This window comes from Saccopteryx bilineata, chromosome 5 (assembly GCF_036850765.1).
Source record: "Saccopteryx bilineata isolate mSacBil1 chromosome 5, mSacBil1_pri_phased_curated, whole genome shotgun sequence".
NCBI lineage: Eukaryota > Metazoa > Chordata > Mammalia > Chiroptera > Emballonuridae > Saccopteryx > Saccopteryx bilineata.
This window is the reverse complement of record NC_089494.1, coordinates 177,462,047-177,606,225: the sequence shown is the minus strand read 5'-3', so window position 1 is coordinate 177,606,225 and position 144,179 is coordinate 177,462,047. Positions and strand designations below refer to the sequence as shown.

General features: G+C 39.5%; 2 pseudogenes; both read right to left on the bottom strand.

The window, feature by feature from the left end:
• Nucleotides 1-10,157: 10,157 nt before the first annotated feature.
• LOC136306591 (ceramide transfer protein-like) lies at nt 10,158-16,024 on the bottom strand (annotated as a pseudogene).
• Nucleotides 16,025-36,312: 20,288 nt separating this feature from the next.
• On the bottom strand, nt 36,313-92,181 carry LOC136306590 (patched domain-containing protein 3-like; annotated as a pseudogene).
• Between the last annotated feature and the right edge of the window lie 51,998 nt (nt 92,182-144,179).

Below are 144,179 nucleotides of genomic sequence, written 5' to 3'. Positions count from 1 at the left end.
GGTTTGGGGAGTGACCTAGTACAGGGGTCAGGGTGGCTGTCCCCCACAGTCTCTCCCTGTGTCCCCGAGACTACACTCTCCTCTCACAACTCCAGTCCTCTTGGCGTTCTGGAGCCCCAGGTACAGTACGTGGCTGTGAACAAGATTTTCTGCACGGTCCCTTTAAGATGCAGCCTGGGTCTGAGAGTTCTGTCTCTCTCTCGCAAACAGTAACCCAGCTCTACTTTCAGCTAAATACAGTCTGTATGCCTCTTGTAGTCTCTGGGGCTCCAGGCTGGGGTTCTGGTCCTGTGGCTGAGGACCCACAACTCTTCGGGCAACCCACCCCACCATGAGCGACCCTCTGGGCTGCTTCTCACTGCTGGGAGTGGGCCAGCCCTTTCCCCGTCTCTGCCTTTCCTACCAACTCAGTGTGGTTTCTTTGCTGATGCTTGGTTATAGATTCCTCTTAGTTTAGTCCAAAGTTGGTTTTTCAAGATGATTGTTCCTAAGTTAAGTTGTAATCCACTTTGGTTCTGGGAGGTGGGAGTTGTAATGTTTGCCTATTCTGCCGCCATTTTCCTTATTCTCAGCATGTACTGATCCAAATTAGCCCCTTCTCCATGTCAGCAAAATGGCCATTTGTCATGCTTTCTTCTTTTCACCTGACTTCCCTCCCTTTAATCCTGTTACCTCTGTTCTGCTTCTGATCAATAAAAGCTAAGGGAGAAGAAAATTTAGGAGGCCTTTTTCGCCTCCCTTGGCAAGGCTCCCCCTCTTCCTCTTGATAGAAGTTTGTGTCTTGAGTAGGTTTCTTCCATGCAACACTGGTAGTTCCCGGCGGGCTGGGGTACTACAGTCTTTAAGACAACTTACTACCAACTTTTTGATATCAAAGGCTGTTTGTAAAATAATGAGGTTTTAACACTGGGAAATACAAGCTACTCAAGATGATATGATTAAAGTCTGATGCTGTTTCTTTTTTCTCCATAGATATTTTAGATCTTTTGTTGTAATGTAGTAAGTGTCATTATATATGTAGTGAATGATAAGATAATGTGGCTTCTATTTTCCAACAATGTGCCACAATTTTCCAACAATGATTCTAAGAATGAAGAAGCCATGATGAGGGTGTATCAAGAGGTATACAGAGAGGCATTGTAACTAATGGAAGGGGAATTAAAATAAGAGCAAAAAGAGTTGGGTACAAGCATTGACTCTACCAGAGGCTGGCAGTATGGATGTACACAATTTGGAGTCTTTTGCCTGTAAAATCAATGGATTGTCCCAATTAATCCCTAAGATTCTATTTTATGTACTGTGATTTTAGGTTTTAAATAAACTTTATGAATAAAGTAAATGTTGAGATTATGATTATTTAAGTAGCTAATTATCTCGAAACAATTGATGTCTGAGAGATTAAATGTGAGTTAAGGTAGGATGTGTGCTTGAGATGGTGATGGTGAGAGAGAGAGAGAAAGAGAGTGAGAGGAGATAGATCAAAAAGAAGAAAACTTGAAAAGGATGACTATTTCTGAAAAATGCATAAAGGAAGTAAAACTATGCAATAGTCTTAGTCTGAATATTGTAATTGAGTTACTTTACTTGTTTCACTGAAATTGAAAAATCTTCATTTCAAATCTAAAATAATAGGAGTATCTCCAAATACTTTTTATTAGGTTAAATTTTTATTTAGTTTAAAGTGCAGCTTAGGAGGAATGAGATGTGAAGTGTGGGGTGTGGAAAATTATGGGAAGAAAACTGATGCTAGAGGACTTAGAAACACCATTTAATTTGTTAATCCTCCTCCATATGCCAGTATCTGGCACAATGCCAGGACCATAAATGCATGCTTAATAAATCTCTGCTAGATTAAACTGTGGTGGTAAATGTCAGTAAAAATGAAATATATATAAAATACGTCAGCCACTGTTTTAATTTAATGTCTGTCCTCAGGTATATATGTCTCTGTACTACATGTAGCTACATTTTAGCTTTTGCTTTGCAGCATTAGCATTTAAAAATTTTAAGGTTTTTCTTGAATAAAGCATATTGTCTTGAGCTGATGCTTAGTATTTTAGTCTCACTCTTCTAGTCCTTAATACACATTAATTTTTCTTTTTACTTAGAAATATAAAACACCATGATAAATATCAATATTAAATAGTATGAGAAATACAGGGTGGGGCAAGTAAGTTTACAGTGGTTTGTATGGAAAATATTATAATAATTAATAAATAATAATACAAGAGTAAAGTTTTTATTTTCTGTACTCACAACTGTATTTCTTATAATGCTTTTTTTATTTATTCATTTTAGAGAGGATAGAGAAAGAGACAGAGAGAGAGAAGGGGGGATGCTATAAGTGATTAAACTTATATCCCTTATTAATGAATCTTTTTTTGTTTTCAGAATTTGACAAATATTTATTGAAATCCTACTACATTCTAGACATGATTTTAGGTTTAGGATTAGAGAATTAAGAAAAAAACATGTCTCTACTTTCATGGACCTAATACTGTAGTGGAGAAAGGGAGAAAAATATTTAGAGATATAATAAGGCACGTGGTAATTAGTGTGTAAAGAAACATCAATCAGGATGAAGAGGATAAGAAATACTGTGGTGTGGGGTGGCTTGATAATTTACAGAAGATGATCAAAGATGGCCTCTTTGATTAGTTGATATTTGAACTTAAAGGAAATGAGAGTGCATGAACCACGAAGACAGCAAGAGAAACTGAATTGTAGATAGAGACAACAGCTAATGCAAGTGCTATAGAGTTGTGTGATGGCTAATTTTGTGTTAACCTGGCTGGGCTAAGAGTTGCCCAGACAGTTGGTGAAACATTATTTCTGCATGTGTCTGTGAGGATATTCCTGGAAGATATTAGCATTTAAATCAGTAGACTGAATAAAGAGGATGCCCTCCCCAATGTGGGTGGGCATCATACAATTTGTTGAGGGCCAGATAGAACAAAAAAGCAGAAGGAAGAATTTGTTCTCTTTGTTCTGGATGGAATGGCCATCTTCTCCAGCTCTCAGACATCAGTGCCCCTGGTTCTCAGGCCTGCAGACTGTGACCAGGACTTACACCATTGACTTTCATCCTCAGGCCTTGGGACTCAGACTGAATCACACACACTACAGGCTTCCCTGTTTCTCTAGTTTGCAGGCAGCAGATTGTGAGACTTCATGGCCTCCATAATCATATAAGCGAATTCCTATAATCTTCACTTATGTGTATCTAATATATATTCTATTGTTTTATTCCCTGGAGAACCCTGAGCAATACAGGTGGGAAGGAGCTAGATATGTCAGAGGAATAGCCAGGAAGCCAGTGTGGTTGCAGTAAGGTAAGAGAGAGAGAAATAAAAGAAATTGGAGAAGTGGCAGTGGAGCAGAGGGTGGAAAAAGAATGAAGCACACTGTAGGTCGTGTTAAGTCTTGTGGCTTTTCTTATGAATGAGACGTGAATCCATTGAAAGTTATGAGCAAAAAGTGACATTATCTGCATTATGTTTCAAAAGATTGTTCTGGATGCTCAGTTGAGAACAGATTTTGGGGTGTAAGTATGAAGCAGAAAGAGTATTTAGGAAGAAGGTTATTGAAATCTAGATGAGAGAGGAAAGTGGATTGCAATGGGATGGGTGATAGATGGTGAGGCAGATGAAGAGAATTGGATTCAGCATATAATTTAAAAATAGTGACTATAGATTTACTGGGGAATTGGATATGGGTTGTGAGAAGAAGAGGTAAATAAAGTATATAAATCCAAAATATTTGGCCTGAGAAAGTGTAAGATCAAAATATGACATTTGACAAAATACACGATTAAAAGGTTGGCAGGTATTGAAGACAATGTCTTTTTGTTGATGAGTCTCAATACATGGCTGTTGCTGCTCTTGAGCTCAGATTTGTACACTTGGTAAATCCTTCTTGCCAGTTGCCACAGCATCTGTGTCTGCAGTACTATTGGGCAAATAAGTTTGTAAAATTTGTATTTTCTGAGTTGCTCATTTTTATTGTTAAAAATGGCCACTGCCCACATGAATGATGCTGCCCAGGTGAGGCTGCTGATTTTCTTCCTACTTGGGAAGAGGCTTTGTTAGGCTAATGTGTGCTAGAGGGTGGGTTTTCGCACCCAAAAGTTTTAAAAAGAAGAAGGAGGAGGAAGGAAGCCATGTTTTTGCAGAGTTTGTGCAGAGAGAAGGATATGGGGAACCAGAGAGGACTGAGGCTGGTGGGGGCCTTTGATTCTAGGAAAGCTCGGAGAAGATTCTCCTGGTGTGGAACTGGAGAATGTGTGAATAGGTTTTGGTGCCCTGTGTGTTTTTACTCACCTGCTGGGTGCGAGGCTAGAATAAAAGAATGACCCACCAGTTTTTGGCTCTGCAGTTTCTCTACCGTCTATCTGTCTATCTGAATCTAATGGGAACCTGCATGTGCATGGCTGTGATGGTGGCGAATACTGGCTATACAGATACCCTATAATTATAAAGGTGAGTATTAGCCACTGCTTGCATAAGACATACCAGTGATGGATCGCGAACTTAAATATTGGGGGTGCAACCCAAAGCTCACAGGCAGGATGATCTAGAATGCCTGTCATTTTGTAATTGGGTTTTATATCATTGTGTGAAAAATTTTATATGACTGCTTAGCTGGGTCCATTATTCTTTCTGTTCCCCTTTTGTGTCTGTCACATTGCTGCTCTACCTCCAAGGCTAACCTAAGTCATCAAAGTTTTCTCTCCTTAAAATATACCTTTAAATCTAACAGAAAAGTCCTGACCAGGCAGTGGCGCAGTGGATAGAGCATTGGACTGGGATGCAGAGGACCCAGGTTCGAGACCCTGAGGTCACCAGCTTGAGCGCGGGCTCATCTGGTTCGAGCAAGAGCCCACCAGCTTGAACCCAAAGTCGCTGGCTCCAGCAAGGGGTTACTCAGTCTGCTGAAGGCCCACAGTCAAGACACGTATGAGAAAGCAATCAATGAACAACTAAGGTGTTGCAATGCGCAATGAAAAACTAATGATTGATGCTTCTCATCTCTCTCCGTTCCTGCCTGTCTGTCCCTGTCTATCCCTCTCTCTCTGTCTCTGTAAAAAATAAATAAAAAAAAAATTAAAAAAAAAATCTAACAGAAAAGGCTTCCTTTTAGAAAAACTAGCATGTGTCATTTTTCAACACGTCCAACAAATGTTATTGTCTGGGTGAATGACAGTATTATAATTATTATTTTTTCTTTACAGAGACAGAGAGAGAGAGTCAGAGAGAGTGGTACACAGGGACAGACAGACAGGAATGGAGAGATGAGAAGCATCAATCATTAGGTTTTTGTTGCACGTTGCAACACCTTAGTTGTTCATTGATTGCTTTCTCATATGTGCCTTGACCGCGGGCCTTCAGCAGACCGAGTAACCCCTTGCTTGAGCCAGTGACTTTGGGCTCAAGCTGGTGAGCTTTTGCTCAAAGCAGATGAGCCCGCGCTCATGCTGGCGACCTTGGGGGTCTCGAACCTAAGTCTTCTGCATCCCAGTCCGATGCTCTATCCACTGCACCACTGCCTGGTTAGGCGACAGTATTATTTTTTTATATGGAAGGACTTTAGTTGCTTTCTCTGAATGATTTTTTTTTGTTTGTTTCTCTAGGGTACATTCTAAGTATTCCAGATATTTTAATTTGTACAAGAGTTTACCATATTTTTGTATGCTTAATTCTGCTAGAAAATCTGTGTAAGAAACACTTGTTAATTAGTCTCACAACAATTGGACTATAATATGGAATTTTGCTTTATGATACATGAGAGAAATAGTATGAATGTGGGTCCAAGTGAACAGAAGAAAAAAACTAGGGAATAATCAGAAGGAACCAAACTAAGTACTAAGGCCATAATGATCCGTAAGTAACTGTGGTGTTGGAGTGGATTTTTAGATTGGTCCTCAAGACCATTGGGGATAGCAGAACTCCAAGATAGAAACATATAAAAGTTTTAATGGAAAAAATGAAACAAGCAGATAAAATTTTGAGCAGATGTTGTCAAGCATCATGATCATAATTACAATTAGCTTTTGTGGGCCAGAAACAGTGGAAAAAGCTCATTGTCACTGAATGGTGTCATGTAGATTTATGGATGGGCAGTGAGGAGAGCACTGAGAACTCCCGTGTTAGCATAGAGTAGTTAGAAGTGCCTTTCTTTAACTTTGTAATGGCATCACCAAATCCCACTAAGGAAAAGAGTGCAGAGCAGTTTCTGCAGAGTACAGGATGAAGGTGCTTTCCTGAGGGCCATGTTTTGAGGATCCCAGTGTACTCAGTGGATAGTACTTGAGGAATACTGAAAAAATGGAATATATGATCTAAAGTAATGGGAATCTCATCCTACAAAGTCATTCCATTTCTTCTATTCCATATACAGTTGCACCCTTAACTGGTGCCAACCTCCCACACAGACAAAAATCTTCATATAATTTTTGACTCCCTCAAAACTACTATTAATAACCTATTGTTGACTGGAAGCCTTACTGATAACATAAAGAGTTGATTAACACGTATTTTGTATGTTATATGTATTGCATTATACTATATTATTACAATAAAGTAAGTTAGAAAAGAATGTTATTAAGAAAGTTATAAGGAAGAGAAAATATATTTATAGCATTTATTTAAAAAAGTAGATATGCACAGTTCAGAGTTCAACTGTATATCTTTTTGACTGCACATTGCTTATTTATAACTACTTTCTCCACATCAAAACTCCTCTAGTGTTATAAAAACTCTATGGTGGCCTGGATGCTCACTTCTTGAAAATAAAACAAAATCCAAACAAACTCAAGAACGGAGAGAATTAAATTATCATAGTGGGTATATGTTTTGTAATCAGTTGTTCTGAGGGAAAATTTTAGGTTTACTATTTAATTTGGTGTGCAATTGCTTTGGGCTCCAGTTCTCTGATCAAGAAAATGAAGTTTCTAATAGTGTTTGCTTCATAGGATTGCTGTGCAGAAGAAATTTGATAATGAATGTAAAGTGCTTAGCACATTATTTGGTTCAATAAATGTTAGCTCACATAAATAGGGTGATTACATTGGCCCACTAACAAACATCTTTCCATTTCTAAAAAAATAAATTAATAAAGAGAAGAACCATCTCTGTGGCATTTTCTAGGCATGTTAGATAATATTTATCTCTAAATTTTTTATTTTAAAATAAAAATAAGCTCTTTTTTAATGTGGGAATTTATCTAGTGGTAAGGACTTAACATTTTTGGTTTAAAAATATTTAAACTATTATAGGAACCTAGATTTTTTATGGGAAAAATTTCATTTTCTTTAAAAGAGGATTTCTTCTATTTTTTTAATAGTTTATAGTATATATGTTAAGAATTTTGTGAATACTCTGTCTTTCAAGGTGAAGCTCTAGACTAAAAATCAGCAATAAACATTTCACATGAAATGGCAAAGCCAGGCCCGGTCCATCTCTTGGTGGTAGAGGTCTCCATCACAAGCAGGCACGTAGACATGCAAGCCATGCCGATGACTGGCAACCTAATAATACATAAGTCATAGGAAGAGAGAATACATTGATAGTGTTCAAGGTGCAGGTACGTTTCCTCTCCTCCCTCTAGAACTGCTTCAGGGTTTTAGTTCCTTTCCTGGCTGGCCTGTGCTGAGAAGCAGGTTTGTTTTTTGTTGGCAACCTTCCTGTTTATGCTCCCTGAGATGTGATCTTAGACTGGTTATATTACCCCTTAACCTATGTGGCCAGCTGGATAACAAAGGAAAAAAGCTCAGGGAACCGAGACTTAGAAAGTCACTAAAAAGGCAGCACTTTTCTTTGAATTCCTCTTGTCGGTTTGTCCTTCACTCCCAACACCATACACTCTGCATTTTATTTTGCACATATCATTTTTCTGGTAGTGAAGTGAACATATAGTTTAACTCTTTACCCACCACCAGAATCTGTTCTCCCATCCCAGCAACTGATTAGCCCTGCGTCAGCACGTCTAGCCATCGAAGTCTTACCTTACAACACTTTCGGGTAGACAGCTTTCTTTCCTTTGATTCAGCTGAAAAATATTTATTGACACAAATAATATAATATTTTAGTTGAAAAAATAATACATTTTATTATAGTTCATTTTCTTTCTACTGGGATATTTTTTCACTTTTCTTTTAAAATCCTGATCAGAATCATTAATGTTTTCTTGAGTATTATGTTGGATAAACATTTAAACATGTTCAACTTGCTCATTAAACCCTTTCATTAAGAACTTTCATTAAGAAAGTTATTCTCACTTATTTTTTCAAAATTATTTTACTATAGCCTGACCAGGTGGTGGTGCAGTGGATAGAGCGTTGGACTGGGTTGCAGAGGACCCAGGTTCAAAACCCTGAAGTCAATGGCTTGGGCGTGGGCTCATCCAGCTTGAGTGTGGGCTCACCAGCTTGAGCGTGGGGTTGCTGGCTTGAGCGTGGGATCATAGACATGACCCCATGGTCGCTGGTTTGAGCCAAGTTCACTGGCTTGAGCAAGGGGTCATTTGCTCCGCTGTAGCCCCCTGGTCAAGGCACATATGAGAAAGCAATCAATGAACAAAGGTGCTGCAATGAAGACTTGATGCTTCTCATTTCTCTCCCTTCTTGTCTGTCTGTCCCTATCTGTCCCTCTCTCTGTCTCCATCTCAAAAAAAATTATTTTACTATAATTTTGAATCAAGTTTATATTCAGTGTTGCTTTCATACTCATTTTTCTTTCTGAAGTTTTGTAATGTTATATGATTGGTCATTCAGTTAATATATTATGTATTATTAGGTTGCAAAGGCAATGACAATACCTCTCATACCAATCACTAGAGATGTGAGTGAACTGCTCATAGACCTCTCAACATAAATTCTTCATCCATATCCCCTGTCCGTATTTGATACTAAACACAGAAAATCTATACCGTGGGTCAAGGATCAAAGAGGTTCACAAATCCTCTAAAATTATATATAAAAGTTTGGTTTTGCATCCATGAGCATATTTTAGGGAAAGACATTTCAGGATTAGCAAATCAGCACCTTATCCACTAGGCCACTACTGTTATGTGTGGGAAAGAGATTCCAGAGACTTTCATCAGGTTTTAGAGAGTTCCGTAAAGTCCCCTCCCCCAAATGTTAAGATCTTTGTTACTAGAACATTGTGGGAGTATGTGAGTTTGCTGGAACTGCTGTAATGAATACCCTGTAGTGGGTGACTTAAACAACACAAATGTATTTTCTCACAGTTTCTGAGACCAAAGTACCAGCAGGGTTGGTTTCTTTTCCTTCACTCTGTTTCTTTACATGGTCTATGCATGTGTGTCCTGACCTCCCTTTCTTATTAGGACACCAGTCATATTGGATTAGGTCCACTTTGATGACATCGTATTTATTTAATTACCTCTTTAAAGACTTTTTCTCCAAATGGTCACCTTCTGAGGTATTGAGGGTTAAAACTTCAACGTATAAATTTTGGGCAGAGGACACAGTTTCTCCCATAACAGAGTACTAGTTGGAAAATTAAAAATCAAAAAGTGAAAACTGCATTTAGTTTATTCTAGAATAAACTTTCCCTAATCAGAATCGGTTTGCACAGTTCCTATTAGCCTGCAATTAAAAAACAGTTTCTTTCTTTTTTTTTTTTCTTCTGTATTTTTCTGAAACCGGAAACGGGGAGAGACAGTCAGACAGACTCCCACATACGCCCGAGCGGGATCCACCCGGCACGCCCACCAGGGGGCGACGCTCTGCCCACCAGGGGGCGATGCTCTGCCCCTCCTGGGCGTCGCTCTGTTGCGACCAGAGCCACTCTAGCGCTTGGGGCAGAGGGCTGAGGAGCCATCCCCAGCGCCCGGGCCATCTTTGCTCCAATGGAGCCTTGGCTGCGGGAGGGGAAGAGAGAGACAGAGAGGAAGGAGAGGGGAGGGGTGGAGAAGCAGATGGGCGCCTCTCCTGTGTGCCCTGGCCGGGAATCGAACCCGGGACTTCTGCACGCCTGGTTGACACTCTACCACTGAGCCAACCGGCCAGGGCCAAAAACAGTTTCTTTTTAAAACTGGTTGTTTCTGTGTGAGTTCTGTGGATCAGCGGAGTCTGAATCAGTCAGTCACAATATTTATCAAGTCCCCACTGTATGCAGAAAGCTGTGCCAGGAGGTCTAAAGTCTGCGGTGCTGATGGTGCCTGCCAACCGCGTCGCTGTCTTCCACAACCATGCTGTCATTTGCCTTGTGCTGTGAAAGGGAGAAGTGTGGAGTATGAGTTGGGTATTTTAAACCTTGAAATTTAAAGGTCCTAATTGCAGGAGGGAAGTCTCCAAAAACGTCTTTCATCTGTAAACCTATGGTTCAGATGAAACCTGATGGTGTCTGTAAGCAGAAGGTAATTAGAAGATCTTAAAATATGCACATTAAAAATCCATTCCATTTATAAAACACTCACAGCTGTGTTGGGGAGAAAACATTGTATTACTTTCTAAGCTGAAACAGAGGGTTTATCTCAGGCAGAGAACTGTCTTCATTTGGAAACCTACCCTGATAGAGGTGTTTGATTACCAACAGGAGGCCCTCTGGAATGCAGGAAAGAGGAGAGAGAAAAGGGGTGGGAGGAGACCCTGCAAGGTGATGGGTGGCTGGAACTTGGAAAGTTGAAACCATTGAAAAATACTGCTGAGGTGGGAATGGCAGAAGGGAGGTCTAATCCTTAATTGTAAATTGTTGGCAGTGCTATGCAGTGATGTGAGGCTCTGCAGGTACAGTTTTGAGTTTTTGATTGCTGAGAGATGGATCATGAGGGCAGACGGAGTGGGAAGAAGAGAAATATAATAAACACATGATTCAATTAAGAAATAGTATTACCAATAATGTTGAAGCTGACTTTGTAACATTCTACTAAAGCAAGTAGCAGATACCAACAAATTTGGGTCCTACTTTATTGCATTTTTATTACCAATTGCCTAAGATTTTGCTTGGTCTGTGGTGGCCTCCTCTGGGACAGTGGGTTTGTGGGGGTGGCGGCAGCAGCAGCAGGCATCATGGGTCATGCTTCTTTAGCATGGGTGAAAAGCCTCCAAATTTATCTATACTCTGGCTGGCTAAAGAATCACTTGTCTTTAGCTTGATCCATTCATGCAAAGTTTGGGGTTATTTATCTTACTGAGATGTTGTACTTTATATCTGTCCTTCCAATTCCGAATGTGCATTCACTAAGTTACTAATGATGTGGCTAACAGCAGGAGCTTGTGCCTGCTTCTTCCGATTGCCTAAGCTTATCTCCTCCCTAAGAGTCCTTAGATCAGGGTCTTGCATCTCTAATATTTCCTTTTCCATAAACAAAAACTCGTATTTCAAGGCTTGATAAGAGCCCTCCACTTAGCAATATGAATATGCTACCCAGAGGGGAACTGTATGTGCCAGGGTTTTATCAGGAGAGAGATGGCACACTCACACTGGGAAATTGAGCAGAGTTTAATGATAGGACAAATTATAAAGGTGTAGGCAGGGCTTGGCGAAGGCTGCAGGGAGAGTACAGCTCCTCAGGGCTGGTATCATCTGGGAGCCTTTGGGATAAAAGGGCAGAGTAGACCCTGGTGACTGAGCTATATGAAGAGGGTCCTATGACAGGAGCTGTCTTTGGGAAGACAGACACAGATAATCTGGGCAGTCTGGCAAGAGGAGGTTGCTGAACACAGAGAGTTAGCAGGAGACAGCTAGTGTTAAATATTCAGCTTTGTTATTGCAATATTTCTTCATTTTTAAAAAGTATTTTTTTTTTTGTTTTAGCCTAACCTGTGGTGGTGCAGTGGATAAATCATTGACCTGGAATACTGAGGTCACTGGATCTAAACCCCGTGCTTGCCCGATCAAGGCACATACAAGAAGCAACTACTATAAATTGATGCTTCCCACTCCTCCCCCTGTTTCTCTCTCTTCCTCCTTTCTCTAAAATCAATAAATAAAAATCTTCAAAATAAGATTCTTCATTTTTGTACATAAGACCAAGGTATGAGCTATAAATAAAGATATAGAACTTACGTCACAGCTTAGAATATTCAATTTTGTTTTTTTTTTTTCTCCTCCAATATGGAATGTTATGCAGCCTTGCTTTATTCACTCTTTTTCATTAGTTTTTCTTTTCTTTTATTATTATTTTTTTCATTCACTGTCAATATTAGAACAAATTAGGTTTTCCTGCAGTTTTTTCTTAAACATGAGTAAAATGTTTTAGAAACTTTGGGTGCTCTCTTAGCCACTGCCCTCACAACAGCGAGGCCGGCACCCGTCCTCCAGGGCTCACATCAGCTCCATGTGTACCCGGCATAAAGTGCTGTCCCTGCCAACCTCCAGGTGTTTCTCTGAGGACCTCCCAAGTTTTGACAAATCATAATATTTATTTTGGAAGGGACACATTGACTGTTTAGAGAAACACAGTCACAATCCACAGAAAAATTACACACTGTCCTAAGTTTTGGAGTCATTTTCACTCAAAGTTGGTATCTTTGAAATGATAGAAAGATATAATACATCTCTCTGAAAAGCAGACCACACTTTCTTGTGTCTTTGACAAATGGTGATTGCATTAAAAGCTGATGTTTTTACCACATGAAAGTTTTCTCTGGTTGTTTCCCAATCATCACAAACATCAACATTCCAAAAGTAATTGCCGACCTTATGTCCTGTAACATCTGTCATTGTGTGGGTAGCTTTCAAAAGAATGCAGAGCAACCCTTTTATTGTATTTCTCTTCTCTATACCTTCATTTCTTCTACTTCTATAACCAACTGCCAGTTTTACAACTCCACTTAAATTCTGTGATGAGCAAGTCCTGGTTCTGCACCATCTCTTCAACCTTTTGGACAAATTCATCAGTCCCTGGAGAAGAAAAGGCATCAGCAGATGGCATGGATATAGGCTGGTGGAACCTGACCATTTTGCTCTGTGACTTATTCTATTTTGTCTTGTCTGTCAAGAGCAGCTTCAATAGCATCAAAGAACTCTTCTTTATTAATCAGACTGGTTGGGCCTTTCTCATAATTTGGCTCTCGAAAGTGGAATTTTTTCCTTAGGGTTTGCCATGGCATTTTTGTATGCTTCCTCTATTCTTCTTTTCTCAATTTCCATATCAAGTCTCTTTTGTCAGCTGTCCTTACATTTTACAATTAGTTTAATACAATGAGAAAGAGTAACAGGGTTTACAACAGTAGTTGCTTTAAAAATTATTGCTTTGCCTTTAAAGTCTATACCACTAATTCCTTTCTGTTTTAGATGTGGAAGGGAGAGAGATAAGCATCAATTTGTAGTTGTGGCACTTTTAGTTGTTCATTGATTGTTTCTCATACCTGCCTTGATGGGGGGGGGCAGGTGGGGATGTGTGTGCTCCAGCCAAATCAGTGACCCTTTGCTTGAGCCAATGACCTTAGGCTCAAGCCAGTGACATTTGGGCTCAAGCCCACGACCATGGGGTTTAGGACCTGGACCAGGGTGACTATATCCACTGCACCACCAGGACAAGTAGAGTCTTAATAGTAACTCAAACCTATACTATGGATGCAGTAACTCAAACCCATACTATGGATGCAAGAGATACCCTCAAAGGAGAGTGTAAATATATGCAATTCTTACAAGATGAACTTTACTCCCAGACTTAGCTTAACATAGATATATGGCCCGGTTTTATTTTTTTAAAGATTTTATTTTAAAAAATATTTATTTTATTAATTTTAGAGAGAGGAAGGATATCCTGGCTGGAAAGGTCAGTTGGTTAGAGCATCATCCCAAAGTGTAAAGGTTGATGGTTCAATCCCAAGTCAGGGCAGATTGATGTCTCTCTCTCTCTCTCTCTCTCTCTTTCCCCCCTTCCTCTTTCTCTATTTTAAAGACATGTTTACTGTATTGATTTTAGAGAGAAAGTAAAGGAGAGAAAGAGAGAAACATAGATCTGCTCCTGTGTGTGCCCTGACCAGAGATCGAACAGACAACCTCTGCACTTTGGAACCATGCTCTAACTAAACGAACTACCCAGCCAGGGCAATTGAGATTTTATTTACTGATTTTAGAGAAAGGGGAGAGAGAGAAGGAGAGGGGAGGAATTGGAAACATCAAGTTATAGTAGCTGCTTCTCATATATGCCTTGACTGGGCAAGCCCAGGGTTTTGAACTGGCAACGTCTGTGTTGTAGGTCATCGCTTTATCCATTGCACCATCAGAGATCAGGCAAGGGGGACCCTGTTTTTAAACAACTGTTCCAAAACAAAAGGAATCACTTGTTTTTTTCTCTTTGAACAGAGTTTTAAGATTCCTTTGAGTGCTGGCCTGCCAGCTTGAGTGCAGGATCATTGACATGATCCTGGGGTCACTGGCTTGAGCCCCCTCCCCATCGAGGCATGTATGAGAAGCAATCAATAAACACGTAAAAGTGATGCAATTATGAGTTGATGCTTGCCCTGGCTGGGTAGCTTAGTTGCTTAGAGCATTGTCCTGAAGCACAGAGGTTGCCGGTTCAATCCACGGTCAGGGCACATATAAGAACAGACTGAAGTTCCTGTCTTTCTCTCACTTTCTCCAAAAAAACAATAAAAAAATTCCCTAAACTTGGATCCACAGACAATCTGGCAGCCCACATTTGCATAAGCATCCTCCAGCTGGAGGAGATAATAAACTGCATCTAGGAGAAATGGGGTAGACACAGACAAGTCCTTTGAGAGGTTATATTGATCAAATACAGAGCAAGGTGCACCTTGGAAAGTGTGCCTCTGGATAGTAGAGACTAGAGAGAAAATATTCTTACTTGTCATAAGTGTAGATGAGAAAAGAGATTCTGTGGAAAGTAATCTCACAGGGTAATCTGATCATAAATTCCTGAATGGGCAGGTTATGGTTGGTAGTCATGCACGGCACAGGCATATAACTTTCACCTTTATTTTTTTTGTTGTTCTTTTTTTTCCTCTTTTAATTTATTGGCTTTTGAGAGAGAGACACACACATTGCTTTGTGTTCCACTTATTTATGCATTCATTGGTTGATTCTTCTATGTGTTCTGTGTGGGAAATGAACCTGTAACCTCGGCATATGCAGAGCTATATGAATTATATGGCCAGGGCACATATAACTGTTTAGTAAAAGGTTTATCTTTGCCTTCATCAAGCCCTACCCATTGCTTCTGTGCAACTAGGTTAACACACCTTTGCTACTATCTAAACCACCTTTCAGTACCTTCCTTTTAAGAGCAAATGATCCTTCTTTTAAAAAAATTTATTTATTGATTTTACAGAGAGAGGTAGGGGGAGTAAGAATGTAAGTATCAGCTCATATTTGCTTCACTTTAGTTGTTCATTGATAGCTTGTTGCTTGCTATATGTGCCTTGACAGGGCAAGCCCAGGGTTTCGAACCAGCGACCTTAGCATTTCAGATTGATGCTTAAGAGCAAATAATCTTAACTATCCTATAATCCAGTTCTGCCTTGCTTTCTGACACCTTCATGTAATTTTCCTTAAGAACCTAATCAATTTCTATTAACTAATGCCACTCCAAGAAATTAAAAAAAACCTCTTTAATTTCAAATGCATAAAAGAAACTATAAAACTGTTATTCTCAAGAGCATTTTATTTTATTTTTTATTTTTTATTCATTTTAGAGAGGAGAGAGAAAGAGAGAGAGAAGGGGGAGAGGAGCAAGAAGCATCAACTTCCCTTGACCAGGGAAGTCAAGGTTTCGTACTGGTGACCTCAGCATTCAGGTCAATGTTTTATCCACTACACCACCACAGGTCAGGCCTCAGCAACATTTTAGATCTTGCTCTACAGCATATGTTGTCAGTTTGGCTCAAGTTTTACCAAAATTGTTTTCTGGTTTGTAGAACTGGAGAATGCCTCAGGGTGTTGGGAGCTCTGAACGAGAGGAAGCGGTCTTCTCTGCCTGTTTGCTCTTCCGCTGATACAAGACTCTAATAAATTGAATGGCTTACCAGTTTTTGGCTCCACTGTTTCTTTACCATCTGCCCCAATTCAATGAGAACCTGCATGGCCATGACGGCAGTGTCCACTGGCCATACATCTGGTGTAGTTGGCAGGATTCAGATCAGATCAGTATGGAGCTGCAGCCACCCTTGAAGGGTGGAGTAGAGGACTGGCTGTTGTTATGGTTCCCCATGGCTATCCTTTTGGGGATTGTAGGTTGGCTGTTTTTTACAGCCCTACAAGAGGAAACTGAGAGCTCTGTGCAAGAAGCTGCCCGAGGTCTGCAAACAGAGAAGCAGCAATGGCAGAAGCTGGAATGGTTACAGCAGAAAGAGCTGCAGATCCTGGAATTGAAGTGAGTACTGGAAAAGGAGGCCAACCAAGCTTGCAAGTTGCCAATGCAGGCTGAGGACCTATGGCACATAGAACTGGAATGAGCTCTGGAGAAGATGTCTATCATCCCATGCTCAAGCCAGTGACCCTGTGCTCAAGGTGCATAAGCCTGCACTTAAGCTGGTGAACTCAAGGTTTTGAACCTGGATCCTTTACATCCTAGGCCGATGCTCTAACCACTGTGCCTCCACCTGGTCAGGCTAAAATTTCTATCTATATAAAGTGGTAAAGTATACAGAACATAAAATTAACTCTCCTATCCAGGTTTAGGTTACAACTCAGTGGCATCACTTGTTGTTCAACTATCACCACCATCTAACTCCTGAATCTTTCTTATATTCCCAAACTGAATCTCTGTACCTCTTTAACAATAACTCCACATTCCCCCTTTCCCAGTCTCTATAAACCACCATTATACTTTCTGTCTCTGAATTTGACTACTGTAGGCATGTCATATAAGTGGAATCATATAGTAGTTGTCCTTGGAGACTGACTTATTTCCCTTAGCATAATATCTTCAAGGTTTGTCCATGTTGTACCATGTTCCAGAATTTCCTCCTTTAAAAAAAATAATTTCTCCTTTAAAATTTTTTTTTAACTGAGAGGAGGGAAGATAATGAGACAGACTCCTACATGCACCCCTAGGGGGATTCACCTGAAAAGACCCATCTGGAGTCAATGCTCAAATCAACCAAGCTATCCTCAGTGCCTGGGCTGATGCTTGAACCAATTGAGCCACTGGCTATAAGAGTGGAAGAGACAGAGAAGGGGGAGAGAAGCACATGGTCACTTCTAATGTTTTCCCTGACTGGGGACCAAACCTGGGATATCCATACACTGGGCCAATGCTCTATCCACTGATTCCACCAGCCTGGGCAACATTTAATTTTAAAGAAACTGTTGTATAAGTTCTGTTCTTAAAATTTTTATTTATTGATTGATTTTACAGTGAGAAGAAGGAAGAGAGAGAAAGAGAGAGAGAGAGAGAGAGAAAAGCATCAACTTGTTGTTCCACTTAGTTATGCATTTATTTATTACTCTTGTATGTGCCTGGACAGGGGATCAAACCTATGATCTTGACATATTAGGATGTCACTCCAACCAACTGTCCTATCTGGCCAGGGCTAAGTTCTGTTCTTTATTATGATTTTGAATATTCTTACTATTGGTGTTAAAAAACAATGACTTAGTGTCTATGGACTCTTTGTTTTTGGGGTTGTATATCTGGGTTTACATTTTTTAAAGTGTCCTCTTAATGGTGTGTCATTTAAATAATGTACCATTTAATGTCTTTTAGTTTCCACTCACATCCTCAATGTCAAGTAAATTGTTTGGTTGTGTAGAGAACTGCAACACTGTTTCAGGGATGCTGCCATGCTTCCATAAAATTTATAGTTCTGGCCTGACTAGGTGGTGGCATAGTGAATAGAACATTGGCCTGGAATGCTGAGGACCCAGGTTTGAAATCCTGAACTCTCAGGCTTGAGAGCTGGCTCATCCAGCTTGAGCATGATATAGACATGACCCTATGGTTGCTGGCTTGAGTCCAAAGGTTTCTGGCTTGAAGTCCAAGGTTTCAGGCTTGAGCAAGGGGTCACCAGCTCGGCTGGACCCACTCCTCCCATCAAGGCATGTATGAGGAAGCAATCAATGAATAATAAAGGTGCCAGAACTATGAGTTGATGCTTCCCATCTCTCCCTTCTTGTCTGTCCCTCTCTCTCAATCTTGCTAAAAAAATAAATAGAATAAAATAAATAATAATAATATAGTTCTGTTAAAGAGCAGCCTTACCGCCTGCAATACCACTTGCAGGGGAAGGGCGGAAGTCCTGGAAGTGGTGGAGACCCGCTGCTGAACAAGGGTCTGCAGGCCAGCTTGCAGCCTTGCTGGGCTGCAGAACCGAGGCTTGCAGCTGACCTGAGCCAGTTCCTCCTGCAGGGGTGGGGTGAAAGCCCAGAACAGGCAGAGTCCTGCGACTGAGCATGGGTATGCAGCCCCGCCCAGCCCGCAGAGCCGAGGCTTGCAACCGAATGCTGGGGGCGGGGCAAAAGCCCAGAAACAGGTAGAGACCTGCAACTGGGCAAAGCTGCTCCCCCCTGACTGCGATGCTGAGGCTTATGACCTGGGTGTGGTGTATAACCTCACCCGCAGGGGCCAGGGAAAGGCTGAGGCTGCAGAGTCTTGTAGACCCAAGCACGTGATCATAGTCCCTCTGGTGGAGGAGAAGCAGAAACCGCAGTGACAACCCCAGTGGCCTGGCACCAGCAATGCCCATGCGCAAATGCCCTAGGCAGCAGTGGCAGAAGGGGTGGCAGGCCTGCAGACAGACCACAACTAGGGAACACAGAGATAACAACCATTGGACTCCAGTGGCCTAAACCTTCTTATACACAGACAAAATGGGAAGGAAGAGAAATGTAACACAAATGAATCAAGAGAAATCCCCAGGAAAGGACCTGAATGAGTCAGATATAACCAAATTACCATATGCAGAGTTTAAAAAAATGATTGTTAGGATGCTCAAAGATTTTAGAACAACAATAGATGGTCATTATGAACACCTAAATAAAGACATAGCAAATATAAAAAAGGACATCGAAATAATAAAAAGAATCAGTCAGAAATGACAAATACAATATCAGAAATGAAGACCACAGTGGAAGGAATTAAAAGCAGGATGGATGAAGCTGAGGATCAAATCAGCGAGTTAAGGACAAGATAAATGAAGGCATGGAAGAAGAGCAGAGAAAAGAAAAGAGACTCAAAAAGTCTGAGGAAAATCTAAGAGAACTCTGTGACAACATTAAGAGATATAACATCCACATCATAGGGGTTCCTGAAGAAGAAGAGAAAGAACAAGGGATAGAGACTCTGTTCAAACATATCATAGCTGAAAAATTCCCTCAATTAAGGCAGGAAAACATCTCACATGTTCAAGAAGCACAAGGAACTCTATTAGAGAGAAACCCAAAGAAATCTACATCAAGACATATCATAATTAAAATACCAAAGCTAAGTGATAAAGAGAAAATATTAAAAGCTGCTAGAGAAAAAAGGCTATCACCTACAAAGGAACCCCTATAAGGATGACATCCAACTTTTCAACAGAAATACTTGAGGCCAGAAGGGAATAGCAAGAAATATTCAAAGTAATGCAGAACAAGAACCTACAACCAAGACTACTTTATCCAGCAAGGTTAATGTTTAAATTGGAAGGAGAAATAAAAAGATAAAAAGCTTCCCAGACAAAAAAAAAAACTCAAGGAATTCACTACAACCAACACAGTGCTGCAAGAAATGCTAAGGGGCCTGTTGTAAACAGATCAAAGGGGGAAAAAATACAGCAAAAGAGGAATAGAGCTTTAAAGAATAAAATGACAATAAACAACTACATATCAATAATAACCTTAAATGTAAATGGATTAAATGATCCAATCAAAAGACATAGAGTAGCTGCGTGGATAAGAAAACAGGACCCATACATATGCTGTCTACAAGAGACACACCTTAAAACAAAAGATGTATATAGACTGAAGGCAAAAGGATGGAAAAAAATATTTCATGCAAATGGAAATGAAAAAAAAAAAGCTGGGGTAGCAATATTTATATCAGACAAAATTGACTTTAAAACAAAGGCTTAAAGAAGGTAAGAGATAAAGAAGGTCACTACATAATGATAAAGGGAGCAATCCAACAGGAAAATATAACCATCATAAATATCTGCACACCTAATATAGGAGCATCTAAATATATAAAGCAGACTTTGATGGATATAAAGGGCAAGATCAACAGCAATACATTAATAGTAGGGGATTTCAATACCCCACTAACATCACTAGATAGATCCTTAAGAAAGAAAATTAACAAAGAAACAGCAGACTTAAAGGACACATTAGATCAACAGGATTTAATAGATATCTTCAGAACCTTTCATCCTAAAGCAGCAGAATATACATTCTTTTCAAGTGCTTATGGTACATTCTCTAGGATAAACCACATGTTAGGTCACAAAAGTGGTCTCAACAAATTTAAGAAGATTAAAATCATATCAAGCATTATTTCTGACCACAATGGTATGAAACTAGAAATCAACCACACCAGAAAAACTGAAAAATACTCAAAACACATGGAAACTAAATAGCATGTTATTAAATAACAAATGGGTTAACAATGAGATCAAAAAAGAAATAAAAAAATTCCTAGAAACAAATGATAACGAGCATATAACAACTCCAAATTTATGGGACACAGCAAAAACAGTCCTGAGAGGGAAGTTTATAGCATTACAGGCATACCTTAAGAAGCTAGAAAAAGCTCAAATAAACAACTTGACCCTGCATCTAAAAGAACTAGAAAAAGAACAGCAAGTAAAGCCCAGAGGTAGTAGAAGGAAGGAAATAAAAATGATCAGAGTGGAAATAAATGACATAGAGGCTAAAGAAACAATACAGTGGATCAATGAAACCAGGAGCTGGTTCTTTGAAAAGGTAAACAAGATCCATGAACCTTTAACCAGATTCACCAAGAAAAAAAGAGAGAAGACTCAAATAAATAAAATAAGTAAAGAGAGTGGAGAAATAACAACTGACACAACAGAAATACAAAATATTGTAAGAAAATACTATGAAGAACTGTATGCCAAAATATTAGACAACCTAGGTGAAATGGACAAATTCCTTAAAACATATAATCTTCCAAAAATCAATCTGGAAGAATCAGAAAACCTAAACAGACCGATTACAACAAATGAAATAGAAACAATTATCAAAAAACTCCCAACAAAGAAAAGTCTGGGCCTGATGGCTTCACAAGTGAATTCTACCAAATATTCAAAGAAGAACTAACTCCTATCCTTCTCAAGCTGTTTCAAAAATTTTAAGAGGAAGGAAGACTTCCAAGCTCCTTTTATGAAGTGAGCATAATTCTGATTCCAAAACTAGGCAAAGACAACACAAAGAAAGAAAATTACAGGCCAATATCCCCAATGAATTTAGATGCTAAAATCCTCAACAAAATATTAGCAAACCGGGTCCAGCAATATATGAAGAAAATCATACATTATGACCAGGTGGGATTTATTCTGGGGAGGCAAGGCTGGTACAACATTTTCAAATCAATCAATGTGATTCATCATATAAACAAAAGGAAGGAGAAAAACACATGATAATTTTGATGGATGCAGAAAAGGTATTTGATAAAATCCAGTACTCATTCATAATAAAAAAAATCTCAGCAAAGTGGGAATACAGGAAACATTCCTCAACATGATAAAAGCCATCTATGACAAACCCACAGCCAACATCATACTCAATGGGCAAAAATTAAAAGCAATCCCCTTAAGATCAAGAACAAGGCAGGGGTGCCCCCTTTCACCATTTTTATTCAACATAGTTCTGGAAGTCCTAGCCACAGCAATCAGACAAGAAGAAGAATTAAAAGGCATCCAAATTGGAAAAGAAGAAGTAAAACTATCATTATTTGCAGATGATATGATATTGTATATAAAAAAACTTAAAGTCTCAGTCAAAAAACTACTGGACCTGATAAATGAATTCAGCATGGTGGAAGGATATAAAATTAATACTCAGAAATCAGAGGCATTTTTATACACCAATAATAAACTGTCAGAACGAGAAATTAAGAAAACAATCCCTTCACTATTGCAATAAAAAAAATAGCCCTTGCCATTTGGCTCAGTGGTAAAGAATCGGCCTGGCGTGTGGGGGACCCGGGTTCGATTCCCGGCCAGGGCACATAGGAGAAGCGCCCATTTGCTTCTCCCCCCCCTCCTTCCTCTCTGTCTCTCTCTTCCCCTCCCACAGCCAAGGCTCCATTGGAGCAAATATGGCTTGGGCGCTGGGGATGGCTCCTTGGCCTCTGCCCCAGGCGCTAGAGTGGCTCTGGTCGCGGCAAAGTGACGCCATGGAGGGGCAGAGCATCGCCCCCTGGTGGGCAGAGCATCGCCCCTGGTGGGCGTGCCGGGTGGATCCCGGTCGGGTGCATGCGGGAGTCTGTCTGACTGTCTCTCCCCATTTCCAGCTTCAGAAAAATACAAAAAAAAAAAAAAAAAAGTACCTAGGAGTAAATTTAACCAAGGAGATTAAAGACTTGTACTCAGAAAATTATAAAACATTGATAAAAGAAATCAAGGAAGATACAAACAAGTGGAAGCATACAGTGTGCTCATGGTTAGGAAGAATAAACATCATTAAAATGTCTATATTTCCCAAGCAATTTATAAATTCAATGCAATACCAATTAAAATACCAATGACATATTTCAAAGATATAGAACACATATTCCAAAAATTTATATGGAACCAAACAGAACACGAATAGCCTCAGCAATCTTGAAAAGGAAGAATAAAGTGGGAGATATCACACTTCCTGATACTAAGTTATACTACAAAGCCATTGTACTCAAAACAGCCTGGTACTGGCATAAAAACAGGCACATAGATCAATGGAATAGAACTGAGAACCCAGAAATAAACCCACACCTTTATGGACAACTGATATTTGACAAAGGATGTAAGAGCATACAATGGAGTAAAGACAGCCTCTTTAATAAATGATGTTGGGAAAATTGGACATCTACCTGCAAAAAAATGAAACTAGACCACCAACTTACACCATTCACAAAAATAAACTCAAAGTGGATAAAAAACTTAAATGTAAGTCATGAAATCATAAGCATCTTAGAAGAAAACAGGCAGTAAGCTCTCCGACATCTCTTGCAGCAATATATTTGCCGATTTATCTCCACGGGCAAGTGAAATAAAAGACAGGATAAACAAATGGGATTATATCAAAGTAAAAAGCTTTTGTACAGCTAAAGACAGTAAGAACAGAATAGAAAGACAAACTACACAATGGGAGAACATATTCGACAATACATCTGAAAAGGGCTTAATAACCAAAATTTATAAAGAACTTGTAAATTTAACAACAGGAAGACAAACAATCCAATCAAAAATGGGCAAAAGAAATAATAGACACTGCTCCAAAGAGTACTTACAGATGGCCAATAGGCATATGAAAAAATGCTCAACATCACTAATTATTAGAGAAATGTAAATTAAAACCACAATGAGATATCACCTCACACCAGTCAGAATGGCGCTCAACAACAAAACAACAGAGTAAGTGCTGGCGAGGGTGTGGAGAAAAGGGAACCCTCCTGCACTGCTGGTGGGAATGCAGACTGATGCAGCCACTATGGAAAACAGTATGGGGATTTCTCAAAAAATTAAAAATCGAACTGCCTTTTGACCCAGCTATCTACTTTTACGAATATATCCCAAGAACACCATAGTACTGTTTCAAAAGGAGAAATGTACCTCCATGTTTATGGCAGCATTGTTCACAGTAGTGAGGATCTGGAAATAGTCCAAGTGTCTGTCAGTGGATGAGTGGATTAAAAAGCTTTGGTATTATATATATATACTATGAAATACTACTCAACCATAAGAAATGATGACATTGGATCATTTACAATAACATGGATGGACCTTCATAATATTATATTGAGTGAAATTAGTAAATCAGAAAAAACTAAGAACTATATGATTCCATACATAGGTGGGACATAAAAATGTGACTCAGAGACATGGACAAGAGGGTGGTGGTTACAGGGGGGGGGGAGGAGAGGGTGAAGTGGAGAGGGGCACAAAGGAAACCAGATAGAAGGTGATGGAAGACAATTTGACTTTGGGTGATGGGTATGCAACATAATCAAATGTCAAAATAACCTGGAGATGTTTTCTGTGAACATATGTACCCTGATTTATCAATGTCCCGCCATTAAAATTAATAATAAAGATAATCTAAAAAAAATAAAGAATAGCCCTAGCTTAGTAGAACTAATCTCCAATGAGAAGGTAAATTAATTACTCTAATTTAAAATAAAAAACCCTCAAGAATAATTTTTTTTGCTACTACTTATACTCCTTTGATTGTTCTCATGAGTCTTTCAAAGAAGAGTGCAATAGACTTGCCATGAAAGGCTCGTTGGCACGTTGGGTGAGGCAGTGAGAAAAGAAAGGAACAGTGGGTAGGTTGAAGAGAGAGAGTTTGAAGAGGTAGTGGAAGTGCCCATCTGTTTCCCATCTTTGAAGCCTTCATCATCTTTAGACTTTTTTTTCTTTTTAAGTGAGATACAGGGAAGCAGGAAGGCAGAGAGATAGAATCCTGCATGTGCCCGACTGGTATCCACCTGGTGAGCCCACTAGGTGGTGATGCTCTGCCCATGTAGGGCCAGGGCTCTGTTGCTGCAAACGGAACTATTTCAGTGCCTGAAGTGAGGCCATGAAGCCATCCTTAGTGCCCGGGGCCAAATTGCTTGAACCATGGCTGGTGTGGGGGATGGAGAGATAGGGGTGGAGAAGCAGATGGTCACTTCTCCTGTGTGCCCTGACTGGGAATCGAACCCGTGACTTCCACATGCCTATCTGACACTCTATAGCTGAGCCAACTGGCCAGGGCCATCTTTAGATTTGAATTTTATTAACCTCTAATACCATATACATATATTTGCAAACTAGCAATACTTATATTCATGAAACATCTTTTACTACCCCATAGCTTGCTCAGTGGGGTCCAGACAGACTAGTGGAGGTAGGAGAGATGGATAGCATTCATGGTCCAACAGCATGAGCTCTCACCACTGCTGATGCAAGGGCAATCACTGTCTGAGCTGTGTCATAGAGGAGCTGATTCTGAGCTCTCCACATGGTCCCACACTTTAGGACACTAGCAAGCCACGTAGTGACAAGTTGGTAAAATGCAATAACTCTATGATTGTCCCTGAAGTCTGACGATCACTTTCTGAGTTTATGAGTCCTACTAGAGGCACGAACTTTATAGAAATCTCGAACTTTCTGTTTTATTATGCACATCCTTGTGTCAGAACTGTATAGTGCTTTATAGCAGTGGTCCCCAACCAGTTTTGGGTCACGGACCAGTTTAAGATCAGAAAATATTTTCACGGACCGGCCTTTAGAGTGGGACGGATAAATGTATCACGTGTTTGAGACAAGTGTCAAGAGTGAGTCTTAGACGGATGTAACAGAGGGAATCTGGTCATTTTTTAAAAATAAAACATCGTTCAGAGTTAAATATAAATAAAACGGAAATAATGTAAGTTATTTATTCTTTCTCTGCAGACCGGGGGTTGGGGACAACTGCTTTATAGTACTTCTTGCTGTAATGTGTTAAAAGAAGTTTCATTTTCATGTAGCAGTAGGATTTTAGTAGGCCATTGGCTGGAGAATACTTCCAAGTCATTGTAGTATTAAAATTTTTGACTAGTATCCATGGAAAGAAACATTATATTCAGCTTGCATATTCATATTACAACCCACTTCTTGTTACACATAGACAACCCAAACAAGTTTCATGCAAGTTATTATTCAAAATATGGTTCAAATAAAACTATTTTATGACCCATTAATATCATAAGGTGAATATTTAATAAATAAATATTTTTAAAAGTTGTATAATTGTATACGCCCCTTACTTATTTTTAGTGTCCTCGTGTGGTAAATTATATGGCTACACTAGTAATATTGCTTTATTTACCCTAGAAATCATAAATATTAAGTAATTTTTAATACTTAACTGCAGTTTATGTTCTTGGTTTTTATATTATATATCCTTCTAGTCTCTGAATTTCATCTTGCATCAGTAAAATGAGAACTTGAGCTTTAAAATTTTTATGATTACATGGTTGTTTATATTGAATTGCCTATTTTTCAACTAACTTCAAGAAGAGCAGCTGCCCAAGTATCTTTTTTTTTTTTTGTATTTTTCTGAAGTTGGAAACGGGGAGACAGTCAGACAGACTCCTGCATGCGCCTGACTGGGATCCACCTGGCACGCCCACCAGGGGGCGATGCTCTGCCCATCTGGCGCGTCGTTCTGTTGCAACCAGAGCCATTCTAGTGCCTGAGGCAGAGGCCACAGAGCCATCCTCAGTGCTCAGGGCCAACTTTGCTCCAATGGAGCCTTGGCTGTGGGAGGGGAAGAGAGAGACAGAAAGAAAGGAGAGGGGGAGGGATGGAGAAGCAGATGGGCGCTTCTCCTGTGTGCCCTGGCCGGGAATTGAACCCGGGACTCCTGCACACCAGGTCGAGATGCCCAAATATCTTTTTTCAACTTCCACTACATTTCTTGGTATAATACTAAAATTTTATTATTTTGAATTGTCAGCAGTATATTTTGAATCTTCAATTGTGCAATTTTGGGGTCAGAGTTGCTAAAATCAAGGAGGACCTTCTTTCTGTTTGAAAGATCAGCTTTTCATTTCTTCTGTTGGTTTTTTGCATTTTGTTTTGGTGGGTGGAAGTAGGACAGGGAGTAGTGTTTTATTCCTGTAGACCAGAGGTCAACAAACTTCTGTGATGGGACTCAATCGTAAATACTTTGCAGTCTGCCTTTTTAAAAACAAGACAGAACCCTATCCTTCTTGGTAAATGTCAAAAGGATTCCTAGATATACAAGACAGGAGTGCGAGCCAGATTTGGCCAGCAGGCCAGAGTTTACAGAGACCCCTGTCATAAACATTTGTTTCTCCTGATTCATGTGAAACCACAGTTAAAATAACGATAAGCCAGATTCCTAAGATATTTCATTTTCAAGCTACACTGAAACCCTGTTTCTGCAAAAGGTCCAAGGGGCATTGTTACAATCTGAGGAATTAATTCACACTAGCCATCCTCAAAAAAGATCACTAAGACAGAGCATCGATTTGCTAACTTAAACAATAAAACATTATGTAGACATTTACTTGTGACATTAGACTCTCACATATGAACTGAGATAAGGAGATTCCTTGGTAAGGACAGAATTAGGATTTAGGACTAACTCAAATCTCTGCTACATCCACAGAAATGTGTGTCAAGCTAACCTGAGTAGTTGCAACAGCTCATCTTCATGAAGACAATGCATGAGGTAGTCAGTATCCCCACCTCACCCTCAGAGGTTTGTCTATTCTCTCTGAAATAAAGGTCTCAAAGAAAGAAAGCCTGGAACCCTACCGACATAGGGTGTACCTCCTGGCCTTCTGTCACTCTTCATGCACATTAAAAAAAAATGTTTGAATCATATGTTGATTTGTAGCCTACTTTTTCACCCCAGTGAGCAATGTGAATATAAGATAATTATATTCAAAATGGAAGTAACTTTTATTTTCTAGAAGAATTTCCACATTTCTTTGCTGTTACCTAGGGTGCGGTTTTCTAAATTTACCTGGTAAGGATCAATGATCTTCTGGGATGTTAATGAATGAAAGAAAGAAATGAAGAAAAGACTACTGTTCTTTTTTCCACCCTGTTGCCTCATTATTATCTTTGAGGCGTGGACCTGGGAATTCCAGCTGACTCACTGGGAAATATTAATCTAAGATAAAACTAATTAAGGCCATTGAACCTACATACGTTATAATTTTTAAAAAGAGCTAATTGGTTTTTATTAACTCCTTCATGAATTGGGCAGAATCCCATCTACAAACTAAAAAGACATTCCCCATTTCTTATAATGTGATCTTCATCCAAACACTGTGCTACAATTTTGTGAAAAGTCATATTATATATATATATAATATATATATATAATATATATATAATATTTATAGTGTTACAGAGACAGAGAGAGGAACAGATAGAGACTGACAGCAGACAGAAAAGGAGAGAGATGAGAAGCATCAATTCTTTGTTGCAGCACCTTAGTTGTTCATTGATTGCTTTCTCCTATGTGCTTTGATTACAGGGCTGCAGCAGAGTGAGTGTCCCCCTGCTCAAGCCAGTAACCTTGGGTTCAAGTCAGCGACCTTGGGATTCAAGTCACTGACATTTGGACATGACCATGGGGTCATGTCTATGATCCCACACTCAAGCCAGTGATCTTGGAAGCCATATATTTTGTATCTATCTAAATATCACAAATCACATCTAGAACTGAGTGAGCTCTTAACATCACCTGGTCTTCAAACCTTTTTTTTATCCTACAGAATCATTCTTTCATCTGGCAACCTACAGAACAGTATATCTGGGTCTCTGATAAACGACAGTTGAAAATGGTGCTGCTCTCACCCAAGTGAAGCTGTGGTCCTAAGTTTGGCCTCCATTCTTTATGAAGCAGCAAAACTCAAGGCATTCTGTTAATAATTAAGGGTTTGGCAGTGTACTGTTTGGAAAAACCTCAAGCTGTTCCATCTTTTTCATCTTGCAGATGAGGAAACTTGAGTTTCAGAGACTTTGAACAGCCCAAAGACACAGTTATCTCCTTGCTAAGATTTGGATGTACTGCAGTATTACCAGGGTCACTTGACAAATCACCTGTGGCAGGCCACTTTTGCAGTTGTGCAGAAGCCAGGATGGAGACATTGGTCTTTACTAGAATTAAGGAGTTGTACTTAAAAGAAGTGTTGCAGGAGCTGTGAGGAATTCAGGGCATATATATATGTTTTGTTTTTTTTTTTTAAATTGATTTTTACAGAGAGAGGAGAGAGACAGGGCAGGGGAGTGAAAACTATCAACTTTTCATTTTAGTTGTTCATTGATAGCTTGTCATATGTGCCTTGACCTAGCAAGCCCAGGCTTTTAAACCAGTGACCTCAGTACCTCAGTACCTCCGCATTCCATGTCAAAGCTCCATGTCAAAACCAGGCAGAATACAGGGATTTTTTTTTTTATCTTGAGCCACTCAGACTAGTTTCCCCTTCTGCCCAGTTCATCAGCCTCCATTCACCAGTCCTGTTGACTTGGTTAATTTGCTTAGCTTAGCTTGTATCTTAATTTATCCATAAAGTAGGGAAGCTAGTAGTGTCTATTTCTGCAGAGTCCAAAAAAGTAACTGAGGTAATGCATATAAAATGCCTAGACATACCTGGCCCCTACGATGTCCTCAGTGTATTTTGCTGTTACTGTTAACCCCACAGTACATCCCACTGGTTATTAGCTTCATGCTAGTGCCAGTTCATGGATGACACACCCAGCAGGGACTAGAGTGCCATCCGCCAGGATGTCTTCTGTGCTTTAAACCAGGGGTGGTAAACTATGGCTTGCAGCCAAATCTGGCTTCACTGCCTGTTTTTGTAACTAAAACTTTATTGGAACATAGGCACACTCATTCATATTTGTATTGTCCATGGCTGCTTTTGCACTATGATGGTAAAGCAGGTGTGACAAAGTCAATTATGGTTCATAAAATAACCACAATGTAAGAGAAAGTGAAACTAATAAAGTAAAAATAAAACATTTTCATCAAGACTAGTTTAGCCCAAACTGTGGTGGTACAGTGGATAAAGTGTTGACCTGGAACACTGAGGTTGCCGGATAGAATCCTCAGGCTTCACATTGAACCATCTAATAGCCCATGGAATACACTTACATATTTTGATCTTGTTGCATCCTGGATTATCAAGGGGCATAGGTGACCCTTACAGCTTATAGGTTTTGAGCCCAAAAATTATTGTTGTTCCTCTTTTCAAAGGATCAACTACAATGGTTCTGGGAAACTTCCACTAAATGGCAAATCACTTTTGCAAATCAATGGACAACTTTATATTGAAACTGTCAACTTAAAATCAGCTCAAAGACTAGAATTATATGCCATTATTATGGCTTTTCAGCATTTGCCATATTCCTCCTTTAATCTATATACAGACAGCAAATATTTACTTATGGTGTTTCCACTATAAAGACTGCTGTCTCAGGGACAAATGCTGATGAACTATTTCAGCAGTTCCTCCTTCTTCAAAGATTTGTATGTCAACATAGAGCTCCATGTTTTATAGGACATACTCGAGCTCACTCCATGCTCCCTGGAGCTTTAGCAAAAGGGAATGCCCTTGTTGATCAAGCTACCCCCCCCAAAATTATTTGGAGCAACCATGACAGATCGAGCAATTCAGTCTCATATTATTAATCACCAGAACGCTGCAGCCCTGTGTAAACAGTTTCAACTTTCTCGGGAAGCAGCACGGCAGATAGAGAAATCCTGTCCAAGGGGCCTTATACTACAATCTGTCTCTTCATTTGGAGTTAACCCTCAAGGACCCCTACCAGGACAACTTTGGCAAATAGATGTTACTTATATACCTTCATTTGGCAATCAGTCCTATGTCCACGTTACAGTGGATACCTATTCAGGATTTATAGTAGCCTCTGTCAGAACAGGAGAGGCTGCTAAGCATGTTATAGCTCACTGTCTCTATGCACTGTTCTATTATTGGATTTCCTAAACTGGTTAAACTGACAATGCTCCTGCATATGTAGGAAAAGCATTTACTGTATTTTGTCAAACCTTTTGAATTATGTGTATTTCTTACAATCTTTAAAGTCAAGGTATTATTAAAGTGTACCCAGCAAATATTTTAAGGTCAATTTAAAAAAATTTAAAAGGGGGAGTCATCCTGGAACTCCTACAGGTTTACCATATCATGCTTTTTACTTAAAAAAAATTTAAATTTATTTTGAATGCTGATGAACAGGAGATGCCAAATATTTTCTTCTGAAAACTTCTACCTTCTTTTATTTGATCCAGCTATTTGTCTTTTTCCAAATAGCTCCAGATATATGGAAAAGATTTATATAGGTGGATGGGGATCCTTAAACCCCTCAGCGAGATCTTCTGAGATCATCTCAGCATGGTTTTTAAGGTACCAAGAGGCAGAAAAAGCCCAATAGAGATCAGGGGAACTACCAGCTTTTAAGATACACCCTTAAAGGCTCCAATGCCCCAAAGGGGTCTCATAGGATGCCATCAGGGTCCTGCTTCAATGGTGAATAGGAAGGTCATTGAGCTAAAGCCTGCCAGGCTTACATGGAAGAAGGGACACTGGAAGGTAGGCTCCCGGCTCGCTCCTCTAAGGGAGGGTTCAGTCTCTTCCAGCCCTGCTCCAGCCACCTCTGACCTAACCTTGCCCAGAAAGCTGGGGTTTGCCACTGAAGGCTGAAGGTGCCCAGGGCCATCTATGACACTGTGGACGAGCCTAGGGTATTTCTTCCAAGAAGCAGGTAAACTGATCTCATTCGCACAAGGGCCACTTAACTAGTCTTGCCTGAATAGTCACGCTTTTTATTCTTCCCTCGAAGATCTCTGTTGTGGGTGTTGATAGTCCTATTTCCTGCTGCTTTGTTTAATATATAGTGTTTCCTTTATTCATCCTACCTCAATGCTCCACTCATATTTCAGGCTGGGACCTACTCCTAATTTAGAGCTCTCTTTTCCCCTTTTGCCAACTTCTATTATGAATTTACCTTTGCCACCCAGCTTAGTGTATCCCAAGGTTCTCTTTACCACGCCACAGTTGCAGAGCTCCAGGGAAAAGCAACCTGGTCTCATCTCTCCAGACAGAGGAGAACAGAAGCTCCATCTCCACACATGCTGCAGATGGCTTTTCCAGTCTAACTGAATCATTACCAGCTAGAAGCAGTGGTCACTGGGACTTGGACATGAGATGCAAAGTGTAGAATTGTGACAACAATTCCAGTGCCATGTGGACTTTTCCTGGATGTGGATTTTTCCTGGACTCCTGCTCCTTGTGACAGCTCTTAACAGACTGAACTGGGGTTGGGTTGCATTTTTCAGGGATTTGGCATGGTGATTGTGCCAACTTGGACTTGGTGAACATGTTAAGGACACTACTCTTTTATGGATTCTTGCTGTATTGGCCAAGAGTTTGCTTAAAGGCTTTAATCACTGTAAAAAAAAAAAAAAAAAAAAGAAGACTGGATAAAGAAGATGTGGCACATATACACCATGGTATACTATTCAGCTATAAGAAATGATGACATTGGATTATTTATAACAAAATGGTGGGATCTTAATAACATTATACAGAGTGAAATAAGTAAATCTGAAAAAACCAAGAACTGCATGATTCCATACATTGGTGGGACATAAAAACGAGACTAAGAGACATGGACAAGAGTGTGGTGGTTACGGGGGGCAGGGGGGAGGGAAGGAGGGACGGGGGGAGGGGGAGGGCACAAAGAAAAAAAAAAAGAAACCTCAGGATGCTTGGTCCAGGCCTATTCAAGAAGCAACTACTATGAGTTGATGTTTCCTGCTTCTCCCCCTCACCCCTTCTCTCTTTCTTTTTCTCTCTAAATAACTAAATCCATAAATACATATATAAATAAAAATTTAGTTCAAAACTATCACATCTGCATAAAATACTTCAAATGATCCAATTAGCATTTAAAATATTTACTATTTCACTTTAAACTGGAGGTAGTTTGAAGGGAATAAAATCTTAATGCCACTTATATAGAAACAGTGAGTCTTGCCTCTAAGAAATTGCTGGCTATTTTTATTGATTTGTTCTTGATAAATTTTGAATTTACCATTATTTACAAATAGCTAATTTCATCATTATCTTTGAATACTTTTGTATACAATTTATACCAATATTAACAAAAATTCCAAAGAAGTTAAAAAAAGGTTTTATTCATATATGATTTGTAAATAAGGGACATGTTCCAGAAAGGAAGGGATAAAGTAGGGTTTATTAAGGCCAAAGTTTCAAGGAGGTGATAATCAAAGAGATGGAGTGCTAAGGAAAACATGACCATAAACTTACAACATTTGTTTTCTGACTGGTGAGGGTAACTGGACTTTCAAAATCAGCTGACTCAAGTCGTTCAGCAAGTGAGGTTGTGAGATATGAGCAATGGTCATACATGATAAAGCATTCATCAAGTCCTAGTTTCAGCCTCTGCTTGTTGAATAAAATATCTGTTTTTGATCACACAATTTTAGTACAGGGAGTATTAAACAACAATGTGAGAAGTACGATGTATCAAACAATACAATCAACACAAGGGGCGCTGCTCCAGCTGCAGGCAGTTCTGAAGCCCAATAGGGCCAATTAATCTCTGTAAGCAGCTTCAGAAATCAAACTGAAAAAATACCCAAACAATGGGACACAAGTTATGATAGTAAAGTTTTTTCCTTAATGATATTAAAGTGTGTATAAGTCCTTGCCAGCTATATCTTTTTACAATTAATGAAACCAGACAGCAAGTTTCAATGATACCGAATTAGCCTGTTGCTTATGAACAAATTGTCACTTAAACCAGATGGAAGAAAACTTAGATTATAATTCTATATATTATAAACTCTTCAAAGTGTTTCTAAATTGCTAAAGGTTTAAAAGCAACAAAACTTCCCTTGCCAGCTGGCTCAGTGGTAGAGCATCAGCTGGGCACGTGGAAGTCCTGGGTTCAATTCCTGGCCAGGGCATACAGGAAAAGCACCCATCTGCTTCTCCATCTTTCCCCCTCTCCTTTGTCTCTTTCTTCCCCTCCCACAGCCAAGATTCCATTGGAGCAAAGTTGACCTGGGCACTGAGAATGGCTCCATATCCTCTGCCTCAAGTGTTAGAATGGCTCCAGTTGCAACAGAGCAACGCCACAGATGGGTAGAGCAGCGCCCCCTAGTGGGCATGCTGGGTGGATCCCGGTCAGGCGCATGTGGGAGTCTGTCTCTGCCTCCCCGCTTCTGACTTCAAAAAAATTAAAAAAAAAAAAACAACAAACGTCTCAAGAGATAAATGGATAAAAAAGAGAAGACTTGCTTTAACGTTCAGAGGTGGAGTAGATGACAGTATTGTGAGTCTCATCAGAAACTTCATGCTCTTCATATTATGTGATCTTTTAAAGGAAGAATTAAACTATAACATAACCAGTGTTAGAAAAGCAATGTTTTTGAATACTCTTCTTATGCTGGGGTTTCCCAAAAGAGAAAAAGAAGGGGGTGGCATTGAAGAGATACTTTTATTGTGCTGTTACTGCTCTTATCACTTTGTTTTTGGTGTTCATGAGCCATACATGTCTGGAAAAACCTGTTTCTAATAACTATGGAAACTATTGTTTTATATGTAATGCTGCTTACGCAGTTGAAAAGGGGTTATATTTTCAAAAGTACTTACACAGAGAGTAAAAGCTATACTTTTCAAAATATAACACAAATCTTAATTATTTTGGGTTTTGACTTAGGTCTTTGGGCAAATAATGTTGCAAATATTTCACTTTTGAGTTCAAACTGCCCCACTTATAATGGGCCCTGTGATTATGGAGATGGTGCAGAGATGGGCCTGTTTTGGGGACAGATGCCTTTTGGGCTCCATCATAATAAATATTAGAAGTTATATTTTACAACTGCATTGGTTTAAAAACAAAAATAATCTAGTATAGTTTATATTGTTTTATGGGGACTTTTTATTTCTTGATTTTACAAAGAGAGAAAAAACAGAGGGATGGGAGTGAAAAGTATCAAATCACAGTCACTTCACTTTAGTTGTTCATTGCTTGCTTGTTTGTCATATGAGCCTTGACTGGGCAAACTCAGGGTTTTGAACAGGCAAATTCAGCATTCCAGGTAAATGCTCTAACCACTGCATCATCTCAGGCCAGGCTGTTTTCTTTTTACTTTTTTAAAAAAATTCTGATTTTAAAAAGGAAACATTTTTATGGACCTCTAAGCTGGGAATGTCAGAGGGCAGAATCCACCTGGATCTCAAGATAGAGGAGAGAAGACTAGAGCTAAAAGTGTTACAGGACTGAAGGTGTCCATTTTCCTCACGCATTAAAGCATACTAAGACTCAGACAGGATTTTGAAGCCAAGAAAATAGGGTTTATGAAAGAGATGACGCCATGCCTGGAGTTATAGGTGAGCTTATATTCGAAGTCTTGGCTCCAAAGTCTTGATCATTTCCATTTTTTATTTTTTTTATTTTTATTTTTTTTCATTTTTCTGAAGCTGGAAACAGGGAGAGACAGTCTGACAGACTCCCGCATGCGCCCGACCGGAATCCACCCGGCACGCTCTGCCCACCAGGGGGCAATGCTCTGCCCATCCTGGGCGTCGCCATGTTGCGACCAGAGCCACTCTAGCGCTTGAGGCAGAGGCCACAGAGCCATCCCCAGCGCCCGGACCATCTTTGCTCCAATGGAGCCTTGGCTGTGGGAGGGGAAGAGAGAGACAGAGAGGAAAGCGTGGCGGAGGGGTGGAGAAGCAAATGGGTGCTTCTCCTGTGTGCCCTGGCCAGGAATTGAACCCGGGTCCTCCGCACGCTAGGCCGACGCTCTACCGCTGAGCCAACCAGCCAGGGCCGATCATTTCCATTTTGCAACACTAGGGAAAAGAGAAAACTGCAGAAACACCCACTTTATGAAATATATAAAATTATAAACATGCATTAGAATTCAAGGGTCTCGGAAGACAAGATGGCACTGGAATAGGTGGATGTACCAACATCCACTTCCCAGAACCAAAGTGGATTACAAACTAATTTTAAGAACTATCATCTGGAAAAACCAACTTTGGACTAAACTAAGAGGACTCTTCAAATAAGGAACACTGAAGAAGCCACACTGAGACTGGTAGGAAAAGCGGAAATGCAGAGAGGGCTGCCCAGCTCCCCAGAGTGAATGGCAGCTGGGAGATACTTGCATGGCGGGAAGTGAGTTTAGCAGAAGGGGAGGGTCCAGAGTCCCAGGAACAAAGTCCCAGCCTGCAGCCCCAGAGCCTAGAAGAGGTATATGGACAGTATTTAGCTGGAAACAAGTCAGGATACTGTTTGTGAGAAAGAGACTAATTTCTCAAACCCAGGATTCTTCTTAAAGGGTCTGCTCAGAACAGCTCTCTCACAACCACTCACCTGGGGCTCTGGGGGATGGAGAGAGAGGAGAGTACTGGAGTAGCAGGAAGAGAGTATAATCTAGGAGGCACAGGGAGAAACACTTTGGGAGACAGCCACCTTAACCCCTGGAATGAGTCACCCCCCAAATCTGAAGTGAATATTTCCCCTGGAAACAGCAATACCAGCAAAGGGAAGCAGGACACCAGCCAAACAAGCTCTCCCGTGGCACTCAGAGCAGAGTCGCTTAGAAGGAGGGAGCTTTTGGGACTACAATAGTGAGTGTTAGGGTCTGAGCTGCAGCGCCCCCACTCACACTGCTAAGGGCTCGCCGGAGGGTGGGCGGCAGTGGGACATGGAAGCGTGGTTCTGTTGGCGAGGGCAGAAGCCAGGTGGCCACCACTGGGCCCAGGTGTGAGCTCAGTCTTGCCCAGCTGGAAGGAGGGGGTGTGCAAAAGCAGTTAAGCCAAGCTGTGGGCAGCCTGCAATCCTGTCTGCAGGAGAAGGGTGGGAACCCCAGAATGGGTGGAGACCAGCACTTGAGCAAGGGTGCAGAAGCACAGCCTTGCCCCACCCACGAAACCGATGCTTGTGGCCTGACTTGGGAGCTGGCTCCTCCCGTGGGGATGGAGCCAAAAACCCAGAACAGGCAGAGTTCCACTACTGAGCGTGGGCATGCAGTCTTGCCTGGACTGTGGAGCCAAGGCTTGCAGGCATCCCATGAGCAAGCTCCTCCTGCAAGGGTGGGGAGAAAGCCCGGAAACAGGCGGAGACCAGCAGCTGAGCGAAGGTGCTCACCACTGCCCTCAGGGTCGAGCATAATGCCACCGACGGGGGGAGACAAAGGCCAAGGCCACCAAGGCTTGTACAACTGATCACTTGGTCACAGCCACTCCCATGAAGGAGAGGTGGAAACCACAGCAACAGCCCCAGTGGGCAGGCACCAGCAATGCCCATACCCAAACGCCCTAGGCAGCAAAATCAGGGGGGTGGAGGGCCTGCAGAAAGACCATACCTAGGGAACAGAGGCCACACCAAGTGGACTCCAGTGGCCAAAACCTTCCTTTACACAGAAAATAAGAAGGCAGAGAAATGCAACACAAATGAATCAAGAGAAATTCCCAGAAAAGGACCTGAATGAATCAGATATAACCAAATTACCAGATGCAGAGTTTAAAATAACAATTGTTAGAATAATGCTCAAAGATATTAGAGCAACAACAGATGGTCATTATGAACACCTAAATAAAGAAATAGCAAATATAAGAAAGGACATTGAAATAATAAAAAAGAATTAGTCAGAAATGACAAATACAATATCAGAAATGAAGAACACAATGGAAGGAATTAAAAGCAGGATGGATGAAGTTGAGAATGGAATTAGTGAGTTAGAGGACAAGATAAATAAAGGTACAGAAGCAGAGCAGAAAAAAGAAAAGAGACTCAAAAAGTCTGAGGAAACTCTAAGAGAGCTCTGTGACAACATGAAGAGAAATAACATCCGCATCATAAGGGTTCCTGAAGAAGAGAAAGAACAAGGGATAGAGACTTTGCTCAAGCATATCATAGCTGAAAACTTCCCTCAATTAAGGCAGGAAAACATCTCACATGTTCAAGAAGCACATAGAACTCCATTAAAGAGAAAACAAAGAAATCTACACCAAGACACATCATAATTAAAATACCAAAGCTAAGTAATAAAGAGAAAATATTAAAAGCTGCTAGAGAAAAAAAGACTATCACCTACAAAGGAGCCCCCATAAGGATGACATCAAACTTCTCAACAGAAATACTTGAGGCCAGAAGGGAATGGCAAGAAATATTCAGAGTAATTCAGAACAAGAGCCTACAACCAAGACTACTTTATCCAGCAAGGCTATCATTTAAAATGGAAGGAGAAATAAAAAGCTTTCCAGATAAAAAAAAAACCTCAAGGAATTCACTACAACCAAACCAAGGCACAAGAAATGCTAAGGGGCCTGTTGTAAACAGATCAAAGGAGAAAAAGAATATAGCAAAAGAGGAATACAATTTTAAAGAATAAAATGGCAATAAACAATTACATATCAATAATAACCTTAAATGTAAATGGATTAAATGATCCAATCAAAAGACATAGAGTAGCTGCGTGGATAAGAAAACAGGACCCATACATATGCTGTCTACAAGAGACACACCTTAAAACATAAGATGCACATAGGCTGAATAGAAAAGAATGAAAAAAAAATATTTCATGCAAATGGAAATGAAAAAAAGCTGGGGTAGCAATACTTATATCAGACAAAATAGACTTTAAAACAGAGAATATAGTTAGAGATAAAAAAAAAGTCACTACATAATGATAAAGGGAGTAATCCAACAGGAAGATATAACCGTTATAAATATCTACACACCTAATACAGGAGCACCTAAATATATATATAAAGCAGACTTTGATGGATTTAAAGGCCGAGATCAATGGCAATACTATAATAGTAGGGGATTTTAATACCCCAATAACATCACTAGATAGATCTTCTAGAAAGAAAATTAACAAAGGAATAGCAGACTTAAAGGACATACTAGATCAACTCGATTTAATAGATATCTTCAGAACCTTTCACCTTAAAACAGCAGAATATACATTCTTTTCAAGTGCTCATGGTACATTCCTTAGAATAGACCACATGTTAGGGCACAAAATCTGTCTCAACAAATTTAAGAAGATTGAAATCACATTGAGCACTTTCTCTGATCACAGTGGCATGAAACTAGAAATCAACCACAAAAGAAAAATGGAAAAATAGTCAAACACTTGGAAAATAAATAGCATGTTATTAAATAAGGAATGGGTAAACAATGAGATCAAAGAAGAAATTAAAAATTCCTAAAAATGAATGATAATGAGGAAACATCAATTCAAAATTTATGGGACACAGCAAAAACAGTCCTGAGAGGGAAGTTCATAGCATTACAGGCATACCTCAAGAAGCTAGAAAAAGCTCAAATAAACAACTTGACCCTGCATCTAAAAGAACTAGAAAAAGAACAGCATGTAAAGCCCAGAGCTAGTAGAAGAAAAGAAATTATAAAGATAAGAGTAGAAATAAATGACATAGAGGCTAAAGAAACAATACAGATGATCAATGAAACCAGGAGCTGGGTCTTTGAAAAGGCAGACAAGATCGATGAAACCTTAACCAGAATCACCAAGAAAAAAAAGAGAGAGGACTCAAATAAATAAAATTAGAAACAAGAGTGGAGAAATAACAACTGACACAATAGAAATACAAAATATTGTAAGAAAATACTATGAAGAACTGTACGCCAAAAAAGTAGACAACCTAGATTAAATGGACAAATACCTTGAAACATATAGTCTTCCAAAAATTAATCTGGAAGAATTAGAAAACCTAAACAGACCAATTACAACAAATGAGATTGAAAGAGTTATAAAAAATCTCCCAAAAAAGAAAAGTCCTGGGCCTGATGGCTTCACAAGTGAATTCTGCCAAATATTCAAAGAAGAACTAACTCCTATTTTTCTCAAGCTATTTAAAAAAATTCAAGAATGGTCAGAGAAATGGCGCTGTAAGGAGCGATACCGATAAATCTTCCCCCAAATTTAACAAGATCTTCAACCAAAAACAGAAAAATCTATCCTTGGAGCATCCAGCAGTTCCACACTAAACTTAAAGTACTATCAACAAAACCACCCTTAGATGTCATTAAGGAAAAGAAAATCAAATATCATGGATACAAAAGACAGAGAGAGGAAGCACAGATAGATGAGGAAAAATCTATGGAGAAAAAATTTAATATATTGGAAACCTTGGAGCTAAATGACAGAGAATTTAATATAGAAATCCTAAAAATACTCAGAGATATAAAAGAAAACACAGAAAGGCAATTTAGGGAGCTCAGAAAACAACTCAATGAATGCAAAGAATATATTACCAAGAAAATTGAAACTATAAAAGCAAATCAAACAGAGATGAAAAACTCAATTCACGAGCTGAAAAACGAGGTAACAAGTTTAGCTAATAGAAGGTAGGATTAGTGAAATAAAAGACAAGCAACTTGAGGCACAACAGAGAGAAGAAGAAAGAGACTGAAAAATGAAAAACAAATGAGAAAGTCCTAGAGGAATTGTCTGACTCTATGAAAAATAATAACATAAGAATAATAGGTATAGCAGCGGGAGAAGAGAGAGAAAATGGAATGGAGAACATACTCAAACAAATAATAGATGAGAACTTCCCAAGCCTGTGGAAAGAACTAAAGCCTCAAATTCAAGAAGCAAATAGAACTCTGAGTTTTCTTAACCCCAACAAACCTACTCCAAGGCACATTATAATGAAATTGGAACAAACCAACGGCAAAGAAAAAATTCTCAAGGCAGCCAGGGAAAGGAAGAATACAACATATAAAGAAAGGCCCACAAGATTATCATCAGATTTCTCAACAGAAACTCTACAAGCTAGAAGAGAGTGGACCCCAATATTTAAAGTCCTGAAAGAGAGGAACTTTCAGCCAAGAATACTATACCCATCAAAGCTATCCTTCAAATATGAAGGAGAAATAAAAACATTCATAGATACAGAAAAGATGAGGGAATTTATCATCAGAAAACCACCACTCCAGGAATTAATAAAGGGGGTTCTCCAATCAGATACAAAGAGCAAAACAAAACAGAACCATAAGCAAAAGCTCCACTGAGAAAACAATAACAGCAAATTTAAACTGTGACAACAAAAACAAACAAACAAAAAGGGAAGAGGATGGAAATTAACATTAGAAAAGGACAATGGAGTACAGAAGTACTGACAAAACAGTGCATTACAATGAACAGGGTAGGAACAGTTTTCATTACTTAATGGTAGCCACCCTTGAAAAATCCACCACAGAAGCACATGATTTAAAAAAGATAGCAACAGAGGAAAGATGTATGGAATACAACCAAACAAAAACAGAAGATAGAAAAACAAAGGAGAAGAATCAAACAAGACACAAAACTAACAGAAAGTAATGTATAAAATGGCAATAGGGAGCTCACGAGTGTCAATAATTACACTAAATGAAAATGGATTAAACTCACCAATAAAAAGGCACAGAGTAGCAGAATGGATTAAAAAAGAAAATCCAACATATGCTGCCTACAAGAAACTCATCTAAGCAACAAGGATAAAAACAAATTCAAAGTGAAAGGTTGCAAAACAATACTTCAAGCAAATAACATCCAAAAAAAAGCAGGCATAGCAATACTCATATATGATAATGCTGACTACAAGACAGCAAAAGTACTCAGAGACAAAAACGGTCATTTCATAATGATTATGGGGATGCTGAATCAAGAAGACATAACAATTCTTTTTTTATTATTTTTATTTATTTATTTATTTTTAGAGAGGAGAGAGACAGAGAGGGAGAGAGAAGAGAGAGAGACAGAGAGAGAGAGAAGGGGGGAGGAGCTGGAAACATCAACTCCCATATGTGCCTTGACAAGGAAAGCCCAGGGTTTCGAACAGGCGATATCAGCATTTGACATAACAATTCTTAATATATATGCACCAATCCAAGGAGCACTAAAATATATAAGACAGCTACTTACTGACCTTAAAACAAAAACTGACAAAAATACAATCATACTTGGAGACCTCAATACACCACTTATGGCTCTATATCGGTTATCTAAACAGAGAATCAATAAAGATATATTGGCCTTAAACAAAACACTAGAACATTTGGATATGATAGACATGTACAGGATATTTCATCCCAAAGTGGCAGAGTATACATTTTTCTCCAATGTACATGGATCATTCTCAAGAATTGACCATATGTTGGGCCACAAAAACAATGTCAGCAAATTCAGAAAAATTGAAGTTGTACCAAGCATATTTTCTGATCATAAAGCCTTGAAACTAGAATTCAACTGCAAAAAAGAGAAAAAGAAACCTCACAAAAATGTGGAAACTAAACAACATACTTTAAAAAAATGAATGGGTCAAACAAGAAATAAGCTCAGATATCAAAAGATATATACAGACAAATGAAAATGACAATAGAACATATCAGAATGTCTGGGTTGCAGCAAAAGCAGTAATATGAAGGAAGTTCATATTACTTCAGGCCTTTATGAAAAAACAAGAGAGAGCCCAAGTGAACCACTTAACTTCACACCTTAAGGAACTGGAAAAAGAACAAAGACAACCCAAAACCAGCCGAAGAAAGGAGATAATAAAAATCAGAGCAGAAATAAATGAAATAGAGAACAGAAAAACTATAGAAAAAATTAATAGAACAAGGAGCTGGTTCTTTGAAAAGATCAACAAAATTGACAACCCCTTGGCAAGACTCACGAAGGAAATTAGAAAAAGGACTCATTTAAACAAAATCCAAAATGAAAGAGGAGAAATCACCACGGACATCATAGTTATACAAAGAATTATTGTAGAATACTATGAAAAACTTTATGCCACTAAATTCAACAATCTAGAAGAAATGGATAAATTCCTAAAAAAATACAACCTTCCTAGACTGAGTCAGGAAGAAGCAGAAAGCCTAAACAGACCAATTAGTAGAAAAGAAATACAAAAAACCATTAAAAAGCTCCCAAAAAATAAAAGTCCAGGCCCAGATGGTTATACTAGTGAATTCTATCAAACATTCAAAGAAGACTTGGTTCCTATTCTACTCAAGTCTTCCAAAAAATTAAAGAAGAAGCAATACTTCCAAACACATTTTATGAGGCCAACATAACCCTCATACTGAAACTGGGCAAGGACAGCACACACACAAAAAAACTACAGACCAATATCTCTAATGAATACAGATGGTAAAATACTAAACAAAATACTAGCAAATCAAATACAACAACATATTAAAAAAAATAATAAATCACGGTCAAGTGAGATTCATCCCAGAATCTCAAGGATGGTTCAACATACATAAAATGGTTAACAAAATACACCATATCAACAAAACAAACAAAAACCACATGATCTTATCAATAGATGCAGAAAAGGTATTTGATAAAAAACAACACAATTTTATGTTTAAGACTCTCAACAAAATGAGTATAGAAGAAAAATATCTCAACATGATAAAGGCCATATATGATAAACCATCAGCTAACATTATATTAAATGGCACAAAACTGAAGGCTTTCCCCCTTAAATCAGGAACAAGACAAGGTTGTCCTCTCTCCATTCTTATTTAATGTGGTGCTAAAGGTTCTAGTCAGAGGAATCAGACCAGAGAAAGAAATAAAAGGCATCCATATCAGAAAAGAAGAAGTAAAGGTATCACTTTTTGCAGATGATATGATCCTATACATCGAAAACTCCAAAGAATCTATAAAAAGACTACTAGAAAAAATAAGCCAATACAGTAAGGTCGCAGAATACAAAATTAACATACAAAAGTCCATAGCCTTTCTATATGCCAACAATGAAACATTTGAGAACGAACTCAAAAAAATAATCCCCTTCATGATTGCAACAACAAAAAAATACCTAGGAATAAACATAACAAAGAATCTAAAGAACCTATATATTTGTTAAGAGAAATCGAAAAAGACACAATGAGATGGAAAAATATTCCTTGTTCTTGGATAGGAAGAATAAATATAATCAAAATGGCCATATTACCCAAAGCAATTTATAAATTTAATGCAATTCCCATCAAAATTCCTATGACATTTTTTAAAAAAATAGAACAAAAATCATCAGATTTATATGGAACTATAAAAAACCCCAAATAGCCAAAGCAATCCTAAGGAAAAAGAATGAAGCTGGGGGCATTACAATACCTGACTTCAAACTCTATTATAGGGCCACGACAATCAAAACAGCATGGTATTGGCAGAAAAATAGACACTCAGACCAATGGAACAGAATGGAAAGCCCAGATATAAAACCACATATATATGGTCAAATAACTTTTGATAAAGGGGCCAACAACACACAATGGAGAAAAGAAAGCCTCTTCAACAAATGGTGCTGGGAAAACTGGAAAGCCACATGCAAAAGAATGAAACTTGACTAGAGTTTGTCCCCTTGTACTAAAATTAATTCAAAATGGATCAAAGACCTAAATATAAGACCTAAAACAATAAAGTACATAGAAGAAGACATAGGTTCTAAACTCCTGGACCTTGGTTTTAAAGAGCATTTTATGAATTTGACCCCAAAGGCAAGGTAAGTGAAGGCAAAAAGTAATGAATGGGACTACATCAGACTAAGAAGTTTTTGCTCAGCAAGAGAAACTGACAACAAAATAAACAGACAGCCAACTAAATGGAAAATGATATTTTCAAACAACAGCTCAGATAAGGGCCTAGTATCCAAAATATACAAAAAACTCATAAAACTCAACAACAAACAAACAAACAATCCAATAAAAAATGGGAAGAGGACATGAACAGACACTTCTCCAAGGAAGAAATACAAATGGCCAACAGATATATGAAAAGATGCTCATCTTCATTAGTTATTAGAGAAATGCAAATCAAAACTACAATGAGATACCTCCTCACACCTGTTAGATTAGCTATTATCAACAAGACGGGTAATAGCAAATGTTGGAGAGGCTGTGGAGAAAAAGGAACTCTCATTCACTGTTGGTGGGAATGTAAAGTAGTACAAACATTATGGAAGAAAGTATGGTGGTTCCTCAAAAAACTGAAAATAGAACTACCTTATGACCCAGCAATCCCTCTACTGGGTATACACCCCCAAAACTCAGAAACATTGATACGTAAAGACACATGCAGCCCTATGTTCATTGCAGCATTGTTCACAGTGGCCAAGACTTGGAAACAAGCAAAAAGCCCTTCAATAGAAGACTGGATAAAGAACGTGTGACACATATATACACTATAAAATACTACTCAGCCATAAAAAATTATGACATCAGATCATTTACAACAAAATGGTGGATTTTGATAACATTATTCAAAGTGAAATAAATAAATCAGAAAAAACCAAGAATTGTATTATTCCATACATAAGTGGGACATAAAAACGAGACTAAGAGACATTGACAAGAGTGTGGTGGTTACGGGGTGAGGGGGAGAGGCACAAAGCAAACTAGATAGAAGTTGATGGAGGACAATCTGACTTTGGGTGATGGGTATGCAACATAATTGACAAGATAACCTGGACATGTTTTCTTTGAACTTATGTACCCTGATTTATTGATGTAACCCTAGTAAAACTAATTTAAAAAAATTTCAAGAGGAAGGAAGACTTCCAAACTCCTTTTATGAAGCAAGCATAATTCTGATTCCAAAACTGGGCAAAGACAACACAAAGAAAGAAAATTATAGGCCAATATCCCTGATGAATTTAGGTGCCAAAATCCTTAACAAAATATTAGCAAACCGGATCCAGCAATATATATAAAAAAAATCATACATGATGATCAAGTGGGATTTATTCTTGGGAGGCATGGCTGGTACAATATTCACAAATCAATCAATGTGATTCATCACACAAACAAAAGGAAAAAGAAAAACCATATGATAATTTCAATTTATGCAGAAAAAGCATTTGATAAAATCCAGCACCCATTCATGACCAAAACTCTCAGCAAAGTGGGAATACAGGGAACATACCTCAACGTGATAAAGGCCATCTATGACAAACCCACAGTCAACATCATACTTAATGGGCAAAAATTAAAAGCAATTCCCTTAAGATCAGGAGCAAGGCAGTGGTGCCCCCTTTCACCACTGTTATTCAACATAGTTCTGGAAGTCCTAGCCATAGCAATCAGACAGTAAAAAGAAATAAATGCATCCAAATTGGAAAAGAAGAAGTAAAACTATCATTATTTGCAGATGATATGATATTGTATATAGAGAATCCTAAAGTCGCAGTCGAAAAACTACTAGACCTGATAAATGAATTCAGCAAGGTGGCAGGATATAAAATTAATACTCTGAAATTAGAGGCATTTTTATACACTAACAATGAACTGTCAGAAAGAGAAATTAAGGAATCAATCCTTTTTAGCATTGCAACAACAACAAAAAACAAACAAACCTAGGAATAAATTTAACCAAGGAGATTAAAGACTTGTACTCGGAAAATTATAAAACATTGATAAAAGAAATCAAGGAAGATACAAACAAGTGGAAGCATATAACATGCTCATGGCTAGAAAGAATAAACATCATTATAATGTCTATATTACCCAAAGCAATTTATAAATTCAATGCAATACTGATTAAAATACAAATGACTTACTTCAAAGATATAGAACACATATTCCTAAAATTTATACGGAACCAAAAGAGAACACAAATAGCCTCAGCAATCTTGAAAAGGAAGAATAAAGTGGGTGGTATCACACTTCCAGATATCAAGTTATATTATAAGGCCATTGTACGCAAAACAGCCTGGTACTGGCATAAGAACAGGCATATATATATAAATGGAACAGAACTGAGAACGCAGAAATAAACCCACACTTTTATGGACAGCTGATATTTGACAAAGGAGGTAAGAGCATACATTGGAGTAAAGACAGCCTCTTCAACAAATGATGTTGGGAAAATTGGACAGCTACCTGCAAAAAAATGAAACTAGACCACCAACTTACACCATTCACAAAAATAAACTCAAAATGGATAAAAGACCTAAATGTAAGGTGTAAAACCATAAGCATCTTAGAAGAAAACATAGGCAGTAAACTCTCTGACATCTCTTATAGCAATATATTTGCTGATTTGTCTCCACGGGCAAGTGAAATAAAAGGCAGGATAAACAAATGGGACTTTATCAAACTAAAAAGCTTCTGTACAGCTAAAGACAATAAGAACAGAATAAAAAGACAAACTACACAATGGGAGAATATATTTGACAATGTGTTTGATAAGGGGTTAATAACCAAAATTTATAAAGAACTTGTAAAACTTAATACCAGGAAGACAAACAATCCAATCCAAAAATCGGCAAAAGAAATGAATAGACATTTCTCCAAAGAGGACATACAGATGGCCAATAGGTATATGAAAAAATGCTCAATGTTAGATTCAGGGAGTAAGTACTGGGGCTGCCAAAGAGTGTAAATATTGCAGGAACAGTAAGTGCTGATATGGCTCCTGTGAGGCTGGGAACAAAGAAGGTCAGAGACTCTTATCAGAAGTTTAGGTTTGAAATTCGCCACTAAGCTAAAACCGGCCCCTGTTGCTATGCCGGCCCCTGTTGCTATGCTGTGTGTGACCTCCCTAGCCAATAGCTAAACTGCCACATCTGCTTCTGTCCTATGCTTGCTCACTTAGGATATATAAGGGCCTGGCTGTAAGCTCCAGGCGCTGCTCCCATTTGCAGCTCTTTTTGGGCACGGTGTCTCCGGACATCTCGGGAGTTCGCCCCTGCGCAGGGTAAACTGGCCAATAAAGTAACATCTTAACTCCTGAAAGTCTCTGACGTTTGTTTTCTTACCCAGTGGATGCTACACTCAACATCACTAATCATTAGAGAAATGCAAATTAAAACTACAATGAGATATCACCTCACACCAGTCAGAATGGCGCTCATCAATAAAACAACACAGTATAAGTGCTGGCGAGGATGTGGAGAAAAGGGAACCCTCCTGCACTGCTGGTGGGAATGCAGACTGGTGCAGCCACTGTGGAAAACAGTATGGAGATTCCTCAAGAAACTAAAAATCGAACTGCCTTTTGACCCAGCTATTCCACTGTAAGGAATATACCCCAAGAACACCATAGCACTGTTTGAAAAGAAGAAATGCACCCCCATGTTTATGGCAGCATTGTTCACAATAGTGAAGATCTGGAAACAGCCGAAGCGTCTGTGAGTGGATGAGTGGATTAAAAAGATTTGGTACATATATACTATGGAATACTACTCAACCATAAGAAATGATGACATTGGATCACTTACAACAACATGGAAGGACCTTAATAACATTATACTGAGCAAAATAAGTAAATCAGAAAAAACTAAGAACTATATGATTCCATACATAGGTGGGACATAAAAATGAGACTCAGAGACATGTACAAGAGTGTGAGGGTTACAGGGTGGGGAGGAGGAGAGGAAGGGAGTTGGGGGAGGGGAGGAGCACAAGAACAACCAGTTAGAAGGTGACAGAAGACAATTGGACTTTGGGTGATGGGAATGCAGCATAAGCAAATGTCAAAATAACCTAGAAATGTTTTCTCTGAACATATGTACCCTGATTTATCAATATCACCTCATTAAAATTGATAAAAAAAAAGAATTTGTCTTGTGGCTAATTCAGGCAGTTAGAAGAATAGTATAAGAATGCTAATTCTGCTTCTCAGGCCACATTCTGCAAAAGGGGCCCCAAGGAAACTGGTGATTTGGCTCCTCTGAATTTCCCAATTGGATTTAAAAAAATAGTTCAGAAACACCCTGAAATGAAACTAACAATACATGGACATAAATTTAAAGGACTTTTAGATACTGGAGCTGATGTATCTGTTATTGCTAAGCTACATTGGCCTCCTTCTTGGCCCATTCATGCAGCAGTCACAGAATTACAAGGGTTAGGGCAGAGTAAATCCCCTCAACAATGTTCTAGTTTTTTACATTGGGAAGATTAAGGAGGTCATTCTGGATTTTTAAAGCCTTATGTGCTCCCTGGATTGCTAGTTAATTTGTGGGGTAGAGATGTTTTGAAAAATATGGGAGTGTTGCTTGTCAGTCCTAATGGTTTAGTCAGTACTCAGATGCTTGATCAGGGATTTTTGCCCACTAAGGGACTAGGGAAAGTGTTGTGGACCGTTAATGGCAAAAAGCCATTATAGATTTGAGGCTTGGCAGGAGGCTAAGTTCTCCCCCCTCCATCTCCATATCTGGCTTTGATGCTGAGTATTTGCACCCACTCCACTTCCTTCCTTGGGTTGCAGGAAGCAATATACATGCCATTCCTCTGACTCTTTGTTTGTTTCAGATGTTTGTAAATTTCACTAATGTATCCTGTTTTTGCCTTGGGAGAGTTCCTGTCTTAGCCTTTGATGTGCAACTTTGTATCAGGGTCCTTGATTTGCATAGGTCTATATAATAAAGTGAACTGGGGCTGTGAGGCACTCAGATACTGCCAGGCAGTTTGAGGAGTCCTCCCGGTCCCATTGGTTTTGTTCTGACAAAGTGTGTTTCCTCAATTCTGCACCATTATTTGGAGCCGTGCTGGTCCACGGCAGGAAAGAACAATGAGGAATTCTCACCCCCATAGAAGTGGCACCCAATACCAGAAGGTGTGGATTAGGATATCAAAATTTAGCATAGGGGACTTGGTAGCTCCTGCTACCCCAATGATGCATTGTGCAGACCCAATACTTGGAAATCAGATAAACCTGTATGGGTAGACCAATGGCCCCCTTCTCAGGAGAAACTTAGGGCAGCTGCTCGATTGGTACAAGAACAGCTACAGCTTGGGCACATTGACCATCTAATAGCCCATGGGATACACTTCCATATTTTGATCTTGTCGCTTCCCAGATTATCAAGGGGAATAGGCAACCCTTACAGCTTATAGGTTTTGAGCCTAAAAATTATTGTTGTTCCTTTTTTCAAAGGATCAACAACAATGGCTCTGGGAAACTTCCACTAAATGGCAAATCGCTCTTGTAAATCAATGGACAACTTTATACTGAAACTGTCGACTTAAAATCAGCTCAAAGTCTAGAATTATATGCCATTATCATGGCTTTTCAGCATTTTCCATATTCCCCTTTTAATCTATATACAGACAGCAAATATTTACTTATGGTGTTTCCACTATAAAGACTGCTGTCTTAGGGACAAATGCTGATGAACTATTTCAGCAGTTCCTCTTTCTTCAAAGACTTGTATGTCAACATAGAGCTCCATGTTTTATAGGACATACTTGAGCTCACTCCATGCTCCCTAGAGCTTTAGCAAAAGGGAATGCCCTGTTGATCAAGCTACCCAAAAGAAAATTATTTGGAGCAACCATGACAGATAGAGCAATTCAGTCTTATACTATTAATCACCAGAACGCTGCAGCCCTGTGTAAACAGTTTCAACTTTCTCGGGAAGCAGCATGGCAGATTGGGAAACCTGTCCAAGGGGTCCTATACTACAATCTGTCCCTTCATTTGGAGTTAACCCTCAAGGACCCCTACCAGGACAACTTTGGCAAATAGATGTTACTTATATACCTTCATTTGGCAATCAGTCCTATGTCCACGTTACAGTGGATACCTATCCTGGATTTATAGTAGCCTCTGTCAGAACAGGAGAGGCTGCTAAGCATGTTATAGCTCACTGTCTGTATGCACTGTTCTATTATTGGATTTCCTAAACTGGTTAAACTGACAATGCTCCTGCATATGTAGGAAAAGCATTTACTGTATTTTGTCAAACCTTTTGAATTATGTGTATTTCTTACAATCTTTAAAGTCAAGGTATTATTAAAGTGTACCCAGCAAATATTTTAAGGTCAATTTAAAAAAATTTAAAAGGGGGAAGTCATATTCTGGAACTCCTACGGGTCTACCATATCATGCTTTTTACTTAAAAAATTTTAAATTTATTTTGAATGTTGTTGAACAGAAGACACCAAATATTTTTGTCCTGCAAACTTGTACCTTCTTTTATTTGATCTAACTAATGACACTGTTTTGTTTTTTTCCAAATAGCTCCAGATATACTAAAAAGGTTTATATAGGCAGATGGGATCTTCAAACCCCTCAGCGAGATCTTCTGAACATGGCTTTTAAGGTACCAAGAGGCAGGAAAAGCTCAATAGAGATCAGGTGAACTACCAGCTGTTAGGATACGCCCTTAAAGGCTCCAATGCCCCAAAGGGGTCTCATAGAATTTTATTTGGGTTCTGCTTCAATGGTGAATAGGAAGGTCATTGAGCTAAAGCCTGCCAGGCTTACATGCCTCTGCTGTGAGGAAAAAGGGACACTGGAAGGTAGGCTTCCCCCTTGCTCCTCTAAGGGAAAGTTCAGTCTCTTCCAGCCCTGCTCTAGTCATCTATGACCTAACCTTGCCTAGAATGCTGGGGTGTGCCACTGAAGGCTGAAGGTTCCCAAGGCTTTCAGCCCCATCTATGACACTGTGGATAAGCCTAGGGTATTTCTTCCAAGAAGCAGGTAAACTGATCTCATTCGCACAAGGGCCACTTAACTAGTCTTGCCTGAATAGTCACGCTTTTTATTCTTCCCTCGAAGATCTCTGTTGTGGGTGTTGATAGTCCTATTTCCTGCTGCTTTGTTTAATATATAGTGTTTCCTTTATTCATCCTACCTCAATGCTCCACTCATATTTCAGGCTGGGACCTACTCCTAATTTAGAGCTCTCTTTTCCCCTTTTGCCAACTTCTATTATGAATTTACCTTTGCCACCCAGCTTAGTGTATCCCAAGGTTCTCTTTACCACGCCACAGTTGCAGAGCTCCAGGGAAAAGCAACCTGGTCTCATCTCTCCAGACAGAGGAGAACAGAAGCTCCATCTTCACACATGCTGCAGATGGCTTTTCCAGTCTAACTGAATCATTACCAGCTAAAAGCAGCGGTTATTGGGACTTGGATGTGAGCTGCAAAGTATAGAATTGTGACAACAATTCCAGTTCCATGAGGACTTTTCCTTGATGTGGAATTTTTTGGACTCCTGCTCCTTGTGATAGCTCCTAATGGACTGACCTGGGGTTAGTTTGCATTTGTGGGGATTTGGAATGGAATTGGTGCCAACTTGGACTTGATGAACATGTTAAGGATACTAATCTTTTATGGATTCTTGCTGTATTGGCCAAGAGTTTACTTAAAGGCTTTAATCACTGTAAAAAAAAAAGTAGAAGACTGGATAAAGAAGATTTGGCACATATACACTATGGTATACTACTCAGCCATAAGAAATGATCACATCGGATCATTTACAACAAAATGGTGGGATCTTAATAACATTATACAGAGTGAAATAAGTAAATCTGAAAAAACCAAGAACTGCATGATTCCATACATTGGTGGGACATAAAAACGAGACTAAGAGACATGGAGAAGAGTGTGGTGGTTACGGGGGGCAGGGGGAGGGAAAAAGGGAGAGTGGGAGTGGGGGGTGAGGGGCACAAAGAAAACTAGATAGAAGGTGATGGAGGACAATCTGACTTTGGGTGATGGGTATGCAACATAATTGAATGACATGATAACCTGGACATGTTTTCTTTGAATATATGTACCTTGATTTATTGATGTCACCACATTAAAGTTAATAAAAATTTATTTATAAAAAGAAACTGAAATTATACACATTAAAAAAAAGAACTCAAAGGTCTTACTAGCTTTTATTTAAACAATTAATCATTCCACTAAAAAAATGGCTTCTAGAGACTTAATCCCTGGATGAGACCATTAACAAGTGTGTTACTCCTTGTATCTGGTGGAGGAGGTATTTTGACCTGGGCACTGAGGATGGCCCAGGTATATATTTCTTTTCTTATCTTTTCTTCTGAGAGAGAGAGACAGGAAGGGAGAGAGACAAGAAGCATCAATTCATAGTTGTGTCACTTTAGTTGTTCATTGATTGCTTCTCATACATGGCTTGACTGGGGGGCTCCAGCTGAGCCAGTGACCCCTTGCTCAAGCCAGCAATGTTGGGCTCATGCCAGTAATCTTGGGCTCCAAGCCAGTGACCTTGGGCCAATGTTGTGATCCCATAGGCAAGCTGGTGACCCCACCCTCAAGCTAATGAGCCCATGATCTAGCTGGCAACCTCAGGGTTTGAAACGTGAGTCCTTAGCATCCCAGGTTGATGCTCTATCTGCTGTGCCACCACTGGTCATGCCCTCCTTGGTATTTTATTTCAATGTTAGTAATTTTGTGGTATATTGTAGTTCATATCCTCTCTCATTATGTACTGCTTGTCAGATATAACAAATATCAGTGCTATACCTATGAATTTTTCCTTCTGTTTTTGGGACAATTCTAACATAGCTACCAAACAAATATATAATGCATTTTTTTTTTCAATTCAGAGAAGACACTGCTTTACTCTTCAAGTCTAAGTGTGTGTAGTGTGAGAGTGTATATATGTAGGTATATATCTGTGTCACCTCATGTATTTTGGTCCACCAGCATTTGTATATAGTCTATCCCAGTGGTCCTCAACCTTTTTTGGGCCACGGACTGGTTTAATTTCAGAAAACATTTTCACGGACTGGCCTTTAGGTTGGGATGGATAAATGTGTCATGTGACCGAGACAAGCATCAAGAGTGACTCTTAGACAAATGTAAAAGGGAATCTGGTCGTTTTTAAAAGATAAAACATTGTTCAGACTTAAATATAAATAAAAGGGAAATAATGTAAGTTATTTATTCTTTCTCTGCGGACCGGTACCAAATGGCCCATGAACCAGTATTGGTCTGCGGCCCCGGGGGTTGGGGACCACTGGTCTATCCTACCTTGGAAGGCCACAAAACTAACAAACATTATCCTGTAATGAGAAAATCAGCTCTACTACAAAATACCATCAACTTGAGCAAACTGTTTTGGAATCTTTGATTTGGCATCTCCTGGAATATTATGTAATTTGCAGTGAAATTTTTACCAAAATAAAAACCCCCTAATTTTGCAGCTCTTTCTCTGCCCTCCCCTGTGTTGCAGGTTTGTAATGTTTGAACACATTTCTGGGTGAATTTCCTATTTGCCGCTGTGTGTGTTATTTGTGGCAGAGAACTATGCCTGGTCAGCAGCTCTAGACCTGGAGCTCGTGGATACTATATGCTGAGTGCACAGAGATCTGCTTAATTTTGTCCAAGATGATTGAGTTAAGCAGTTCCTAGCCTGGACTACTGGAAGGTTCCCACATCCTCTTTGTCCCATTAGCTGAGATGACCTACAGTAGAAAATGTCCAGTGAGTGTAAAGAACTTATTGAAAGTCTGACCTGTGGTGGCACAGTGGACAAAATGTCTACCTGGAATGCTGAGGTCGCCAGTTCCAAACCCCAGTTTTGCCTGGTCAGGGCACATACCTGATGCAGTTACTATGAGTCAATGCTTCCTGCCCCTTCCATCTTTTCTCTCTTTCATCTCTCTAAAAATCAATAAATAAAATCTTAAAAAAAAAGCAAACAGGAGCATTGCTCACATTTTCTATGGATATGTTACAACATATCTTTTAAACTGACCCAAGTTAGGAGAACAAACATACATAGCTGTTACTGAATACTAAAAATATTGAATCAAATGTCAAGGTCAAACAGTCCAATTTGCTTTAGCAAGTAATATCATATATCCTCTTACAAATTTCTGGAAATTGTGAGCTCAGTTTTTCTTGACTATTTTACAAGAAAATGATTTATAACCACAAGATTTGTACAGGTGTTTCTGTTTGGGGGCAGGCAGAACCAATTTAGGAACTGCCAAATTGTGTTTCTAATAAACTGGAAAAAAAATATCTGTGGCACACTACACACAACTAAAAATACAATAGAAATAAAAGAGATCTGGAGGGGCTGGGGGAAATAAAGGTTTCATAGTTTCTCCATCAGAACCAAGGTTCTTCATGGGAGTAAGACTATAGAAAGGATAAAATCACGGGCAATTGATAGTCCTTAGTTATTGAGACACTTTACCTGACCAAGCGGTGGCGCAGTGAATAGAGCGTCGGACTGGGATGTGGTTCAAGACTCTGAGGTCGCCAGCTTGAGCGCGGGTTCCGCTGGCTTGAGCAAAAAGCTCACCAGCTTGGACCCAAGATTGCTGGCTCCAGCAAGGGGTTACTCGGTCTGCTGTAGCCCTTCAGTCAAGGCACATATGAAAGAGCAATCAATGAACAACTAATGTGTCGCAATAAAAAACTGATGATTGATGCTTCTCATCTCTCTCTGTTCCTGTCTGTCTGTCCCTATCTATCCCTCTCTCTGACTCTCTCTCTGTCCCTGTAAAAAAAAAAAAGAGAGACACTTTACATGACAACATGAATCATTACAGAAACCAGTAGCAATACATTCTATGATTATACATAGCAAAAAAGCAAAAAATCTCTGGACATAGATTTGACTGTAATCCTGAAAAAAGAATCTCATCCAGATATTTAGTGCACAGAAGCACATACCTCATGTGTGGTCAAGTTTTGTGCTTTTCTTTTGCGCACAAAGCCTGATGCAATTGAAGATCTTAGGTAGGTTATGCTAAATTAAAAATTTTAAAATTTTCTAAAATTAAAAAATCAATTCCCAGTCATGATTCAAAATTGACATGCATAAAAATATAGCATGGCCTTGGCCATGTAGCTCAGTTGATTGGCAATAATGTTGAAGATTTGAGCCTTGTTCAGTGCACATGTAGGAGCGAACCAATGAATGCATAAAATAAGTGGAACAACAAATCGATGTTCACTCTCTCGCTCTTCTTTTCTTCTCTCTCTCACTTGCTCTCTCAAATCAATCAATAAATTTAGAAAAATAAAAATATAGCATGTACATGTAATGTTACATGTATTAATTGAGCAAGAAGGATTCTGACCTCATTCTCTTCCTGCCTTCTGCTGCATGCTGGTGCCTCCTGTTGACCAAACCCAACTTGATGCTTGTTGCGGTCTGCACAAGTCGCTCTCCCAGTGAGGAGACCAGTGCGGAAAGGAGTAACAGAGGACTGGCTGTGCAGACAGAAAAAATCAAGCTATAGCCACATGATTTTTCTGTATTTTAAGGGGTTTAAAATATGTATTATCCAAATAACACACTATCTCATATCCAGGGTAGTCCGGGCTACTAAGTTAGCTCGGCTAAATGCCTTTTCCTTTGAGAAGGCCTCCTCCCATGCCCAGACAAAAGGAATCTTGCTATTTTCTAGACATCTCTAGTGCTATGTCCTACTCATTGAACACAACAGATGCTGCCTTGGAATCTATGTGCACAAAAACCTCTTTAGTAAATATTTAGCTTCTAAGGCAGAGTTGGTGTCTTGCTTATTCAGAGATCTACAGTCTGAAAATATTACATGAAAAATTCCAGCAATAAACAATTCATAAGTATTAAATTGTGCACCGTTGTGAGTCCCTCCCCTCATCATGGATGGTAAGTACACTATAATAAACATATTTTGAGAGAGACTACACTCACATAATTTCCATTACAGTATAATTGTTCTGTTTTATTATCAGTTGTTTTTACTCTCTTTCTCTGCCTAATTTTAAAATTAAAACTTTATCATAGGTGTGTATGTATAGGAAAAAACATCATATATATATTATATAAGGTTTGGTACTATCCACAGTTTTAGGCATCCACTGCTGGTCATGGACTAGTTCCCCCGATGGGTAAAGGGAAACTACTTTATTGGTTTCTTCCAAAATGCCTCACACAATGCTTTGTACTCTACTTTTTTCTTTTTTATTTTAGTTTATTTTTTTCTTAATTTTACCATGGTGACATCAATAAATCAGGGTACATATGTTCAAAGAAAACATGTCCAGGTTATCTTGTCAATCAATTATGTTGCATACCCATCACCCAAAGTCAGATTGTCCTCCATCACCTTCTATCTAGTTTTCTTTGAGCCTCTCCCCCTCCCCCTTATCCTCTCCCTCCCCCATGCCCCTTAACCACCACACTCTTACCAATGTCTCTTAGTCTCGTTTTTATGTCCCACAAATGTATGGAATCATGTAGTTCCCGGTTTTTTCTTTTTTACTTATTTCACTCCGTATAATGTTATCAAGATCCCACCATTTTGTTGTAAATAATCCGATGTCATCATTTCTTATGGCTGAGTAGTATTCCATAGTGTATATATGCCACATCTTCTTTATCCAGTCTTCTATAGAAGGGCTTTTTGCTTGTTTCCATGTGTTGGCCACTGTGAACAATGCTGCAATGAACATGGGGCTACATGTGTCTTTATGTATCAATGTTTCTGAGTTTTGGGGGTATATACCCACTAGAGAGGGGTCTCAAACTCAACTCAGCATGTGGGCTGCAGAGCAAGATCACAGCCGTTCGGCGGGCCGCACTAGGTCTACAAAAGGCAACTGTTACGCAACACTTTTCTCACTGCAGTTGAAAACAAAAAAAAAATCAGTACAACAAGCACAATCGTACATGCAGTTTACTCAGTGTCACAAAACGACCAGACACTTTAGTTCGCATCACAACTGCTGTTAACTAAGCTAATATCTAGCTAGGATACTAGAGAAATGAAAAATACAAGTAGGCCCCTAGGCTTACTTAATTTTATCCAAAATATTTTGAACTTTGTGGATTAGTCTGCGGGCCGCACAAAATTGTTCGGCGGGCCGCATGTGGCCCGCGGGCAGCGAGTTTGAGACCCCTGCACTAGAGGGATTGCTGGGTCATAAGGTAGTTCTATTTTCAGTTTTTTGAGGAACCACCATACTTTCTTCCATAATGGTTGTACTACTTTACAGTCCCACCAACAGTGAATGAGGGTTCCTTTTTCTCCACAGCCTCTCCAACACTTGCTATTACCTGTCATGTTGATAATAGCTAATCTAACAGGTGTGAGATGGTATCTCATTGTAGTTTTGATTTGCATTTCTCTAATAACTAATAAAGATGAACATCTTTTCATATATCTGTTGGCCATTTGTATTTCTTCCTTGGAGAAGTGTCTGTTCATGTCCTCTTCCCAATTTTTATTGGATTGTTTGTTTGTTTGTTGTTGAGTTTTATGAGTTCTTTGTAAATTTTGATATTAGGCCCTTATCTGAGCTGTTGTTTGAAAATAACATTTCCCATTTAGTTGGCTGTCTGTTTATTTTGTTGTCAGTTTCTCTTGCTGAGCAAAAACTTTTTAGTCTGATGTAGTCCCATTCTTTTATCTTTGCCTTCACTTCTCTTGCCTTTAGAGTCAAATTCATAAAATGCTATTTGAAACCCAGGTCCATGAGTTTAGTACTTATGTCTTCTTCTATGTACTTTATTGTTTGTTTCAGGTCTTATATTTAGGTCTTTGATCCATTTTGAATTAATTTTAGTACACGGGGACAAGCTGTAGTCGAGTTTCATTCTTTTGCATGTGGCTTTCCAGTTTTCCCAGCACCATTTGTTGAAGAGGCTTTCTTTTCTCCATTGTGTGTTGTTGGCCCCTTTATAAAAAATTATTTGATTATATATATGTGGTTTTATTTCTGGGCTTTCTATTCTGTTCCATTGGTCTGAGTGTCTATTTTTCTGCCAATACCATGCTGTTTTGATTGTCGTGGCCCTATAATATAGTTTGAAGTCAGGTATTGTAATGCCCCCAGCTTCATTCTTTTTACTTAGGATTGCTTTGGCTATTCGGGGTTTTTTATAGTTCCATATAAATCTGATGATTTTTGTTCTATTTCTTTAAAAAATGTCATAGGAATTTTGATGGGAATTGCATTAAATTTATAAACTGCTTTGGGTAATATGGCCATTTTGATTATATTTATTTTTCCTATCCAAGAACAAGGAATATTTTTCCATCTCATTGTGTCTTTTTCGATTTCTCTTAACAATGCTTTGGAGTTTTCGTTATATAGGTCCTTTACATTCTTTGTTATGTTTATTCCTAGGTATATTATTTTTTTTGTTGCAATTGTGAAGGGGATTATTTTTCTGAGTTTGTTTTCTAATATTTCATTGTTGGCATATAGAAAGGCTATGGACTTTTGTATGTTAATTTTGTATCCTGTGACCTTACTGTACTGGTTTATTGTTTCTAGTAATCTTTGTGTGGAGTCCTTTGGGTTTTTGATGTATAGGATCATATCATCTGCAAAAAGTAATACCTTTACTTCTTCTTTTCCGATATGGATGCCTTTTATTTCTTTGTCTTGTCTGATTGCTCTGGCCAGAACTTCTAGCATCACATTAAATAAGAGTGGAGAGAGTGGACAACCTTTTCTTGTTCCTGATTTAAGGTGGAAAGTCCTCAGTTTTATGCCATTTAATATGATGTTGGCTGATGGTTTATCATATATGAGGAAACAATCTTTATAAATATTACTATCCATTAAAAATTCAACAGATCAAACCATTTTCTTTGTTCATCTCTTAAGGTCTTATTTATCTTGCCCAATCTGTGCTTTGACACTGCTTTCTCTGATTCTTTCTGTTTGTCTCTGAATCCACAACCAAACTCATCACTCCTTTTGTAATAACTGTGTTTTATACATCCTCCTATTCTTTGCATTCAGCACAGTATATTCTACTTCCAAGTCGTTATGTAGGGTGTTTCAATGATGAGTCAGGAAACCTGGTTAACTGGATGTTAGTCAAAGTAGAATTAGCCATGCATCTTTGATTTTACTTGTTTATGTGAGAGACCACTTTCTCTCATAAGCCATTTCACACTAATGCACGTACACATTAAGTCAACATTCTGTTGCTTAAAATATAAGCTGGACTTAAGTATTCTACAGTAAGCATCTAGCTATCAATGTGGTATGATGTGAGGCACCGCAGAGTTTGCTGCTCTGTTTTTGATAGCCAGAATGCTATTACTCAAACTTCACTTGCCCAGTTTAAGGCCTTATCTCATTAAAATGGAAGTTCTCTTGATACCAGAAATATGTACCAAAGTAAATCTCAAGGATCCTTTAGATATTAATGCCTACTATGTAATTAGTTCTTTACACAAAGACATTTCATGATTGGTTCAGAATAAAGCAGACTGAAATCTTCCCAAGACGGGGAAAGGACTACAAAGAAAAAGGGATTAGAAAGAAGAGCATGAGCCTATGGTAGATAAATTTTGTCTCTTCAAAAGTTTTCTACTAGAGCTGACTGCTTTCACTCATGCACACCTTTGTTTCCATGTGTACTGATATAATTAATACTTGGAACTGAAATGTTAATTTAAATTTTGGGGGATCGTCTCTATGGACTGCATGGGAGAATACTGGGAATTTCAACTTTGCTTCAAATTCAGATGTTCTATAGTTATAAACAAAGTAGAGAATCTAAATTGACATTAGTTTATGTACTCTGTCATCAACTCCCACAGCTATCACTTTTGAAGATTTCAGTTACACTCACCTGGACGAAAGGGAAGAATCAAAAGTACTAAGAACCAAGAATGAACTCACTGATATTTACTATTAGATATTTAAAAACTGGTTTTATTACATATTTATAGAACATTAATAAGAGATTACCTGCACATAGTTCTTGAGTTGCTGCAATCACACACACTCACACACATACACTCATACTCCTATGCACAGCCTATATAAAAATGGTTTATATTTAATCAGCCAATTATACACACAGTTACTTACAGCTGTCGGGAACACTGAGTGAGTAAATGTGGGTGCAAATGAGGAAGATGTGCCCTGAGGAACTAGAATAAATAACATCCAGTCTACAGCTCATCTGCTGATCTCCCCCAGGAAGCCAAGTACTCTTTCTTCCAAGTTGCTTACTTTCCAAAATATAAACACCTTTGTTTCCTCATGCTATTGTAAAATAAATTCTGAAATTACAAGAAAATAAAAGATAAACTTAAACAACTAATTCCTCCCTTCAGGGATAATTTCTGCTAACATTTTGATATTTATCCATCCAGAATTTGCTCTATACAGATATACAGATGTAACTGTACCACTCTTATTTCAAGGATCTTACTTCATAACCAGTGTTTTTATTTAATATTCTATATCTACTTTTTAGATTTAAAATGATTCCAAAATTTTAATAAGCTATACTGAATTGACCAATCCCATGTTGATTTGGGATGAGGTTGTTTTCAATATTTTTCTATTCTAAATCACATTGAAATGAACATACTTGTTCTACATTTGAGCACTTGTCCAATTAATAGGAGAAATTTCTAGAAGTGGAATTGGTAGGTCAAAGATATTTTTAAGCTTTATGATTTGTTGCAAAGTTGTGCTAAAAAAATAAGTGTGTACCCATTCAAAATTTTCTTCCAGTGAAGTATGAGTGTTCATTTGCACACTACTTTTCCCCAAGCCTTCAATTTTGCTAATATTCATTAATCTATTAAGAAAACAGTGTGTCTCACTCTTGGTTTCATTAGAATCCCTGATTCATTGAGAGGTTGAATTTTTTTCTTATATTTTCAGTGGCTTATATTTTTTATTTTTGATGTGTGTATGTGTTGCGTGTGTGCGCAGCGTGTACTACCTGTTCATGTTCCTTGTATTTCCATTTGGAGTATTAGACTTTTCCAACTCTAAAGGTACATAATTCATTTTGATTTTTCTTTTTCTGACACCTCATTTTGAATCTGTAGAACCATCTAACTAGAGTTATTTAGCCTTATCTGACATAAGCACCTTATCTATCCTACACCGCCACATACTTAATATGTAGCCTTACATTTTGTTTTACTCACCTAGTACAAGAAATGGTGAATTTGCAACTATGGTCACAAATGGCACCTCACAGTACAATATCAGACCAAAGCCACTCACCACTGCCAAGGCAACAGAAGTCCCTCCAAAGACTCCAACACACATTTTGTTTTGTGCACAGTCACACCTGTAAATTTGGGGGGAAAATGGAATTTGTGGTGATAACTTTCATACTAAAAATCCATCAGTTCATAACATTGTTGACTTGGACATGTATTGAGAAACCTCTTGGGCAATAATTCCCCTGTGTGCCTGATGGAGACCTTTAATTCCCATGCCAACTGGGAAATAAGAGGATGCAGAAAAGCTGGGAATCTGTTCTCTTACCAGACTTCCCTGGTGATTCTTACATAGTAGCCAAATGCTGATCTACTGGCTGACATTTCAGAACCTCATATTTACACTAAAACACTACAGATTGTTAATTTTAATTGTACTTAATGTACAATATCATATTAGTTTCAGGTGGTAAAATCCAAGTGATCTGACATTTATATAACTTACAAAGGGATCACCTCAATAAATCTAGAACTCACCTAACACCGTACATAGCTACTGCCGTATTATTGACTATATTCCCTATGCTGGACTTAATGTCCCCATGTCTGTTCTGTAACTCTCAATTTGTACTTAATCCTTTCACCTTATTCACCCATTCTTTTAACTCCCCTCCCATTTGCAACCTTCAAAATGTTCTTTGTATCTGAGTCTGTTTCTGTTTTGCTTATTCACTTATTTTAAGATTCTATGTATAAGTGAAATCATGGCATCTGTCATTCTGTGTCTGACTTATTTCACTCAGCACAATACTTTCTAAGTCGATCTGTTCTGTTGCACATGGCAAGATTTTATTCTTTTTTTTTATTTGACTATTGATGTGTAATTAAGTTGCTTCCATATTTTAGCTATTGTAAGTAATGCAGCAGTGATCATATGGATGCACGTATATTTTTGAATTAGTGTTTTGAGTTTCATCAGAATACTCAGAAGGGGAATTGCTGGGTCCTTCTTTGTCTCTTGTTTCAGCCTTTGTTTTAAAGTCTGTTTTGTTTGGTTTAAGTATTGCTACCCAAGCTTTTTGTTTGTTTGTTTCTATGTTCTTGAAATACCTTTTTCCATCCCTTCAGTCTGTGTGTATCTTTCAATTTGAAATAAGTCTTTGTAGACAGCATATGTAAGGGTCTCATTTTTTATCCATTCAACTGCCATATATCCTTCAATGAAGTGTTTAATTCATTTGCATTTAAAGTAATTATCGATAGTTATGTGTTTATTACAATTTTACTATTTATATTTTTTCTTTTTTTTTTCTTTCCTAAAAAAGACCCTTTAACATTTCTTGTAATACTGAATTGGTTGTGATGAACTGCTTTAGCTTTTTCTTATTTGGGATGCTCTTTATCTGTCCTTAGAATCAAAGTGGTAGTTTTTCTGGGTAGAATAATTATAGCTATAGGTCCTTGCTTACCATCACTGAATATTTCCTGCCAATCCCTTCTGGCCTTCAAAGTTTCTTTGAGAAATCAATTTACAATCTTAATGGAAGCTCTGTTATAGGTAACTACCTTTCTCCTTCTGCTTTTAAGATGCTCATTGTCTTTAACCTTTGGTATTTTAATTACGATGTGTCTTGGTGTAGGCCTCTTTACAGTCATCTTCTTTGGGTCTCTGTGCTTCTTGGGCCTGTATGTCTACTCCCTTTACCAGATTAGAAAAAGTTTCTGTTTTTTGTTTTTTCTGCTTTGTTTTATTTTAATTTCTTATCATTATTTTTTCAAATACATAGGTTTTCAATTACTTGCTCTTTTCTCCTTCTGACACCTTCATGATGCAAATATTACACTTGAAATTGTCCCTTTAAACTTTCCTTGTTTTGTTTTTTGGATTTCTTTTTCCTTCTTGCTGGTGTTTTCTACTACATTGTCTTCCAAATCACTGATTCAGCCATCTGCTCCATCTACTTTACTGCTGATTTCATATAATATAGTCTTCATTTCTGACCCATTCTCTTTATGATTCTTATCTCTCTGTTGAAGTTTTCACTAAGTTCATCTATTTTTCCCCTAAGTTCATTGAGGATCCTTATAACCAGTGTTTTGAATTCTGCATCCATAGATTGCTCGTCTCCATTTTAGTTCTTTTTTGGGAGTTTTGTTCTGTTCTTTCATTTGGGACATATTTCTTTGTCTCCTCATTTTGGTAGCCTCCTTGTGTTTTCTATGCATTAGGCAGAGCTGCTACATCTCCTGGTCATTATAGACTGGCCTTATATAGTAGGTGTTCTGTAGGGCCTAGTGGGGCAAGCTCCCTATTCGCTAGACCTGGGTACTACTCTCAGTGAGCTGTATGCAATATCCAGTTGTAGTTGAGCCTTGATTGCTATTGGCATACCAATGAGAGAAATTGACCCCCCTGGCCAATGTGCTGTGCAGGAACTGACCCCACTGAGCAGGACTCACTTTAGCAGGTCTCTGGTGTGTTGCTCAGGGAGGTGGTTGGGTGCTGCTCCAGCACGGTCTGAAGCTGGCCATCAGGAGGGGTCTAGTTTGGGGGCCTCCCAAGAAGTTCAGGCCAATGGCAGCTACCTGTGCCCTGACTGAGGAAAATCCACAGCATGAACCAAGACAGGTGGTTTTATGGAAAAACCACTCAAAATGGCTCAGGTGTACCTAAGTTGGGGGCAGTGGGGTCTTAGTAAATCACCAGAAGAAGGTAACATTGTGAGCCAGGTTAATGGAGACTTAGATGGCGCCCACCTACTGGCTCTGTGGAGGAGGACTCAGCAAAGGAACAGTGGCCTCTGCCAACACTTCTGTCTGAGATAAAGCTGCCCCTGCAGCCTTTGCTGGATAACTCAGTTTCTCCCTGTATATTTCTGTAGCCTTTTGAGCTGCTGCCTCAGCACTGGAGCTCAGAGTGAGTGGGTCTGAGTAAGTTCATGCACAGGCCCTTTAAGAGGAACTGCCTGCAACTCCAGCAGTTCTTTGTGTCACTCAGCCTCAATCCTATCTGGTTTTCACAGCCAGAAGTTATGAGGACTTCTCTTCCCAGCACTGGAACCCTTGGGCTGGAGAATCTGGTATGGAGCTGGGAACCCTTGCTCCTCAGGGTGAACTTCTGCAGCCAAGGTGTACCTCCCAATTTTAACCACCACATGTGGGTACAGGACCAGCCCATTTTCTCATCTCTGCCCCTCCTACTACTCTCAAGGTGACTTTTATTTATAATCCTCAGTTATAGGACTTCTGTTCAATGTGATTTCAGATTCTGAACGATGGTGGTTCTGGAGTTCAAAAGTAATTTTGACGTGGTTGTTGGAGAATGAGAATACCACATTTACCTACTCTGCTATCTTGGCCAGAAACCTGTATTTTAATATTTCTCAACCTACTGGTGCTATGAGTTAAATTCAAGGCCTAAAATCAACATTAAATGCACAAATTCCAAGAATAAAAGTTAATTTTTTGTTACAAATAAATTTTTATTAAAATGAAACTTTTTAAAACAACATTGTGGAGTGACGTCACAGAAATGGCGCCGTGAGCAGCGCGTCCGACAGCTCTCCCCTAAATCACAACAAATTTATCAACTAGAAACAGAAAAATTTATCCTCGGAGCATTCCGGAGTTCCACACAAACTGATAGCGAAAGGACTGTTATCACTTGAATCTGAGAGACGAGGGTGTGGAGGAAGCTACCACAGGGACGTTCTTTCAAACCGCAAGGAAGTGCGCCTGTGGTGAGTCAGCCCATATACTTGGGAACCGCGAGCCCCCGCGAGCCGCCGCCGCGAGCGGCCGCGTGCGCCCGGTCCGGTTGAGCACCGCTGACGTTCCCAGTGGCCCGCACACTGCGAGTGGGGGTCGCCGGACACCGGTGCCCGGAGCGCCCCACTCGCGCGCGTGCCTTGGGCATTCCACGCGCCCAGGGCGCCCTGCTGGCCCGCACACCCAGGGGGCTCCATTATCCTGTGCCTGGTGCGGTCTAGCCGCCAGCGGCGGGGCGAGCGGGAGAGGCTTGGGAGATTCTCTCCGTGGGCGGGGCACCTCACCCAGCCATTCAAGCTAACAATCAAGCGTTGGGGGAGGGGCGCGCGCAGGCAGCCTAAAATACCTTCGGAAACACAGCTGCGACCCAATCACTGAAATTAGCTTAACCCATAAAATCTGCGCACCCTCGGTTCTAATTGATAAGATCTCTCTCAATTCAGCGTTCCAAGACAAGAGGCGTGATATTCTTTAGTGCCTCTCGCTAAAGGGGCGGGGGCAACTTCTGATTAATAGAGCCTCCATATTCAGGGATAAATGCTAACAAGAAGGACTTGGCAGATAATAAGGTCTATACTACACTAGTCGTAAGCAGAGACTAGTGCCTCTTCTTCCCTGCAAAAACAGGCTACAAAGTGTGGAAAGCCTGGGTTGAGAGGTCCAACTAAATGATAGGCGCTGAACAGTCACCTTGACAACAATTGACTCCCACCCCCGCCTGATTACACTGGAGGCCCTGACTGTCAGAGCCTTTCCCAAAGCCTTGCACTGAGTGGGGATAGAGTGGGGATTTCCCAGCTCTTTGAGCCTCTTACTCCCCAGGCAGAAGCAGTTGCAGCCTTATAGCTGGATCACCAGGCTGCTAATTCAGAAAGGGGGGACTAGGAGAGAGAATCCAGGAAAGCAAACTCTCTCATCGTTGGACCCTGCAAACGCCAACAAGCCTTTACTTCCAGTAAGACTAAAGCCAATTATATGACATTGCCCTAGAATCCCATCAACTGCAAATCCCTACCTAAGGGTGACACAGGGGCAGAGCCTGGGGTACAGAGTCACCGACCAGGAAGAGGGAGAGAAAAGAAAAAGGAAGAAGTTAACCTCTCAAAATCAAGAAAAACCCACAGACTTTACAACTTGATCCACTATTTTTTTTTTGTTGTTGTTGTTTGTTTCTTCTATCTTTTTGCCTTTATTTCCTCCACCTCGGTCCTTCTCTTCTCTGCCCATCTTATGCTTCCCCTTTCTTGAACTACACTACCCATGAGTGTTGCATTTTATTTTTCTTCTTCATCCTCACCCTCCTTTAAGGTTATACTCCAAAACACTTAGCTCTCACTCTCTCCTCTTTTGTTTTTTTTTTTTTTGTCTTGCTTTATTTTGTTTTTTTCCCTTCCTATTTTATTTCTTCCTTCGTTTTTCTCTTTTTCTTATTTTTTCCTTTCTATTTGTTTTTTCTTTTCTCATTTTACTTTCCTCTCATATAATCCTCAATCACGAACAAATTAGTTAATTTGGGACTCAAGGCTTTTTTTTGGCTTTATTTCTCTTTTTTGCTTTTGTTTTTATTTTTTTTTTCTTGTTTGTTTATTTTTGTGGCATTTTGGGTCCTCCCAACCCAAGGTCTCCATTGTATTTAGTCTTCGCTCCACTTAATACAACAGATTTTTACTTATTATTTTTATTTTTTCTTCTTTATTATTCTTTTTTGGTCCTTTTTTCTGGTTCCCTCTTATCCCTCTCATTATATCTCTTAGTTGACCATCACATACAAGCAAATCATCTTATGCTTGTCTAAGATTTTCTTCCATTTTTTTTTTTTTTTGCATTTAGTAGGTCCCTACTCCCTTTTTTTTGCCCCTTGAACTCTTCACCCCAAATCAGGCCCTCCATTTTAGGCACGATATTTCCCTGAGGAGGGGAGAGGAGGGAAAGAGAAGAGAGAAAAAAGGGGGAAATAATAAATTATTACTGTTTTTTTTTTTTGTGGGGTGTTTTACCTTTTTTTTTTGTTTGTTTGTTTTGTGGTTTTTTTTTTTTTTACTTTTTACTCTTTATTAATTCTAATTAGTGCTATCAATAAGACCACCCTCAGATGCCGATAAGAAAGAGGAAATCGAATATTATGGATACAAAAGAAAGAGAGGTAACACAAATAGATGTGGAAAAATCTATGGAGAAAAGACTTAACATATTGGAAGCCTTGGAGCTAAATGACAGAGAATTTAAAATAGAAATCTTAAAAATACTCAGAGATATACAAGAAAACACAGAAAGGCAATATAGGGAGATCAGAAAACAACTCAATGAACACAAAGAATATATTACCAAGGAAATTGAAACTATAAAAACAAATCAAACAGAAATGAAAAACTCAATTCACGAGCTGAAAAACGAGGTAACAAGCTTAGCTAACAGAACAGCCCAGATTGAAGATAGGATTAGTGAAATAGAAGACAAACAACTTGAGGCACAACAGAGAGAAGAAGAAAGAGACTCAAAAATAATAAAAAACGAGAAAGCCCTACAGGAATTGTCTGACTCCATCAGAAAGAATAACATAAGAATAATAGGTATATCAGAGGGAGAAGAGAAAGAAAATGGAATGGAGAATATACTCAAACAAATAATAGACGAGAACTTCCCAAGCCTGTGGAAGGAACTAAAGCCTCAAATTCAAGAAGCAAACAGAACACCAAGTTTTCTTAACCCCAACAAACCCACTCCAGGGCACATCATAATAAAGATGACACAAACCAATGACAAAGAAAAAATTCTCAAGGCAGCCAGGGAAAAGAAGAGTACAACATATAAAGGAAGGCCTATTAGATTATCATCAGATTTCTCAGCAGAAACTCTACAAGCTAGAAGAGAGTGGACCCCAATATTTAAAGCCCTGAAAGAGAGGAACTTTCAGCCAAGAATACTATACCCATCAAAGCTATCCTTCAAGTATGAAGGAGATATAAAAACATTCACAAATACAGAAAAGATGAGAGAATTTATCAACAGAAAGCCCCCACTCCAGGAAATACTAAAGGGGGTTTTCCAACCAGATTCAAAGAACAAAAGAAAACAACACCACAAGTAACAGCTCCACCAAGAACACAATAAAACCAAACTTAAACTGTGACAACAAAGGAAAAAAAGGGGGGAGAGGATGGAGATTAACAGTAGCAAAGGATGATGAAGTGCAGAAATACTTATAAGATAGGGTACTACAATGAATATGGTAGGTACCCTTTTCATTACTTAATGGTAAACACCCTTAAAAAAACCACCACAAAAACACTCGACTTAAAAAAGGTAGCAACAGAGGAAAGAAGTATGGAACACAAACAAACAAAAACAAATGATAGAAAAACAAAAGAGAAGAATCAAACTAGATACAAAACTAACAGAAAGCAATTTATAAAATGGCAGTAGGGAACCCACAAGTGTCAATAATTACACTAAATGTAAAAGGATTAAACTTACCAATAAAAAGACACAGAGTAGCAGAATGGATTGAAAAAGAAAATCCAACTATATGCTGCCTACAAGAAACACATCTAAGCAACAAGGATAAAAACAAATTCAAAGTGAAAGGCTGGAAAACAATACTCCAAGCAAACAACACCCAAAAAAAAGCAGGTGTAGCAATACTCATATCTAATAATGCTGACTACAAGACAGAAAAAGTACTCAGAGACAAAAATGGTCATTTCATAATGATTAAGGGGAAGTTGAATCAAGAAGACATAACAATCCTTAATATATATGCACCAAACCAAGGAGCACCAAAATATATAAGACAGCTACTTATTGACCTTAAAACAAAAACTAACAAAAATACAATCATACTTGGAGACCTCAATACACCGCTGACATCTCTAGATCGGTCATCCAAACAGAGAATCAATAAAGATATAGTGGCCTTAAACGAAATACTAGAACACCTGGATATGATAGACATCTACAGGACACTTCATCCCAAAGCGACAGAGTATACATTTTTCTCTAGTGTACATGGAACATTCTCAAGAATTGACCATATGTTGGGCCACAAAGACAATATCAGCAAATTTAGAAAAATTGAAATTGTACCAAGCATATTTTCTGATCATAAAGCCTTGAAACTAGAATTCAACTGCAAAAAAGAGGGGGAAAAACCCACAAAAATGTGGAAACTAAACAACATACTTCTAAAAAATGAATGGGTCAAAGAAGAAATAAGCGCAGAAATCAAAAGATATATATATAGACAAATGAAAATGAAAATACGACATATCAGAATCTCTGGGATGCAGCAAAAGCAGTAATAAGAGGAAAGTTCATATCACTTCAGGCCTATATGAACAAACAAGAGAGAGCCGAAGTTAACCACTTAACTTCACACCTTAAGGAACTAGAAAAAGAAGAACAAAGACAACCCAAAACCAGCCGAAGAAAGGAGATAATAAAAATCAGAGCAGAAATAAATGAAATAGAGAACAGAAAAACTATAGAAAAAATCAATAAAACAAGGAGCTGGTTCTTTGAAAAGATCAACAAAATTGACAAACCCTTGGCAAGACTCACCAAGGAAAAAAGACACAGGACTCAAATAAATAAAATCCAAAATGAAAGAGGAGAGATCACCACAGACATCATAGATATACAAAGAATTATTGTAGAATACTATGAAAAATTATATGCCACCAAATACAACAATCTAGAAGAAATGGATAAATTCCTAGAACAATACAACCTTCCTAGACTGAGTCATGAAGAAGCAGAAAGCCTAAACAGACCAATCAGCAGGGAGGAAATAGAAAAAACTATTAAAAATCTCCCCAAAAATAAAAGTCCAGGCCCAGACGGTTATACTAGTGAATTCTATCAAACATTCAAAGAAGACTTGGTTCCTATTCTACTCAAAGTCTTCCAAAAAATTGAAGAAGAAGCAATACTTCCAAACACATTTTATGAGGCCAACATAACCCTCATACCAAAACCTGGCAAGGATGGCACAAAGAAAGAAAACTACAGACCAATATCTCTAATGAATACAGATGCTAAAATACTAAACAAAATACTGGCAAACCGAATACAACAACATATTAAAAAAATAATACATCATGATCAAGTGGGATTCATCCCAGAATCTCAAGGATGGTTCAACATACGCAAAACGGTTAACGTAATACACCATATCAACAAAACAAAGAACAAAAACCACATGATCTTATCAATAGATGCAGAAAAGGCTTTTGATAAAATACAACACAATTTTATGTTTAAGACTCTCAACAAAATGGGTATAGAAGGAAAATATCTCAACATGATAAAGGCCATATATGATAAACCATCAGCCAACATCCTATTAAACGGCATAAAACTGAGGACTTTCTACCTTAAATCAGGAACAAGACAGGGTTGTCCACTCTCTCCACTCTTATTTAACGTGGTGCTAGAAATTCTGGCCAGAGCAATCAGACAAGACAAAGAAATAAAAGGCATCTATATCGGAAAAGAAAAAGTAAAGCTATCACTTTTTGCTGATGATATGATCCTATACATCGAAAACCCGAAGGACTCCACAAAAAGATTATTAGAAACAATAAACCAATACAGTAAGGTCGCAGGATACAAAATTAACATACAAAAGTCCATAGCCTTTCTATATGCGAACAATGAAATATTAGAAAACCAACTCAAAAAAATAATCCCCTTCACGATTGCAACAACAACAAAAAAATACCTAGGAATAAACATAACAAAGAACATAAAGGACCTATATAATGAAAATTACAAAGCATTGTTAAGGGAAATCGAAAAAGATACAATGAGATGGAAAAATATTCCTTGTTCTTGGATAGGAAGAATAAATATAATCAAAATGGCCATATTACCCAAAGCAATATACAAATTTAATGCAATTCCCATCAAAATCCCTATGAGATTTTTTAAAGAAATGGAACAAAAAATCATCAGATTTATATGGAACTATAAAAAACCCCGAATAGCCAAAACAATCCTAAGGAAAAAGAATGAAGCTGGGGGCATTACAATACCTGACTTTAAACTATATTATAGGGCCACGATAATCAAAACAGCATGGTATTGGCAGAAATATAGACACTCAGACCAATGGAACAGAATAGAAAGCCCAGAAATAAAACCACATATATATGGTCAAATAATCTTTGATAAAGGGGCCAACAACACACAATGGAGAAAAGAAAGCCTCTTCAACAAATGGTGTTGGGAAAACTGGAAAGCCACATGCAAAAGAATGAAACTCGACTACAGCCTGTCCCCGTGTACTAAAATTAATTCAAAATGGATCAAAGACCTAAATATAAGACCTGAAACAATAAAGTACATAGAAGAAGACATAGGTACTAAAATCATGGACCTGGGTTTTAAAGAACATTTTATGAACTTGACTCCAATGGCAAGAGAAGTGAAGGCAAAGATAAATGAATGGGACTACATCAGAATTAAAAGTTTTTGCTCAGCAAGAGAAATTGATATCAAAATAAACAGACAGCCAACTATATGGGAACTGATATTTTCAAACGACAGCTCAGATAAGGGCCTAATATCCAAAATTTACAAAGCACTCATAAAACTCAACAACAAACAAACAAGCAATTCAATAAAAAAATGGGAAGAGGACATGAACAGACACTTCTCCCAGGAAGAGATACAAATGGCCAACAGATACATGAAAAGGTGCTCAGCTTCATTAGTTATTAGAGAAATGCAAATCAAAACTACAATGAGATACCACCTCACTCCTGTTAGATTAGCTATTATCAACAAGACGGGTAATAGCAAATGTTGGAGAGGCTGTGGAGAAAAAAGAACCCTCATTCACTGTTGGTGGGACTGTAAAGTAGTACAACCATTATGGAGGAAAGTATGGTGGTTCCTCAAAAAACTGCAAATAGAACTACCTTATGACCCAGCAATCCCTCTACTGGGTATATACCCCAAAACCTCAGAAACATTGATACGTGAAGACACATGTATCCCCATGTTCATTGCAGCACTGTTCACAGTGGCCAAGACATGGAAACAACCAAAAAGCCCTTCAATAGAAGACTGGATAAAGAAGATGTGGCACATATACACTATGGAATACTACTCAGCCATAAGAAATGATGACATCAGATCATTTACAGCAAAATGGTGGGATCTTGATAACATTATAAGGAGTGAAATAAGTAAATCAGAAAAAAACAAGAACTACATGATTCCATACATTGGTGGAACATAAAAATGAGACTAAGAGACATGGACAAGAGTGTGGTGGTTACCAAGGGTGGGGGGGGGGAGGGAAGACATGGGAGGGAGGGAGGGAGGGAGAGAGTTAGGGGGAGCGGGAGGGGCACAGAGAACTAGATGGAGGGTGACGGAGGACAATCTGACTTTGGGCGAGGGGTTTGCAACATAATTTGATGACAAAATAACATAGACATGTTTTCTTTGAATATATGTACCCTGATTTATTAATGTCATCCCATTACCATTAATAAAAATTTATTAAAAAAAAACAACATTGTTGTTTATAAAAGTTTAAGATAAGAAAGTAACAAAGGCCTGACCAGGCAGTGGTGCAGTGGATAGAGCATCACCCTGAGACGCTGAGGACCCTTGTTTGAAATCCGGAGGTGGCCTGCTTGAGTGCCAGCTTGAGCACGGGCTCATCAGCTTGAGTGCGGGGTCACTGGCTTGAGCGTGGGATTATAGATATGACCCCATGGTCACTGGCTTGAGCCCAAAGGTCGCTTATTTGAAGCCCAAGGTAACTAGCTTGAAGCCCAAGGTCACTAGCTTGAGTTTAAGGTTGCTGGCTTGCGCTCAAGGTTGCTGGCTTGAGCAAGGGTCACTGGCTCAGCTGGAGCCCCCCAGTCAAAGCACATATGAGAAAGCAATCATTGAACAACTAAAGTGATGCAACAGTTGATGCTTCTCATCTGTCTTCCTGTCACTGTCTGTTCCACTCTCCCTCTCCCTCTCTCACTAAAAATGTTTTTAATAAAAGTAACAAAGATGAACATTGAAATCGGAAAGATTAATGTGGATAAATGTTACTTATGTTTTTTCCATTTTCTCTTTCAAATTTTTGGATCTTTTGGTGAAAGTTTTTCAGAGGATTGAGGGAGAGATATATATTATTGTCTATAGTGACGCTGACTGGTTGTGTTGAATATACTTGCAGATATGCCAGTTCCCAAGAAGGACCTCAGTTTAAGCCGTTTTCCAAATGACTTAGGGAGAATCTTAGAACTTGAGATTTCCTGGACCCCAGCTCTGTAGATTCTGATTCAGTATGGTTGTAGTAAAGCTGCAGAATCAATGTGTCTAAAAATTCTCTATATGATTCCAATGCTCAGGGAGATTTGGGCACACTGGCAGCAAAATGATCAATTTTCTGAAATTTTTATTCACTTATCAGGAAAGGACTAAATTAGAAGTTATAACATTTAAATAACAATATATATGCTTGATGAGGGATTCACATATTCTTTGACAGAGGTCATAAGTAAGGAATAGTTTACAGTGGATTTAAGAAGGGAAAGATTTTCCAGATTTTATCATAAATTGATTTAATATTTGGAGTAAGTTTTGTCATTTCCAAAATGTCAGAAAATTGTGAAATAGTCAATATACTTACAACTACTTGCTATAGAATAAAGTTCAATTTGGAGCATAAACTTTTTAAAAAGTCTTCGTCTTGTTCAAATAACTTCACTTCAAAGGGAATATATATGGAGCCCCAAAATGTATTTGAATAAAGATCTGCCTGAGCTAAATGCATGTAGACAAGAAAAACCATACACTGTATTTAATATAAGTGTGTGTGATGCCCTGGCTGGGTGGCTTGGTTAGAGCATAGTCCCAGTATACCAAGGTTGCAGGTTCTGTGCTCAGTCAGGACACAGACAGGAATCAACCAATGAATGTATAAATAAGTGGAACAACGTATCAATGTTTCTCTCTCTCTCAATTAATTTAAAAAAATTTTAAGTTTATATGATACAGGCAGGATGCAAACATCTGAGGGACTGTCTAGAAGGCTCCATCCAGAAAAGAGATAAGAGATTCTCAGTGATAAAAAAGAATTAGGGTCAAGAGATGTCCAAGGAATGTACAAAATCACTCACAGAAAAATTAGTTTTATATTTAAGCTCAGAGGAGGCATGTATTAGAGACCATCACAGTAGCATTTGTGACTTAAGAATTGTTGTGCAAAAAAAAAAAAAAAAAAAGAAATCTTTATATTCTTCTTGGACATGCTCCAACCCAGGAACTGGCTTAAGATAAAGAGGAAAAGAAAAAGTAATAAAATAAGGTAGCAATCCCTTTTTCCCTATTAAGGGTTATCCCATGCAGCATGCTCCAGATAAGAGAATGAGGGGAAACATAAAGTTGCTTTGTGTTTAAATACACAGGTATATTTAAAATGTTAGTCACATAAGCATAAAAACGTTTCCAAAGACAAATATAAATCACTTTGTATTTGCCTTCAATACAAGATTTTCTGCATTACTGTCCCAATTATTTGAAAGATACAGAAGAAATTATACTGTATCTTCAGAAACAACTACCTAGTAGAAAATTTTTTCAATCCAGTCATTAGTAGACCCCATGCTCATTTTAAAAAATTCTTTATAGTACTAATACTAAGTTTTGTTTTCTTTCTTTTCCTTTTCCGATCATAAGAGCTCAAAATACCTTTATGTAATGCCTAGATAACATTTTTTAAGTGCTTAACAAGGTAAACCTCACATAAGTACAATTGGGACACTCAAGTCAATTTAATTTTTTATATAGCTAGGAACACTTCTTCATATTTATAGTAGAAATAAGAGCTTGTTTCTTAAATCTGTTAGCATATCTTCTTCCAAATGGAACAGTTAACCATAAGTACTACAATGTCAGGTAAAAACATATGCCAAATCAAACAAGACTGGTAAAATTTTCTTTTTACTATTCCATTTGAGTGCATACTATTCCTAATGGGTAAAATTTTTTTAAATATCAAGTTTAAAAAGTAAAAGTTTAGCAGCAAAGGATGGAGTGGGAGTTTTCAAATTCTCATCTCCCACATAAACATAGACAAACAAGCATAAATCTTCAAAAGTTATTCTATGAACTAGGAAAAACAGTGAAAAATAAAAGGGATACATTTCAAAACAGGAAGATTTACATCCCTATCTCACCCCCTCTCTGGTATAGTACAAGTTACCTGATAGTGGCAGGTGTATTAAAATGGCCAGAGTCTTAAAGGAACAATAGTCTTTTAAAAACAGCAACAGTCATGTTACTAGTATGGTACTATTTGCATTTATGGAGGGAGCAAAGACTTTATACGTAAAATATTTAAATATCTGTTCTAACCTGTTTAGTGGCTACTTGAAGGACTGATGCAGGGCATGGCTCTGTTTTCTAGAACTCAGGTCTAGGAAGCTAGAAACACCATGATTTGAATTAGCCCTCATATATGTAAAAGATTACAGCCCAAATATACAAAAGACTGCCGAAAGCAAAAGGTGGGGAGTATTTCTCTGGGAATGTAGGATGTTCAAAAGCACCAGTGTACACTGGAGATTTTAGGAAGTCACACAGAGCAAGTATACACTCAGAAAAATAAAAAACCTGAGAAAACTCTAAGCTTCCCTCTGGGGCTGATCCCGGGCACAGTGTAAGCCTGGCTAAGTGTTCATGGAGGTTCCAGGTACACAGCCATTTTTCAAAGACTGGCAGAGCTCCTGGCACCCACGGAAGTCTTTGTCAAAATGTTAGAAAAACAGGAGCTAAGGAACAGAGATATCAATAACTGTATAAACAAGGAATACAGTGTTTGCAGTAATAATTTGGAACAGTCACTAGAAGATGGATTATTATACCCTTAAACAAGCAAGCAAGCAACAGAAAATCCTGGAAAAGTGGGAATCTGATTTCTAGTTACCACATTTTAATAGTCAAATGTTCAGTTTTCAACAAAAGCAAAAGAAATCTCAAAGCATACAGAAAAAAATACAGGAAAGTATGACTCAGAAAAAGGAACAAAATAAATGAACAGATATCATTCTTGAAGAAAGAGTGATTGAATTTACTAGAGAAAGACTGAAGACTATAAAACACTGTCTCAAATATGCTCAGAGAGCTAAAGGAAAGCAGCACTGACAAGACAATGAGGAAACTAGTCTATGAACCAAATAGCAGTAGAAATAAAAAGACAATTTTTTAAAAAAGGATCCAAACAAATTCTTTAGTTAAAAAACACAGCAACTTAAAAATCAAAATAGAAGAAGTGTTCAACAGCAGTTTTAGCAGGCAGGAGAATCAGTGAACTTGAAGATAGGATCATTGAAATTATTGAGTCTAGGCAGGGGGAAAAAAAAGAATGAAGAAAAGAGAAAAGAACCTCAGAGTACTGTGGGATATCAGCAAGCACAAAATATACAATATGGGAGCCCGGAAGAAGAAAAAGAGGCAGGAAAAATATTTGAAGAAATAATGGCTTACACTGTGCCTGGGGATCAGTCCCAAGGAAAGCTTAGGGTTTTCTCAGCTTTTTTCTGAGGAGCTTTGTGAACTTCAAATAGAATGAACTCAAAAGGATCCAGACTGAGACACATTATAATATGAAACCGTTAAAAGATAAAGAGAGAATCTAGAAAGCAACAAGAATAAAATAACTCACCATATACAAGGGACCCTTAATAAGCAAAAAAAGCTTATTACTCATCAGAAACCATAGAGGCCAAGGTATAGTTGATTGATATTTAAAGTGTTAAAAGAAAAAACCCACCAGCTGAAAATCTTGTATTCAGCAAAACTGTCCTTCAAGTCAAGTAGAGACTGACCAGGTGGTGGCACAGTGGATAGAACATCAACCTGGGACACTGAGGACCCAGGTTTGAAACCCCAAGGTGGCCTGCTTGAGTGCTGGCTTGACCACTGGCTTATCCAGCTTGAGCACGGGCCTACCACCTTGAGCACGGGATCGTAGATATGACCCCATGGTCACTGGCTTGAGCCCAAAGATCGCTGACTTGAAGCCCAAGGTCGCTACTTTGAGTCCAAGGTTGCTGGTTTGAGCTCAAGGTTGCTTGCTTGAGCAAGGGTCACTGGCTCAGCTGGAGCCCCCCAGTCAAGGCACATATGAGAAAGCACTCAGTGAACAATCAAGGTGCAACAACTGTGAGTTGATGCTTCTCATCAATCCTTTCCTGTCTGTCCCTGTCTGTCCTTCTCTCTATCTCTCCCATGCAAAAAAGAAAAAGTAGAAATTAAGATCTTCCAGGATAAAGAAGAGCCAGGTTTGTTACCACTAGACCTGCCCTATGCTAAAGGGAATCCCTAGGGGGAAAAAAGAATATTAAAATTAACTCTAAGTGATATGAAGAAATACAGTTCTCAAGTAAAGGTGAATACATGGACAAATATAAAACCAAGTATTATTGTATTTTGGGTTTGTAACTCTACATTTTATTTCCTACAGAATTTAATAGAGAAATACATAAATGTAATTATAAATATATGTTAAAGGGCATACGAGTATAAAGATATAATTTGGGCTCTGGCCGGTTGGCTCAGTGGTAGAGCATCGGCCTGGCATGCAGCAGTCCCAGGTTTGATTCCTGGCCAAGGCACACAGAGAAGCCCCCATCTGCTTCCACCCTTCCTCCTCTCCTTCCTCTCTGTCTCTCTCTTCCCCTCCCGCAGCCGAGGCTCCACTGGAGCAAAGCTTGCCCAGGCGCTGAGGATGACTCTGTGGCCTCTGCCTCAGGTGCTAAAATGGCTCTGATTTCGGCAGAGCAACGCCCCAAGATGGGCAGAACATCGCCCCCTGGTGGGCATGCCAGGTGGATCCCGGTCGGGCGCATGTAGGAGTCTATCTGACTGCCTCCCCGTTTCCAGCTTCGGAAAAATACAAAACAAATAAAGAAAAAAGATATAATTTGTAACAATAACAACATGGTGGGGGGGTACAGAGATGTATGGAAGCAACATATTTGTGTGTTTTTTAAGTTAAGTTGGTATCAGGTATGAATTTAATATAGATTCTTTTAAATTTAGGATGTCATATGCCACAAACAAAAATCTCTAAAAATCATTACAATAAGAAATGGGAATTAAGACAGCTCACTAGAAAACTATAAATTAAACATAAAAGAATGTGTAACAAATGAAATGAAAAGCAAAAACCTGCAAGATATATGGGGAAAAAATAGCAAAACTTAAGTTTTTGTTCACAATTATTTTAAATATTAATGGTTATACTCTCCAGTCAAGAAACATGAAATTGGTGGAATGAATAACATAGCATAATTCAACTATATGCTGTTTACAAGAGAGACTCACTTTAGATCAAAAGACATAAATAAATTGAAAAAGATATTTCGTACAAATAGTAATAAAAAACAGCAGAGGTGTCTATACTTTTATCAGACACAAGGATTTCCAGTGATGTATAAGCCCCTGTAATTATATAAATTTTTTATATATTATTTTTTTTATTTTTTTTTATTTTTATTTTTTTTTATAAATTTTTATTAATGGTAATGGGATGACATTAATAAATCAGGGTACATATATTCAAAGAAAACATGTCTAGGTTATTTTGTCATCAAATTATGTTGCAAACCCCTCTCCCAAAGTCAGATTGTCCTCCGTCACCCTCCATCTAGTTCTCTGTGCCCCTCCCCCTCCCCCTAACTCTCTCCCTCCCTCCCTCCCTCCCATGTCCTCCCTCCCCCCCACCCTTGGTAACCACCACACTCTTGTCCATGTCTCTTAGTCTCATTTTTATGTTCCACCAATGTATGGAATCATGTAGTTCTTGTTTTTTTCTGATTTACTTATTTCACTCCTTATAATGTTATCAAGATCCCACCATTTTGCTGTAAATGATCCGATGTCATCATTTCTTATGGCTGAGTAGTATTCCATAGTGTATATGTGCCACATCTTCTTTATCCAGTCTTCTATTGAAGGGCTTTTTGGTTGTTTCCATGTCTTGGCCAATGTGAACAGTGCTGCAATGAACATGGGGCTACATGTGTCTTCACGTATCAATGTTTCTGAGGTTTTGGGGTATATACCCAGTAGAGGGATTGCTGGGTCATAAGGTTTTGCAGTTTTTTGAGGAACCACCATACTTTCCTCCATAATGGTTGTACTACTTTACAGTCCCACCAACAGTGAATGAGGGTTCCTTTTTCTCCACAGCCTCCCCAACATTTGCTATTACCCATCTTGTTGATAATAGCTAATCTAACAGGAGTGAGGTGGTATCTCATTGTAGTTTTGATTTGCATTTCTCTAATAACTAATGAAGCTGAGCATCTTTTCATATATCTGTTGGCCATTTGTATCTCTTCCTGGGAGAAGTGTCTGTTCATGTCCTCTTCCCATTTTTTTATTGGATTGCTTGTTTGTTTGTTGTTGAGTTTTATGAGTTCTTTGTAAATTTTGGATATTAGGCCCTTATCTGAGCTGTCGTTTGAAAATATCAGTTCCCATATAGTTGGCTGTCTGTTTATTTTGATATCAGTTTCTCTTGCTGAGCAAAAACTTTTAATTCTGATGTAGTCCTATTCATTTATCTTTGCCTTCACTTCTCTTGCCATTGGAGTCAAGTTCATAAAATGTTCTTTAAAACCCAGGTCCATGATTTTAGTACCTATGTCTTCTTCTATGTACTTTATTGTTTCAGGTCTTATATTTAGGTCTTTGATCCATTTTGAATTAATTTTAGTACACGGGGACAGGCTGTAGTCGAGTTTCATTCTTTTGCATGTGGCTTTCCAGTTTTCCCAACACCATTTGTTGAAGAGGCTTTCTTTTCTCCATTGTGTGTTGTTGGCCCCTTTATCAAAGATTATTTGACCATATATATGTGGTTTTATTTCTGGGCTTTCTATTCTGTTCCATTGGTCTGAGTGTCTATTTTTTTGCCAATACCATGCTGTTTTGATTATCGTGGCCCTATAATATAGTTTAAAGTCAGGTATTGTAATGCCCCCAGTTTCATTCTTTTTCCTTAGGATTGCTTTGGCTATTCGGGGTTTTTTATAGTTCCATATAAATCTGATGATTTTTTGTTCCATTTCTTTAAAAAATCTCATAGGGATTTTGATGGGAATTGCATTAAATTTGTATATTGCTTTGGGTAATATGGCCATTTTGATTATATTTATTCTTCCTATCCAAGAACAAGGAATATTTTTCCATCTCATTGTATCTTTTTCGATTTCCCTTAACAATGCTTTGTAATTTTCATTATATATGTCCTTTACGTTCTTTGTTATGTTTATTCCTAGGTATTTTATTTTTTTTGTTGCAATCGTGAAGGGGATAATTTTTTTGAGTTCGTTTTCTAATATTTCATTGTTGGCATATAGAAAGGCTATGGACTTTTGTATGTTAATTTTGTATCCTGCGACCTTACTGTATTGGTTTATTGTTTCTAATAATCTTTTTGTGGAGTCCTTCGGGTTTTCGATGTATAGGATCATATCATCAGCAAAAAGTGATAGCTTTACTTTTTCTTTTCCGATATGGATGCCTTTTATTTCTTTGTCTTGTCTGATTGCTCTGGCCAGAACTTCTAGCACCACGTTGAATAAGAGTGGAGAGAGTGGACAACCCTGTCTTGTTCCTGATTTAAGGTAGAAAGTCCTCAGTTTTATGCCGTTTAATAGGATGTTGGCTGATGGTTTATCATATATGGCCTTTATCATGTTGAGATATTTTCCTTCTATACCCATTTTGTTGAGAGTCTTAAATATAAAATTGTGTTGTATTTTATCAAAAGCCTTTTCTGCATCTATTGATAAGATCATGTGGTTTTTGTTCTTTGTTTTGTTGATATGGTGTATTACGTTAACCGTTTTGCGTATGTTGAACCATCCTTGAGATTCTGGGATGAATCCCACTTGATCATGATGTATTATTTTTTTAATATGTTGCTGTATTCGGTTTGCCAGTATTTTGTTTAGTATTTTAGCATCTGTATTCATTAGAGATATTGGTCTGTAGTTTTCTTTCTTTGTGCCATCCTTGCCAGGTTTTGGTATGAGGGTTATGTTGGCCTCATAAAATGTGTTTGGAAGTATTGCTTCTTCTTCAATTTTTTGGAAGACTTTGAGTAGAATAGGAGCCAAGTCTTCTTTGAATGTTTGATAGAATTCACTAGTATAACCGTCTGGGCCTGGACTTTTATTTTTGGGGAGATTTTTAATAGTTTTTTCTATTTCCTCCCTGCTGATTGGTCTGTTTAGGCTTTCTGCTTCTTCATGACTCAGTCTAGGAAGGTTGTATTGTTCTAGGAATTTATCCATTTCTTCTAGATTGTTGTATTTGGTGGCATATAATTTTTCATAGTATTCTACAAGAATTCTTTGTATATCTATGATGTCTGTGGTGATCTCTCCTCTTTCATTTTGGATTTTATTTATTTGAGTCCTGTGTCTTTTTTCCTTGGTGAGTCTTGCCAAGGGCTTGTCAATTTTGTTGATCTTTTCAAAGAACCAGCTCCTTGTTTTATTGATTTTTTCTATAGTTTTTCTGTTCTCTATTTTATTTATTTCTGCTCTGATTTTTATTATCTCCTTTCTTCGGCTGGTTTTGGGTTGTCTTTGTTCTTCTTTTTCTAGTTCCTTAAGGTGCGAAGTTAAGTGGTTTACTTCAGCTCTCTCTTGTTTGTTCATATAGGCCTGAAGTGATATGAACTTTCTTCTTATTACTACTTTTGCTGCATCTCAGAGATTCTGATATGTTGTATTTTTATTTTCATTTGTCTGTATATATCTTTTGATTTCTGAGCTTATTTCTTCTTTGACCCATTCATTTTTTAGAAGTATGTTGTTTAGTTTCCACATTTTTGTGGGTTTTTCCCCCTCTTTTTTGCAGTTGAATTCTAGTTTCAAGGCTTTATGATCAGAAAATATGCTTGGTACAATTTCAATTTTTCTAAATTTGCTGATATTGTCTTTGTGGCCCAACATATGGTCAATTCTTGAGAATGTTCCATGTACACTAGAGAAAAATGTATACTCTGTTGCTTTGGGATGAAGTGTCCTGTAGATGTCTATCATATCCAGGTGTTCTAGTATTTCGTTTAAGGCCACTATATCTTTATTGATTCTCTGTTTGGATGACCGATCTAGAGCCGTCAGCGGTGTATTGAGGTCTCCAAGTATGATTGTATTTTTGTTAGTTTTTGTTTTAAGGTCAATAAGTAGCTGTCTTATATATTTTGGTGCTCCTTGGTTTGGTGCATATATATTAAGGATTGTTATGTCTTCTTGATTCAACTTCCCCTTAACCATTATGAAATGACCATTTTTGTGTCTGAGTACTTTTTCTGTCTTGTAGTCAGCATTATTAGATATGAGTATTGCTACGCCTGCTTTTTTTTGGGTGTTGTTTGCTTGGAGTATTGTTTTCCAGCCTTTCACTTTGAATTTGTTTTTATCCTTGTTGCTTAGATGTGTTTCTTGTAGGCAGCATATAGTTGGATTTTCTTTTTTAATCCATTCTGCTACTCTGTGTCTTTTTATTGGTAAGTTTAGTCCATTTACATTTAGTGTAATTATTGACACTTGTGGGTTCCCTACTGCCATTTTATAAATTGCTTTCTGTTAGTTTTGTATCTAGTTTGATTCTTCTCTTTTGTTTTTCTATCATTTGTTTTTGTTTGTTTGTGTTCCATACTTCTTTCCTCTGTTGCTACCTTTTTTAAGTCAAATGTTTTTGTGGTGGTTTTTTTAAGGGTGGTTACCATTAAGTAATGAAAAGGGTACCTACCATATTCATTGTAGTACCCTATCTTATAAGTATTTCTGCACTTCATCATCCTTTGCTACTGTTAATCTCCATCCTCTCCCCCCTTTTTTTCCTTTGTTGTCACAGTTTAAGTTTGGTTTTATTGTGTTCTTGGTGGAGCTGTTACTTGTAGTGTTGTTTTCTTTTGTTCTTTGAATCTGGTTGGAAAACCCCCTTTAGTATTTCCTGGAGTGGGGGCTTTCTGTTGATAAATTCTCTCATCTTTTCTGTATTTGTGAATGTTTTTATATCTCCTTCATACTTGAAGGATAGCTTTGATGGGTATAGTATTCTTGGCTGAAAGTTCCTCTCTTTCAGGGCTTTAAATATTGGGGTCCACTCTCTTCTAGCTTGTAGAGTTTCTGCTGAGAAATCTGATGATAATCTAATAGGCCTTCCTTTATATGTTGTACTCTTCTTTTCCCTGGCTGCCTTGAGAATTTTTTCTTTGTCATTGGTTTGTGTCATCTTTATTATGATGTGCCTTGGAGTGGGTTTGTTGGGGTTAAGAAAACTTGGTGTTCTGTTTGCTTCTTGAATTTGAGGCTTTAGTTCCTTCCACAGGCTTGGGAAGTTCTCGTCTATTATTTGTTTGAGTATATTCTCCATTCCATTTTCTTTCTCTTCTCCCTCTGATATACCTATTATTCTTATGTTATTCTTTCTGATGGAGTCAGACAATTCCTGTAGGGCTTTCTCGTTTTTTATTATTTTTGAGTCTCTTTCTTCTTCTCTCTGTTGTGCCTCAAGTTGTTTGTCTTCTATTTCACTAATCCTATCTTCAATCTGGGCTGTTCTGTTAGCTAAGCTTGTTACCCTCGTTTTTCAGCTCGTGAATTGAGTTTTTCATTTCTGTTTGATTTGTTTTTATAGTTTCAATTTCCTTGGTAATATATTCTTTGTGTTCATTGAGTTGTTTTCTGATCTCCCTATATTGCCTTTCTGTGTTTTCTTGTATATCTCTGAGTATTTTTAAGATTTCTATTTTAAATTCTCTGTCATTTAGCTCCAAGGCTTCCAATATGTTAAGTCTTTTCTCCATAGATTTTTCCACATCTATTTGTGTTACCTCTCTTTCTTTTGTATCCATAATATTCGATTTCCTCTTTCTTATCGGCATCTGAGGGTGGTCTTATTGATAGCACTAATTAGAATTAATAAAGAGTAAAAAGTAAAAAAAAAAAGGTAAAACACCCCACAAAAAAAACAGTAATAATTTATTATTTCCCCCTTTTTTTCTTTCTTCTCTTTCCCTCCTCTCCCCTCCTCAGGGAAATATCATGCCTATAATGGAGGGCCTGATTTGGGGTGAAGAGTTCAAGGGGCAAAAAAAAGGGAGTAGGGACCTACTAAATGCAAAAAAAAAAAAAATGGAAGAAAATCTTAGACAAGCATAAGATGATTTGCTTGTAAGTGATGGTCAACTAAGAGATATAATGAGAGGGATAAGAGGGAACCAGAAAAAAGGACCAAAAAAGAATAATAAAGAAGAAAAAATAAAAATAATAAGTAAAAATCTGTTGTATTAAGTGGAGCGAAGACTAAATACAATGGAGACCTTGGGTTGGGAGGACCCAAAATGCCACAAAAATAAACAAACAAGAAAAAAAAATAAAAGCAAAAGCAAAAAAGAGAAATAAAGCCAAAAAAAAGCCTTGAGTCCCAAATTAACTAATTTGTTCGTGATTGAGGATTATATGGGAGGAAAGTAAAATGAGAAAAGAAAAAACAAAAAGAAAGGAAAAAGTAAGAAAAAGAGAAAAACGAAGGAAGAAATAAAATAGGAAGAGAAAAAAACAAAATAAAGCAAGACAAAAAAAAAAATGAGGAGAGAGTGAGAGTTAAGTGTTTTGGAGTATAACCTTAAAGGAGGGTGAGGATGAAGAAGAAAAATAAAATGCAACACTCATGGGTAGTGTAGTTCAAGAAAGGGGAAGCATAAGATGGACAGAGAATAGAAGGACCGAGGTGGAGGAAATCAAGGCAAAAAGATAGAAGAAACAAACAACAACAACAACAACAACAAAAAAAAAATAGTGGATCAAGTTGTAAAGTCTGTGGGTTTTTCTTGATTTTTGAGAGGTTAACTTCTTCCTTTTTCTTTTCTCTCCCTCTTCCTGGTCGGTGACTCTGTACCCCAGGCTCTGCCCCTGTGTCACCCTTAGGAAGGGATTTGCAGTTGATGGGATTCTAGGGCAATGTCATATAATTGGCTTTAGTCTTGCTGGAAGTAAAGGCTTGTTGGCGTTTGCAGGGTCCAACGATGAGAGAGTTTGCTTTCCTGGATTCTCTCTCCTAGTCCCCCCTTTCTGAATTAGCAGCCTGGTGATCCAGCTATAAGGCTGCAACTGCTTCTGCCTGGGGAGTAAGAGGCTCAAAGAGCTGGGAAATCCCCACTCTATCCCCACTCAGTGCAAGGCTTTGGGAAAGGCTCTGACAGTCAGGGCCTCCAGTGTAATCAGGCGGGGGTGGGAGTCAATTGTTGTCAAGGTGACTGTTCAGCGCCTATCATTTAGTTGGACCTCTCAACCCAGGCTTTCCACACTTTGTAGCCTGTTTTTGCAGGGAAGAAGAGGCACTAGTCTCTGCTTACGACTAGTGTAGTATAGACCTTATTATCTGCCAAGTCCTTCTTGTTAGCGTTTATCCCTAAATATGGAGGCTCTATGAATCAGAAGTTGCCCCCGCCCCTTTAGCGAGAGGCACTAAAAAATATCACGCCTCTTGTCTTGGAACGCTGAATTGAGAGAGATCTTATCAATTAGAACCGAGGGTGCGCAGATTTCATGGGTTAAGCTAATTTCAGTGATTGGGTCCGTAGCTGTGCTTCCAAAGGTATTTTAGGCTGCCTGCGCGCGCCCCTCCCCCAACGCTTGATTGTTAGCTTGAATGGCTGGGTGAGGTGCCCCGCCCACGGAGAGAATCTCCCAAGCCTCTCCCGCTCGCCCCGCCGCTGGCGGATGGACCGCACCAGGCGCAGGATAATGGAGCCCCCTGGGTGTGCGGGCCAGCAGGGCGCCCTGTGCCCGTGGAATGCCCAAGGCACGCGCGCGAATGGGGCGCTCCGGGCACCGGTGGCCGGCGACCCCCACTCGCAGTGTGCGGGCCGCTGGGAACGTCAGCGGTGCTCAACCGGACCGGGCGCGCGCGGCTGCTCGCGGTGGCTCGCGGCGGCAGCTCGTGGCGGCCGCTCGCGGCGGCGGTTCGCGGCGGCCGCTCTGCTCGCGGCGGCGGCTTGCGGGGCCTCGCAGCGGCTCGCGGTGGCGGCTCGTGGGGGCTCGCGTCGGCTGCTCGCGGCTGCTCGCGGTTCCCAAGTATATGGGCTGACTCACCACAGGCGCACTTCCTTGCGGTTTGAAAGAACGTCCCTGTGGTAGCTTCCTCCACACCCTCGTCTCTCAGATTCAAGTGATAACAGTCCTTTCGCTATCAGTTTGTGTGGAACTCCGGAATGCTCCGAGGATAAATTTTTCTGTTTCTAGTTGATAAATTTGTTGTGATTTAGGGGAGAGCTGTCGGACGCGCTGCTCACGGCGCCATTTCTGTGACGTCACTCCTTTTGTATATTATTTGTAACTGATTTTTAGAGTACATGGACCTCCAAAAGCAAATCTATCTGTTAAAAGGATGATTTATACATTGGCATAAGCAAAGAAGGTACGTATTTTTTGTTAACTAATTGCTTTAACTGAAAATCAGATATAAAAATGAGTATATTTACTGACCTTATAGAAATAGAAAATATTATAAGAGAATACTGTAAATAACTTATGGCAACAAATTGGATAATGTAGATAAAATGCACAAATTCCTAGAAATACACAGTGATCTAAACTGACTCAAGGAAATAGAAAATCTCAACAAACATGTAACCAGTAAAAATAGTAAATCAGTAATAAAAAACCTCCCAGCAAAGAAAAGTCCAGAACAAGATGGCTTCAGTTGTGAATTTTACCAAACATGTAAAGAATAATTAATACCAGTCCTTCTAAAATCCTTCCAAAATATTGAAAAAAAAGAGAACAATTCTTGATTCATTCTATCAGTCCAGCATTACACTACTATCAATGCCAAATAAAGACACAGTTAATATCTTTTATGAATATAGATGCAAAAGTCTTCAACAAAATTCTAGCAAACCCAATTCAATAGCATATTAAAAGGATTATACACCATGACCAAGTGAAATTTACCCCAGGAATGCAAGAGTAGTTCAATATAAGAAAATCAATCAATGTAATACACCACACTAATACAACAAAAGATAAAAAACACAGGATCATCTCAATAGATGCAAAAAAGGCATTTGACAAAATTCAACACGTAATCATGATTAAAAGAAAAACACTCTAATAAGGAATAGAAGAGAACTTGTTCAAAATGATAAGGGCATTTATGGAAACTGCACAGCTAACATCATAGTGGTGAAAAACTGAAAGCTTCCCTCTAAGAATAGCAACAGGATAGAATGCCCATTGTGACCAGCAATATTCAACATTGTGTTGATAGCCAGCAGTTAGACAGGAAGGAAAGAAAGAAGGGAGGGAAGGAAAAGGAAAGGAAAGAAAGAAAGAAAGAAAAATTGAAAAGGAAGGAGAGTAACTAATCTTTGCCCCAGATTACCTGATCCTGTATATGGTAATTCCAAAGAATCCACAAAAAAATGTAGTTATTAAATTCAGAAAAGCTACAGGATACAAGATCACACAAAAATTAGTTGTGTTTATCCATGTGCAATGAACAATCACAAAAGGAAATTACAAAAGTGAATCCATTTAAACAGTGTCTAAAAGAAGATTTAGGAATAAATTTAACCCAGGAGGAAAAGGGCTTGTACACTGAACACTACAAAACATCGATGAAAGAAACAAAATAAGAGCCAAATCAATGGAAACATTTCCTTACCATGGGTAGAATATTATTAAAATGTCAGTCTCATCTAAAGCAGTTACAGATTCAACACAATTTTCATCAAAATTCCAATGACCTTTTTTTCTATTTATAAATGGAAAAGGTTGCCTTTGAATTTGAATGAAATAGTAAGGGGCCTTAGATTTCCAAACTAATCTTGAAAACAAGAAGAAAGTTGGAGGACTGCAATTCCAGATTTAAAAAAACTTATGACAAACTACAATAATGAGAATGGTGTGGTACTGGCATATAGATAGAAATATAGACCAATGGGATAAAACTGAGAGTACAGAAATAAATCCATACACAGTACCAGCCAACTGATTTTTCTTCATTGAATGGTATTTGGGCAACCAGATTTCCACATATGCAAGAATGAAGTTGAACCCCTACTTTATGCTATATATGAAATAGTTAAAAATTGATCAACAACCTAAATACAGTGTGTCCGTAAAGTCATGGTGCACTTTTAACCGATCACAGGAACATAAAAATGAGACTAAGAGACATGGACGAGAGTGTGGTGGTTACCAGGGGTGGGGGGAGGGAGGACATGGGAGGGAGGGAGGGAGAGAGTTAGGGAGAGGGGGAAGGGCACAGAGAACTAGATAGAGGGTGGCGGAGGACAATCTGACTTTGGGCGAGGGGTACGCAACATAATTTAATGACAAAATAACCTAGACATGTTTTCTTTGAATATATGTACCCTGATTTATTAATGTCATCCCATTACCATTAATAAAAATTTATTTAAAAAAAAAAAGTGAAATCTGTGCCAAATAAAAGGAAAACTCTCCCAGTTTCATACCTATTCAGTTCAGTTTGATGTGGGCTCACGCACAGAGTTTTTAGGGTTCCTTAGGTAGCTATCTCGTATAGCCTCTACAGACTCGTCACTGACTGATGGCCTACCAGAACAGGGTTTCTCCACCAAACTGCAGGTTTCCTTCAACTGCTTATCCCACCAAGTAATGTTATTCCTATGTGGTGGCGCTTCGTTATAAACGCGCTGATATTCATGTTGCACTTTGGTCATGGATTCGAATTTAGCGAGCCACAGAACACACTGAACTTTCCTCTCTACCGTCCACATTTCGACTGGCATGGCTGTGGGCTGCTCCGCTGTATACATGGTGTTTCGTCATCATCTGCACATGCACACATGCTGCCACATCATCCTACAGAAACTTGGAGGGTTTTCCTTTTATTTGGTGCAGATTTCACATTTCTATTGTCTTTTGTTGCTTTCCTGTGACCCGTCAAAAGTGTACCATGACTTTACGGACACACTGTATAAGAACCAAAACCATAAACTTTCAGAAGAAAACAGAGTAAATGTGCATTACCCTGGACTTGTCAATGGATTCTTAGATATAGCATCAAAAGCAGAAGTAGCAAAAGAAAAAATAAATTTTATAAAAAATTAAAAACTATGCATTAGAGGACATTTTCAAGAAAGTTAAGAGATGATCCACCAAGTAGTAGAATATTTGCAACTCATTTCTATCTGTCAAAGGTTTAATATAAAAAATATATTAAGTAATTATTAACAATAATACTCAACAAAAACACCCGTTTACAAAATGGCAAAAATATTAAAAAATGGGCTAAGAACTTAAATAGACATTTCTCTAATGAAGATACACAGATAGCCAATAAACGCATCAAATGATACTCATCATTAGTAACTAGGGAAAAGTGAATCAAAACCGCAATGAGATACCACTTTGCACCTAGTAGAATGGCTTTAATCAATAAAACATACAATAGAAGTGTTGGTGAGAAAGTGGAGAATTGCTGGTAGAGTATAAATGGTGTGGCCTCTGTAGAAAAGTTTGGCAGATCTTCAGCAACCTAACAGAATTATCATGCAAGCCACCAATTCCATTTCCAGGTATGTACTGAAAAGAATTAAAAACGGGCTCAAACAGATATTTGTACATTAATGTTCATTACACCATTATCCATAATAGCCAAGAGGTATAAACATTCTAAGTGCCCATGAACAGATTTGTGGATAAGTAAAATGTGGTATATACATGCAATGGAATATTACTTAACCATAAAAAATGAAGTTTTCAGACATTGTATAACATGGATGAACCTTAAAAACATTGCGCTAAGTGATGTAAGTCAGTTACAAAAGGAGAAATATTACATGATTTCACTTATAAAATCTCTAGAATAGGCAAATTCATAGAGACAGAAAGTAGATGAAAGATTTACCAGGGCTAGGAAGAGGCAATGGGGTGTTATTGCTAACTGGTTACAGTATTTCTGTTTGAGGTGATGGAATATATTTGGAAAGGACTACTTGCTACAATTGTACAACATAGTCAAAGTCGTTAACTACTGAATCATGCACTCAAAATTGTTAAAATTACATTTTATGTTTTATATCTATTTTATCACAATAAAATATTTTTAAAAAATACGTAAAAAAACAAAAGTGTTTTACCTATAACATGATATAATCGCAAATAATATGATTAGAACATATGCCACATAAAACAAAGGGATCAATGTCTTAGAAGTTGTTTCAAATTCCAGTCCTCTGGAAAGTAATGTAAAGTAGATCACCTGCACAAAAAAATTACTCAGATAACCTTTCATTATAATTTGCAAGTGAGTTACAAACACTATTGAAACTAGGTTATTGATGAAAAATAAACATGTTCAAATTTATTAAAAGGCCAAAATATGAATTGTGATTTTAGAATAACATAGATTTGTTCCTTCCCACAAATCTCTTTCCAAAGTTTCTTACAAAAAGTCAATGTTTAAAACCTTTGAATATCTAAATTTTATATAAAACTGTGAAATCATTAAAAACTAAATAAATTATTAGGCTGTTATCTTTTACTATTTTAATTGCATACATATTTTTCAGAAAGGCCTGATACTCAAAGGTTTTTTTCAATGGGTGTCTCACTTTCACCAGGCTATTCAAAAGTATTAGTAGGTTTGCTGGCCCAACAATTACTGAACAGTTAACATATGCCTGACACTATGCTATAATTTACTTGAAAAAAATGTTGAGCTAGTTATCGTTTTAAATATCACAATGGAACTTTTGCTTAAAGGTTTTGTTGCTGTTGTTGTTCCAGTGAACTTCAATCAGATTTTAGGAGGCTCCTGGAAACAGCAAAGGCTTTTGAACTAAAAGAATTTCCAAGTAATTTGGCTAGAAAACCAATCTCCAAAACTAAACCTGAAGATCAGTCCTGTACTGAACAGGATTTAGGATTTGTGTTTCCATCAGAATATTACCAAGGCGCTAAGATTTGTGGCATCTTCAGTGTGTTAGTTTAAGAATGTTGGGTTAAGTACTAAATACAGTAGTGCACTCCCAGCTTCAATTCAAGGACTCCATCAACTACTCTTGGAGTGTTACTGCTATCTGTGGTCCTTGGAATAAGGCTTATCTCTCCCATTTTCTCCTGGCCTTCTATCAAGCCCAGCTGCCACATACCTGGATCATCTTCAAGGGCAGACTCTCTTCAATATTGCTAAATTGGTTCAGAAAGTGGTTCAGCACATCTTGCTATACTCATTATCCTCTCCTCCTGTCTTCAGGTAATATTGTGGCGCATGGCTTTAGCTTCCAGCATTAATTGGTTTGTTCCCATCTTGTTGCCTAAGACGATTCCTCCAAGGGTGCCAGCCAGGGAGATGGGTTGACCATTTAATGTGTAGATGGGGAAGGGGATGTGTCTAAAGTTGAGGTTCTTGTTCACCTGGCAGGCGAACAAGAACCTCGGACAGAAGTGGGTTGGAGGGTACACATAAACCCTGGTTCTTAGCACACACCTGGTTGTAGGGAATCTGGGTTCCGTTTACTAAACCTCTGTTGCACACAGAGCCTCTACCGCATCGTCCAGTTTGCTAACTTCTGATAAGATTTCTTATTCCAGCAAGGAGGCAGTGTTGGAGACCACTAGAACAGAAGCAAAATTGATCTCGGAAAAATGATTACTGTCCTTAGAGGTGAAATGTTCCTGCACAAAGCGTTCAGACTTTGCTGGGCTCCCAATCGGGATGTACTGCTTCTCGAGGTTCACCTCTTTTTCCTTGGTCACAGAAAAAAAACCAGTGCTGAGAGCAATGGTCAGCAGTATGGGCATCAGCAGGAAGACCCAGGAGTTTGAACCCACCTCCCATTCCAGCCATTGGAAGGCCCAGGAGAGCGGAGACTCCAGGCAGTTGGTGTGGTAGTGGTGCCTATGAGACGCTTCAACAAAGGGCTGTCTGTGATGCAGGCAGAGATGAATCCCCCTCACCAACACCAGGTGAGAATGTGACTCCTGCTCCGGTGTTCCTCGTGGCTCTATGTGTTGCCCTGAAGCTGGGCTCTGCTCAGGCTCCTGTTCCTGACGATACCACATCTGAGTCTGGCCCAGGTCCTGCTGGCTTTTGAAATTCTGTCGTGGACTCTGCTTCTAGCTCTGCTGAGGGCTTGGTCTCCGCCTCTGGGACAGCCTTTAAGGAATTAAGACTCATTTCCAGAAGGGAAAGGCCACGTCTCAAATACCAAAGCAGAATGGAAAATAGCTGCTGAACGAGCGCCTATTTCCATCTTGGCCAACGGTTTCCTGGGGAAATTCTACGTCGTCTGAGCAACGGCTGCTTGTGCCTGAATGCTGGACATTCCGTTGAGCACGTGGTGACCCGTACCCTGACTGGTCTCAAATGTGTCTGGGGCGGGCCTGTTTACTCAGGAGTTCAGTTCATAGATGAAACACTTCAGTCAGTCTGGCAGCACTGCTCCCAGGGGCTTAGAATTTAGGCTCTTCTGGAAGAGAGGGCTGGCTTTTGTGTGCCTCCATCTGCTGCGAGCTGCCCTGGCCACCTGCGTGGTGACTGCACTGGGGCACTTATTGTCCCGTTTTTGTTTGTCTCTGGACCAGGCAGGCCAAGTCAGAACCGATGATCCTGCAGTGTCCTGTAGTGGCAGACACCACCTGGCTGGGGAGACCCCTTGATGAGGACGCCATGCGCACCTGCCAACAACAGCTAGCGCCAGGCCACACATCCTGCTTCACCTGCTTCCTGGAGATCCACTGGGGGTGTGTTCTGCCTGCCCCAGAGGGGCCGAGGCAGTGGGCTGTAAGTCAGGATGAGCTGCAGCCGAGCCAGTGCCAGGTTCCGAACCCTGAGTGCCACTGCTGCAGAAGCGCTCTCGGCTGGGAGCTGCAGCCACCGCCAGCACCTTTTGTGTTTGGAGTGCAGGAGAATATTCCTCGTGGAGGGATGACCTTGAAAGAGGAGACACTAGACAGCTGCATGAAACCGGTGCGCTCATGGATGCACCTGGTGAGGGTGGTGGACACCAGCAAGGCTGCCCACAGCAGCATAGGGCTGGCACAGATGCCCTTTGACCTCCGGAAACCCAATTTCTTCCCCTCAGTACTGGCACTGTACAACACAGGATAGAGATCCAGAAGACTTCTTTTGTGTACTTTGTGGAGAGAGAGCCAAAGAAGGCATTCACCGTAGACTCCAGCAGTTCTACTGCAATGGACTCAGAACAGAACACGATTTATATGTTCATCTCATAGATTCAATGTCCAAACAGGTCATCATCCATTAGAGTCAGATCAAGAACTCAGAGGTCTGTCATGTGCTGCTGACCCACAAGATCATGCAGAGCCAGTGCTGTGACAAGTTATGGCAATAGGAGCAAGACACTCTCATTGATTACAGCAAGATCCTGCAATCATTGACAGGTAAAATGTAAGTTGCAGAAGAAAAGCTATTAAATTTTTGTGGAACTTAATTACATAACATAAGATTCATGGGGTAGAGCATCGAGGTGGGGCGGCAAGATGGTGATGGAGTAGGCAGACATTCCAACTTTTACCTCCCAGAACCAAAGTGGATTACAACTGAATTTTTAAGAACAATCACCTGGAAAAACCAACTTTTTGCTAAACCAAGAGGAATGTATAACCAAAGAACACCAAAAAAGCCACACTGAGACTGGTAGGAAAAGCAGAAACACAGAGAGGGCTCCCCAGCTTCTGGGAGCAAGTGGTGGCCTCGAGGGACTCATGTGGTGGTGGAGTTTTACCAGAGAGGCAAGGGTCCTGGGCCCCAGCCTGCAGCTCCAGAGCCTAGAAGAGGTGTACCGACAGTATTTAGCTCCAAAACAAGTAAGGATACTGTTTCTGAGAAAGAGACAGGTTTCTTAGACCCAGGATTAGTCTCAAAGGGACTACACAGAAAACCTCTTTCACAACCACTCACCTGGGGCTCTGGGGGACGGAGAGAGCTGAGAGAACCGGAATAGCAGGAAGAGAGTGTAATCTAGGAGACACAGGTAGAAACACTTTGAGGGACATCCACCCTAACTGCAAATCTAAAGTGAATATTTTCCTGGAACCAGTAATACCAACAAAGGGAAGCAGGTCACCAGCCAAACAGAAGCTCTCCTGCTACACTCAGAGCAGAGTCGCTTAGAAGCAAGAAGCCCATCACAGATACAGTATTGGGTGCTGAGGTCTAAGCTACAACGGCACCTTCACACTGCTGAGTGCTCACAGAAGGTGGACAACAGCAGGATGCAGGAGCGTGATCCTGTCCATGGTGGTGGAAGCCAGTAGCTGGCCACAGCTGTGGCCCAAGCATGTGAACACAGTTCCATCTATGGAGGTGGGGTGGAAACCAGGGAACCTGCCCAGGCTTGCAGCCCAGGCGCATGAAAGCAGTCCAACTGGCAAGGGTGGGCCAGAAGCCCGGGGCTGGCCAAGGCTTGCAACCCAGACTCATGAACACTGTCCTGCCCACAGGGGTGGGGCAGAGGCCAAGGCTGGCAAAGCTTTCAACCTGGACACAGGAAAGCAGTCCCGCCCATGGAGGTGGGCCGGGGTCCGGGGAACTGGTCTAAGCTTGAGGTCTGGGCTCTCGGGTGCTTCAAAGCAGTCCTGTCCACAGGGGTGAGGCAGAGGCCAGGGGCTGGCCAAGGCCTGGAGCCTGGATGCATAAATGCAGTCCTGCCCGCGGGGACAGGGCGGAAGCTAGGGGTAGGCCTGGGCATGTGCATGCAGTCCCACCCACGGAGGCAAGTTGGAAGCCACACAGACCACAGCAGTGGGCTAGCACTAGCAACACCCGTGCCTGAATGCCCGAGGCAGCAGCAGCAGCGGTGGTGGTGGGCCTGCGGACAGACCACACCTTGGGAACACAAAGGCCACACCCATTGGACTCCTGTGGTCACACCCTTCTGAGGGCTGAAAAGAAAGAAAAATATAAAATACAGTCGTACCTTGAGATATGAACAGACCAAGATACAAATATTTTAAGATTCAAGCTGCGACTCAGTCTGTATTTTTGTTCGATATCTGAGCTAAATTCTGAGATACGAGTTGTGAGTTGTGATTCGGGAAGCTGCCGCTAGTTAACGTGTTGGCGCATGGGTCCAGTATCAGCAATTTTGATATACGAGTTGACTGACTTACAAGCTCGGTTACAGAACGAATTAAATTTATATCTCAAGGTACCACTGTAAAATTTAAAAAAAATGGTTAGATAGAACGACACCTGAGGCTAAGGGGCAAGCCACATCCAATACTTTACCTAACCCAAATTATAAGCCCTACAAGTAGCCACCAATAAGAGGCACCAGAAAGCGAATCTCAGGGGAACCTGAACATTTAAAAGAACATCTTCCCAGGCCAAAAGTAGATAAAAGCCAGCCTAAGTAGATATTAACAATGGCACTTGGGCTCAGCAGAGGCAGTCACAGGATCTGGATCGCCTAATGCTCCAAGAAGATAGATAAGGGCCAGTCATAGGCAGCAACCCCCACTAGTGTGCACCAGGCTCTGGCCAAGAAGGGCCAGGGAGGGCACATCCAGAGTCCAGATATGAAGAGCATCATCAGTTCAGGATCTAACAACTCTTGTTAGAGTGACATCTTAAGGAAAGACTCCTCACACCTGACCCAGTTAAGATATAGAAAATGGAAAAGCTGCTCTACTAGTTAAGGAGACCACAACTCGAACAAGCCTGCAAACCACAAACAGAAACAATGGGAAGACGGGAATGTAAGCCATATGAATCAACAAGAAAGATTCCCAGAAAAAGACCTGGATGAAATGGAAGTAATCAAATTACCAGATGCAGAGTTTAAAATAATGATTGTTAAGATGCTTAAGGATCTCAAAACTACAATGGATGGACTTAATGATCACCTAAATAAAGAAATTGTAAGCATCAAAAAGGACACTGAAATCATAAAAAGAAAACCAGACAGAAATGACAAACACAATATCAGAAATGAAGACTACACTAGAAGGAATTAAAAGCAGGCTGGATGAAGTAGAGGATCAAATCAGCAACATAGAGGACAAGATAAGCGAAAGCATGGAAGCAGAACAGCAAAAAGAAAAGAGGATCAAAAAATCTGAGGAAACTCTAAGAGAGCTCTGTGACAACATGAAGAGAAACAATATCTGCATAATAGGTGTTCCTGAAGGAAAAGAGAAAGAACAAGGGATAGAGAACCACTTTGAAGAAATTATAGCAGAAAATATCTATAAATTGATGCAGAAAAGAGTCATACAGGTTCAAGAAGCAGAAAGAACCCAAAGAGACCTACCTCAAGACACATCATAATCAAAATACTAAAACCTGCAAGAGAAAAACAGTCACCTACAAAGGAGTCCCCATAAGGATGACATCCGACTTTTCAACAGAAATATTTGAGGCCAGAAGAGAATGGCAAGAAATATTCAAAGTAATGCAGAACAAGAGCCTACAACCAAGACTTCTTTATCTAGCAAGGCTATTGTTTAAAATTGAAGGAGAAATAAAAAGCTTCCCAGACCAAAAAAAAAAAAAAAAAAAATCAAGGAATTCACCATAAGCAAATCAGTGCTGCAAAAAAATGTTAAGGGGCCTGCTGTAGACAGAACAAAGCAGGAAAAAAATATAGTAAAAGACATATGTAGATATAAAGAAAAAAATGGCAGTAAAGAACTACATAATAATAACTTTAAATGTAAATGGATTAAATGCTACAATCAAAAGACATAGAATAGCTGAATAGATAAGAAAATGAGACCCATACATATGCTGTCTACAGGAGACCCACCTCAAACCAAAAGATACACATAGATTGAAAGTAAAGGGATAGAAAAAATACTTCATGCAAATGGAAATGAAAAAAAAAAGCTGGGGTAGCAATACTTATACCTGACAAAATAGACTTTAAAACAAAGACTATAGTAAGGGATAAAGAAGGTCACTACATCATAATAAAGGGAGCAATCCAACAGGAAGAGATAACCATTATAAATATCTATATACACCTAATATAGGAGCAACTAAATATATAAAGCAGACATTGATGGACATAAAGGGCGAGATCAACAACAATACTATATATAATACAGTGGTACCTTGAGATACAAATTTAATTTGTTATGTAACCGAGCTCGTAAGTCAGTCAACTCGTGTATCAAAGTGCCGATACTGGACCCGTGCACCAACTAGCGGAAGCTTCCCAAATTACAACTCGTATCTCGGAATTTCGCTCAGATCTCGAACAAAAATACAGACCGAGTCGCAACTTGTATCTTAAAAATTTGTATGTTGGTCTGTTTGTATCTTAAGATACCACTGTAGTAGGAGATTGTTTCAGTACCCCACTAACATCACAGGATAGATCTTCAAGAAAGAAAATTAACAAAGAAACAGGAGAATTGAGGTACACACTAGATCAACTGGATTTAATAGATATTTTCAGAACCTTTTACCCTAAAGCAGCAGAATATATAATCTTTTTAAGTGCTCATGATACATTTTCTAGGATAGACCACATGTTAGGGCATAAAATAAGCATCAACAAATTTAAGAAGTTTGAAACCATATCAAGCATCTTCTCTGACCACAATGGCATGAAAGTAAAAATCAACTACAATAGAAAAACTGAAAAACAAACACTTGGAAACTAAACAGCATGTTATTAAATAACAAATGGGTCAACAATGAGATCAAGGAAGAAATAAAAAATTTCTTTGAAACAAATGAAAAAGAGCATAGAACTACTCAAAATTTATGGGACACAGCAGCAGCAGTCTGAGAGGGAAGTTCATAGCATTACATACATACCTTAAGAAGCTAGAAAAAGCTCAAGTAAACAACTTAACCCTGCAACTAAAAGAACTAGAAAAAGAACAAGTAAAGCCCATAGGAAGTAGAAGGAAGGAAATAATAAAAATCAGAGCAGAAATAAATGACATAGAGGCTAAAAAAACAATACAGAGGATCAATGAAACCAAGAGCTGGTTCTTTGAAAAGGTAAACAAGATTGATGAACCTTTAACCAGACTCACCAAGAAAAAAAGAGAGGGGACTCAAATAAAATTAGAAATGAGAGTGGAGAAGTAACAACTGACAGCAGAAATACAAAGGATTGTAAGAAAATACTATGAAGAACTGTATGCCAAAAAATTAGACAACCTAGGTGAAATGGAAAAATTCCTTGAAAAATATAATCTCTCAAAACTCAATCTGGAAGAATCAGAAAACCTAAATAGATCGATTACAACAAACGAGATCAGAACAGTTATCAAAAAACTCCCAACAAACAAAAGCCCTGGGCCAGGAGGCCTCACAGGCGAATTCTACCAAACATTCAAAGAAAAACTAACTTCTATCCTGCTCAAGCTATTTCAAATAATTCAAGAAGAGGGAAGACTTCCAAGCTCCTTTTATGAGGCGAGCATAATTCTGATTCCAAAACCAGGCAAAGACAACACAAAGAAAGAAAACTATAGTCCAATATCCCTGATGAATTTAGGTGCTATAATTCTCAACAAAATATCATCAAATTGGATCCAGCAATACATGAAAAAAATTATACATCATGGTCAAGTGGGACTTATTTTGGGGAGGCAAGACTGGTACAGTATTCGCAAATCAATCAATATGATTCATCACATAAACAAAAGGAAGGAGAAAAAGCATTTGATAAAATCCAGCACCCATTTATGATCAAAACTCTCAGCAAAGTGGAAATACAGGGAACATACTACAACATGATAAAACCATCTATGACAGACCCACAGTCAAACTCATCCTCAATGGACAAAAGTTAAAAGCAAGCCCCTTAAGATCAGGAGCAAGGCGGGGTGCCCCCTTTCACCACTCTTATACAACATAGTTCTGGAAGTCCTAGCCACAGCAATCAGACAAGAAGAAGAAATAAAAGGCATCCAAATTGGAAAAGAAGTAAAACTATCATTATTTGCTGATGATATGATACTGTACATAGAAAACCCTAAAGTCTCAGTCAAAAAAGTACTGGACATGATAAGTGAATTCAACAAGGTGGCAGGATATAAAATTAATACTCAGAAATCAGAGGCATTTTTATACACCAACTATGATGTCTGAAAGAGAAATTAAGAAAACAGTCTCTTTCACTATAGAAACAACAAAAATAAAGTACCTAGGAGTAAATTTAACCAAGGGGGTTAAAGACTTGTACTTGGAAAATTATAAAACATTGATAAAAGAAATCAAGGAAGACACAAACAAGTGCAAGCATATACCATGTTCATGGTTAGGAAGAATAAACATATTAAAATGTCTATATTACCCAAAGCAATTTATAAATTCAATGCAATACTGATTAAAATACCAATGACATACTTTAAAGATACAGAGCACATATTCCAAAAATTTATATGGAACCAAAAAAGAACACGAATAGCCTCAGCAGTCTTGAAAAAGAAGAATAAAGTGGAAGGTATCACACTTCGTGATATCAGGTTATACTACAAGGCCACTGGACTCAAAACAGCTTGGTACTGGCATAAGAACAGGCATATAGATCAATGGAACAGAAGAGGGAACCCAGAAATAAACACCTTTATGGACAATTGATATTTGACAAAGGAGGTAATAGTATACAATGGAGTAAAGACAGTCTCTTTAACAAATGGTGTTGGGAAAATTGGACATCTACCTGCAAAAAAAGGAAACTAGACCACCAACTTACACCATTCACAAAAATAAACTCAAAATAAATAAGAGACTTAAATGTAAGTCGTGAAACCATAAGCATCCTAGAAGAAAACATAGGTAATAAGCTCTGCGACATCACTTGCAGCAATATATTTTCTGATTTATCTCCACGGGCAAGGGAAAATAAAGGACAGGATAAACAAATGGGACTATATCAAACTAAAAAGCTTTTTTCACAGCTAAAGACAATATGAACAAAATAAAAAGAGAAACCACACAATGGGAGAACATATTCAACAATAAGTCTGATGAGGCAGTGGTCCCCAACCCCTGAGCTGCAGACCCATACCGATCCATGGGCCATTTGGTACTGGTCCGCAGAGAAAGAATAAAAAACTTACATTATTTCCGTTTTATTTATATTTAAGTCTGAATGATGTTTTATTTTTTGAAAATGACCAGATTCTCTCTGTTACATCCGTCTAAGACTCACTCTTGACGCTTGTCTCGGTCACGTGATACATTTATCCGTCCCACCGTAAAGGCCGGTCTGTGAAAATATTTTCTGACGTTAAACCAGTCTGTAGCCCAAAAAAGGTTGGGGACCACTAAGTTAGATTCTCAAATCTATGTTTATCCTTATGCTAGGATTACACTGTCTAAGTTTATGTAAATAGTAACTAGTTTTTATATTTAAGTAAGAAAATTTTGAAATAAAATGAGTTATCCAAATTTGTCCTCATTCAAAATTGAATGTTTAATCACCTACTTAGCTCTCCATTAATATCTTAAAATAGTGTTTTGTGGTTTTCAGAGTTGAAACCTTACACTTATTTTATAAAATTAATTTTTAATTTATTATTGTTTGTGATTATTATGAATCAAGTTGATTCACCTTCATTTTCACGCTATTATATGTGAGTGGGTATAAATATAATTGATATTTGCATATTAATTTTCTATCTTTTTTCCCTTGAATGAGAAACAGGGAGGCAGAGAGACAGACTTCCACATGTGTTCCCACCAGGATATACCCAGCAAGCCCCATATGGGGTGCTGCTCTGCCCATCTGGTGCTGTTGCTCAGCAACTGAGCTATTTTAGTGCCTCAAGCTAGGCCACGGAGCCATTCTTGGTGCACAGGGCCATCTTGTTCCAACCAAGCCACGGCTGCAAGAGAGGAAGAGAAAGATAGAAAGAGACAATGGGGTGGGTGGAGAAGTAGATAGTCACTTCTCCTGTGTTCCCTGACCAGGAATCAAACCTGGGACATTCACACCCCAGGCTGATGCTCTACCACTGAACAACTGGCCAGGGCCAGTTTTATATCTTGTAATCATGCAGAATTTCTTTATTAGATTTAACAGATCATTTAAATGAATTCTTATAATTTTTTATATGCAATATGATATTTTTAGTGGAAGAAGTTAGTTTTAATTATTTTCTCATCTGTATTTCTTTTATTTATTTTTTTATTTGCCTTATTACGTTCCTACAACCTCCAGTACAATGTTGAATAGAAATGGCAAGAAAGCCTGAATCCTTGTAGTCTTCCTGATCTTATGAAAAAAATGTTCAACCATTTAGTATCATCTTAGCTGTGAATGATTTTGTTTTGTAAGATACTCCTATTCAGGTTGAGAAAGTCCCTTTAATTCATATTTTTTTTGTTGTTGTGTTAATCTTGAAAGGGCATTATTTTTCTTTGGTGCTTTTTCTTCATTTCTTGAAATAGCCTTGTGTTTTTTGTTTGTTTGCTTGCTCTGCTGTGTTTAGATGGTACATTACATCGAGCCTGCACCCACCTTAGCTGCTGTGCAGCTTCCCTCGTCCATGTGGACCAGGGCTGGTAGATCCCATCCTCTCTCCATGAATGTTAGTTGTTTCCCTTCCCTCTCCCCAAATCCCACCTGTTTCCTGAGTGCTCTGATAAATAGTCTCAAAAATGCATCTTAAAAATTGTATAAGAATTTCTGTGGGGTCTCCTTTTAGCATGGGCACCACCAGGTGAAGGTGTGCACCTGTGAGACTGTGACAGGGCCGCCACACTCTTGTCCCCGAGAAGGAGACTTTTACCATTCTCTCAGGGATCTTCTGGGGTCTCTGCATTCTCCTGTTGTCCTCAGGCCTGGCTGCCAAACTAGAAGCTTGCCAGGCTGATAGCGACAGTGCACTCCTGCCAGTGTTTAAAGTGCGTGTTTCCCCACTGGGTGGTCAGCCATTATCTGAAACACACTGGTGTGTGCATTGCCTCTCATTGGAAGCACACGTGTTTGCCCTCTGTCCCTGTAGAAAACAGCGAATTTCAGGAGGTTTCTGTACCACAGGGATGTGAAACTTCTCTCTGGCCTTAAGTTGTGAGGAATGCTTTCTAACTGTGGTGTATCTTTTCAGATTTCTGCATTCTTCTCGTGTTTGTTTTAGGCCCAGGAAGGGCCAGCCATTCATTGCCTGACCGGCACGAGGTCTTGCGGTCACACTTAGCACAGTGGTCTCTACCCCTAAACCCCTAGATGATGCACACATTTACTAAAAGAGCTTTTTTTTTTTTTCCTGTCTGGTCTGTATTTCACTGGGGATTTTCCTTTAAATAAAAATGGAATTTCAAATAAATACACAGAAAAAGTATGGCAGTACACCCCAAAACACACCTATTGTAATACTTCATTGATAGGAAAAGTCCAGAATAGGTATTGAAGAGGAGACACAGAGCAGATGAGGGGTTGCCAGGGCAAGAGGAGTGGGGAGTGTCATTGTGGTTCAGGGTTTCCATTTTGGGGTGATGGGACATTTTACAAGAAGATAGTGGTGATGTTTGCAAAGCATTGTGAAGAGACTTCACATTAAGGAATGGCACAACTTTAAAAATAAGCAGTCATCTTTCTTTTTTACGTATAATGAATCACGCCATGGAAAAACAGAAAAAGAACAATAACAAAATAAAAAAAAAACAGAACAATTCCAAATTAAATTAATAAAAACTTGTAAATCTCAACACCAGAAAGACAAACAATTCAATCAAAAGATGGGCAAAAGAAATGAATAAACACTTCTCCAAAGAGGACATACAGATGGCCAATAGGCATATAAAAAAATACTCAACATCACTAATCATTAGAAAAATGCAAATTAAAACCACAATGAGATATCACCTCACACTGGTCAGAATGACGCTCATCAACAAAACAACACAGAAAAAGTGCTGGCGTGGATGTGGAGAAAAGGGAACCCTCCTACACTGCTGGTGGGAATGCAGACTGGTGCAGCCTCTGTGGAAAATAGTATTGATATTCCTCAAAAAATTGAAAATCGAACTGCCTTTTGACCCAGCTATCCCACTTTTAGGAACATACCCCAAGAATACCATAGAATAGTTCCAGAAGGAGAAATGCACCCCCATGTTTATAGCAGCATTATTCACAATAACGGAGATCTGGAAACAGCCCAAGTGTCCGTCAGAGGACGAGTGGATTAAAAAGCTTTGGTCCATATATACTATGGAATACTACTCAGCCATAAGAAATGATGACATCATTTACAATAACATGGATGGACCTTGAAAACATTATATGGAGTGAAATAAGTAAATCAGAAAAAACTAAGGACTATATGAACCCATACATAGATGGGACATAAGAATGAGACTTAGAGACATGGACAAGAATATGATGGTAACAGAGGGTGGGGTGGAAAAGTGGGGAGGGCGCGAGGAAGGAGAGGGAGGGGATAGGGGGAGGGAAGGGGCACAAAGAAAACCAGATAGAAGGTGACGGAAGACAATTTGACTTTGGGTGAGGGGTATGCAGCATAATCAAATGTCAAAATAATCTGGAGATGTTTTCTCGGAACATATGTACCCTGATTTATCAGTGTCACTGCATTAAAATTAATAAAAATAAGATAAAAAAACATGAATCATGCCACAGAGAAAAATCCCATAACATTAAAAGAAAAGAAAACTGTCAAGGAGAGGTAGTAAATCAAATTCTTCTGATGTGGTGGGGACAGCTGGATGAAGAACAAGCAGCTCTGGAGCTGGCCCAGAGGTGTGCCCAGAGGCAACCCCTTTTGTCTGGCTGCAACCAGGGCAGGTTTGGCAGAACATTCTTGAAACAGCAGTGGTGGGGCCTCAATGTGGTCCGGAGACGCTGCACAGGCCGCCCGGCTCCAGAGCTGCAGCTGGAGTGGCTGCTGGAGGAAGCACGGCCGCTGGAGTCGGGCGCCACTCCAGGTCCAGGTCGGCCTCCAGGTCTGCCCACGCAGCCAGCTCCTCCAGGTGTCCCTCAGGTGGAGCAGGAGCCAGGTCTGCCTCCTAGTCCCCTACCCCAAGCATCTCCTCAGACAAGAGCAGTGACATCACACCTGGCCAGAACAATGACCTCACCACACAATGTCCTCACTACCTGATGAGAGAGACCAACAGAACTCAGAACCCTGGTAACCAGGGAACCACATTCTAGAACAACTGCTAGCCAGCTCAGTTGGCCAGAGACTTTAGTTGAGTAAACATGTCCTTGTGTTGTCTTCCCCGATCCCAAGGCCGTGGCAACCAAAGAAACAGCCCTGATGGTTTTTTCCGCCATGGCCGCCGCTGGGTCCAGACTCAGCCCAGACGTCTATGGCCCTTTTCTCGGAGGAACCGAGAAGTAACCCATGGAGGCTCAGAGGTGGTGCTTCCAGACCAGGCCACCACTGTGATTTCACCTGAGCAGGTCTATGTCCCCTACGTGTGTGTGTGTGTGAGAGAGAGTTTTGGGTGTGAGTGTATGTATATGTGTAAGAGGGTTTCATCTCAGAGGAGCCTGCCCTTAGGAAGAACGGGCTGAGCACGTGGGTCAGAAGCCTTGTGAACCAGCACGTTCACATCGCTGCCTGGTTGGATTGGAAGTGTGGGCAGCACCCTCTGCCCCAGGTTTATCTTGAGCCCTGGAGGTGAATTTCATTTCTACTGGGAGGAGGTCTCTGCAGAAACATCCTTGGGTCTGATTTGGGAGCAGAAGGTGCAGTGGGCAAAAGCAGCAGCGACGAGGGCCAGGCTGGACTTGAGGCATCCTGACCCACTGCTGGTCATGTCATTGTAGAGCTCAGTCCAAAACACCCAGGAGCAGCAGCTGGAGGAAGGAGACCCTCACATCATCTCCACAACTGTGGACCAGGTGCACCGTAGTAGTGATGTTCCACGTAGGCCTGCAAAGAGCATAAAGTCCCTTAATGATGCTGTGCAAGCATCACCTCTAACTTGTTGAAAAATGTTCAATCACCCTGAATGGAAACCCTGCACCAAAAAGACTCACTCCTCCTATCCCTGCAAAACCTCACCTGCTTTCTGTCTCTGCCTTTACCTATTCTAGACATTTCCTATCAATGGAATCTTACCATAGTGCTATTTCAATGTGCTCCCATACTTATTTGTTTTTATCTGAAGTAACATTTTTGCCATTAAAAATGGAAATCCCAGGTCGAATAGAGAGACAGATATAAAAAGAAAACGTTTTTAGTAGGTCTGTGCTTTATCTATGGGTAGCGACCACTCTGCTAAGTGTGATCCCAGGGCCAGAACGTAGTCAGGTGACAGCTTGACCTTCCTGGGCATAAAACAAACATGAGAATAATGCAGAATTCTGCAAGGACAAACCACAAGCTGGAAAGCATTCCTTACAAGGCAAGGCCAGAGAGTGGTTTCACATTCCTGCAGTGCATGAACTTCCTGAAAAGTGGTGTTTTCTTTATTTTTCTTTTGTATTTTTCCAAAGCTAGAAGTGGGGAGCAGTCAGACAGACTCCCACATGCAACCTACCAAGATCCACCCAGCATGCACACCAGGGGGTAATGCTCTGCCTATCTGGGGCATTGCTTCATTGCAACCAGAGCCATTTTAGTGCCTGAGGCAGAGGCCATAGAGCCGTCCTCAGCAGCTGAGCCAACTTTGCTCCAATGGAGCCTTGGCTGCAGGAGAGGAGGAAAGAGACAGAGAGGAAGAAGAGAGTGAAGGGTGCAGAAGCAGATGGGCGTTTCTCCTGTGTGCCCTGACTGGGAACCAAACCCAGGACATCCACACACCAGGCTGATGATACTCTACTGCTGAGGCAACTGGTCAGGGCCAAGTTGGTGTCTTCTAAAGGGACAGAGGGCAAACACCTGCACTTTCAATAAGAGGCAGTGCACACGCCAGTGCAAGTCAGATGATGGCCCACCATCCTGATGAGGACACACGCACTGTAAATGCCAGTGGGAGAGCCCTGTCCCCATCAGACTGAAAGGCTTCTGGTCTGGTGGTGACCAGCCTGGGGGACAATGTGAGGATGGAGAGACACCAAGAGCTCCCTGAAAGGAAGTAGGAAAGGCCCCTCTTCTGGGGGGACAGTGTGTAAGACCCATCAAATTCCACAGATGCTCAACTTCACCAGGCAGTGCTCACCCTAGAGCAGGGGTAGTCAAACTTTTTATACCTACAGCCCACTTTTGTATCTCTGTTAGTAGTAAAATATTCTAACCGTCCACCAGTTCCACAGTAATGGTGATTTATAAAGTAGGGAAGTAACTTTACTTTATAAAATTTATAAAGCAGAGTTACAGCAAGTTAAAGCACACAATAATAACACCTTACCAAGTACTTTATTTCAGATTTTTGCTAATTTTGGCAGAATAAATCTTTATTAAATAACTTACTATAGTTAAACCTATCTTTTTATGTATATTTTGGTTGCTCTGCTACCACCCACCATGAAAGCTGGAATACCCACTAGTGGGCAGTAGGGACCAGGTTGGCTACCACTGCCCTAGGGTATTATCCCAAAGAAATTCTTGCACAACTTCCCAAAGATCTATATTCAAGACTGCCCATCAGAGCACTGATGAAATAGCCAGGAATTGAGAAAAACAAAACTGTCCATGGACAGTGATGGGACCCACCAATCCTGGTCCACATGGATGATGGAAGCTGGACAACAGCTAGAGTTGGGGCAAGGGTCTCCACATGTTGACAGAAAAAAAGCTCAGGCGTCTTCTCACATGAGACATGTGGCCCAACATGTGAATCCATGATCCCACTTCTTAGAGCATGACCATGTGATTTCAGCTGGCAGAGAGTCATATATGAAAATCAGTCTGAGTGTAACACAGACAAAACAAACCGAGTGAGAAGGGCGGACCCTGAGAGATACCACCCAAGCTGTTCATGATGCTCATCTGTGCGGTGGAGACATCAATCGCTGACCTTCTCCTTGATGTGATATCTAATTTGTTATAATGCATGTGTGACTGTGACAGTTCTAAATATATTAAAGTTATATGTCCAGTGTTATCTGTGTATCACTCATCTATAAAGTACATTATTTAGTTTTTATTGTTAAAGAATTTATGACAAGGAAAATAAAGGTTAGTTATAGTACCATATTGAATTCTAAAGGAATTCAGAAACAAATAAAGAACAAAGTCCTTCCCGGGAGGAGAGCCCTGATACGGGGGGCTCACCGTGCCTGTTCTTTCCAGGATTTCGCACACAGTGTTGGCATGTGCACGTGTGTGCCTCTGTTTTCTCGCACCCATGTGTGCATTGGTGGGTGCCTGTGTGTGTTCACATGTGTGAGCGTGTGCACCTGTGGGTGTCTGGCAGGTAGGATTCCTGGCATGTGCTCTTCCAAACCCTTATTTCTCTAGAGGTGGACTCTGCCAGTCAGAGGTGTTGGCATTTTCTGTGACTCCACATCAGAATTTCCAAAGTTCCCTGAGGTGGAACCCGGATCATTACTCATTTTCCCTTTTCTTGTTCTATTTTGTACAGGATTTTAAAATATTGGGTGCAGTTCCTCTATCTGAGAAGAAAAGGAAAACATCACAATGAAAGAAAAGTGAAGAGAATGGTCACAGAGTGGGGATAAAACCAATTCTGTAATGAGAGGAGTGCGGGTTCGAGAGCAGACGGCTCTAGAGCTGGCCCTGGTGTGTGGTCCAGAAGCAGGTGCCCTGTGGCAGGAACCAGGGCAGGTTCTGCAGAGGGCTCTTCAGTCGGCGGTGGCGGGGCCTCGGGTAACTCGGCAGATGCTACACAGGCCACCTGGCTCCAGAGCTGCAGCTGCAGTGACTCCTGGAGGCAACACCCCTCCCGGTCTGGGGCAGCCTACAGGCCCTCCCTTGTGTCTGGTTCTTCTAGTGAAGAGGTGGAAGCTGCCGGCTCTGTCTCCTGGGTTGGTACTGGAGCTGTGAGAGGAGAAAAGATCCCCCACATGCATTTCCACATGCCCCCCAAAGACAGAGCACAGCCTGAGCCTTCCTCAAAAGCCACAGCACAGGACCCACCACAGAATGTCCTATCGGCCCACAGTCCTGCAGAAGGTGGTCTGAGTCCTGTCTGCTCCTGGCCAGCCTCTGTGCGTGCTCCCTGTGTGTCTGGCACTAACGCTTCCTCAGCAGTTCACATACATCCCCACCCCCCAACCACACGCCACCTCCCCCACTTTCACACCCGTGGGTTCTGCCTCGTTGGCCACCAGGTCCTCCTGGCCAGTTTCTTCAACTTGGGCATCGTGCTCCCAATATCATGTCTGAAATTATGTGCTGTGGTGGGATACTGTGTTCCTTTCGGGGAGAAGTACTTCTCTGGCCTTCCAGGGGCCCTAGATCCCCAAACCCCCAAGTGGCCACACTCACTTTGAGCCTGCTCTGGACCTCGGTGCTGTGGCCCAATTGTCCATAACTGGTGGAAACGGGTGGGGGTCTCTGTCAGCAGCCTGCTGCTCTTCCATGTTGTGGGATGAGCTCTGCAATGACCAGCAGTGGGTCTGGAGACCCCAAGCCTTGCCCTGTTCTAGCCACTGCTGCTTCTTCTCACTGGACCTTCTGCTCCTGGATCAGGCCCAGGCCTGTGTCTGCATAGACCACCTCCCAGGCGGAATGAGATTCTCCTCCAGCCTGACCAGGTGGTGGTGCAGTGGATAGAGCATCAATCTAGGATGCGGAGGACCTAGGTTCGAAACCTCGAGCTCACCAGCATAAGTGTGGGCTCATGTGGTTTGAGCAAAGCTCACCAGCTTGTACCCAAGGTCGCTCGTCGAGCAAGGGGTCACTCAGTCTGCTGAAGGCCCACTGTCAAGGCACATATGAGAGAGCAATCAATGAACAGCTAAAGTGTCACAAGAAAAAACTGATGATTGATACTTCTCATTTCTCTCCGTTCCTGTCTGTCTGTCCCTATCTATCCGTCTCTCTGACTCTCTCTGTCTCTGTAAAAAAAAAAAAAAAAAATAAATAAATAAATAAATAGATAAATAAAGAAGATTCTCCTTCAGGTTTCAGGATGAACTTCTGGCAGAGGGCACCACCACATTCCAAGTCAATCCAGCGAGCCCTGACCTGGGGTTTGAATGTGACAGACCCACCTTCTGATCTCTCCTCAGCCTGTTTCTGATTGGGGCAGAACTTCCTCACATGAACCTTTTGAGCGCGTGCGCGTGCGCGTGCGCGCGCACACTCACACACACACACACACACACACACACACACACACACACACACGGGACATAGGGCTGCTCAGATGCGATCAGAGTGGTGCCTTGGCTTGAAAAAAACCACCCTGGGCCCCCTTGTGTTACCTTGGGTCCCGCCCTGAAAAGGGCCCCAGGTGTCTGGCCCAAGCCCAGACCATTGGCAGCCTTGGAAAAACATACTATCACTTCTGTGTCTTTTGAGGCTGTGGCTTCCTGATGCTGAAAAAAAGCAAGAGAACATCTAGTCTCTGCCAATTGTTTCTAGTGAAGTTAGCTGAAAAGGGGCTGTTTTATAAAGTTGTTGCTTGTTTACCAGGGTCCAAGTTCAGTTGGGCTCTATTGTCAGAATATGAGGTCACCCCTGGGTCTTCTACCCAGAGGGTTTTTTCAGACAAGAGCAGTGAATTCACTTCTTCTTCTTTTTTTTTTTTTTGTGGCAGAGATAGAGAGAGGGACAGATAGAGACAGACAGACAAGAAGGGAGAGAGATGAGAGCATCAACCTTTGCTGTGGTACCTTACTTGTTCATTGATTGATTTCTTATATGTGCCTTGACATGGCACATGGCAGCTACAGCAGACCGAGTGACCCCTTGCTCAAGCTGGTGAGCCTTGCTCAATCCAGATGAGCAAAGCTCAAGCTGGAAACCTTGGGGTTTCGAACCTGGGTCCTTTGCGTCCCAGTCTGACCTTCTATGCACTGCTCCACTGCCTGGTCAGGCGTGAATTCACTTTCTGGCAAAATCTGTGACCTCACTACAGCAAGCAGCAAAAAATATTTCAGAAAAAATACATTACTGAGACAAATATCTGCGATTGTACTGCCTATGTTTTCATCTAGAAATTTATGGTTTCAAGTCTTACCTTTAAGACTTTAATCCATTTTGAGTTAATTCTTGTGTATGGTGTACGGAAGTAGCCTAGATTTCCTCTTTTGCATGTGCCTGTCCAGTTTTCTCAACACCATTTACTGAATACAAGGTCTGTAACCATGTGTATGTCCTACCCACCTTTGTCAAATATTAATTAACCATATAGACAAAAGTAGGTTTATACTGTTCCATTGATCTGTATGTTTGTTTTTATGTTACACCATGCTGTTTTGATTACTCTACTTTGATATCAGGTAGTGTTATACCCTCAACTTTGTTCTTTCTCAAGATTGCTGAGGCTATCTGGAGTCTTTGGTGATTCCCTATAAATTTGTGGTGAATTTGTTCTAGTTGTGTAAAATATGCCATTTCCTTTTTGATAGAAATTGCATTGAATGTGTCTTTGGGAAGTATGGACAATTTAATCATGTTAATTATTCCTAGCCATAAAATGGTATATTCTTTCACTTATTTCTACTTCTCCAACTTCTTTTTCAGTGTCTTATAATTTTTCAAATACAGTTTTTACATCCTTGTTTAAATTTAATCTAAGATTTTTTTCATGCCATTGTAAATATTTTTTTAGTTCCCTTTATGACAGTTCATTATTGGTGCATGAAAATGAGGTCTGAAATTTTTCTATTTTGATCAATTTAATTTATGTATTTATTTTCTTTTATTACTTATTTCATATCTAAGACACCTTCTAATGAAAAATTGCAATTATTTTCTTATGTCTTCTAAGGATTTTATTTTTTTAGCAATTACATGTAGTCTGTGATCAATTTTGAGTTATTTTTTTAAGTGTGGTAGAAGGTACCAGTCTAATTTCTTTCTTTATCATGTAGCTATCCAGTTATCAAGCATCATTTTCTAAAGTATTATTCTTTTTACCACAAAATTTTCTTGTTCTTGTGGATAAAAAATTGGTAATGCAAGTAAGTGATTGATTCAGTTAGACCAGTGGTCCCCAACCCTTGGGCCGCGGACCGGTACTGGTCCGTGGGTCATTTGGCACCGGTCCGCAGGGAAAGAATAAATAACTTACAGTATTTCTGTTTTATTTATATTTAAGTCTGAACGATGTTTTATTTTTTTAAATGGCCAGATTCCCTCTGTTACATCCGTCTAAGACTCACTCTTGATGCTTGTCTCAGTCACGTGATACATTTATCTGTCCCACCGTAAAGGCCGGTCCATGAAAATATTTTCTGACATTAAACCAGTCCATGGCCCAAAAAAGGTTGGGGACCACTGTGATAAGGGATTAATAACCAAAATTTACAAAGAACTTGTAAAACTCAACATCAGGAAGATAAACAATCCAATCAAAAAATGGGCAAAAGAAATGAATAAACACTTCTCCAAAGAGAACATACAGGTGGCCAATAGGCATATGAAAAAATGCTCAACATCACTAATCATTAGAGAAATGCAAATTAAAACCACAATGAGATATCACCTCACACCAGTCAGAATGGCACTTATTAACAAAACAACACAGAATAAGTGCTGGTGAGGATGTGAAGAAAAGGGCACCCTCCTGCACTGCTGGTGGGAGTGCAGCCACTGTGGAAAACAGTATGGAGATTCTTCAAAAAATTAAAAATGGAACTGCCTTTTGACCCAGCCATCCTACCTTTAGGAATATATTTCTAGAACACCACATCAATGATTCAAAAGAAAAAATGCACCTTCATGTTTATAGCAGCGTTGTTTACAATAGCCAAGATCTGGAAACAGCCCAAGTGTCTGTCAGTGGATGAGTGGATTAAAACGCTGTGGTACATATACACAGTGGAATACTATGGGGCCAACGAAAAAGAAGAAAATATTTTTCTTTACGACAACATGGATGGAACTGGAAACTATTATGTTAAGTGAAATAAGCCAGGCAGAGAAAGAAAAATATCATATGACCTCACTCATTTGAGGAATTCAATGAACAATATGAACCGAGGAGCGGAATAGAGACAGAGGCGGGATCAAAGGGTCCAGAGGGAAAGCGGACAGAGGGAAAGGGGATGATAGGAAGGGATCAGAAAAGAAAAAGAGATTGGTGAAATTATTGACACATAACATGACGTTATAGAGAGCAGAAAAGCAAATCCTGGAGGGACGGGGGGAGGGCGTTGGGGGGAGGGGGAAAAGGGGGTGTGGGGAACAGGGGGGGAGGGAGGATGTATTCGTGTGGACGCTAGAATCTATGTAAACACAATAAAATTTTTAAAAATTTTTTAAAAAAGATTCATGGGGTAAATATAAATGCTCACAAAAGTTAGGGAAAATTTTATAGCTTCATATTCATTTTGAAATATTCCCTAATTTTTGTGAGCAATATATGTAACTACTCGGCAGAGGGGACCGTGCTGCTGGAGGACTGGCCAGCCATGCACGTGAGGGGAGCTCCGGCTTTCACTAAGAAATCATTCTCCAAAGGCTGCCTGCAGCCTGACCTAAGAGTGATAATGAAATGTGACAGAAATTTCCTTGTGCTGGATCAGTGGCAAGAGAGGGCCTTCATGGCCTATATTAATTCATCTGACTGATGTTCCAGGTCTTGATCTACCTCATGATTAAAACTTTATGGTTTGCTCACCAATTGAAATGAGATCTCCTCTGAAGCCCAGTGGTACTGATCCCTATTTTACATCAAGGCTCAAAATTGATTGACATTGATCAACAATAAAAATGCAGCCTCCGCATGCAGCTGCCAAGCCAATATTCTGATGGAGATGCACTGTGGCATTGTCCTCAGACCAATCTGAGAAGAGAAATGGCCCCACCTGCAAATACACAATATATTTTATTGTAACTGGATGCTGTAACCAGCAGTGCAAATTGATTTTATTCTTGTATAAGATAAATATCTTTAATAAAATTCTCACTTATTTATTTATTTTTATTATTTGCTTTTTATTCAGTGAGAGGAAGGGAGGCAGAGACAGACTCCTGCATGCACCCCAACTGGGATCCACCCTGCAAGCCCACCAGGGAGTGATGATCTGCCCATCTGGGGTGTTACCTCAGCTCTTCTTAGCACTGAGGCTACACTGCCGTGGAGCCATCCTCACTGCCAGGGGCCAACTTGTTCCAGTTGAGCCATAACTGCAGGAGGGGAAGAGAGAGAGAGAGAGAGAGAGAGAGAGAGAGAGAGAGAGAAAGAGAAAGAGAGAGAGAGAGGAGCGAGAGGGGGAAAGGTGGAGAAGCAGAAGGGTATTTCTCCTGTGTTCCCTGACTGAGAATCGAACCCAGGACATCCATATGTTGGGCCGACACTCTACCACTGAGCCAACTGGCCATTTTTTTAAAAAAGGAATTTACAGGAATAATTTGATTACTAGAATAGTGACATTTTTATTATCCTATGGTGTAAAAAAATAAGACATAAAAGCTATAGTAACATAACACTAAAAAAATAATAAATCACTTTAAATGCAAATAATATGTGTGCCTATCCTACATGAGCCTCGACTTACTGTGAGATTTCGGCTAGTTGACAGGCATACAGATACGCATACAAACAGCACAGATACTACATGCGTTCTGAGTGGCAGCTTTTACTTTTCTGGGGATCATTCAGTAGCACAGTTCCTAAGGCTTTTGTGAACCTGGTTTTACCTAATTTGTTTATTTTTTATTCACTACAAATGTAATACATACATAACATTTTTCTTTTCTTTTTTTTTATAATTTTATTTTTTTAATGGGGCAACATCAATAAATCAGGATACATATATTCAAAGATAACATGTCCAGGTTATCTTGTCGTTCAATTATGTTGCATACCCATCACCCAAAGTCAGATTGTCCTCTGTCACCTTCTATCTAGTTTTCTTTGTGCCCCTCCCCCTCCCCCTTTATCTCTCCCTCTCCCCCCTCCCCCCCGTAACCACCACACTCTTATCAATGTCTCTTAGTCTCACTTTTATGTCCCAGCTACGTATGGAATAATGCAGTTCCTGGTTTTTTCTGATTTACTTATTTCACTTTGTATCATGTTATCAAGATCCCACCATTTTGCTGTAAATGATCCGATGTCATCATTTCTTACGGCTGAGTAGTATTCCATAGTGCATATGTGTCACATCTTCTTTATCCAGTTATCTATTGATGGGCTTTTTGGTTGTTTCCATGTCCTGGCCACTGTGAACAATGCTGCAATAAACATGGGGCTGCATGTGTCTTTACGTATCAATGTTTCTGAGTTTTGGGGGTATATACCCAGTAGAGGTATTGCTGGGTCATAAGGTAGTTCTGTTTTCAGTTTTTTGAGGAACAACCATACTTTCTTCCATAATGGTTGTACTACTTTACATTCCCACCAACAGTGTTTGAGGGTTCCTTTTTCTCCACAGCCTCTCCAACATTTGCTATTACCTGTCTTGTTAATAATAGCTAATCGAACAGGTGTGAGTGGTATCTCATTGCAGTTTTGATTTGCATTTCTCTAATAACTAATGAAGATTAGCATCTTTTCATATATCTGTTGGCCATTTGTATTTTTTCCTGAGAGAATTGTCTGTTCATGTCCTCTTCCCATTTTTTTATTGGATTGTTTGTTTATTTGTTGTTGAGTTTTATGAGTTCTTTGTATATTTTGGATATTAGGCCCTTATCTGAGCTGCATAATATTTTTCTTATGAGAAGTTATAATGAAAAGTGAAAAAAAAATCCTCTAAAACCCAACCTTAAACCTTCCTTCTGTTCCTCTTTTTAATGGAAGTGTTCAAAAGTGGGTGTTTATCCTGACAAACCATTTTCTCTGAATTTACTGGCATATCAAAATACATACAAATATGTCCTTTTCTTAAATATTGTATTAGTTATATATGCAAATTATATTATTCACCTAAAATGTCAGAAGATCTTAACATGTAGGTGCACGTAGATTCATCTTATTGTTTTGAACCACTCTATAACTGTCCAATGTATGGGTGACACATAGATTAATTAGGTTTTTGATAGATTTGTAGGTTTAGTCTTCTGCTGTTATAAACGGTGCTAAGTGAATTAATGTCTTTTATTTAGTACACCAGAACTATATCTGCAAGGTAAATTTTTATAAGTGGCTTTGCTGGGCCAAGGGATTTCCCTTTTAAATTTCTAGAGCTATTGGTAATTAATACCCATAAAAATTGTATCACAAGCAGTTTTGCTACAGCCCATCACAGAATGCCAGGAACATGTTCAATTTCTGCCATTAGTATCTTATTTTGGTTTTATTTTTAACATTTCTTAAAATGATATTTCTTAAGGCGAACTATCATATCTTTTGCCATTTTTCCTTTTGGATCATTAGTATTTTCATCTTGATTTATAGGAACCATTCATATATTAAAGAAAGGATTACTTTTTCCTGTGTTTTGAGTCACAGGTTCCTCCATCCCCATTTTGCTGGTTGCCATGGTTTATGTGAATAGTTAAATTAACTTCTATGAGTTCTAGATTTGTCATAATAGACAAACTTTTCTGTTTCTGTCATAATTATCTAGTTTTTTACATTTAAATATTTATTCAATTGGAATTTTTAAAAAAATCAATCTTTTTAAGATTTTATTTATTCATTTTTGAAAGGAGAGAGGGAGAGAGGACAGAGAAGAGGGGAGGAGCAGAAAGCATCAACTCCCATATGTGCCTTGACCAGGCAAGCTCAGGGTTTTGAACCAGTGACCTCAGCATTCCAGGTTGACACTTTATCCACTGTGCTGCCACAGGTCAGGCCTCAACTGAAATTTCTTTCAATGTAATATAAGCAGTTAAAAGTCAATGACAAGCCCTGGCCGATTGGCTCAGTGGTAGAGCGTCGGCCTGGCGTGCAGGAGTCCCGGGTTCGATTTCCGGCCAGGGCACACAGAAGAAGCACCCATCTGCTTCTCCATGCCTCCCCCTCTCCTTCTTCTCTGTCTCTCTCTTCCCCTCCTGCAGCCAAAGCCAATTGGAGCAAAGTTGACCCAGACGCTGAAGATGGCTCCATGGCCGCTGCCTCAGGCACTAGAATGGCTCTGGTTGCAACAGAGCAACGCCCCAGATGGGCAGAGCATCGCCCCCTGGTGGGCATGCTGAGTGGATCCCGGTCAGACGCATGTGGGAGTCTGTCTGACTGCCTCCCCGTTTCCAGCTTCGAAAAAATACAAAAAAAAAAAAAAGTCAATGACATTGAGTGCTTGCTGTCAACCAAAAATTGTGCTACTTTTCCATAATATGTAATTCAAGTTGAAATATGGCTGCCCATTTAAATACTACATATATTAGTCCCTTTGGCTTACATGTACGGTCATGTGACCAGTAATCAACTACAGAATATAAGGGGAAGTGATGTGTGTCACCTCTTGGTCAAGACTTCATCTAATTCGCAGGTTTTACCATGTTCCCCATCATCCAGAAAGCAGCTGGCTGATAAAATGGTGGAATATCTTTTTGAACAGTCTGTTACAGCTAGGTAGCAATACCTTGCAGGGCTGGGGCAATGTTCTTTTGGATGATATATGTTGTATAAATCAGTATGTGGTGCCATTTCTCCCATAGCCAGGATTCACAGGTCAAGGAATCATCTCTAGTGATCCACTAGCAAAAAATTTTTTTCCTACGCCCATGACCTTATGTTTTGCTGGTCTGGAGGTCTTAGTTCAGTGGTAGTCAACCTGGTCCCTACCGTCCACTAGTGGGCATTCCAGCTTTCATGGTGGGTGGTAGCAGAGCAACCAAAGTATAAATAAAAAGATAGATTTAACTATAATAAGTTGTTTTATAAAGATTATTTCTACCTAACTTAGTGAAAATCTGACAAAGTACTTGGTAAGTAATTATTATTATATGCTTTAACTTGCTGTAACTCTGCTTTATAAATTTTATAAAGTAAAGTTACTTCCCTACTTTGTAAATCACCATTACTGTGGAACCGGTGAGCGGTTAGAAAATTTTACTGACAGAGATACAAAAGTGGGTGGTAGGTATAAAAAGGTTGACTACCCCTGTCTTAGTTCTAAAGGGAAGTATACGTTCACTTGAAGACACAACATGATTCGATTGAACTGGAAGTTAAGACTGCCACCTGGCTCCTTTGAGCTCCTCATGCCTCTAAACTGACAGACATAGAAGAGAGTTACAGTACAGGCTAGAGTGATTGATCGTGATTACAAAGGGGAAATTGGACTGCTGCTACACAATAGAGTTTGAGAAGAGTATGTCCAAAGTACAGGGGATCCATAAGGGATCCTCTTAGTAGGACAGGACCCTTGATTAAAGGCAATGGAGCCTGACCAGGTGGTTGCACAGTGGATAGAGCATCAGACTGGGATGTGGAAGGACCCAGGTTTGAGACCCCGGGGTTGCTAGCTTGAGTGCAGGCTCATCTGGCTTGAGCAAAAAGCTCACTAGCATGGACCCAAGGTCACTGCCTTAAGTGGGGGGTTACTCAGTCTGCTGAAGGCCCGCGGTCATGGCACATATGAGAAAGCAATCAATGAACAACTACGGTGTCGCAACAAAAAAATGATGATTGATGCTTCTCATCTCTCTCTGTTCCTGTCTGCTGTCCCTATCTGTCCCTCTATCTGACTCTCTGTCTCTGTAAAAAAAAAAAAAAAAAAAAAAAAAGGCAATGGAAAACTACCACAACCCAATTCAGGTGAACTAGAAATGGTCCGGACCCTTCCGGGATAAAGGTTTGGGTCACTCTACCAGATGAACAATCATGATCAGCTGAGCTGCTTGCTGAGGCAAAGGGGATATGAATGGACAGTGGAAGATGATAATTACAAATACCAGCTACCGAGTGAGCTATCAAATATCACATTAGCCCTTTTGTATCTTCAGTACCTAGAACAAAAGCTAGACATAATATGTGACCAATAAATGTTTATCAAAAATTTTAGTGAATTTTAAATATACTTAGATATTTATTTCATGATATTTCAACTTTGGACTTTCTAAACTGAATTTAGAGAAGTTTCCACTCTCCCTTCAACTCCTGATTTTAGCTAAATATTTCATTGTTTTTTTATGCTGTTATAATTTATTAAGTTTGCATCATATTCTGTGGCCAAAATTACTGTGGTTGTTTATATGTGTACTATTTTTTTTTTAATTTTTTTTTTAAAGATTTTATTTATTCATTATAGAGAGGGGAGAGAGGAGAGAGAGAGAGAGAGAGAGAGAGAGAGAGAAGGGGGAGGAGCAAGAAGCATCAACTCCCATATGTGCCTTGACCAGACAAGCACAGGGTTTTGAACCAGCAACCTCAGCATTTCCAGGTTGACGCTTTATCCACTGCGCCACCACAGATCAGGCCTGTGTACTATTTTTAATGGTTGCAATATTTTCTGTAAGCTCTTTACCATGACTTCCCAATTTCTGAGTTTTTAATTTTTTTATTAATTGAACTGAATTGCCAAGAAGGTTTCTTTAAACAAGGACTAATATTACATCTACATGCATTTTGTGTATTTGAGGATATATTTCTGTTATTTGCTAAGAAAACATAATAGATTTTGCTTCACTGTCTTCTGGCATTCGGTGTTGTCTGTGTGGGGCCATTCCCCTGCCTCCCCCTTGTAGGTGACTTTTGTTCCTTTACATTTTTTGGCTGGCTATCCATAGTAGTCTTTATTTGTGCTAAAAATCAGTTCCCTCGCTAATATATCTTGCATTTATTAATCCCCCCCCCCCCGTTTTTTTTTTTGAGAATGGGGAAGAGGTGCTAGGAACAGGGAGGGTCCAGAGGAGCTTCCTGAGGTGACACTCTGCAAAAGCACAAACAACAGCAGTGGTGCAGGTGATGGAGGCTGGGGGTCAGGGAGGGGCAGGCCACCAACTGGAGGGCACACTGCAGACCTGGGCTCTTCTGAGTGGGGAGCTTCCCCGATCCCCAAGAACCAGTCACATGCTGGGGACTGGGATGAGGCTAACACTGATGGTTCAGCAGAAGGGGTCATTGCACTTGGCAGTGGGTCGGGGCAAGGCTGAGGCCACATGGGCCACTACATCCCTCCATAGTCGAGGTCAGTTCAAGGGGACCTTTTGTGCCCTGATTTGTGCAGGGTGGGGGAACCAGAGCAGTCTATCCATCATGGTTAGTCTTGCTAATCCATTGACAGATGAGGTCAGGGGGAGGTTTACAGCTAGGGGTCAGTGTGAGGGAACCTGACATCCATGGCTTCACATAAGCATGTCACTTGGGGAGCTAGTTGGGAGGCAGTGCCCTATACCAGTGACTTGTTGGATGAACTGGGACAACTTCCTCTGTCTGGCCTGTGAATGCCTTGCCAGGTGAGCCCAGGTGCAGATGATGACCTTCTCTAGGAGCAGGAGGATGGCAGCCACTCCTGAGTGATCTTGCACACCAGGGCTGGAGTAGCAGCACCTTATGGATGCCCAACTACAACGGTCCCCAGCACTTTGGCTGGGTCCAGCTGGGGGCAGGGAATGGGGCTGCTGGTCCACCTGCCTTGCCACTGCCCACCAGAAGCGAGACAACCATCAGGAGCCTGGGGCCTGGATCGCCACCCTGAGAGCTGCTGGCAGCTAGTGCTGTGGTGCCAGCTGTGCTGGGGAGCGTGCATGTGTGGGCCAGGGGTGGGTGTGGGGTAAGAATGTCTTTGGTGACCTGTGTGTCCTGGCCGGCTGAGCCCTAGCAGTAGGTGATGGAGCTGGCCTTGGGCATTGGGGACAGCGGGGTTTCCCCATGCCAGCCTGAACCAACTCCTTGGAGTCTTCCTGCTCCTCAGCACTCCACTCTCCCGTCACAACTGGCTACTGCTGCCTCCTCAGCCTTCGTGGTGGGTTTGAAGGCCACGGCATTGACCTAGTACCTGCGGTTGTGGCCGTGGCCTACTGTGGCAGTAATACAGAATAGGGTTATAGTAATTAAATATATGGAAATATAGAAAAATATGCATGATATATAAAAGTAATTAAGATATAATATTAAAATCAATTAAGGAAATTAAATAAAGTTATGCTGTCTGGATAGGAATTAGTGTAGTGGGTGCAGAGGTGATAAACAGACTCTGACTTTCGTGCAGGGCCAGTTAGTGTGTGTGTGAAGTTATACATTGATAAGAAGTGGCTTGATGTCATAACTCTATAAATTAACATAAACAAGAAGCTTCCCTAGGAACACCTTAAAAGTGGCTTGATGTAACATTTCAGTAGATTAACATAAAAAGGGCTCCCTGCCAGGAACTCCCAAAACAGGTGGTTTGAGATGATAATCCTGTAAATTGACACCTGTTAGAAGGTGGGTTGAGATGATAATCTTGTAGATTGACACCTGTTAGAAGGCCTGGGTACAGAAAAGGTACTAAAGCTGAGGGGACCCCCTGCTGCAGTAGTTGCCCAGACTCCAACATGAACGGGGAATGTCTCCATGCAGCTCTGACCAAAGACAGCCGAGAGGAGCACGCTGATGGGGTGCCCTTAAACTGTACCCAGGCACTCCAAAAGGATTTTTGAGTAATAAACTGCCTGTGTGATTCTTACAACTAATGTATATGTCAGTCTTGTCTTTCCTCCGGTGGCAGTTGGTGTCGGCGCTGATAAGTAGAATCCTCATAGCTGCCTCAAGAGTAGTGTCGAAGAGGCTGCCAGCCCTGCTGATCAGCAGAGTGTCCCACTGTGTGGGGAAGTCGAATCAGGGACGCCTGATCGACATAGAGCTCTGGCTCTACTGGGACACCCACCCTGCGGCCCTCAGTGAGGAACCACCCGGTGACCAGGTCATCTTCACCATCCATCATGACCTAGCGCCTGTCTGGGGTCCAGCACATGCAGAGCAGGCCCCCAAAATAGCTCTTCCTGAGCCCCTGCAGGACCATGGAGTCCAAGTTGAAGATGGGCAGTCAGTCATCTTGGCTGGCACAGGCCAGGCACCATCCATAGAGCGTGAAGGCAAACTCATTGAGGGGTCCCTCACCCTCCACCCACTTTGCCAATGGATGCGGAGCGCCTCACTGTTGGACCCTGGCCCCATAGAGGTGAAGCCCTCACTCACCCTGCTCAGGCAGGCTGTGCTGGGGCGGTGCCTAGGTGCACGGGTGGTTCACGCTGTGCTACTACAGCTGGCTGCTGGTGTGTGATGCCAGGAACAGACTCTCCGACTCAGGCGGCTGTAGGGCATCACCCACCTAACCTTGAACCCTCTATGACTTGCATTAGGGAACTCTAGTTAAAAGCCCTGAGTGAATATCTCTTGGATGGAAACACTAAGAAACTGAGTGAGTGACCTTTGTGCAAACACAAATGAATGCATGTGAAGGGGCTTTAGAAAATTAGCCTAGAGGTTCTGGATTGCCCCTTCCTTTGTGCTTGTTAATTAGCAAAAAAAAAAAAAAAAAAAAAAAAGAAAAGAATGTACTGACCCAAATTAGCCATATCTCCAGGTCAGCAAAATGGCCATTAGTCATTCTTTCCCCTTACCACCTGGCCGCTATCCTTTGTAATTCTGTTACCTCTGTTCTGCTTCTGATCAATAAAAGGTAAGGGAGAAGGAAATTCAGGAGATATTCTTTACCTCCCTTGGCAGGCCTCCCCCTCTTCCTATTGACATAAGTTTGTGTCTTGAATAGGTTTTTTCCACGAGACACTGGTAGTTCCTAGCAGGCTGGAATACAACAGGCAGCCACTTCTGATATGTCACCATGGTCTTGTTGATCACTCGTTCTTCATTGAATAGCTTGCTAGTGTTCTTGATGAGATCCAGATACTGTACCTGGCTGGCTGAGAACCCCACCAGCAGGGAGATGGCCTCTGTGACAGCAGTGAACTGGTTAAAGTCGTGACAGGTGGGCGGGGTCTTGGCCAAAGGCAGACCCTACCTGACAGCAGTGCCATCTGAACCCTAGTGGATGCTGAACTGCAACTTGATCTCTGTGAAATCTCCCATGGAGGCGTCCCGGCCTGAGCCACCCTCTGGGCAGCCTGCCTCCATATTGCCCCCACCCCCTACCCCGCCCTGCCCTGCCTCACCTTAATCGTAAGACTCAAGTCTTCCTTTATTCAGCAAAACTTTATCTGCTCATTTTATTTTTGAAATTTTTTCCTGAGGGTTTTCATAAAGTTGGAATATAGAAAAGTTTCTCATATCCTTTTTTTAGGTATTCTAGTTATGCAAGTGCTGAATTATATATAGTCTTTTCCATCCTTCATCATCTATTGTGTTTCTCTCCATTTTATATTTATCTGTTCTAATTTATTTGCTTTACAATTTACTTTAGTTTTCCCAGATTTATTGAGATATAGTTGTCAAAATTATAGTTAAGTTATACAACATGATGTTTCAGTACATGTATTCATTGTAAAACAATTGCCATAAACTAATTAATACAGCTATCATTTCACTATTTTGGGTGGTGGTGGAAAAAATACTTAAGATCTACTCTTTTAGCAAATTTCAAGTATGTAATACAGTTTATTAACTATACATCAGCTCTCCAGAACTTACTCATCCTGCATAAATGAAACTTTATACTTTTGGCCAATATGTCTCCATTTTCCCAATCTTCCATCCCCTGGCAAACATCATTCTATTTTCTGCTTTTATGAGTGTGACTTTTTAGATTCCACATAGAAATGAAACTTTTGGTTTCCATTTGCATGGAATATATCTATTTCCATCTGTAAAGCCAGTAGCCATGGCCACCATGGCCCATGCAGGTTCACATTTGATTTGAACAGACGGTAATGAAACAACAGAGCCAAGAACTGGTGAGCCATTAGCTTTAATCCTAGCTTGCACCTGACAGGCAAGAAATACACACAGTGGGAAAACACTTCCCTTTCCATTCAGGGCTCCCAAAGCCACTGACTTATCCGAGTTTCCTAAAATCAAAGGTTTGTACCTCATCAGTTTTATTCACCTCTGTTACCCATCTCCTTCTCTGCACAAACTGGCTTCTGAGAACTTCAGCACTCCGCCATCTTGGCTGCTTCTCCTCTCCTCCAAGTGGCCTTTCTCTGCTGTCCTCCAGTATGGGCTCCTCAGCCCCATTTTATAGAGTAGAAATCAAAACCTTTAATCTAATATACAAACAAGGAAGTCTGATACAAAGCCACTTATCTGAGGTGTAAATGGGATTCCTCATAAGAGTGCAACACCCCCTATCATGTAACAGTCAAGGATGTGGGGAAAAGCTTAGTCTTAAAACTAAGCCTTTAGGCTGTGATGACCCTGCCTGCTTACAGCCTTCCCCCACACCCAATGGAAACTATAAGCGAGCAAACATATATATCATATTTACAAACTTATTTGACCAAAACCATCCTTAACTTTCTGTCTGTGTGAGCCCTCAAAGATAAAATGAATCTTTTGGTGGACATCATATTGCTGGGTCTGCCTTTTTTAATCTGTTCATCTGATCTATGTGATCTAATTGAAGAGTTTAATCAATTTACATTATGGCTGAGTAGTATTACATAGTGTATATGTGCCACATCTTCTTTATCCAGTCTTCTATTGAAGGGCTTTTTGGTTGTTTCCATGTGTTGGCCACTGTGAACAATGCTGCAATGAACATGGGGCTGCATGTGTCTTTATGTGTTAATGTTTCTGAGTTTTGGGGGTATATACCCAGTAGAGGGATTGCTGGGTCATAAGGTAGTTCTATTTTCAGTTTTTTGAGGAACCACCATACTTTCTTCCATAATGGTTGTACTACTTTACATTCCCACCAACAGTGAATGAGGGTTCCTTTTTCTCCACAGCCTCTCCAACATTTGCTATTACCTGTCTTGTTAATAATAGCTAATCGAACAGGTGTGAGGTGGTATCTCATTGCAGTTTTGATTTGCATTTCTCTAATAACTAATGAAGATGAGCATCTTTTCATATATCTGTTGGCCATTTGTATTTCTTCCTGAGAGAATTGTCTGTTCATGTCCTCTTCCCATTTTTTATTGGATTGTTTGTTTGTTTGTTGTTGAGTTTTATGAGTTCTTTGTATATTTTGGATATTAGACCCTTATCTGAGCTGTTGTTGGAAAATATCATTTCCCATTTAGTTGGCTTTCTGTTTATTTTGTTGTCAGTTTCCCTTGCTGAGCAAAAACTTTTTAGTCTGATGTAGTCCCATTCATTTATTTTTGCCTTCACTTCCCTTGCCTTTGGAGTCAAATTCATAAAATGCTCTTTAAAACCAAGGTCCAGGAGTTTAGGACCTATGTCTTCTTCTATGTACTTTATTGTTTCAGGTCTTATATTTAGGTCTTTGAACCATTTTGAATTAATTTTAGTACAAGGGGACAAACTGTAGTCCAGTTTCATTCTTTTGCATGTGGCTTTCCAGTTTTCCCAGTACCATTTATTGAAGAGGCTTTCTTTTCTCCATTGTGTGTTGTTGGCCCCTTTATCAAAAATTATTTGACCATATATATGTGGTTTTATTTCTAGACTTTCTATTCTGTTCCATTGATCTGAGTGTCTATTTTTCTGCCAATACCATGCACTTTGATGGTCATGGCTCTATAATATAGTTTGAAGTCAGGTATTGTAATGCCCCCAGCTTTGTTCTTTTTCTTTAGGATTGCTTTGGCTATTCGGGGTTTTTTATAGTTCCATATAAATCTGATGTTTTTTTGTTCCATTTCTTTAAAAAATGTCATTGGAATTTTGATGAGAATTGAAATAAATTTGTATATTGCTTTAGGTAATATGGTCATTTTGATTATATTTATTCTTCCTATCCAAGAGCAAGGAATATTCTTCCATCTCATTGTATCTTTTTTGATTTCCCTTAACAACGGTTTGTAGTTTTCATTATATAAATCCTTTACATTCTTTGTTATGTTTATTCCTAGGTATTTTATTTGTTTGGTTGCAATCGTGAAGGGGATTATTTTTTGAGTTTGTTCTCAAATGTTTCATTGTTGGCATATAGAAAGGCTATGGACTTTTGTATGTTAATTTTGTATCCTGGGACCTTACTGTATTGGCTTATTGTTTCTAGTAGTCTTTTTGTAGATTCTTTGGGGTTTTCGATGTATAGGATCATATCATCTGCAAAAAGTGATACCTTTACTTCTTCTTTTCCAATATGGATGCTTTTTATTTCTTTGTCTTGTCTGATTGCTCTGACTAGAACCTCTAGTACCACATTAAATAAGAGTGGAGAGAGTGGACAACCCTGTCTTGTTTTTGATTTAAGGAGGAAAGCCTTCAGTTTTGTGCCATTTAATATAATGTTAGCTGATGGTTTATCATATATGGCCTTTATCATGTTGAGATATTTTTCTACTATACCCATTTTGTTGAGAGTCTTAAACATAAAATTGTGTTGTATTTGATTGAATGCCTTTTCTCCATTTATTGATAAGATTATGAGGTTTTTGTTCTTTGTTTTGTTGATATGGTATATTACGTTACCGTTTTACGTATGTTGAACCATCCTTGAGATTTTGGGATGAATCCCACTTGATCGTGATGTATTTTTTTTTTAATATGTTGTTGTATTCGATTTGCTAGTATTTTGTTTAGTATTTTAGCATCTGTATTCATTAGAGATATTGGTCTGTAGTTTTCTTTTTTTGTGCTGTCCTTGTCCGGTTTTGGTATGAGGGTTATGTTGGCCTCATAAAATGTGTTTGGAATTATTGCTTCTTCAATTTTTTGGAAGACTTTGAGTAGAATAGAAACCAAATCTTCTTTGAATGTTTGATAAAATTTGCTGGTATAGCCGTCAGGCCCTGGACTTTTATTTTTGGGGAGGTTTTTAATGTTTTTTTCTATTTCTTCTCTACTAATAGGTCTGTTTAGGCTTTCTGCTTCTTCTTGACTCAGTCTAGGAAGGTTGTATTGTTCTAGGAATTTATCCATTTCTTCTAGGTTGTTGAATTTAGTGGCATAAAGTTTTTCATAGTATTCTACAATAATTCTTTGTATATCTACGGTGTCCGTGGTGATTTCTCCTGTTTCATTTTGGATTTTGTTTATATGAGTTCTTTCTCTTTTTTCCTTGGTAAGTCTTGCCAAGGGTTTGTCAATTTTGTTGATCTTTTCAAAGAACCAGCTCCTTGTTCTATTAATTTTTTCTATAGTTTTTCTGTTCTCTAATTCATTTATTTCTGCTCTGATTTTTATTATCTCTTTTCTTCGGCTGTTTTTGGGTTTTCTTTGTTCTTCTCTTTCTAGTTCCTTAAGGTGTGAAGTAAAGTGGTTCACTTGGGCTCTCTCTTGTTTGTTCATATATGCCTGAAGTGATATGAACTTCCCTCCTATCACTGCTTTTGCTGCATCCCATAGATTCTGATATGTCGTATTGTCATTTTCATTAGTCTGTATATATCTTTTGATTTCTGCACTTATTTCTTCTTTGACCCATTCATTTTTTAAAAGTATGTTGTTTAGTTTCCACATTTTTGTGGGATTTTTTTCCTCTTTTTTGCAGTTGAATTCTAGTTTCAAGGCTTTATGATCAGAAAATATGCTTGGTACAACTTCAATTTTTCTGAATTTGCTGATGTTGTTTTTGTGGCCCAACATATGGTCAATTCTTGAGAATGATCCATGTTCACTGGAGAAAAATGTATACTCAGTCACTTTGGGATGAAATGTCCTGTAGATGTCTATCATATCCAGGTGCTCTAGTGTTTTGTTTAAGGCCACTATGTCTTTGTTGATTCTCTGTTTGGATGACCAATCTAGAGCCATCAGCGGTGTATTGAGGTCTCCAAGTATGATTGTATTTTTGTCAGTTTTTGTTTTAAGGTCAATAAGTAGCTGTCTTATATATTTTGGTGCTCCTTGGTTTGGTGCATATATATTAAGAATTGTTATGTCTTTTTGATTCAGTGCCCCTTAGCCATTATGAAATGGCCATTTTTGTCTCTGAGTACTTTTCCTGTCTTGTAGTCAGCATTATCCGATATGAGTATTGCTACACCTGCTTTTTTTTGGATGTTATTTGCTTGGAGTATTGTTTTCCAGCCTTTCACTTTGAATTTGTTTTTATCCTTGTTACTTAGATGAGTTTCCTGTAGGCAGCATACAGTTGGATTTTCTTTTTTAATCCATTCTGCTACTCTGTGCCTTTTTATTGCTGAGTTTAATCCATTTACATTTAGTGTAATTATTGATACTTGTGAGTTCCCTATTGCCATTTTATATCTTGCTTTCTGTTAGTTTTGTGTCTTGTTTGATCCTTCTCTTTCGTTTTTCTATCTTTTGTTTTTATTTGGTTGTATTCCATACATCTTTCCTCTGTTGCTATCTTTTTTATCTCATGTGCTTCTGTGGTGGTTTTTTCAATGGTGGTTACCTTTGAGTAATGAAAAGGGTCCCTACCCTGTTCATTGTAGCCAACTATTTTGTGAGTACTTTTGCACTCCATCGTCCTTTGCTACTGTTAATCTCCATCTTCTCCCCCTCTTTCTTTTTGTTGTTGTCACAGTTTAAATTTGGTTTTATTGTGTTCTTCTTGGAGCTTTTACTTGTGGCTCTGTTTTTTTTTGTTCTTTGTATCTGATTGGAGAACCCCCTTTAGTAATTCCTGGAGTGGGGGTTTTCTGATGATAAATTTTCTCATCTTTTCTGTATCTGTGAATGTTTTTATTTCTCCTTCATATTTGAAGGATAGCTTTGATGGGTATAGTATTCGTGGCTGAAAGTTCCTCTCTTTCAGGACTTTAAATATTGGGGTCCACTCTCTTCTAGCTTGTAGAGTTTCTGCTGAGAAATCTGATGATAATCTAATGGGCCTTCCTTTATATGTTGTATTCTTCTTTTCCCTGGCTGCCTTGAGAATTTTTTCTTTGCTGTTGGTTTGTGTCCATTTCATTATAATATGCCTTGGAGTAGGTTTGTTCTGGTTAAGAAAACTCAGAGTTCTGTTTGCTTCTTGAACTTGAGGCTTTATTTCTTTCCACAGGCTTGGGAAGTTCTCATCTATTATTTGTTTGAGTATGTTCTCCATTCCATTTTCTCTCTCTTCTCCCTCTGATATACTTATTATTCTTATGTTATTCTTTTTGATGGATTCAGATAATTCTTGTAGGGCTATCTCATTTTTTAAAATTTTTGAGTCTCTTTCTTCTTCTCTCTGTTGTGCCTCAAGTTGCTTGTCTTCTATTTCACTAATCCTCTCTTCTATCTGACCTATTCTATTAGCTAAGCTTGTTACTTCATTTTTTAGCTCGTAAATTGAGTTTTTCATCTCTGTTTGATTTGTTTTTATAGTTTAAATTTCCTTGGACATATATTCTTTTTTTTTTTTTTTTTTTTTTTTTTTTTTTAAATTTTATTTTTTAATGGGGTGACATCAATAAATCAGGATACATATATTCAAAGATAACAAGTCCAGGTTATCTTGTCGTTCAATTATGTTGCATACCCACCACCCAAAGTCAGATTGTCCTCTGTCACCTTCTATCTTGTTTTCTTTGTGCCCCTCCCACCCCCTATCCCTCTCCCATTCCCCCCTCCCCCCCGTAACCACCACACTCTTATCAATGTCTCTTAGTTTCACTATTATGTCCCACCTACGTATGGAATAATACAGTTCCTGTTTTTTTCTGATTTACTTATTTCGCTTCGTATCATGTTATCAAGATCCCACCATTTTGCTGTAAATGTTCCGATGTCATCATTTCTTATGGCTGAGTAGTATTCCATAGTGTATATGTGCCACATCTTCTTTATCCAGTCATCTATTGATGGGCTTTTTGATTGTTTCCATGTCCTGGCCACTGTGAACAATGCTGCAATAAACATGGGGCTGCATGTGTCTTTACGTATCAATGTTTCTGAGTTTTGGGGATATATACCCAGTAGAGGGATTGCTGGGTCATAAGGTAGTTCTATTTTCAGTTTTTTGAGGAACCACCATACTTTCTTCCATAATGGTTGTACTACTTTACATTCCCACCAACAGTGGATGAGGGTTCCTTTTTCTCCACAGCCTCTCCAACATTTGCTATTACCTGACTTGCTAATAACAGCTAATCGAACAGGTGTGAGGTGGTATCTCATTGCCGTTTTGATTTGCATTTCTCTAATAGCTAAAGAAGATGAGCATCTTTTCATATATCTGTTGGCCATTTGTATTTCTTCCTGGGAGAAGTGTCTATTCATATCCTCTTCCCATTTTTTTATTGGATTGTTTGTTTGTTTGTTGTTGAGTTTTATGAGTTCTTTGTATATTTTGGATATTAGGCCCTTATCTGAGCTGTTGTTTGAAAATATCATTTCCCATTTAGTTGGCTTTCTGTTTATTTTGTTATCAGTTTCCCTTGCTGAGCAAAAACTTCTTAGTCTGATGTAGTCCCATTCATTAATTTTTGCCTTCACTTCTCTTGCCATTGGAGTCAAATTCATAAAATGCTCTTTAAAACCCAGGTCCATGAGTTGAGTACCTATGTCTTCTTCTATGTACTTAATTGTTTCAGGTCTTATGTTTAGATCTTTGATCCATTTTGAGTTAATTTTTGTACAGGGGGAGAGACTGTAGTCCAGTTTCATTCTTTTGCATGTGGCTTTCCAGTTTTCCCAGCACCATTTATTGAAGAGGCTTTCTTTTCTCCATTGTGTGTTGTTGGCCCCTTTATCAAAAATTATTTGACTATATATATGTGGTTTTATTTCTGGACTTTCTATTCTGTTCCATTGGTCTGAGTGTCTATTTTTCTGCCAATACCATGCTGTTTTGATTGTCGTGGCCCTATAATAGAGTTTGAAGTCAGGTATTGTTATGCCCCCAGCTTCATTCTTTTTCTTTAGGATTGCTTTGGCTATTCGGGGTTTTTTATAGTTCCATATAAATCTGATGATTTTTTGCTCTATTTCTTTAAAAAATGTCATTTGAATTTTGATGGGAATTGCATTAAATTTGTATATTGCTTTGGGTAATATAGCCATCTTGATTATATTTATTCTTCCTAGCCAAGAACAAGGTATATTCTTCCATCTCATTATATCTTTTTCGATTTCCCTTAACAATGGTTTATAGTTTTCATTATATAAGTCCTTTACATTCTTTGTTATGTTTATTCCTAAGTATTTTATTTTTTTTGTTGCAATCGTGAAGGGGATTATTCTTTTGAGTTCCTTCTCAGTTGTTTCATTGTTGGCATATAGAAAGGCTATTGACTTCTGTATGTTAATTTTGTATCCTGCGACCTTACTGTATTGGCTTATTGTTTCTAGTAGTCTTTTTGTGGATTCTTTGGGGTTTTCGATGTATAGGATCATATCATCTGCAAAAAGTGATACCTTTACTTCTTCTTTTCCGATATGGATGCCTTTTATTTCTTTGTCTTTTCTGATTGCTCTGGCTAGAACCTCTAGTACCACATTAAATAAGAGTGGAGAGAGTGGACAACCCTGTCTTGTTCCTGATTTAAGGGGGAAAGCCTTCAGTTTAGTGCCATTTAATATGATGTTAGCTGATGGTTTATCATATATGGCCTTTATCATGTTGAGATATTTTCCTTCTATACCCATTTTGTTGAGAGTCTTAAACATAAAATTGTGTTGTATTTTATCGAAAGCCTTTTCTGCGTCTATTGATAAGATCATGTGGTTTTTGTTCTTTGTTTTGTTGATATGGTGTATTACATTAACCGTTTTACGTATGTTGAACCATCCTTGAGATTCTGGGATGAATCCCACTTGATCATGATGTATTATTTTTTTAATATGTTGTTGTATTCGATTTGCTAGTATTTTGTTTAGTATTTTAGCATCTGTATTCATTAGAGATATTGGTCTGTAGTTTTCTTTTTTTGTGCCATCCTTGCCTGGTTTTGGTATGAGGGTTATGTTGGCCTCATAAAATGTGTTTGGAAGTATTGCTTCTTCTTCAATTTTTTGGAAGACTTTGAGTAGAATAGGAACCAAGTCTTCTTTGAATGTTTGATAAAATTCGCTGGTATAGCCGTCAGGGCCTGGACTTTTATTTTTGGGGAGGTTTTTAATGGTTTTTTCTATTTCTTCTCTACTGATAGGTCTGTTTAGGCTTTCTGCTTCTTCTTGACTCAGTCTAGGAAGGTTGTATTGTTCTAGGAATTTATCCATTTCTTCTAGGTTGTTGAATTTAGTGGCATAAAGTTTTTCATAGTATTCTACAATAATTCTTTGTATATCTACGGTGTCCGTGGTGATTTCTCCTCTTTCATTTTGGATTTTGTTTATATGAGTTCTTTCTCTTTTTTCCTTGGTAAGTCTTGCCAAGGGTTTGTCAATTTTGTTGATCTTTTCAAAGAACCAGCTCCTTGTTCTATTAATTTTTTCTATAGTTTTTCTGTTCTCTAATTCATTTATTTCTGCTCTGATTTTTATTATCTCCTTTCTTCGGCTGGTTTTGGGTTGTCTTTGTTCTTCTTTTTCTAGTTCCTTAAGGTGGGAAGTTAAGTGGTTCACTTGGGCTCTCTCTTGTTTGTTCATATATGCCTGAAGCGATATGAACTTCCCTCTTATCACTGCTTTTGCTGCATCCCATAGATTCTGATATGTAGTATTGTCATTTTCATTAGTCTGTATATATCTTTTGATCTCTGCACTTATTTCTTCTTTGACCCATTCATTTTTTAAAAGTATGTTGTTTAGTTTCCACATTTTTGTGGGATTTTTTTCCTCTTTTTTGCAGTTGAATTCTAGTTTCAAGGCTTTATGATCAGAAAATATGCTTGGTACAACTTCAATTTTTCTGAATTTGCTGATGTTGTTTTTGTGGCCCAACATATGGTCAATTCTTGAGAATGATCCATGTACACTGGAGAAAAATGTATACTCAGTCACTTTGGGATGAAATGTCCTGTAGATGTCTATCATATCCAGGTGCTCTAGTGTTTTGTTTAAGGCCACTATGTCTTTGTTGATTCTCTGTTTGGATGACCGATCTAGAGCCGTCAGCGGTGTATTGAGGTCTCCAAGTATGATTGTATTTTTGTCAGTTTTTGTTTTAAGATCAATAAGTAGCTGTCTTATATATTTTGGTGCTCCTTGGTTTGGTGCATATATATTAAGAATTGTTATGTCTTCTTGATTCAGTGTCCCCTTAGCCATTATGAAATGGCCATTTTTGTCTCTAAGTACTTTTCCTGTCTTGTAGTCAGCATTATCCGATATGAGTATTGCTACACCTGCTTTTTTTTGGATGTTATTTGCTTGGAGTATTGTTTTCCAGCCTTTCACTTTGAATTTGTTTTTATCCTTGTTACTTAGATGAGTTTCCTGTAGGCAGCATACAGTTGGATTTTCTTTTTTAATCCATTCTGCTACTCTGTGCCTTTTTGTTGGTGAGTTTAATCCATTTACATTTAGTGTAATTATTGATACTTGTGAGTTCCCTATTGCCATTTTATATCTTGCTTTCTGTTAGTTTTGTGTCTTGTTTGATCCTTCTCTTTCGTTTTTCTATCTTTTGTTTTTATTTGGTTGTATTCCATACATCTTTCCTCTGTTGCTATCTTTTTTATCTCATGTGCTTCTGTGGTGGTTTTTTCAATGGTGGTTACCTTTGAGTAATGAAAAGGGTCCCTACCCTGTTCATTGTAGCGAACTATTTTGTGAGTACTTTTGCACTCCATCGTCCTTTGCTACTGTTAATCTCCGTCTTCTCCCCCTCTTTCTTTTTGTTGTTGTCACAGTTTAAATTTGGTTTTATTGTGTTCTTCTTGGAGCTTTCACTTGTGGCTCTGTTTTTTTTTGTTCTTTGTATCTGATTGGAGAACCCCCTTTAGTAATTCCTGGAGTGGGGGTTTTCTGATGATAAATTCCCTCATCTTTTCTGTATCTGTGAATGTTTTTATTTCTCCTTCGTATTTGAAGGATAGCTTTGATGGGTATAGTATTCGTGGCTGAAAGTTCCTCTCTTTCAGGACTTTAAATATTGGGGTCCACTCTCTTCTAGCTTGTAGAGTTTCTGCTGAGAAATCTGATGATAATCTAATGGGCCTTCCTTTATATGTTGTATTCTTCTTTTCCCTGGCTGCCTTGAGAATTTTTTCTTTGCTGTTGGTTTGTGTCAATTTCATTATGATATGCCTTGGAGTAGGTTTGTTGGGGTTAAGAAAACTTGGAGTTCTGTTTGCTTCTTGACTTGAGGCTTTAGTTCTTTCCACAGGCTTGGGAAGTTCTCATCAATTATTTGTTTAAGTATGTTCTCCATTCCATTTTCTCTCTCTTCTCCCTCTGATATACCTATTATTCTTATGTTATTCTTTTTGATGGAGTCAGATAATTCTTGTAGGGCTATCTCATTTTTTTTAATTTTTGAGTCTCTTTCTTCTTCTCTCTGTTGTGCCTCAAGTTGCTTGTCTTCTATTTCACTAATCCTCTCTTCTATCTGACCTGTTCTATTAGCTAAGCTTGTTACTTCGTTTTTCAGCTCGTGAATTGAGTTTTTCATCTCTGTTTGATTTGTTTTTATAGTTTCAATTTCCTTGGACATATATTCTTTGTGTTCATGGAGTTGTTTTCTGATTTCCCTATACTGCCTTTCTGTGTTTTCTTGTATATCTCGGAGGATTTTTAGGATTTCTATCTTGAATTCTCTGTCATTTAGCTCCAAGGTTTCCAATATATTAAATTTTTTCTCCATAGATTTTTCCTCATCTAGCTGTGTTACCTCTCTTTCTTTTGTATCCATGATATTCGATTTTCTCTTCCTTAATGGCATCTGAGGGTGGTTTTGTTGATAGTATTAATGAGATTTAATAAAGAATAAAAAGTTAAAAAAAATAAAAAAATAACAAATCGAAAAGTTGTTTTTTTTTTAAAAAAAATTAATAATGAAATAAAGAAAAATAAAATAAAATAAAAATTTTTAAAAAAGGAAATTATTCCCCCCCTCTTTTTTTCCTCTCCTCTCCTCTCCCCTCTTTCTTGAGAAAATCTTGTGGTGGACTGTGAGTTATAACAAACAATGCCTGTGATGGAGGGCCTGAATTGGGGAAAAGTAATAAAGGGGCAAAAAAGAGAGAAAGAAAAAAAAAAAAAAAAAGGAAAAAAAATAAAAGAAAAAAGAAAAAAAAAAGAGCGTATGGACCCACAAAAAGCAAATAAGGAAAAAATTTGGGTCAAGAATAAAATGATTTGCTTTTAGGTGTTGGTTTTCTAAGAGTTATGATGAGAGGAATAAGAGGAAAATGGAAAAATGGGGGGACAAATTAAAAACTTACTATTGTATTTAGTGGAACAAGAACTAGATAATATGGAGAGCCAGGGATGGGAGCACTGCTAGTGAGTTAAAAAGGTGAAGTAAAAACCCCCCAAAATGCCACAAACATAGGTTTGAGTCCCAGATAAGATAATTTGTTTGTTATTGAGGTTTGAATGAGAGGAGATGTAAAGGAGAAAGGAAGAAACTAATATAGAGGGAGAAAAGAAAGAGAGAGAGAGAAAAAAAGAGGGAACCACTAAAAGAAGAAAAAAGAAAGGAGAGAGAGAGAGAGAGTTAAGGGTTTTGGAGTGCAACCCTCATAGAGAGAAAGGAAGAGAAGAGAAATGATAATGGGAGATGTAACACTTATGGGTAGTGTAGTTCAAGGAGAGGAGAGAGTAAGACCGGCAGAGAGTTAATCGGCCAAATTGGAGGAGGAAAAAAAAGTCTCAAGAATGAAGATAAGAGAAACAAACGAACTAATATAATAAAATGGGATAGGTTATAAAGTCTGCAGATTATTCTTGATTTTGAGAGGTTATCTTCTTGCTTTTTCTTTTCTCTCCCTCTTCCTGGTCGGTGACTCTGTACCCCGGGTTCTGCCCCTTTGGCACGCTCAAGTAGAGGTTTGCAGTTGATAAGTCTCTATGGCAATGTCATGTATTGTGCTTTATTCTTGTTGGGAGTCGAGGCTCATTAGCATTTATAGGCTCCGACAGTGAGAGAGTCCGTGTTCCTGGAGCCTTTCTCCTAGTCTTTCCTTCCTCAATTAGTAGCCTGATAGTCCAGGTATGGGGTTGCTGCTGCCTCTGCCTGGATAGTAAGAGGCTCAAATTGCTGGCAACTCCCCACTCTATTTCCACTCAGCACAGGGCTCTGGGTAAGGCTCAGTCAGTCAGAGCTGCTAGCATAATCAGGCGGGCTTTCCGCCCACTCGAAGACCTCTGGCTCTGCCACTCTATCCGGTAACACAAGCGGGCGCCCACTTCCGGGGCGCTTGGAGGAAACTCTCACTCACTGTCTGCGACCAGGATATCCGGCCAGCAGTCTCACGCTCTGAGTGAAACCCCCAACCGCAGGGAAAAGTTGCAGCGTTGGAATTGAGTCTCGCTCCGTCCCCGTGTGCGGCTTTTGCAAGGCACTGGGGCGGCCCGAGATTCCGCTTTGGCCCACACAAAGGCCCCTGACTCTGCCCCTCTCTGCGATAACACGGGCGCGCACTGCCGAGGCAATCGGAGGAATCGCTCACTCCTTATCTGCGCGCGCAAACCAGGATATGAGGCCGGCCGTGGTTCCCTCTGAGTGAAACAGCCTCCAGCACGGAAAATCTCCACCATTGGAATTAGTTCTCACTCCCTCCCATGTGTGGCTTTCCCAGGGCGCTGGGGCTGCCCAGAGACTCTGCCCTCGGCCCACAGAAAGACCTCTGACCCTGCCTCTCCGTGGGGCAACACGGGCACCCACTTCCGCGGCTTAGGAAGAAATCTCTCTTCCACTAACTGCGCACCGACCAGGAGACCGGGTAAAATGGCCGCTCCGCTTGTCTTTCTTTGTTTGGGTTTGGCGCGAGTGTTAGCTTGTATTGCCCGGGTTGCCACAGGATCAGATTTTCCTCGGCTTGGATCTCTGAGCCACAGCCTGGTTCGGCCGTTTTTGCTGCGGGGGCCTGGATCTATTCACCCCCTTTGCCCGCCTCAGTTTCTATATTCACAGTTACCAGAGAAAGCCGCCCTGTTTAGGTTAGTGAGGAAGGCGGAGCATTTCTTACTCCCTATTTCCTTCGGGGTTTGGTTATATATTTAGCCAATTTTTCACTCAATCATACCTTTGGGTGTATTGCGAAGAATCTGGAAGCTCCAAGTATAGGTTTTTCTGTTTCTGGTTGAAGATCTTGTTGAGTTTTGGGGGAGATTTATCGGTATCGCTTCCTACTCCGCCATTACTCTGACCTGGACATATATTCTTTGTGTTCATTGAGTTGTTTTCTGAGCTCCCTAAATTGCCTTTCTGTGTTTTCTTGTATATCTCGGAGGATTTTTAGGATTTCTATCTTGAATTCTCTGTCATTTAGCTTCAAGGTTTCCAATATATTAAATTTTTTCTCCAGAATTTTTCTCATCTAGCTGTGTTACCTCTCTTTCTTTTGTGTCCATGATATTCGATTTTCTCTTCCTTAATGGCATCTGAGGGTGGTTTTGTTAATATTATTAATGAGATTTAATAAAGAATAAAGAGTTATAAAAAATAATAAAAAAATAAAAAATTGAAAAGAGTTGTTTTTTTAAAAAAAATTAATAATGAAATAAAGAAAAATAAAATAAAATAAAAATTTTAAAAAAAGGAAATTATTTCCCCCCTCCTTTTTTCCTCTCCTCTCCTCTCCCCTCTTTCTTGAGAAAATTTTGTGGTGAACTGTGAATTATAACAAACAATGCCTGTGATGGAGGGCCTGAATTGGGGAAAAGTAATAAAGGGGCAAAAAAAAAAAAAAAAGAAAAAAAAAGAAAAAAGAAAAAAAAAGAGGGTATTGACCCACAAAAAGCAAATAAGGAAAAAATTTGGGTCAAGAATAAAATGATTTGCTTTTAGGTGTTGGTTGTCTTAAAGTTATGATGAGAGGAATAAGAGGAAAACGGAAAAATGGCGGGACAAATTAAAAAATTACTATTGTATTTAGTGGAACAAGAACTAGATAAAATGGAGAGCCAGTGATGTGAGCACTGCTAATGAGTTAAAAAGGTGAAGTAAACCCCCCCCAAAATGCCACAAACATAGGTTTGAGTCCCAGATAAGATAATTTGTTTGTTATTGAGGTTTGAATGAGAGGAGACGTAAAGGAGAAAGGAAGAAACTAATATAGAGGGAAAAAAGAAAGAGAGAGAGAGAAAAAAAGAGGGAACCACTAAAAGAAATAAAAAAGAGAGAGAGAGAGAGAAAAAGTTAAGGGTTTTGGAGTGCAACCCTCATAGAGAGAAAGGAAGAGGAGAGAAAAGATAATGGGAGATGTAACACTTATGGGTAGTGTAGTTCAAGGAGAGGAGAGAGTAAGACCGGCAGAGAGTTAATCAGCCAAATTGGAGGAGGAAAAAAGTATCAAGAATTCTGTGTCATTTAGCTCCAAGGTTTCCAATATATTAAATTAAATTTTTTTCTCCATAGATTTTCCCTCATTTATCTGTGCTATCTCTCTGTCTTTTGTATCCATGATATTTGATTTCTTTTTCCTTAATGGCATCTGAGGGTAGTGTTGTTGATAGTATTAATGAGAATTAATAAAGAATAAAAAATTAAAAAATAAATATAAAAAATAAAAAAGAAGAAAAAAATTATTATTCAACCCCCCCCCTTTTTTTCTCTCCTCTCCTCTCCCCTCCTTCTTGAGAAAATCTTGTGTTAAACTTTGAATTATATTGTGCTAAATAGAACAAAAACTATCTATAATGGAGGGCCTGAGTTGGGGAGAAGTGATAAAAGGTGAAAAAAGGGAGTATGTACCCACAAAATGCAAAAAAGCAAAAAAATTGGTGTCAAGAATACAATGATTTGCTCTTAGGTGATGGTTGACTAAGAGATATGATGAGAAGAATAAGAGGGAAACAGAAAAATGGGGAAAAAATAAAACAGTTACTATTGTATTTAGTGGAGCAAGAACTAAATAAAATGGAGAACCAGGGTTGGGAGCACTACTAGTGAGTTAAAAAAGCAAAATAAACTCCCAAAGTGCCCTGGCCGGTTTGCTCAGTGGTAGAGTATTGGCCTGGCATGCAGGAGTCCCAGGTTCAATTCCCATCCAGGGCACACAGGAGAAGCACCCATCTGCTTCTCCACCCCTACCCCTGTCCTTCCTCTCTGTCTCTTCCCCTCCCACATCCAAGGCTCCATTGGAGCAAAGTTGGCCTGGGCGCTGAGGATGGCTCTATGGCAGTGGTTCTCAACCTGTGGATCATGACCCCAATGGGGGTCGAATGACCAAAACACAGGGGTTGCCTAAAGCCATCGGAAATACATATTTTATTTAAAAATGTATTGTATAATAAATATGTATTTTCTGATGGCTTTAGGCGACCCCTGTGTTTTGGTCACTCAACCCCCATTGGGGTCGTGACCCACAGGTTGAGAACCGCTGCTCTATGGCCTCTGCCTCAGGCGCTAGAATGGCTCTGGTTGCAACAGAGCAATGCCCCAGATACGGAGAGCATCGCCCCCTGGTGGGCGTGCTGGGTGGATCCCGGTCGGGCACATGTGGGAGTCTGTCTGACTGCCTCCCCATTTCCAACTTCAGGGAAAAAAAAAGAGGAAAAAAAAAGAAAGAAAAAAACAACAACCAAAAAACCCCCCAAAGTGCCACAAAGAAAAATTTGAGTACCAGATAAAATAATTTCTTTGTGATTGAGGATTGAATGAGAGGAAAAGTAAAGGAGAAAAGAAGAAACTAATATAGAGGGAGAAAAAAAAAAAAGAAAGAGGAAAACACAAAAAGAAGAAAAAAGAATAAAAGGAGAGAGAGTTAAGGGTTTTGGAATGTAACTCTCAAAGAGAGAAAGGAAGAGGAAAGAAAAGATAAAGGGAGATGTAACACTTATGAGTAGTGTAGTTCAAGGAGAGGAGAGAGTATGACCGGCAGAGAATTAAACTACCAAATTGGAAGAGGAAGAAAATAACCAAGACAAGAAGATAAGAGAAACAAATGAACAAATATTATAAAATGGGATAGGTTATAAAGTCTGTGGATTATTCTTGATTTTGAGAGGTTATCTTCTTGCTCTTTCTTTTCTCTCCCTCTTCCTGGTCGGTGACTCTGTACCCCGGGTTCTGCCCCTTTGGCACGCTCAGGTAGAGGTTTGCAGTTGATAAGTCTCTATGGCGATGTCATATTGGGCTTCAGTCTTATTGGCAGTCGAGGCTCATTAGCATTTGCAGGCTCTGCCAGTGAGAGAGTCCGTGTTCCCGGACCCTCTCTCCTAGTCTTTTCTTCCTGAATTAGTAGCCTGATGATCCAGCTATGGGGTTGCTGCTGCCTCTGCCTGGAGAGTAAGAGGCTCAAAGAGCTGGCAAATCCCCACTCTATTCCCACTCAGCACAGGGCTCTGGGTAAGGCTCAATCAGCCAGAGCCTCTAGCACAGGGGTCTCAAACTCACGGCCCGCGGGCCGCATGCAGCCCGCCCACCAATTTTGTGCGGCCTGCAGACTAATCAAACTTCGTGGATTAGTCTGCAGGCCAGTCTGCGGGCCACACAATATGGGCCCAAGTTTGAGACCCCTGCTCTAGCATAATCAGGCATGGCTTCAGCCCACAAAAAGACCTCTGATTCTGCCCCTCTGTCTGGGAACACGGGTGCCCACTCCCGGGGGAATCTCTCACCCACTATCTGCACTTGCTGACCAGGATATCCGCCCAGCCACCTCTCACTCCCGGTGAGGCACCCTGCCTGCATGGAATAGTTCAAGCATAGGGAATTTCACTCCCACTCACTCCCCATGTGCTTCTTTTCGGGGCGCAGGGGCAACCTCAAGACTCTGGTTTTGGCCCACAGAAAGGCCTCTGACCCTGTTCCTGTGTCCGGTAACACAGGCGCCCACTCCGGGACTCTAGGAGGAATCTCTCACCCACTATCGGCGCTCACCAACCAGGAGATCGGGACGGATGGCTGTCCCAAGTGCCTTTCTTTGTCTGGATTTGGTGCGAGCATTAGCTTGTGTTGACTGGGTTGCCACAAGCACAGTTTTTTCTTGGCTTGGATGTCCATGCCACAGCCTGGTCCGGACGTTTGTGCCGCAGCCTGGTTCTATTCACAGCCTATGCCTGCCTTAGTTCCTATAATCTCAGTTCCCAGTGAAAGCAGCCCTTATTTAGGTTAGTGAGGAAGGTGGAGTATTCCTTCCTCCTTATTTCCTTCAGGGTTGATTATATATTTAGTCAATTTTTCACTTGATCATACCTTTGCATTTAGTGTGGAACTTCTGGAGGCTCCAAGGGTAGATTTTTCTGTCTCTGGTTGAAGATCTTGTTGAATTTTTGGGGAGATTTATAGGTATCACTCCTTACGGTGCCATTTCTCTCACTCTACTTTTTCATTAAGAGTTTTTTGTCTTTTTGAAGTGACTAACCCCATAGGGCAGCAGGGGGAAGAATTACCTGCTTGGGTATAACATGTGCCTGCCTCATGTTTTCACTGTCACTAAGAAGGTCCAGTCTCTGACTGAATTGTAGTAACAGCATTTTTAGCATGATTCATGCCACCATTCTTCCATGCAGTTTCTAACATGTGGGGCAGCAGGAAGAATCATAACTCTGAGATGCTATCAGCATGGCTATTTCCCTTGTGCTGAGGTTTCTTGCTGTTTACCTACTTCCTGTGTGAAGAATCACTTCCAGCCTGTCATCAGTTCCTCCTTCCAGTCCCTCTCCTTTGTCCTCACAACTCTTCACCTCAGGCTCCTGGCTTTCATCTAGCAAAGCTGCTGGCTGGCTCCTCAGCATGAAGAGCATAATTTGCTTCTGGTCCTTCACACACATCTTATCAAGATTCTAGAATACAGTGGTACCTTGACACATGAGTTATATTTGTTTCATGGCTGAGCTTGTGACTCAATTTGCTCATGTGTCAAATCAAATTTCCCTATTTAAATTAATGGGAATGCAATTAATTTGTTCTGGCCTCCAAAACCACCCAAATTTTTGGTTTTATATGCTTTTAAATAAGAAAATACACGTTCTAAATAACAAATACATATACATAATAAGAGAGAATGTAAAGAAATAAATTGGTTTATGAAGTATATTTACCTTCAAGTTCAGGAGAAGATGCTGGCAGAAGGGGAGGAGACATTAGGATAACAATGGGCCTTCCCAAGCAGGAAGGTAATTAGTAATTTCACAGACAGCTGCCCAGCACCATGTTTAACAATCAAAGTGAGCAAACTCAAAAAACACAGATTTTACAAACTCATTTGCCCAACATTTCACCCCTTTTTCTCACTTTGCAATCCACATCAGACATTCCTGTGCAAGGAATTAGGCACATCACACAAATTACAGCAACAGCACAAGTTATACAGTTTTAACAATTACAAAGGTGCCCTTTACCATAGCTCCCCCATCAAGGTCTCTCACATTGTCCAAAAGCCACATGTCCATTTAACAATAGAGCTGGTGCCCCCTCTGGTCACAGTCCAGGAGTCAGTCCATGCACATGGGGCTTCAGGCCTCCCCTCTCATCCCTGCCATATTGCAGCTCTTAAGACGCTGTCCCAAGGAGGAGCTTGTGGCAATGGCAGCCAACATTTCTACCTCTGCTCCAGAGCTATCCACTCCTATGTCCCAAAATCACAGCAAACCTACCAGGGGCTTAATAGGTACTCTTTGCTGCTGGGCTTTTACCTTCTGGAGTCTGTGGACAGCAGCTTCAGCCTTCTCATCCTCAGAAGAGGAGCTGCAAATGCCTGCTCCCACTGACTCAGAGCTACTCTGCTGGCAGGGCTCCATCTTAGGCTCCTGCAGCTGCCGGCTCTCCACAACTTCCAGGGCAAAGTGCAATTCATGAACCTGTAATTCTTTCTCCAGAGACTGCTCCATTTCCAGGTGCAACTTGTGAACCTGGTCAGCCTCCTTCTCCAGTGCTTGCTCCAGTTCCAGGATCTGCATCTCTTTCTCCCATGGTCATTCCAACTCCTTCTTCTCCTCAGTTTGCAGGCCTCAGGCAGCCTCTTCCATAGAGCTCTCGGTTTCCTCTCACAGGGCTGTAAAAAACAGCCAGTCCACAGTTCCCAAAAGGAAAGGACAGCTATGGGGAAACATAACAACAACCAGTCCTCTATCCCACCGCTCAAGGGTGGCGGCGACTCCATACTGATCTGATCTGAATCCTGCCTCAAACTACACCAGTTGTAAGGCCAGGGGCCACCACCATTGTAGCCATTCACTTGCAGGTTCTCATTAGATTTGAGCAGATGGTAAAGAAACAGTGGAGCTAAGAAATGGTGGGTCATTCCTTTATTTAAGACTTGTACTGGTTGATGAGAAAATACACACAGGGCTCCCAAAGCTACTTAGACATTCTCCAGTTCCACAACCTGGAGAATCTTCTTCAGTTTTCCCTGGAATCAAAGGCCCCCCACCCATCTCAGTCACCTCTGGTTCCCCATCTGCACACCTTCCCCCTTCTCCTCTCCGCACAAACTGGCTTCTCCTTCAGCACCCTGACATCTTGGCTCCTCTTTCCTTTCCTGCCATCATGGCTTCTCCCTCAGCATTCTGAATTCTCTCTGCTCTCACTTTGCAAACAAAATAGCTTCTCTCCCTCTTTTTCTTCTTCTTTCCTTTTAAAACTTTACTGGTGCCAAAACTCCTCCAGCACACATTAGCATAGCAACGGCCCTTCTCAAGCAGAAAGGTAATCCACAATTTGTAATCAACTGCCCTGCTCTGAGGGCAAGCACACACGTGGCTGTCCAGCACCATTTTTAACAATAAAAGTGAGAAAACTCAAAAAACACAAATTTTACACTCATTTGCTCAACACTTGTGATTCAAATATCTGATCGAATCTAGACGTAAAGCAAAAAAATCCCATGAGTGACTGCTCCTCTTTCAAATTGCTCATGATTTAAAGTGCTTGTGTGTCAAGGTACCACTGTACTCTCTTTTCCCTTCTCTGGGTCATTAAGGAGGGTAGGTAAGAATCTTAGCAGAGTTGGAAAAAAATGACTTATATGGCATGTTCTCATTTTGCATTGTGAACTTGAATTTTGGAATCTTGTAGGTAGTATTTTAGAGGTTTCTTTTTAATATTTTTTTATCTTCCTAATTTTTTTATTTTAGTATTGGCTGCATGTTTTTTTATCTTGATTATGCTCTCATGCATATTAATTACTTCTCCAATTTCTGTTTGTTTGTAAATGTTATAAGAGATTGTCAAATTTTTCATACAAATGTTGGTGAAAGCATCAAAAGAGATAATTTTATTATGGATGAAATTTGTTCTATTAGCCAGCACTCTGGTCCTCATTACTTATCTAGCAATCAATTTACTCACGGAATAGTATCCATATCAAATTTCTCCTAATTAGTAAGTTTATCATTAAAAACTTCAAATGACTTGCTGCAACCCATATATAACATTTCATGCCAGCCTGGCTATCAGAAAGGGATATTAGGTTAACTTGTGTCATTTATTCTTCATAAGGCCAGACTAGCTCCTGATCATTCATAAATAAATGTTCATATACTCTATGGTTTGTTCAAGTTATTTATTTTTTAAAAATTATTTTGTTTGTTTATTTATTTATTTATTTATTTATTTATTTATTTAGGAGAGAAGAAGGGAGGAGCAGGAAGCATCAACTCCCACACGTGACTTGACCAGAGAAACCCAGGGTTTCAAACCTGCGACCCCAGGATTTCAGGTCAACGCTTTACCCACTGCGCTACCACAGGTCAGGCCTCAAGTTGTTGATTGACTTATTTATTTTTTCCAATGGTTGAAATGAACTTTAGAAGTCTGTCATTTGCAGGAAATATATTTTAAAAATGGAACATTTGCTTGCTAATCTTTAGTTTTCTGCCATCTCTTTTACTCACTACTTTGTCTCACATGCTGACATCTATCTTGCATTGAACTTGCAAATTCTTTTACTATTCAGGTATAAAATTCATTCTGGTTCAATCCACTTGAACTTAAAACAAGCAAAAAGCCTAACTAACCTTTTAGGAGCTCTTCATGTCTCATCTCACTAATTTTGGATTTCAATTATACTTTTAAAAAATATTTATTCTATCTGTTTTATTTTTGTTTGAAGATTATTTGCCTTAAAGCAAAAACAGAAACAAAATGGGAGACCTAATTCTTCCTGTATGTTTTAGCAATGTATTGTAGTATAATAGATGGTCCAAAGTTGTGAGTTTCTTGCTTCTTTGTTTTTTCTGACTTTATTGCTTAGTATCTCCCAATCCCCTCAAATAACAG